This window comes from Haliotis rubra, unplaced genomic scaffold, assembly GCF_003918875.1.
Source record: "Haliotis rubra isolate DU_JTF1 unplaced genomic scaffold, ASM391887v1 Scf911, whole genome shotgun sequence".
NCBI classification, from domain to species: Eukaryota; Metazoa; Mollusca; class Gastropoda; order Lepetellida; family Haliotidae; genus Haliotis; species Haliotis rubra.
The window spans coordinates 3,547-147,725 of NW_025767648.1; the positions used below are offsets into that span (position 1 = coordinate 3,547).

The 144,179-nt window shown below is 38.0% G+C and overlaps 5 protein-coding genes across 6 annotated transcripts; 3 read left to right on the forward strand and 2 right to left on the reverse strand.

Annotated features, from left to right (window-relative positions):
- The first annotated feature begins 32,038 nt into the window (after positions 1–32,038).
- Positions 32,039–36,512, forward strand: LOC124264168. The gene is made up of 3 exons (XM_046698908.1): positions 32,039–32,142; positions 33,435–33,598; positions 35,950–36,512. The coding sequence occupies exons 1-3, from the start codon at positions 32,039–32,041 to the stop codon at positions 36,510–36,512; spliced, it is 831 nt and encodes a 276-aa protein (XP_046554864.1).
- A 34,431-nt stretch (positions 36,513–70,943) lies between these two features.
- On the reverse strand, positions 70,944–78,391 carry LOC124264172. Its single transcript, XM_046698912.1, is given in 7 exon segments — positions 70,944–71,002; positions 71,159–71,801; positions 71,958–72,073; positions 72,216–72,357; positions 72,546–72,659; positions 78,065–78,116; positions 78,366–78,391. Coding segments are annotated over 7 exon segments (1,152 nt in total).
- A 1,416-nt stretch (positions 78,392–79,807) lies between these two features.
- On the forward strand, positions 79,808–86,565 carry LOC124264177. The gene is made up of 15 exons (XM_046698917.1): positions 79,808–80,095; positions 80,228–80,356; positions 81,088–81,168; positions 81,455–81,511; positions 81,677–81,715; positions 81,935–81,967; positions 82,147–82,188; positions 82,530–82,583; positions 83,009–83,038; positions 83,152–83,193; positions 84,244–84,305; positions 84,956–85,058; positions 85,268–85,352; positions 85,528–85,597; positions 86,141–86,565. The coding sequence occupies exons 1-15, from the start codon at positions 79,907–79,909 to the stop codon at positions 86,151–86,153; spliced, it is 1,029 nt and encodes a 342-aa protein (XP_046554873.1). The 5' UTR covers positions 79,808–79,906; the 3' UTR covers positions 86,154–86,565.
- A 23,350-nt stretch (positions 86,566–109,915) lies between these two features.
- On the forward strand, positions 109,916–116,331 carry LOC124264179. 2 transcript variants are annotated; one of them, XM_046698919.1, is made up of 4 exons: positions 109,916–110,404; positions 113,717–113,880; positions 115,565–116,076; positions 116,169–116,331. In XM_046698919.1, exons 2-4 carry the CDS (start codon positions 113,808–113,810, stop codon positions 116,292–116,294), a joined length of 711 nt encoding a protein of 236 aa, XP_046554875.1. In that variant the 5' UTR covers positions 109,916–110,404; positions 113,717–113,807; the 3' UTR covers positions 116,295–116,331. The 2 variants fall into 2 exon arrangements, with proteins under 2 accessions (XP_046554875.1, XP_046554876.1); XM_046698920.1 differs by having other exon boundaries at positions 115,565–116,331.
- An 11,216-nt stretch (positions 116,332–127,547) lies between these two features.
- LOC124264178 lies at positions 127,548–131,983 on the reverse strand. Its single transcript, XM_046698918.1, has 2 exons — positions 131,818–131,983; positions 127,548–128,621 (listed from the first exon to the last, which is right to left on the reverse strand). Exons 1-2 carry the CDS (start codon positions 131,957–131,959, stop codon positions 127,981–127,983), a joined length of 783 nt encoding a protein of 260 aa, XP_046554874.1. The 5' UTR covers positions 131,960–131,983; the 3' UTR covers positions 127,548–127,980.
- Between the last annotated feature and the right edge of the window lie 12,196 nt (positions 131,984–144,179).

Below are 144,179 nucleotides of genomic sequence, written 5' to 3' on the forward strand. Positions count from 1 at the left end.
AACAATCCCACTAGGCTAAGCATCAGGTACTGCACTTACGTCTCTCTTAAAGTTATCTGGAGAAATAGCCCTTCCCCTTAAACGCCAACACATTACACTCAACTATTGGGCTAACGCATGCACAAACCCATTACTTAACAATCTCATAACCACAACTGAAAATCTACCACCAAGACAGAAAGTCAGGCTGATTAAAAAAAGACGAAAACTCCAATACATTATTCGACTAAACAACCTTCTGAAAGCATACAAGCTTAGAAACATACAACTCACCCCAGTCATACATGACTACACTTATCACCTCCGACCTCCTCACACGGACACTGCTCTAACAAACGTCACAAAAATATCAACAAACAAAATTCAACAAAAAATACTGGTAATGGATTACATACAACAACACTGGCCAGACTGGACACACATCTACACAGACGGATCACACAACCCGGATAACCACACATATAGTAGCATTCGCAATACATACAACACAACCAGACATAACTACATCAGCACGCATCCCAAACAATCTTTCTATATATACCGCAGAAAAAACGGCAATATATCTAGCTTTCAAAATGGCAGAAACAACTAATCACAACAAACTCCAAATCATCATAGACTCGCTCAGTGCAATAGAATCTATTAGAAATAGAAATTACACAAACAGACCAAATCTACTACATCGAATGCTACACTCAACACTAACACATCAAAATAAACAAATCAATATAGTATGGGTACCCTCACACACTGGGATCACGGGCAACGAAAACGATGACAAAGCAGCCAAACAAGCAACAAAAAACTCAAGCATCAACTACCCACTAACATACAGCAAACAAGAGTATAAATCCATTGTGAAAACACTAATAATACGGGGAAACTTCAAACAACTACATACTTCCCCTGCCACGTGGACATATAAAACAAGCAGCTAATAAATCTCCTCAGTTAATCTCTTCAGCAACTCACGTCAGATATAGTCTACACTAAATAGACTATATGTAGGCATCACAAAATTAAACTATCGCCGCTCTAATGGGCAAGCGATACAACACTTATTCTTCACATGCACACTCTACGTACCATATAGAATTCAGTACATCAACACACTCGACACAAAATACACTTAAAACATCCAGTCTCCTATCCCCCCACAACCCCCCACAAATACAAAAAAGCAATCATAAATTATATCACAAAAACAAACCTTATAAAACTACTCTAACCCACCCTAATCAGCAACACATGCATTTTTCCAAACGTCCAAAACCTACCCAGAGCAATCGCCTCCACCTCTCTCCAGGCAACAGCTCAAATTGCTAACCTATTTTCAAAGCCACTTTAATCTCTAACTATCCTAATTCTCCCAGCACTACCAACAAAGTGCACAAAGCTAAATGGCCTCAAGCGGGCAGCAGCAACACCAACCCATAGCCCCATGCTAGCAAACAACCTTAGCCCACTTCTTTCTCCTGCCCAATAAAACCTTATTTTTTTGGTTGTTATCCTTTAACCACTCCTAAATATCTATGTCTCTTTTTTCAAACTATATCTATTAGCATGGAGTGACCCCGACCCCGAAATTAGCTCTGCTAGAAGGGGTCGTAAAAACCAAGATACCGACCCAACAACTACTGTCTCTTCCGAGGTCCGCGCGCCTCCAGCCACCACCGACCCCAGCCACCTCTCAATCACCAACCATAACAAACTCCACGGTCAAGGCCGCCCGTAGCCCATCAGTCAAGGCCACTCAACCAAGCTTACTACTGCCTCTCAATTACTGCACTCGCTCAGCCCGCCTTGCCCTCCTCAATGCTCCGATACCACCCCCTCACCCCAATCCCTTTAACCCCTTTTTCTTTCTGTACCCATTATTTAATTATAAACAGCTTAACTGTTTCCAAAACAAGCTCCCACTATGCTATACAAATCTCCCCACCTCCCACACACACACACACCCTCCTAACCAGCCCCACTCTATATCTATCAGTTTAGTTCTATTTCTCATCTCTTCTCATCTAATTAAATCAGACTACATTATTATTTCTTTTCCCTTCATAATCACGGCTTTTTATTAACTTATTATCATGTTTGTAGCAGTTTTCATTCCAAATTCACTTAAGTTAACACCCCATCATTTACATTTTGGGGGTATGGTGCTTTATCCCTAATTATAATCATATTAATTATTACTCTAGCTCCCACCTACCCCGTTGGGGTACATGTCATACCATCTAATTCATTTTAGATATCATCTTTTCTTGTCATGATACTGTTTCATTACTGGAGCGGTCTTCATATAAGTTCTTATTGACCAATCCAGTTCATGAAAATTCTGTCGCTGCTTTTTCATGAAATAAATATGTTTAAACCACCTACCCCGTCGGCGACATTGGCTACAGCCAGAAGCCCACGTTAAACTCATAATCATCATCATAATTATGTAGCCACTAGGCACTTAAAACATTAGAAACAATGCCTTGGAACAAGTAACCTAACTACAGTATGACGTGATATTGTATAGTAGGTGATTTGAGAATACAGAAGCACTGAAAAAGCATCGTTTTTTACCACCAAGGGCATAACACTGATGACCCAGTTCAGCATCGAGTGATGACTGAAAATATTGTCAAAAATGCCCAACAATCTACGAATGATCCAGAGTTGTACCATTTTTATGTGATATTGCTTCATAGAACAAGACAAAGGTACTACCTTGTGATGGAAACTGTATCTGACATACTGCTCCAATGATACATTGATTCATAAAACAGAACAGAAATCACAGCAAGATAAGCCTCAGTACAGGAGCTTATTTATTAATTTATTAACGTACAACAACCGAAATGTGGCTCGTCAGTGGTATACGTGTTCGCACAGATAATATCAAAACATGCACATCGGAACAGTCAAAATTAAGACATTGTTGCATATGAAATATTACATTGTAATTCTTGTAACATAAACATATTTGTGAGAACTTTAACTGTATTGAAATATGTCTTGTCAATCCTATTGGCATTCGCCAATAACCACTTTCAAATAAAATAAATAATCAATGCGGCTTCAGAACAAATAAAGGTTAATTAGGGAGCCCCAAATGGGTAATTAAGGAAAGAAGTCAATACACTGTCACTTCCTGCCCAGGACGACACACGTGGTGTCGGCCCACGAGGCCTAAAATTATTCAAGTAGGTAGGTACAGTTCATTAGGCTATGTGGGACTTCATGCCTCACTGGTTTTATGGGATAAAGGTGGATTATTGCTGGACTGGTCCATTATTGACCACAGAAGGGGTGAATCATAAGAAACAACAAAAATCAAATATGATTTTTAAATATTTATTTTAACAGTGATTTATCACATCTGTATCACTGGTTTTTTTAATAAGGGTGGATTGACCACAGGAATCATAACGCGCAGCCAAATATCGCACATTCTAAGGAAATCTCGAATTGATTGTTTTATAAGGTGTCGAGCTGGTATTCTGTTTTGGGTTATTCACTCTATCAGGACCAAGAGTTTTGTTATGTGCATAAACTTCCTTTGTCATGTGAAATTAGGGTGTAAATATATTGTTGTTTACATTGGTGATGGTGGTTAGGTGCTTTCGAGGTCGCCTTCGCCTGTTGGCATTTCGGGAGTGATGCATTGCAAAACCTAATATACCAAGATATGCACATTAATAATCTTGAATTTCAACCTTTTGTTAAATTCTCTTTTGTGCATTAACTTATATGTGTGATTGAACAACCCTGTTTACTGAGATAGGAATAGGAACTTTGACCTTTCTCAATACGTGCACATATTAGTCTGTAAAGACACTGACATTTATGGGTATATGCTCTTGAAAACCTTGTTTGGCAAGATGTGCCTTTCAATTTAGCTTTTGTGTGCATGTTCATATTGTATTTCAGTTTTGACAAGTACATGCAGTGGGATTGACAAATTGAATGTATCTATACAACATCCCTCTGTATGTCTTGGGTGGCGATAGGGAATGTTCATAGCTGTTGACACATTTCTGGACGTGAAATCTGTGTAAGACAATCAGAAGTATCAATACAAACAGTTTGCACCAATACTACTAAGTGTTGTAACTGTGTCGTGTCTATTCAGAGCTATATTTCTTAAGAATACTAAAAGCATTTGCTCCTTACATGAACATAACAGCTCACATATTTGTGTTGTCGTAAGTTTATGATGTACTGAATATAAACATTGAGTCATGCAGGTGGAATGTTGCTTGAATGGTACAGTCAGAGTTGCACAATGTTAAATGCGGTGAAATCTTTAGTTATCGAGTAAATATGTTAAATGACTGCGCAATATTTCATTTTATGCGAGAGAAAGTCTCATGTTTTAAACTTCAACAGATAAATATTGTGGTCGCCAATGTACGTAAAACGGGGGCTGAAGCGTTCTGAGTTTTAGTGCGGTCGACTGCATCGGTTACTAAATATACTGGACAACAATAGTTAGGATATATAGAGACGAGTGTTGATATAAACTCTGTCAAAAAGAAACGCAACCCTGTCCTCAGATATGAAAAAATTCGTTTGAATGAAGTTATTGCTTCCAAACTAAATTTGATTCGAATGTATTGAAATGATACACGTAATTAATGAAGATTACCATCCAAACAACTGCATTTGTACGCATAAGTGTATTTTATTGCTTATTCCGTCACAACGCATGAAATGACCCTCATGGTGACTTCGCACAAAAAAAACACATGCAAATCATGAAGTGGCAGTTAATGTAGGGGTGTATAAAAGCCCATGTGCTTCCGTATTATATTCATTCATTTGTCGCCGAAAAGCTGTGTTAAAAATGCCACGATTGAGTGCTGCCGACCGAAATATCGCCATTGGTCGTGTTCAAGCCGGAGAAAGTTTTGGAACTGTTGCACGGCACCTAAATGTTCACAAAACAACGATATCCCGACTTTGGAGCCGCTACAACAACTTCAATTTGACCAACGATCGCCCGAGAAGTGGAAGGCCAAGAATCACGACCCCCCTTCAAGATCGGTACATCCGGGTCCATCACCTGCGTAATCGGCATGCCCTACCAACCGTGACTGCCACACAAATACCAGGTTTGAGGAGAGTGTCAGCTCAAACGATTAGGAACCGTCTGAAAGAAGCGGGTTTACGTGCCTGTAGACCAGTTGTTGGACCTGTACTACGCCCCTACATCGACGCCGACGACTCAGGTGGTGCAACAACGTAAGGATACGGACTTTACAAAACTGGAGGCGAATCTGGTTTTCTGATGAATCACGTTTTCTTTTGCAACGTCACGACGGAAGACAGCGTCTGTATAGGAGACGTCATAAACGTTTTGCGCCCATCTGCGTCCGACAGGTGGACAGATTTGGCGGAGAAAGCGTCATGGTTTGGGGAACCATCTCATACAACCAGAAATCAGACTTGGTGATCGTTCCAGGGAACCTGACAGCCCAACGTTACATCAACCACGTGTTAGAGCTTCACCTTCTCCCGATTATTGACCAACAGACACAGATTTTTCAACGGGACAACGCCCGGCCTCATACTGCACGTGCAACAATGAACTTTCTGCAGAATTCCAACGTCAATGTCTTGCCATGACCCTCTAAATCACCAGACCTCAACCCTATTGAACACCTGTGGGATACTCTGATCGACGCGTACGTCAACGTCAGCCGCCGCCACAGACGCTGCAACAGCTCGCCGTTGCACTGCAGGAGGAGTGGAGAGCCATTCCCCAGGAAAGAATCCGGCGTCTTATCCGTTCTTGTCCAAGGAGATGCCGTGCAGTGATTGCAGCGCGTGGTGCTCATACGAGGTACTGAGAAAGACGCCCCCTGGTGACAAACTGGTGTCTGTGAGATGACTTTTGAAATGACAATTTTAAACATGCCCATCTGGGTTATTATTCTGCCAAATTTCAGACTTCTGTCTTAAATAATAAACATGCCGTGTCGTCCTACAACTTCAGATCAAAATCTCTAAAATACAGGGGTTGCGTTTCTTTTTTGACAGAGTTTATTTGATATCAGAAGACACGAGGGTGAGATTCTATTTATCATCAATAATCACTCTTCGTTAGTTTTCAATGAAAAATGTACATCTCTGAACACAGTTCTGCCATTAGATTTGCAGTGCAGCGATGTCATAGCATTGTGACGTCATCATTGTGACGTATTGTGCAAAATCTACTGTCAAAACGATATCTCCTAGGAGATATCGTCTGATCTCACACAAGCGATATCTCCTGTGGAACACAGTTTTGGATGATAAATGTAAATTTTGAAATTATGAATAACGATCTATATATTCATTGACACACTGATAAGATATCAATCATAAAAATACCAATATCCCTAACTTATTTTGTCCAGTATATATCAAGCATAAATCCCATCCGAGTTCCACAAACTTCTCAAGAAGATGCTTAATTGAATGAATGTAATTGTGTAGATTGTCTCTCCCTGGATTTGTACCAATGTCTGTTTGTTTGTTGTTGTTGTTGTTGTTTTAGTTTGGTTTGGTTTGGTTGTTTTTGTTTTGTTTTTGTTGTTGTTGTTTTGGTTTTTTTGTTGTTGTTGTTTGTTTTTGCTAGTAAATTTCTGGTGGGATTCCTGGGGGATTCACCAATCATTAAAGATATAAAATAGAATACATACAATATATACTTTCGTATTTGTGCTCTTCCTTTCTCGAGTTACATGTTATTATAAATGAGTCATTTATGTTATTTAATTTGCAGCAAAAGCATTTTTCATGTTTGGGTGCAGCTCAGCATGACAGCATGTCGGAGCGTAAAGTATGCTTTCATATAGACATAATGCTTTAAACAACGTTGAAAATCTGTCTCTCTACTCTACACAAAACATGTCAGGAACAAAAATAGATAATCCACGTTCTCTGTGGGAAAGCAATTCTGTTTAACCACGTTAAAAATGTGTTTTGTCAAGGTTCGATAGAGCTGGTGTATCGCCATGGACCAGCTCACAATGACTGTACTACCTTTGTACGGAATACGTTTCAGGTTACAGCTTTGAATGAAATCCACTCTCTTTGTAAGAAACAGCCAACATATAATTTGTCACATTTATCCTGAATTCACCGAAAGGGTCAACATCTGGGCATTTTCATTCAAATCTTTTCGTCAAATTGTTGATTTGTCTCGACACACAGAGTTTCCTTGTGAGATTATGGAGTTGTGTGGCAGTGTTAGCATGTAAAGTAGTGTATAGTGAGTGAGTATGGTTTTACGTCGGTTTTAGCAATACTCCAACAATATCACAATGGGTTTCACACATTGTACCCATGTGGGAATCGAACCCGGGTCTTCGGTGTGACGTGCAAACGCTTTAAGCACAAGGCTACTCAACCGCCCATTAAGTAGCTCATTGGCAGAATGCTAATAATTGCATGCAATACAGCAAACATCTAAATACTGATAACCTCTGCTGAAATATATTTAAAAGACAACATTTATTACATAACATCAATATTCTATTTCAGATTTCCGCGCAATACTATGATAACGTTTGACGAAACAATATGACACAGAGAAGTAAGAGCTTTTGAATTTTATGCAAAAAGTACAATGTCACAATCAAGTACATATCAAACGCTGTAACCGAATGTAAGGGTGAGTGAGTCTCTCTCTCTCTCTCTATTGTAAAGTCAGCTGAGATAGCACACGTGACAACTTTTTCCATGAGGTCCACGTTTAACCCCCTTGATGCCGAATTTTTTTTCAGGCGCACATTTTCATACGCTTTGAAAAGTGAACGTTGTGCGAGAATTGTGCTCGCGTGGTCCTGGATAAAATTACAGAGAAATGTCGAATATTAAATTTCCAATCCGTTGGTATAAATATAAGTGCAACTACCTCGGCGGTTTGAGAAATAGACCTTTCTAAATGTTGTCCAAATTTCGGTTATGCGTTAAAAAACAGTAAATTTCTCCGCTTTTTATCGCGCACCGATAAAAGCACTGTGCTACGAATTTTTTTATTTTGGCATCTTTACGGAAAGTGTGAGCGAAGAAAATACAGCCTGATATCTGAGCGACATAAGTGTATATGAATTGGATTTACGTGCTTATGCATAACATTCTACGCTCAACATTAAAAAATGACTCGCAATAAATGTCAAAAAATGGATTTTCTTCTACGACGTCAAACGACGACAGAGAGGTCATACACGTATAATGATAAGGAGGCATAACTCCGTTATGCTTAACACTAGGTCAATGTAAATCAGGTCACATGGAGAGTATTTGTTGTGGATACGGACGCTATATTTTAGTTATCTTTTGTTCACGGTGAACCTCACTATTCCAATTCAAAGTTCCCCAATAAGAGCGGATACACTTTGGTAGTTTCACAATTTATAAGAAAAGATGACAACGTACTACATGTGAAAGCACGTAATAGCGATTTGGATGGCCCCATCCGATATATAAGTTAGTTCTTAGATTCCCTTATTCTCCTGTTTGTGTATATGTATTTTGACTAATTTTGCATCGTTATTACCAGAGTACTAGCCATATCTTCAAATGTAATGAAATTGCTGAAAATAATACAACATATTAGTTGACGTCATTGCTTGTTTTGTGCCTTTTGCGACGTCGAAAAAAGACGACATTGGTATGCTGGTTAGTATATAGCTCACCTAATTTCCATTAATTGTGTGAAAGGTCTCGGCTTCTTTGTCAGAATTAACACTCTTTAGACAAAACATAAAATGACTGTTTTTTCCATTTAAATAGTGTCCTGAATATATCAACAATTAGACAGTTTGACTCTGTATCTTATCATGAGCAACACGCGCTTCTGTTTGGCATCAATTTAACGTAAATGAAAAATAACATTTCTCATCACCCGAATATTTTGTCTAGGATAAGAATTTTATTTATTTATGATTATGTAGCTATTTCTCTTCATAAGTATGCAATGGAAGATGCAAAAAAGATAGCTTTTTATATATGGATCTAGTAGGTACTATATACTAGAATATGGATGTAAGATTTGTCCAAATTAAGACATGACATGGTTTATATATTTTTAAACAATTTTCGTATAAATATAGTTAGAGTTTGATATCCTGTCATCACAATATTTTTAAATCGAATATGAATTGATTATATTATCGAAAACAATGATAGTGAATCATAAAACGTTTCCCACAAACGCGCACCTGGCCAATCAATATACATCATTGTTTTCTCTATAAATCGACACAAGAAATGTGCAAAGAACAAGACAATTCCTTTAAATGTGTGTGCATATACATTTCATAACATGCATAAATCTTTTTCATTAAATATTATCAGTTTTAATGATAAGGTTTAATCAAATCGCCGTTCATTAACCTGTCCATGTGAAACTGCAATATTAGTTCAAATGCATTGAATATTGTACATCATAGGAACTAAAGTAATTGCAGTTGTGGCTACATTTGATCTTCTAACACTTGTGTAAAGGTTTAGAATAATCTAAGTTACTAAACAAATCTACCAATAATTAAAATACAGATATGTACAGAACATATTAATCAAAATTCATTAATTAAATCAATTTCTTTTAAAAAAGCAAGAATTAAATGACCATGAACAGTACTAAAAAGATCCTTAACAGTTTTAACATTAAAATATTTATCCCTTATGATGGAGAATTCAACAGTCAGCTTGACCGTGGTTCTCTCATCACAGGGGATACAAAATGGAGGATCCTCACCTTTCAATAGGTATTCATGAGTATATCTTGTGTGGCCAATACGACATCGTCGCATGATGACCTCTTCAAATCTGGACTGACAACCCAAGTAAATGTAACCAATATAAGGTTTTATTTCATGTAATTTATTAATACCTACTTGGGTGTCCCACTTCTTTTGCATCAGATCGCGGATGTAAGTTCTAATGCTAGCTTTGTAATCAGAATATGGAATAAGAAGTGGTGTCACAGATTTGTTGAGTGCTGCCTTAGCAGCAAGATCAGCCATTGTGTTCCCAGAAAAGCCAACGTGGCTTGGTAACCAACAAAAGACGATGTCGCATTGGCCAGTAGCAAGCTCATTATGCAATTCAATAATTTCTAATGAAAGTGGATGTTTACAAGAAATATTTTTAATAGCCTGAAGGCAAGAAAGTTAGTCAGAAAAGATGATATATTGTTGATATTTAGGGTGTTTTGTAATATATTTTAAAGCTGTTAATATGGCGTTTGATTCTGCTGTAAAAATAACGTTGTTATCTGGTAAACGAGAGGAGATTGTTCGGGATCCAATGACAGTGGCACAAGCCACCGCGCCACCATCCTTGGATCCATCTGTAAATAAAGATTTATATGTATTATATTTATTTCTTAACTGACTAAATTCTTGTTTATACTGTAATTCATTAGTTTCTGATTTTTTAAATGTGGTCAAAGTTAGGTCAACTTGGGGCCTAACCAACTGCCAAGGAGGAGAAGAAAGACGACGGGAAGGAGCTATATTTTCCAGCTCAATGCCGGCAGCAGAAATGAAGGGCTTAATTCTGTGCCCTAGAGGCGGAACAAGAGAAGGTTTTTTGTTCTATAAATCCTCATAGAGGGGATTGAAAACACAGTTAAATGCAGGGTTCGACTCGCTAGTATATAGTTTAGTAATGTATTGTAAAGATTATTATATATGACGTTGTGTAAGAGAAGGCTCATCTACTTCAACATATAGACTATCAATAGGAGAGGTTCTAAAGGACCCAAGACAAAGTCTTAGGCCTTGGTGGTGGACAGAATCAAGAAGTTTTAGGTTGCTTTTACAGGCTCCACCATATACGATGGAGCCATAATCAAGTTTAGATCGTACCAATGATCGGTATAAGTTAAGGAGGGTAGTATGATCCCCTCCCCACTTTGAATTGGAGACAACCTTTAACAATGGAGTGCCTTCAGGCATTTAGCCTTAAGGGATTTCATATGTGGCAGGAATGTTAAATGGGAATCGAAAATTAGGCCCAAGAATTTGGCCTCCTTTACAACTTTGATGGGAGTGCCATTTAAAGATAGATCTGGGTCCTTATGAGGCTTATATTTACGGCAGAAATGTATGCAATTAGTTTTGGATTTAGAAAATTTAAAGCCGTTTTCAAGACACCATTTATTTATTTTATTTAAACACAACTGCAATTGCCGTTCAATAGTATGCATATTTTTACCACGACAAGAAATATTAAAATCATCCACAAAAAGTGATCCATCGATGGAATCGTTTAAAACCTTGGATAAACTGTTGATCTTGATACTAAATAAAGTGACAGACAAAATACTGCCTTGAGGGACACCCTGATCCTGATTGTCATGATCAGACAGGGTTGAACCCACTCGGACTTGAAATTGTCTGTCTTTTAAAAACTGTGATATAAAAAGAGGCAAACGGCCTCTCAAACCAAAGTCATGTAAATCCCTCAAAATGCCATGCTTCCAGGTCGTGTCATAAGCTTTCTCAAGATCAAAGAAAATTGATACAGCATGTTGTTTACTTACTATAGCATTCTTAACAAAGGATTCTAAGCGTACCAAATGATCAATGGTACTACGACTTTTCCTGAAACCACATTGAATATTGGTTATAAGGTTATTGGTTTCAAGATACCAAGTTAATCTATTATTCACCATACGTTCCATGGTTTTACAAACACAGCGAGTTAGAGGGATCAGTCTGTAATTAGACGGATCTGTATGATCCTTGCCAGGTTTTGGTATTGGGACTACAATGGCATTACGCCATGAAGGAGGAAATTCTCCAGACGTCCATATTTTGTCAAATATATCTAAAAGTGTCATCAGACATGGTTCCGGTAAGTGTTTCAGTAGCTTGTAATGTATATTGTCATCACCCGCCGCAGTGACATGAGCTTGCTCAAGAGCAGTATGTAGCTCATGTAATGAAAACACTTCATTGTAATATTCACCGTTATTTGATTCGAAATTAAGTTTTGTCTTTTCCTGTTGTTTCTGACATCTCTGAAACTCAGGGACATAATTTGCCGATGATGAATTTTTGGCAAGGGTTTCGCCAATTCTGTTTGAAATGTCAGATTTATCAGTTATCAAGTTTTCACCATCTTTAAGATGGTGTACAGCTGATTTTGAACCTTTGCCTTTTATTCGCTGAACCATGTTCCAAACCTTAGACATTGGCGTGCGCGAATTAATTTTGGAGACATAATTTCTCCAAGATTGTCGTTTGTTTTGTTTATAGGTACGATGCGCCTTTGCATTGAGTATTTTAGATTTATTTAAGTTATGGACAGTTGGATGATGGCGGAAATAACGCTCTGCCTTTTTCCTCGCTTTTCTGCTTGTCTACAATCTGTATTGTACATGTGGAGTCGTAGAGGACTTTGGTATACACTCATCAGCTATTTCATTTAAAACATCAGAAAAAGTTTGAATGGGATCAGTTATATCACTGAAACAATCAGGTCGCAGTTTTACAGTTAGTTTAAAATGAAGACCAGTTAGTCTTCGAAAAGTTCCATCTTGTGTACGAAGGAGAATCAGATGGAGTTATTTCTCAAAGGATAGTTGGGAAGTGGTCACTTCCACAAAGGTCATTATGAACAGACCAATCAAATTCATTCAGGAGGTTAGAATCTGCAAGAGATAAATCCAAAGAAGAATAAGAGCCAGTTGCAGGATGCAGATAGGTGCTTGAATCATCATTAAATATGCACAGGTCATTATTGGAAATGAAGTCTTCAATTATTTTACCTTTAGTATTAATGGTAGTACTGCCCCAGAGTGGGTTGTGACCGTTTAGGTCACCTATGATAACACATGGTTTCGGCAGTTGATCATAGAGTGATTGAAGATCAGTCAGTTGAAGGTTCGATGAAGGTGGAATATACAGAGAGCACAACGTAAATGCTAAACCCAGAGTAAGTCGCACTGCAACGGCTTGGAGATTAGTGTTAAGAGTAACAGGGCTGTGAATAACATTTTGTCGTATAAGGATAGTAGAACCTCCAGTGGCTCTATCACCTGGAGGGGAAAAATAATTATAGGCTTCAAACTGACGTAAGTTAAAATGATCTGTCTGTTTCAGATATGTCTCTTGCAGACAGAACGCTGATGGTGTTAAATCTTGGACAATTAGCTGTATTTCATTAAAATTTGTCCGTAGTCCCCTACAGTTCCACTGCACGATATTGGTAGATAGACCTATCTTTTAGGCGGATTAATTGGGGATCTACCCCGCACTGTTTTCGAGGGCGACAAGCTATGTGCCCGAGAATGGACGTTTTCGGACACGTCCATGTCCTCAAGTGATCCGTATTTGTTATATAACTCTGCCACTTTGTTTTTTGCAAGCATCAAGCTTCTGTTCATGTTTGCTTTTAGCAGTTTGCTGAGTATCAGATAACGATTGAGATTGTGCCTCTGCCTTTCAGATGTACTAGGAAGTGGTTCAGCTGTCTGAGTAGATATGGCAGTTGAAATAATTTGAGGAGAATCTGTTGTAACCCATGTTAAGTTGGTCTGACAACTTGCAGATAATTTGGTGACTGTAGAGTTTGCTTCTGACGTTCTGGCAATGGAAGCATAGCTTTGTCCTGGTTCTTTGCCTTGGACCAACTTCTTTGCATCTGCAAAACTAATATTTTGGGTGAATTTAATTCTGTTGATGGCCATTTGCTCTTTCCAAATAGGACAGTCTTTAGAGACTGATGGGTGGTCCCCTGAGCAGTTAGTACATTTTTTTGTATCACTGTCACAATCTTCTGTTGTGTGTGTCTTTCCACCGCAGTGAGCACACACAACAGACAATGTTCAAGTATTCACGCCATGACCGAACTTTTGGCACTTGAAGCACCTAAGGGGATTCGGACTGTAAGTGTCAACAGTTAGGTTACAGTAGCCTGCCTTCAGCGATTTGGGGGCAGTAGGTAAGGAAAAGGAAAACAGATAGGTGTTGGTTTTTATGGTTTCATTATTTTTGTGGGTTGTAAAACGCTTAACATACAACACACCCTGATCTCTCATCTCGGAGACAATATCTAGTTCAGACATGTAGGCCAGCAACTGATCACGGTCTCTGACGATTCCTTTGCTTGTGTTAAGTGTTTTGTGGGCCGTGACAGTGACTGGGATGCCGACAAAAGTTTCATTCTTCAACAGGTTGTTTGACTGGTGCCTTCTGCCGCACTCAATCAGAACGTAATCGTTTAATAGTCTTCACATCTCCGGCAATGCCTTGGATACCCTTTGATACAGCAAATGGGTTTAACTTCAGCGGTGTCTTATCTTCGGTCTCAAGAACAAGAAAACGTGGCCAGTAATCGATTGAATTGGGCAGTCTAAGTTCGTTGTCAATAGGATCAGTATCAAGCTGACGTTTGTTTTTTTTCTGGTGAGTTTCGTAAGCCACCAAGGACTTGCAGCACCAAGGATACTCGGATGATATACTCAAGCAGAAGAGTTAGAAATAACTAATCTACCAGATTGGCCCATGAGCCACCGCCTTCTGGGCATAAGACTCTAGGCAAAGTTAATAATAACATATTTCAAAATCACAAACGGTTTAGATGAACAATGATGCCAAGTCCGAAACTGAAACAATTCCAAATCAAATGTGTGCAATGACATATAGATATATATATAGTCCATACACAGGGCTTGGCGTGACCAGCCGATTGGTTGAACCGGGCCCATTCAACCACCCGCCTGGGTGAAGTCAGGGCCGAAGTGGTGTGTTGGGCAGAGGAACACTGTTCCTGGAACCAGTGCCCTCAACCACCAGAATCCCTTCCTCCACCGACACAGGGGCGCAACCCACGGCAAACGGGTTGGTGGACCAAATATCCTCCCGGGTCAACAACGGGGGGTCGAAGGGCGCTTAGCGTGACAACGAGGAGGTGGCCCTTCATGGGTGCCGTGATCGTTTGTATATAAATATGACATGTAAGTAATCAGAATGATTCTGAATATCTGTGTATTGTTATATGTTTTTATCGTTTTCAATGTAAGTAAGAGAAGAAGTCAGAAATGCTGATAATTACACTTGTCGTTCTGCGTGATTTTGCGTCAGTCATGGCGTCACGCTGCACGGAAACTTTACAATTTCTTATGAATTATCAAATCATTGCATTGTATCTATTTATAATTTCCTATTTCTTACTACGATACTCTTTCCATGCATATTCCAAAGGTATTGAGCCATTGCAAGCAATGAATAGACGGATGAATGTTGGAAAATTTCAGAAAATGCTACGCAGTGTAAAATCGGAATTTGTCTTTGTTTACATTTCGAACCAGCGCAGTCTTTCGAGCACAGCGTTCGTTTTCACACCCAATATGTTTCGTCTCATTTTATCTGGACAGTTGGTATTGGTGACAAAGACCAGTTGCAATTTGACTCTAAAATGTATGGGGAATTCCGTGATGTAATAGGCGTCTCAATACCGGCCTTCGCGAAACGTGATTTTGTAAACACTATCTAATATGGCGGAAAGCGCTGTACGGCGTTCGTGTAAGTGTATTTTCGAAAAAATCCCAACCGATTCTAGATTCATCGGCAACATTTCAGAATTATCATTAGCGATTTCGTGTAAAAGTGATATCAGTGTTCATTAATATGTTATTTTTTAAATTCAATACTCCCAGTAATTATCCGATTTTCACATTTCAAAACATACAGCAAATAACGCTGTGAATCGCGATTTCGTACTGTGTCAATAATGGCGACATTTTCGATGAAGCCTATTTTGAAAGTTCATTTTCAGCACTTGAGCTTTGCCTAAAAAAATAGTGGATGGTATCAAGAAACAGGAAATTTCCCGCAGAATTCGAAACTGTGAAGTGTATTTGTGTGCGTGGGATATTTTGATTTTTATTGGACTTGACATTGAGGGTTGAAGGGGAAGGACATATATGTCCCTGTGGCATCCAGGGGGTTAAAACACTGATATAGCTAGGCCACACAATATCATTTAACAGGGGTCAAATGCAACATGTGCTATATTTGAGATTACACTTTCTCGGTAAAGTACAGATACTAGGACTTTTGGGGTTGAGTCCCATCAGTCGGTCAACTAGTAGTCTAGACCATTGACTTTGTTTATCCTCTCTCTCTCTATCTCTCTCTCTCTCTCTCTCTCTCTCTCTCTCTCTCTCTCTCTCTCTCTCTCTCTCTCTCTCTCTCTCTCTCTCTCTCTCTCTCTCTCTCTCTCTCTCTCTCTCTCTCTCTCTCTCTCTCTCTCTCTCTCTCTCTCTCTCTCCTCTCCTCCTCCCTCCCTCCTCCTCCTCCTCTCCTCCCTCCCTCCTCCTCTCTCTCTCCTCTCTCTCTCTCTCTCTCTCTCTCTCTCTCTCTCTCTCTCTCTCTCTCTCTCTCTCTCTCTCTCTCTCTCTTTCTCTCTCTCTCTCATAAAGATATTGTGGGAGGATTCAGGTTTATAACAGATAAGCCAGCACAAGAGGTTGCCGATGTGAAACCGATATTCTCTAGCCGTGTCATGCGTCAAACTTGGAAATGCCATATTGTATTTCAATTTTGAACATATGGTTTCAACATATTTATATTCTCAGAGAACCTGGTTTGGTTAACAAGCAAAACATTGCTTTTATTAATACTTCACCAGTACATATGTAATATAACAGAATACACAAGAACTGGATACACAAAAACGTCAAATTAATTCCTACCATAAGTACTAGCAAACTGTCGCTGACGCCTTCGGCTAGGTGGATACACAGGGACGCAAAAATCCCCGTACAACCCGCATCACAATAGTACACGAATGTTTAAAGAAAGACAGACGACAGACATAGTTTATTTAAGTGGCCCATGTATGTAAACAAGATATATAATACATATAAAATAAACACATACTGTTTTACATACATCCAACCTTAACAGGCTTATGAGACACTGTTATCTAGAGGGTCAAAATATACATCATAGAAAGATTTTTATAAAACCACATAAATACATAATCTTAGGTAAAAATATCTTAAACCTCTCTTCATGTAAATATAGCATGAAAACAAGCTGAAATTCAGTCATATATTTCACTAACATGGAACTGACTAGTCTATTTGAACCACTGCTTCACGGTTCACTGACTGCCGTGGATGCATGTTTTTTTTCCATGGGGCGGGGTATAAATGATATATTCTGCCTGATGATTTGTACTACACCACCCAAGCAGTGTACGACCGTACACCCGGCATACATGGTAATTTGTTCAAGGTCACGTGAATCAATTAGAGATAGACATTACATAAGGTGAAGAAATGTGCATTGTACGAGCTTAGGAACCTTGAACTTGCAGTTACATTTCGTTATTTGTGTACAGATATTGGTGTAGAATAATGTATCAATTCGTTTAGTCTTGAAGATGTATTGATGCAGGGACTCCATTATGTTCCTGTTGACATTGTTGGTAGCTGGAGGTGTTCCTTTTTGCCACAGTTTTGAGTGAGTGAGCGAGTGAGTTTAGTTTAACGCCGCTCTCAGCAATGTTCCAGCTATATGGCGACGGTCTGTAAATAATCGAGTCTGGACCAGACAATCCAGTGATCAAAAGCGTGATCATCGATCTGCGCAATTGGATGAGTGAGTTTAGTTTCACGCCGCACTCAGCAATATTCCAGCTATATGGCGGCGGTCTGTAAATAATCGAGCCTGGATCAGACAATCCAGGGATCAACAGCATGATCATCGATCCGCGCAATTGGGAACCGATGACATGTGTCAACAAAGTCAGCGAGCCTGACCACCCGATCCCGTTAGTCGCCTCTTACGATGAGTATGGGTTACTGAAGGCCAATTCTAACCCGCACCTTCACGGGTTTCACAGTTTTGTCTTCTTGAGACATTTGAAGTAAATTTAGATATACCAGGTTTATAATAGTAGGATACTTGTGTTTTTCAGTGGTGGCTAAATTTGTGCACAATCGCCAACGTATGAAGGGACCAAGTCATTCTAGGGTTCTCGCAGGTAGCTAAAGTCCCCATGGTGATCTAAATTCAGTTGCTGGCTGTCTATAACCTGTTTTCATTTTGTGTATAGTCCAAATATTTTTATTATATAAATATTAAATGCCAGGTTTAAATCTGATTGATATTCTGGATATTTCACTGTCCCTTTACTAAAGGTTATATATTATACATTATTTCCTCATCAATGTTTAATTGGTTCAAGTCAAAATATGGCTGAAATATTGCCAATGTGACGATGTACTGGAATATATTAACTCACTCACACTCAAATCGTTTTCATTTATTACATTTGTTTTCAACCAACCCTAATCAAAAGGATAAAATGAAGCAATTCGCATTCTGTTTTCATAAATAGTAGAAATAATTTTGTTAAGTGGTTTTATAGCAAACCAAAACAAATTAATTGTGAAATTAAGTTATTTTGCCAGTGGGTCAAACTGTTTCGCCCATTGTGGACTGACATTTATTACTGAGTTTTGAGTAAAAGGAAATATTTTAGCCCATGGCCGAAATATTTGTTACAGAGCTCTAAATTATCCGAATTAAGTCAAAAGATTGTATCATGATACTCAAAACGTACTTTCATCCATTTGCTACCTTCAAAACACGAAAACAACATGTATTTTGAGCAAATGTAAAGATTCTCGCCCATGGGCCAAATGTCTTTTCGCCCATAGGCGAGATTGTTTAAATAACGCCCAAAATTAGTCGAAATTAGTCCTAACAGTTTAAGTTTTTTGCCATGAAACATACAATCGTTCATTTACATGAAAAACTTTTTAAAACAAGGAAAAACATGTATTTTGAGTAACAGTAAATATCCTCGCCCATGGACCCAAATGGTTTTCGCCCATGGGCGAGATTTTTTAACATCGCTCTAAATTAGCTGAATTAAGTCAAAATGAGTTGAAATGTGTGTCAAAATACTTATAAACATACACTCAATCATTTACAACCGTGAAAACAAGGAAAAACATGTATTTTGAGTAAAATTACATATTCTCGCCCATGGGCCAACATATTTTTCGCCCTTGGGCGAGATTGTTTAATATGGCACTAAATTAGCTGAATTAAGTCAAAATGAGTTGAATTTTGTGTCCTGATACTCATAAGTATACGCTTCATTTACAACCTCCAAAACATGGGAAAACATGTATTTTGAGGAAAAGTAAATATTCTCGCCCATGGGCCAAAATGCTTTTCGCTCATGGGCGAGATTTTTTAATATCACTCTTAATTAGCCGAATTAAGTCAAAATGAGTTGAAATTTGTGTCATGGTGCTTATGAACATACACTCATTCATTTAGAACCTCCAAAACATTAATTCTGAGCGAAATGAAACATTCTCGCCCATGGGCCACTGTTCGCCCATGGGCGCGCGAGTCTAAAATTAAAGTTTTCGAAAAAAATGTTTTTCAGTTTTTCATCCTTGGCACATATTCATAACAACTGCATGTTTAATTTGGCCGAATCCCTTGTCAGAAAGTGCCCACAGTGCGGAGAGTTTCTGTTCTTTTGTGACTCCAGAATGAAATTGTGACGTGTTTTGCTATATCAAGCTTTTCATGCTTGCGCACGATTCAGTTACCGGATGTTTCGGACTGTGCGGTAGTGACTGATAATGTAGAGAACATGTGAGTCATAATCATCTTTACACTGTTTTCTTAGTTTATTTTGAAAGTATGTACATGCTCTACCGTTATAATATTTCGTATATAAACACTAGCCGTGCTTCTGATCTGTGTGCTCGATTTTTTTACCAGATGTCTAAAATTGTACTGTAGTCATTGATAATGTAGAGAACCCGTGAGTTACAATTTACTTTACGCTGTTCACTTGGGTTATCTGGAGAGGATGTACATGCTCTAACCTTATAACATTTTCTTTATCGACACTAGCCGTGCTTCCGTGCTTACTTTACACTTTATAGTTGGTTATTACGATGCGATGTACATTTTGTTGCGTGTCATTATTACATAGGTTTTCTTGCCGAGGGCTGTCTCTCGCCAGTCTTGCTTCGTTAGCAAACAATGTCGCACAGTTCCTCTCATAGTGTTATTCACTGAGAGAAACTCAAAGTGCAGTCTTTTGCTTTCTCTAGTCTGAATCAGGGCAGGGTTTGGAAAAATGGGCAATGTCACCCTTTTCTTTGTTTTTACGTTTTCTTTTTCCTTCCTTTCTCTTTTATTTTTGTTATCAAAACAATAATTCCTTCCAACTAGTTGACAATGTACTACATTATGAACACTCCCATATTAATACATTAGAGAAACGCCGTGCCTTAAAGGCCGCTCATTTACCCGGCAACTATTCTGACCCATCCCCTCATAAAACTGTTGATGTTATAATTAGATGGCTATGAATAATATAAAGAAGATAAAACTTATTTCAGCTAACTGTAGGGTACTATCTGATAGAAATAAGAGGAAGGAAGTCATGAATATATACTACTCAAAACAAGTTAAGGGTCAAAACTTTTAATGGTCATAACTACAAATATAAAAAACAGTAAAATGTAGCGATCATAAAACAACTCGAGCCAACATTTCATGATAACCATAACGGGAGACAAAAACAGCAGGTGTGTCAGTGATTGCTGATCAATAAGGTCAAAGTGACCTACTATCAGAAGTGAAAATTCAAACGCCAACATTGGACTAATACCGGATGTAACCACCTCGAGCAGTAAGACAAGCAGTACACCTCTGTCTCATACTGTTCACCAGACGTTGGAAGAAGGCTTGGGGTATTGCCTGCCATTCTGCAATGAGATACTGGGTCAGTTCTGCACGGTTGTTTGGAGGGGCGTGGTTGTTATGAAGCAGACGTCCTAACTCGTCCCAAACATGTTCCATAGGGGCTAAATCTGCTGAATATGTCGGGCATTCCATGTGCTGAACATTGTTCTGTTTAAGGAAGTCCGTCACAACACTCGCACGGGGTGGTCGGGCATTGCCACCTTCGAATATGGATCCGACGCCGATACGTTGTAAACATGGCAAAACAAGGGGTCTGATAATCTCCCTTAGATAGCGATTTCCGGTCAGGTTACCATTAATGACATAGAGAGGTGTCCTTTGATGAAAGGAAAACGCACCCCAAACCATGACATCCCCGCCTCCATATGGCAAAGGTTGGTTGACGTTAACGTCAGCAAACCCCCCTTCTGGACGCCAATACACACGAGTTCTACCATCATTGAACTGTAGAGTAGACCTAGACTCGTCAGAGAAAAGAACTGATGCCAACTGAGCACGTTGCCAACGAACATGGCGTCTACACCAGTCATGTCTTGCCGTCGTGTGTCGCTGAAGGAGCGATGGTCGTACTGCTGGTCGCCGTAACCGAAGATTGTTCCTCGTCAGTCGGTTCCTGAGAGTCTGATCAGATACCAGGGTACTTGTGGCAGTTCTCAGTTGGTCACGGAATTGTCTGGCAGTTACTCTCCGTTGTGGGAGGGCCTTATTTGTCAGGTATCGGTCTTCTCTAGTAGTTGTTGATGGAGGCCTGCCAGAATGTGGTCGATTATTCAGCATTCCAGTGACACGAAACCGGTGTCATAACCTTCCAATGACACTCTGACTCACATTTAGTCTCTGAGCCACACTGCGTTGAGGTTCGCCATCTTGAAGCCAAGCAAGAGCTCTTCCTCTGTCTGTCATGCTCAGTTGACGTCTTGCTATTGTTGAATTTCAAGTGACAATAACAATACGACAATTACCAGTTTTATAGGGAAAATAAGCATGCACAGCACTAATCCCACGACGAACATGAGCAAATATTGTTCATGATGAAACATCATCTTCCACAAGCACAGTGGTGGCGCTTCTGTGAAGCACTCGATGTTTCAATTTGTTCATTTTTTAACACCCTACCACATGATGACTATTGGCACCACGGTTATCTGCAGCCTTTATCCAGGTTCTGCAATGGTTTTGGATAAAGTACCATACACGGGATGTAAAATTTTATTCATGCATAATGCAACCAGCCTCATCAATAACATTACATGATGACATCACATGACCCTTAACTTGTTTTGAGTAGTATATATAGAATAAAGAATTATTCAATTATCTGCCTTCAAGATATCCATTTAGCTAAAGACGACATTAATATCATGAGAAATGAATGGGGCCTACAAAGCATTATCGCACCTTTCAGGTCTAATGCCAGGGGAGTGGCAATTATTTTTAATAAAGACGTAGACCTCACTATTCACGGATCCATTGAAGATGAAAACGGTAACTTTATAATCGCAGACATAACTGTTGACGGTAAAAGGTTTACATTAACTGACTCCTTAGTCATTGTTGGGGACTGGAATTTGGTGCTTGACCCATCAGTAGATTTAAAAAACTATAAACATATTAATAAGCCAAAGTCCAGAAAAACAGTCTTAGAGAACATTGAACAATATGACCTTATAGATATTTGGAGAGACCTAAAGTAACCTTTGAGGAAGTAAACTTGGAAAAAAATCCCAGACAACAAGCAAGGCTAGATTATATTTTATTTTCACAGGACATATATCATTCTGGATTCTGATATCCTACCAGGTTATAAAACTGATCACTCAGCGGTATCATTTTACCTTCTCAAACACTATCAACCAGGAAAGAGGGCGTGGGTACTGGAAACTCAACAATTCATCACTGCTTCATCCTAATTACGGAAAATAGGTAAAATCAATTTTAAGAGAAACAATAGAAGAATACTCAGAAACTGAAATAACTGAAATAACGGATAACCATAATGACAGTTTATTTTAGAGACCTTTTAAATGAAAGTTAGAGGAAATCAATATCTTTTTCATCATTCCTTAAAAAAAGAAAAATAACAACAGAACGACAGAACTAGAAACTAAAATTAAGGATTGCGAAGATACAATAAGGTAGGATGAAACTCCGCTTTTTGAACTCTCAAAACATCTAATAGAATTACAAAAACTAAAGAAAGAAGAAATATGAGGAATACAAATCAGGAACAGAATATTATGGTGTGAAAAGGTGAAAACCAACTATCTATACTGGCCACATAAAGAAACTGTGCACAAAAAAATATAAAGATAGGCAGTCAGCGTCTTTATGCATAAATAAGGTGTGAACATAACAAGTATTGGAGACAATCAAACGCTCATCCAGGTGCCAGGTGACGTGACGTCATTGATGGTGGCCTATGGACTTGCAATGTCTTACTGCACGTGCAGCCTGTGCAGCTGCACACAACATGTGAAACTTAGAAATTGATGTCGCTGTCGAAAGCTTGATGTTTGGTCATTCAAACGTTCACAGTTCACATGAAAAGCCACATGCACATCATGCCAAGATTAACATGTGCTCAACGTCATGAAGCCATTGGAGTGAGTGAGTGAGTGAGTTATTATTTAACGTCACATCGGCAATATTTCAGCCATATCGTGACGAGAACATTTGACATTGATATAGAATATATATAGTTATTATAAAAACCTGCCGACGAAGGACAGTAAAAATACTAGATAATCACAGGAAGTGAAATCCTTTTATAAGAAATTATAAAGATCAAATAAAGACTTGAACGAAGAAGTAGGTTCACAGTATGTTATAACTCCCACACTAAATGATGAAATGAGAAACTCATCTGAAAAAAAGAAAACGATAGATTCACTTATTCATGGTAATCAAACTGGATTTATTCCATGTAGAACCATTAGTGAAAACACAAGACTACTATATGATATTATGTTTGAAACCTAACAACAGAAATATTCCAGGTTTACTAATTTTGATTGATTTCGAAAAGGCTTTGATACAGTCTCAAATAGCTTTATTAATTTAGTACTGGAAAAATTTTGTTTCGGCCCCCAACATAGAAGCTTGATAGACCTATTAACTTTAGACACAACATCCTGTGTAATTCAAAATGGCCATTTATCAGATTTTGTTACAAATGAAAGAGGCTACAGACAAGTAGACCCCATATCCCCTTACCTATTTCTCTTTGTAGCTGAAATTTTAGGTTGTATGGAAAGAGCAAATACAGACATAAAAGGAATTACTACAGATGATAAAGAATATAAACTTGGTGGAGCATGCAAAATCAACATAAAACTACCAAGAAGGCCTAAGACTTTGTCTCGGGTCCTTTAGAACCTCTCCTATTGATAGTCTTTATGTTGAAGCTGATGAGCCATCCCTTAACCAACGTCATATCAAATTATCATTGCAGTATATAACAAAACTCTATTCTAACGAGCCTAATCTTGCATTTCACTGTGTTTTCAATCCTCTTTATGAGGATTTATACAACAAAAAGTTTTCTCTTGTTCCGCCTCTTGGGCTAAGAATTAAACCATTCATTTCTGCTGCCTGAGTAAATGCATTGAGCTATGAAATATATCTCCTTCCGTTTTCTTTCTTCTCCTCCTTGGCAGGCCTGGTCTGACCTGAAGTTGACCAAACTAATGAATTACAATACAAACAAGATATAATCAATTACAAACTAAATATGATACATACAAATCCTTATTTACAGATGGGTCCAAGGATGGTGGCGCGGTGGCATGTGCCACTGTCATTGATGCAGAACAATATCTTCTGGAATACCAAATAGCAGTTCTATTTTCACAGCAGAAGCAAACGCCATATTAACGGCTCTTAAATATATTAATAAGACAAACTAAAATAAACAATACATAATCTTTTCCGATTCTTTTCGTGCCTTCAGGCTATTTAAAATCTTTCTTGTAAACATCCACTTTTAATAGAAATTATTGAATTATATAATGAACTTGCTCCTAGCCAATGCAAAATTTGTTGGAATCCCAGCCACGTTGGCATTTCTGGGAACACAATGGCCGATCTTGCTGCAAAGCCAGCACTCAACAAATCTGTGACACCACTTCTGATCCCATACTCTGATTACAAGGCTGCTATTACTAGTAGATCTTATATCCGTGATCTGATGCAAAAGAAGTTGGACACCCAAGTGGGTATTAATAAATTACATGAAATAATACCCTATATTGGTTACACCTACTTGGGTTGTCAGTCCAGATTTGAAGAGGTAATCTTGCGACGATGTCGTATTGGCTACACCAGATATACACATGAATACCTATTGAAAGGTGAGGATCCTCCGTTCTGCATCCCTTGTGATGAAATAATCACGGTCAAGCATGTCTTGCTTGACTGTGTTGAATATTCCATCACAAGGGATAACTATTTTAAATCACGAACTATGAAGGGTCTTTTTAATAATATCAGTTCTCATTTAGTTATCTTTAAAGAATTAGATTTGTAAATAGGTAAGTATTTTATGATTAGAAGTTTGAATAACTCAGATTGTTAGCTGTATCCTCAGGGTTGTTAGTGGGGGTTAAAGTACTGTAAAATTATTGTCCTCCTGAGAGGGTACGTAAGTCCAAAAACATTCCCAGTAAATTAAAACTCGACTGTTTTAATCGTAATATGTGTAATGTTAATAGAATTGTCTCAATTGCTAACAGCTGAAGGGATGGTGTAAATCCAGCTAGGGTCCATACAGGAAGCAAATGTACTGTAAGTCCCCATGGACCCTAGTATGGTGATCTACCTTCAGTTGTTGGCAATATATAGCCTGTTTTTATATTGTATTGTCATTATAGTTAAACACTTTTAGATCTAATTACTAGTTTTAAATTCGAATCTGTGATAATCTAGTTATTTTACTGTCTTCCGTTGACAGTTTTTTTACAGTTTCCCATTAATTACTATGTATAAAATTAATTGTTCTCGTCACGATATGGCTAAATATTGCCGAGAAACTAATAGATTCTGACATGTGCAGTTTTTGTAATGACCTACAGGAAACAATCTGTCATGTATACTGGAATTGTAAAGGAAACCAAGACTTTTGGAATGAGCTTGAGATCTGGATCAATAAATACCTCAATAAAAAAATCGAATATCTGTTTTGGCTTAGTACTTTACAAGCCAAAAAATACTAAACCACATAATTTTCTCTGCAAAGAACATATCTATTTATGTTATATCAAAAAAAACAATTCCCAAATTAAATAACTATAACTGAAAACCTTAGAATTCACCTTTCTTGCAGAAAAAAACAATTTCTAAAGGAAACAATGATGTGGAAAATTTTGAAAATAAATGGTTTCCTTACATCCCATTTCTCAATCATTGACTGTTCAACCACCCTTTAGAAACTGGTATTTGTCAACCTATCTTACTTGTATAATACAGCCGCCATATAGCTGGAATATTGCTGAGTACAGCATAAAACTTAACTCACTACTTGTATATTGCTATTGTTATTCTGGTGGCAGAGTAGCCTAGTGGCTAAGGCTTCGGCTCGTCACGCCGGGTTCTATCCCATGGGTACTGTCTGTGGGACTCGTTTCTGGTATTCCACTCCATGATATTGCTGGAGTGTTCGTAAGAGCGACGCTAAACCATACTCACTCACTTCTGTTACAATAATATGTTTGTATATATGTAACTATGGGAATGAAAAGAAGAAAAACCCAGAAAAACCCAGAATGGCTCTTAGCCAAAATGGAAAACCACCTCCTAAACTTAAAAATGTGGTCATGGATTTCTCATCCAGTACACACAAAAAGCTTATGCACCAAACTACAAAGCAATAAACAAAATCAGAAACATTCCAGCACTTGCAAAGAAAAACAAAATAAAACCCACAAAAAAGTGGAAAACAGAAACAAATCTTAAACTGCAAAACGACTAAACTACTCAAAATCAAACCAGAACAATCAGTCAAATGACCTGTGCCACACAATAGATCACAGCTCTTACAACCAACCCAACTTCAATACTTTGGTTGAATTCATTTCGGAACTGGCACTTAGACGCACGCACGCACGCGTCTAAATCTACAAACCATGGAAGGAAATATCCTTACAATCTTCAGACTAGCAAACGAAGAATATATACCCAAACACTCAAACAGTTTAAAGAAGGCAGTAACTATCACTATCTCACACTTCAACGTTCAAAGAGGTAAGAGACCAGGCTATTACTCCCGGAGACGATAATATGTTATACATACGTATATGTTATACATATACATCATCACTCTTTAAATTTTTGCTTCCATTTATGTTTTATTTATATATTTTATCATGTCGTATTACAGTGTAACTGCAACGGGCTAAACGCCCGTCAAAATTAACTCAAAGCTCTGCTAACGAAAAACATAATTTCACCTGATATAATTCTTCTCCAAGAAACCAGAATATCCACAAGAAAATCTATACATTTTCCACACTACAATATCACCAGAAAAGATAAATCCACAAACATCAAAGGACCCAAAAAGGGTGGACTCATCACTTTAATTAAACGAGGCATCGACTTCCAACAAATCGATATCAACTCAAAAGAAATAGAAAACATAACCATAAAAATAAATATAGCAAATAATCAAACTATGAGTGAGTGAGTGAGTTTAGTTTTACGCCGCACTCTGCAACATGACAGCTATATGGCGGCGGTCTGTAAATAATCTATGGCGGCGAAATATTTCAAGATATGGCACAAACACATAAAAAAAACTCAGTTCCATCCAATTCCAAGTTCTTAAATGTATAATGGAGCCTTCCCGGAACATCCCTCAAGCAGTATTGGTAGAATGCGGGAACTAGTCCTCACTCTCGAATGGGAAAGATCCTTAAATAACCCCATTACAAACAAAACTGAAAACCACTATACATCTCTTAAAACTAAAACTAAAATCATTATCAATAAAGGCAAATACCCAAAACCTTTTGGACAAAAAATACAGGATATTAAACAACAACTTAATTTATATACTACAGAATGTAACACAAACCCATATTACAAATCTCTTTCTCCAGGATTACTGCCAAAAATCCTGGCCAACACAAAACTTACTAAACACAATATACTTAATAAATTCACAGTGCAAGAATTCATACAACAAAATTACAATCTACAAGATAATCTTCATATCTATACTGACGGATCCAAGGACCAACATGGTAATCACATACCCCAAAAAGCCTTAAACAATCCTATAATCTCCAAGCAAACTCCAGAATCTTCACAGCAGAACTCGCAGCCATAGTTCAGGCCTTGCAAACAACATCTGACCAAACACTACATCTGCATTTGTAAGGATTCCTTAAGCCCCATACAGATCAAAATTTACTCTACAACAAAAAGGCCAAATCTAATAAATAACATACATAGAAGAATACTATATCATCAAAATAAAAATAATCAAATACATATTACCTGGGTGCCGTCACACATCGGAGTCCATGGCAACGAAATGGCAGACAAAGCTGGACTCCACACAAAAAAACAAGATAAAAATACCTAACGCCAAAACAGACCTAACAAATATAGTTAACAATATAATAATAAATAAATTCAATTATAACTGGCAAATAATAGGAAAACATTATCCACGCTCCCAAATTCAACAAACACTAAATACAAAATGTAAAAATTATCACTAAACACGCCGAATTAATGTTGCCATAACCAGACTAAGACTAGCAAATTGCAATCTTAATGACTATCTTCACAAAGTCAACCTTCATCCATACGGCAAATGTATCACTTGCCAAATTCCTGAAACAACAGCCCACACTATCTTTTACTGCTCAAAATATAATAAACAAAGAACCCAAATTACCAATGCTTTAAAACAGTTCCTCAACAATGCTAACTCTTCTGACTTTCAAAAGAGTTCTCTCTTTTTATCAACTTCATGTTTTAACCTTTTATATGTTTATCATTATTCACATAATAAATATGTTTTTAAACATATATGTTCTTTTAACTTTTCAAAAGAGTTCTCTCTTTTTATCAACTTCATTTTTTAACCTATTATATGTTTGTCATTATTCACTTAATAAATATGTTTTTAAACATGGGTTGTTTAAAAAAATACAATAACAATAACCATTTACTACACTACATCTATATTAAATTTCAAATCTCTACTACTCTTTACCTATTTTATACTTTCTAACCTTTTTAATTCGCCCACCCGTTCAAATTTCCCTTAATACTCAGTTGTTTTGTTTTGTTTTGGTGGGGTGGGGAGGGATGGGGGGAAGGGATGTATTGTTGTTGTTGTTTTCTGGGTAGTACAACCCCACTCTTCCTAAATTTCTATTTCTTTGTTTCCCTTCATTTCTTATAAAGTGTACTACCCCGTTGCTGAAAAACAATAACAACAACTATTGGGCCGTGCTGGTCACCCCTAATTAGTGAGAGGCCTGGTCCACACTTTAATAAATATGGAGAACAACAAGTGACTGAGTGGACATCCCTGTCTAACGTAAAACTTAACTCGCTTATTACAGTCGTCCCCTTAAGTTTTTCATGTGTCTGGGGTTATCTGCCAACTGACAGGCAGTCGATTGACAGACACTGCACTAGAACGATAATTCGGGAAACACCTACGGGTATAATGGAACAGTCCACTGCCTAGAGTAGAGTGAGCCTGAAAGGGGTTCGTTACTGAGAATTTTGGAGGGTAGGTCAAACTTCCAACAGGACATAATCCCGTAGGACAAAATCCCATAGGACAAAATGATTGCACACTTCGTACAAAATCCCAACAGTGTGAAAATGCCATACACTTTATTTTGAAATATTTATGAGGAAAAATAAAAGTATCTAAGCATTATTGACCATACGCACATAAGCCGTAAAAACATGATTCAAGTCATCATAACTCCCATTCAACTCTCATGATATAAAACAACACAATCTGAATTTTCCTCATAAATGAGAATTATTGACCATATGTACATAAGCACTTAAAACATCATTCAACTCATAATAACTCCCATTTAACTCATTCCTGAAGTCATGATTATCAAAACATGCTACTAAACTTAGCTCACTGGCCTCTGTCAAGGAAACATGATTAAATTAAAAATGGGATTTTGTCCTATGTTGGTGATTTTGGTGTGGGATTTTGTCCAAAGAAATTTTGTCTGGGTGGGATATTGTCCGTCCCCGTTTGATTGTGTGTAAAAAGTGTGTAAACTTTGTGGTGATTAAATGATAATCTGTGTTTTCTTCTCAAAAATGTGTTTCCATATAAAATAAGATTAATACCAATCAGTGTTCTATTTACTAGCTATATTTTCTTTAGATTTTAACAGTTTATGTGTTTGAATTGTATACAATGGACATTCAAGGAAGTAATGCAATACATTCTCACATCTATAGCAACACTGACATGATTTTTTACATTTATTATTTATTATCTATTTTTAAATATGTATTCTAATTAAATCATAATTAAATGTACTCGTCATACATCTTAATCTTGTGTGCAAAACATGTGACTTCCTTATTCCATAAGAATAATATTTAGGTGCACATTTGTCTTTCACGTCGATATAAGATTTAAATGATGCAACAGAGTTGCAATTGATATCTTAAGGAATATCATTCTACATTTTAACTGTTGGTGGAATAACTGCTGTTGTGTACCTCAGTCTTGTACGTGGTTAGCTAAACTTATCGAAGTTTCTTAACTCATAGCTTGTCCGGTTGCCTACTACAGGCGGGAGTAAATCCTGATGAAAAACTGGTGCAAGACCTTTTTGAATTTTTATGAAATGATGTTAATTTGCATCTTATTCTTTCTCATCATCCCATCCCATGCCATAATAACGTTAAGCCCATTTTCTTCTTCTTCTTAATACAACAAACTGGAAGATGCAGATCATGGAGGACCAGTAACTACTATGAGGGACAGACAGACAGACAGACGGATACTTTTATTAGCACAGGCCATGTTGGCCCCTGGCCATTTACATATACATAATGAAATTAAGTACAGGAGGCTTGGCGAGGATGTACTGACAAACAGAAAGGAATTATTGACGGGGTTTAAAAGCTTGAAAACAATATTTTGCTAGCATTTTATTTCGTTAACATGTTTGCTTTGCATTAATAAAAGGAATTTATAGTACGTTGGTCTAGTGGTGTAATAATTTAAAAAAAAGATAGTTCTTAGTTCAGCATATTTTGGGCATACGAGCGTGAAGTGGAACTCGTCTTCGACTTCCATTAGATTACACATTGTGCACAAACGTTATGAGAGCTGCTTCAAGATGGAGTTTTCTAATCCATTGGCTTGTTCAATCAAACATATATCCCATGGATGCCAACTTCCGTTAGACGAGAAGGTTAAACCCAAAATGTTATGAACATTTAAATATGATGATGATGATCTATCAAATTAAATAATATAGCTTCAGTTTTTTCTTGTGGTTTTATTTGGAATAATCCATTATGATGTGTAGGTAACAGGCAGTAGATATTCTGTTCATTAAGCCGTAAATGTTGTTTTAAGGCGTCTGCGAACTGCCTGTCTGCGTAATGGGAGGATACCCTCGTTAGACATTTGCGCTTGCAATTGAGTAATGCAGTAAACTGACCCCTTTAGATTTTACCCCACCAATATCTTTGTCTGCTCCAGTTCTGCTGTACGCAATATGCATGTTATTGTTCTTACAGAGTTCAGGTAATGTATATCCGAGTGAATTGTCGTGATCAAAACTCTCAATCGAGATGTCAATGCAGCATTAAATTCAAATCATTTCCTCTGTCCACAAATGTGTCTGTTTTATGTCTAATTGCTTTCCCGTTTCTTTTTCTTTAAAGACATTCATGGGGCAATACAGAAGACTGTTGTTCTCTCTTTTGCCTGTATTGCACGGCTGTGGTGATATATACTGTGCTTCAACTGCCAACGCATACTGATGTATCCTTCCGGTCTGAAGTTCCATCCCCATCATGTCCAAGTGTATTACGACACATGATGGCAGGCATGTGAGTTAACCAGATCAATATCTGCAGAAGATGAAGACGAAATCGAAACATACTTGCGTGAAGCATTATACGTTTTGGGGCCAAAGGGTACATTTGAGAGGCCGGATAAAAAATGTGGAAATATATCCTACTTTGGTTGGAAGGTCAAACGTAAAGAAGGAGGATGGTTTCGGGTGTTGTGTGAACCAAGAGGAAGTACTCCGTGTTGCTATGACAACATGTGTCAAAAGAAAACAACAAGCGAATGTGTCTGTGATGGATGTTATGACCTTAGAACTCAAAAACATGCTGAGTATTCAAAGTGGATTCCTGACGATAAACGGTGAGAGAGAGAGAGAGAGAGAGAGAGAGAGAGAGAGAGAGAGAGAGAGAGAGAGAGAGAGAGAGAGAGAGAGAGAGAGAGAGAGAGAGAGAGAGAGAGAGAGAGAGAGAGAGAGAGAGAGAGAGAGAGAGAGAGAGAGAGAGAGAGAGAGAGAGATGTTTGTTTGCATCTTAATTGACTGTATGGAGAATGTATTATTGTGCTTGTTGAAGATTAAGGTGTCCACTATATCAATGTAGTCATCCTTTTATCCCATTAATATTTTCATCTTCATTATCATGATAAAAATGAAAATATAACTTAATCTGCCAGTGGTACAAAACGAAGTCAATGTACGTTTTAATATGTTATATCTATGTTGTCCCATTGCTTAGGTTGCAGAAATTCTGCCAAGTTAGACAGCTGCCCAGTCCCGGGGCCGGGGATAAACAAAGTCCGTGGTCTAGATTACTAGTTGACCGACTGATGGGACTCAACCCCAAAAGTCCTAGTATCTGTACTTTACCGAGAAAGTGTAATCTCAAATATAGCACATGTTACATTTGACCCCTGTTAAATGATATTGTGTAGCCTAGCTATATCAGTGTTTTAAGCGTGGACCTCATGGAAATAGTTGTCACGTGTGCTATCTCAGCTGACTTTATAATATTATATTGTTATATGGTTAAAAGACACGTGACATGACAAACGCCTGACAGTTTTAATGCATTTTTTGTCTGTTTTTTATTTGAATTTTTGCACAGGTTAATGCTCTTGCCAGGATAATGGACGGGTATGGACACTGATGTAAATGAGTGCATTTCTATAATATTTCCAAACTTGGCATACATGTAAATAGAACCAAATGATATGGAAATGAGTTAATTTCCGTCAATATTAATGTTATTCAAAACGTCAGGACATCGGCTTTGCCCTGGAATGTTTAATGTTGATTTATTGGTGAATGTGAACATTCAAAATGTCATGTTGCGTGTCTTACGCGAATCAAGGTTAATACCGAATGTAACCTTTCATGTGACTGTATTAGGGTCAGCACTCTCATCCTCATACCCACTGTCAGCCTCCTGATCCTCTGGCGGGACAGTCTACGCCATTTCTCGTGTAAAGCAGCTTCCAATTGGACCAGGTTCTGTACAGGGGAATCTCTTTGTTGGACACGACGACCAATTACGTCCCAGATATGCGCCAAAGGGTTCAGATTGGACCTCGTTGAATCGTGAGATATTTCAGGTGGTGCTTAACTAAGTTCTATGTGTATATTTTATTCATAAATATTTTGTAAATTATTCCAGATGCGAAGTGATAAACTTCACGTCCAAGTCTGCGTGTGAACTTCTGAAGGGAGGAACTTTCCACTTCTATGGCGACTCTCTCGTCCGGCAGATGTTCTTGGCCTTCATCATTATCGTCAAGGGAGACTATCGACATGGCGGACTGGCGCCTAGTGCAACTATCAGTATGTATTATGAATTTTTATGCATAGATCTTAATATGAAACAGACGAAGTAGTCTCACTGTTCTCATTTGTTTCAAGTTGAGGCGGCTAAATCAGGGAATTGGTTATTCCATTGTTATTGAACGATATTAGATCATGGACGTAGCTGCAGTTTAATTTAAATTTCTTTGCCAAATTGCCCTTTTCCCATTTGCCACTATGGATAGAAATCCCGACTCCATGCATAAAGAAACATATGAGCAAGAAGGGAAGCACAACTGTTCCCCTTAGGGATGACTGCTTCTTTTCGAAATGTCTTTCAGATACTGCATAGATGCTAATACCAAGGAGAGTCCAGAGATATTCTCATGGTATTTGTTTCATTCTTTGACAACTTTTCCTGAACCTCTGAGGATAGGTATGCCATTGTGGGTCTAGGACAATTGCCACCCGGATAATTGCCACCTAGGACAATTGCCACCAAGACAATTGCCACCCAAAACATAAAAACATAACTCAGTTTCTTTACCAACTTTTATTGAGTTTGACATGGTAAATCATAACAAATGACAACATATTCTTCCATATAACCAACTTGACAAATCTTGCACAAAAACATGCCCAATTACATTTTTCAATTACACATTTCTTAAAGTGAGCTCATTACATCCGGATGTTGTGGGCAACACTGCGCAGAAAGTCCTCACACATTCTATTTTACTTTTACACTTTTATTATGTCACTGACCCAAAGAATGAAGGACATCTATCCAAAAAAATGGCTTGAATCTCTCTATCTATCCTCTAAATGTCTGTATAAACATTGGAAATCTGAACTATGCGAAGAATATTATTTATAAAAAATAACTGTAAGGACATTCCGTGTAGCTTTATCCCGTTTTCGCTGCTCATCACACGACTTGTTTGTTGAAACATTCATCTCAACATGTGTTCGTTTAAGACAGTAGCACCCAAGCTCAAACAAATTGATTTTCTAAATACTTGAGCTTCTCAGCACTTTAATCTTAAGTGTCAGAGCTTTCAATACATTCTCTCAATTATTTTGAGTTTTGAGTTTTTCCCAATCAATGCGTATTGAGTTTTCATGAAAGCTAAGATTGCATCAAAGTCAAGATACCCCAAAACATTGACTTTTCATCATCTAGAGTGGTGTTTATTGACAACCTGCATTCATTTTCTCAAATAAAATTACATAAAATTCGGGGTGGCAATTGTCCTCACTTTTATAGTAAAAATAACTGGGTGGCAATTGTCCTGGGTAGCAATTATCCTAGATGGCAGTTGTCCTAGGTGGCAGTTATCCCGGTGGTAATTGTCCGGTGTCAATTGTCTGGGTAGCAATTGTCCGGGTGGCAACTGTCCTGCTCCCGCCATTGTATCTATGGTCAATATTACCAATTGCCCCATGGATCATGGAAGGTTAAGATTTCCCTTAAGTTTGTCATGTGGGACAGTGGCGTACAGAGAAGAAAATAAATAAATAAATAAAATAAAATGTTTTGACAGGATTGAACTTTGTTCTTTTCTGAGATTTTACACATATAAAGCAAATAGTTCGATATTTTAGAATGCTCATGGGAGCACTGCAACTTGTCTTGAATATTTTTTTGTGAATTTAAATAAAAGTTATCATTGGTTGTAGTAAGGATTCTAGTTAATATTTGAGACAGGGACTTTTTGGTGCAGCTGCTGAATTCAGCAAATACATTTCTGTGTACAGAATGTTATGGAGCTTCAGGAGTCGAGGCAAAGGTTCAGAGAACTGATAAGTGAAATTGGAAACTTTCTTTCCCTTTTAACGTACTTGTCTCAACGTGGAGTTATTTGATGTGGCACTGAGGCCCAGTTCTTTGATCAAAACAATTAATGTATTGATTCTTACATAGAACGGTTATGTTAATTGAAGTCTTCTCAGTTGGAAGAACTATGTTTTTCGCTGTTTCAGGATTTATAATTTAAAAACAATCTATCCAGTTTTGTTTTGAAAGGAAAGAAACTTGGGTTTCAAACTCTCTGGTCTCTGAAGCGGGGGGTCGGGGTCGACGAGTGTTGGTTAATGAGCAGGGGTTAGGATGATGCTTTAATTGATGTATCGCATCTACTCACAAAACTAAAGTCTCTTCATTTCTTAACATTAAATCGATCATCGGACACACAGGATCTCAATATCATTTTTTAAAGTATAATGCATACACGTACAATATTTCCATTTCCCATGTTCAGAAAACACTTTCATGCCTTGAAATAATGAGACAAACAAAAATACAGAACACTAAATTGCCAGTCCATTTGCACGTCATTCAAAGATTATAGTGACTGCAAATTATGTTTATGGTTTTTTTTACTTTTCAGAGATGAAACAAGAGTGTGAAGGGAAAAACGTGTTTCCTTTTCAGAAATGTCGTCCTAACCTGGACTATTCCCCAAGACTCTGCAACGGAACAGTGAAAGCGAAATTCTTGTTTTGTGGTCGGCTTGATATGGGAGGTAAAGCCATGACAAACGAGTTGCAAAACATACTGGATACGCCCAAATCTTTGGTTTTGTTTGGGAGTGGTCTATGGCGGATGTTCAACAAAACGGATAACTCCAATTATGCAAGAGCGATCATAGATTCTGTGAAAAGCAACACCACACGGAAATGGCCCAAATTACTTTGGTCTGGGTTTAGTGGTTTCGGACTCTGGCGAACAGAGCTTGTTCGGGGAGTAACTAATGAAAATGCTCAAGTCTACAACCGATACATGGAGAGGTTTGTAGGGAAGTATAACGTTCCGATGTTCGATACATTCAACTTGACTCGAGGTATTCGAAGTCTGGATGGAACTCATTTTGGTCCGGGGGTCAATTTTCTTAAAGCACAGATCTTTTTGAATTACCTCTTGGAGTTGAAAAACAAAGGAGAGTGGGCCTGAGACGGTTCCAGTAAATGTGTACGGTTTGCCCTATGCCCAATCGGTCTGTGTTGTATTTGTGTAATGCTATTTGATGAACATAAAGAATTTTCTGGATTTCATATTCTTGTGTTGTATGTTGTTCGACAACAAACCCTACAGTATTCTCGAAATATGGTGGGGGTCTGTAAATGATAGAAAGAATAGACCAGTCATTTCAGAGATTGATGTCATGAACGCCCATTTACGCCACTGGGTCACGGTGACATGTTGTGACCTAACGTGACCTTCTCGTTTTGTAAAGATGTATTTTGCGATCATGTCATTTCATTCAAATGAAATAATATATCATGCCGAGCTTGTTCCAGTCTGCCTCAATGAGAAACGAGGATTTTGAGTGTACGATACAAAATCAATAAAATGAAACTTTACAGGCAATGCATAATGAGGTGAGGTGAGGTGAAATTGGGTTTTACGTCGTGCTTGAGAGTATTTCGCTCATATGACGACGTGCATGCGTGTGTATGTGTATGTGCGGCTGCTTGTACTAGCCCAGACTTAAGCTGGTTTTATAGTGCTAGCCCACTGCAATACCATGCCGCAGTGAAGCATGAATACCCCACTCAGACACAGTATACTGACTTGTTGTATCCATTAATGCCGAGCGCCAGGCAGGAACCAAACAGTACCATATTTTAACGTCTTTTGGTATGACGCGGCCAGTGATCGAACCCGCGACCTTCCGCTCTCCTGGCGGACGCTCTAACCACTACACCACGGAGGCGGTCGCAATGCATAATGATGTATTCTTCAGCTCTGAAGTTGCATTCACATCATGTCCAAGTGTATAACGACACATGATGGCAGGCATGCTGTTAACCAGATCGATATCAACAGAAGAGGAAGACGAAATCGAGACATACCTTCGTAAATGTATGTATGTATGTATGTATGTATGTATGTATGTATGTATGTATGTATGTATGTATGTATGTATGTATGTATGTATGTATGGATGGATGGATGGATGGATGGATGGATGGATGGATGGATGGATGATGGTTGTTAACCAGATCGATATCTGCTTCGGGTATTGTGTGAACCAATGGGAAGTACTCCGTGTTGCTACGACAAGTGCGTCAAAAGAAAACAGACAGACAGACAGACAAGTTTATTCAGTAAAAGGCCACAGGCCCATCATACAGTCATTTGCATATGATATAGATAGTTTAGTGCACATGCTGTGTAAGAGGAACATTTCTAATGCGCTGAAGAACATGATACAGAAAAATACTGACATCTCTTATGATACAATCATTATGTGTTTTCATAATGTTAATAAAATTGGCATTTGGATCAAAATCAGTAAAATATTTCTGAATATATCTTAACCTTAAATCAGAAAAACGTTCACACTTAAGAAGTACATGGAATTCATCTTCAATAACATTTTTGTCATCCAATTTACAAAATAGACATAGTGTCTCGTTGTAATTAACTTTATTGTATGTTCCAGTTGCAACAGCTAAATTAAAATTTCCACATCTAAATTTTGAGAGTGCAGATCTGAGATGTAAAGGAATATCAGAATTTAAATACCTTTCCACATTTAAAAATGTCTTAAATTGGGAGTATTAAAAACACTTATTAAATTTTGAATTGAAGTGGATTGTTTAAGATTATCCGAAAGACTCTGCTTAAACAAGGATATGAAATAATCAACATTGCCAACATCCTGACTGATCCATGCATAGCCAAAACCATACTTAATTAAATATTTTTGACACAAGTTGCCCAAATAGTGCGGCCAACATCATCTAAGGACTTGAGCATAATATAACAATGTTTTGGCAGTCTATCATAAAGCATATACAATAGGTGACACCAGTATTTAATTACTTTAGTCATATAAGTAATTTGTAGAGGACGTCTGCCACAATCACCAAGAGCCATGTTATTACAGGTAGATTTACCAACTTTCAAGAAATATTTACGAAATTTCACCTGAACAGACTCAATGATGCTACAATAGTTAGTACCCCAAATCTCAGACCCATAACACAAAATAGGTGAAACCATACAGTCAAAAATCTTAAATAAGTCTTTACAATTTACTCTTCCCATCTTTTTTTTAAAACCGTTTACAGAAAATATCGCCTTGTTAGCTTGAGAGACCAGACAGCTTTGCGCTTTACTCCATACAAGCTTTGGTGTAAATACAAGTCCTAGATATTTATAAAAGGATACAGTTTCAATAGGATTGCCATTATAGGACCACTTTTCATATTCCCGTAATGGCCCACCATTTCTAAAGACAAGAACTTTTGTTTTACTAAGATTAATTGACATTCTAGTTTGTTTACAAAAACATTCAAGTGCATTTATCTTCTTTTGTAACTGATTACAAGTATCAGAAAGTACAGAAACATCATCGGCAAACATAAGTCAAAAGAAAACAGGAGAACGTGTTTGTGATGGCACTAATTCTCACTCAACATGCACATGTACTCTATTGCGTTGTCGCAATTTAATTCTTGACTCACAAAGTCGGCCCATGGGCGAGAATGTTTAGTTTCGCTCAGAATTCATGTTTTGGAGGTTGTAAATGAATGAGTGTATCTTTATAAACATCATGACACAAAATTCAACTTATTTTGACTTAATTCGGCTAATTTAGAGCGATATTAAAAATCTCGTCCATGGGCGAGAATATTTACTTTTACTTAAAATACATGGTTTTCAATGTTTTGAAGGTTGTAAATGAATGAGTGTATGTTTATAAGCATCATGACACAAAATTCAACTCATTTTGACTTAATTTGGCTAATTTAGAGCGATATTAAAAATCTCGTTCATGGGCGAAAAACAGTTTGGCCCATGGGCGAGAATATTTACTTTTACTCAAAATACATGGTTTTCCATGTTGTGGAGGTTGTACATGAATGAGTATAGGTTTATAAGTATCATGACAAAAAAATTCAACTTATTTTGACTTAATTCGGCTAATTTACGGCAATGTTAAAAAATCTCCATTATTTACGGTAACATGGATTAGCCAATAGCGCATTGCCTGGAGAGCCTTATTCACACGATCACTCAACCATATCCATGGACGGTTGAGCCACACCATTTTCAACTCAGACTTATTGAAAAGTGGCTTTCCCGGGCTATAACCATCAGCACACCCCAATCCGACCATCTGTCATTAATTACCTGTCATGGGCCTTCAGTTGAATTGAAAGCTCTCGCCTATTGTTTCATTAATAAATTGTTTCACTAGCAGTCACTATGTAGTCACTAGGCACTTAACATTAGAAGCAATGCCATGGAACAAGTTACCTAACTACAGTATGACGTGATATTGTATAGTAGGTGATTTGAGAATACAGCAGCACTGAAAAGGCGTCGTTTTTACCACCATGGGCACAACACTGCATAAGTACAATCATTTATTGTATTTATAAGGTAATAGGAAACTTCATCTCAGTTAAGTGAGTGAGTGAGTTAAAATTTAAAGTCACATCGGCAATATTTCAGCCATATCGTGACTAAAACTAGTTCTAAATTGATAATACATACAGATAATATATAAAACCCTGTCAACGAAGGACAGTAAAATCACTAGATTATCACAAAATGAGTTAAAACTAGCTAGCATATAACTTTAAAAGTAGAAAACTATCTTTAGACAATACAATGTAAAAATGGGCCAGTAATCGCCAACAACTGAAGGTAGATCACCATACTAGGGACTTACAGTGCCTTTGCTACCTGCATGGACCCTAGCTGGATTTACACCATCCCTTCAGCCACTGGCAGTTATACTGAGATTTAGCCATACAGTAAAAACACAAAAAAAACTACGATTAAAAACCTGGTACACTTAAATTGACTAAATGTTTTGGGACTTATGTACCCTCTCAGGAGGACAATAATTTTACGCTACTTCAACCCCCTTTGAAGATAGAGCCACTAACAATCTCAGTTACTAATTTAAATTACCAATAATAAAATATTTATCTATTTACAAATCTGTTAACAAATCTAATTCTTTTAAAAATGCAATAATTAAATGAGAACTGATACTATTAAAAAGATCCTTCATAGTTCGTGATTTAAAATATTGTGATGGAATACTCAACACAGTCAAGCAGGACATGCTTGACTGTGATTCTTTCACCACAAGGGATACAAAACGGAGGATCCTCACCTTTTAACAGGTATTCATGAGTATATCTGGTATGACCAATACGACATCGTCGCATGATGACCTCTTTAAATCTGGACTGACAACCCAAGTAAGTGTAGCCAATATAGGGTTTTATTTCATTTAATTTATTAATACCTACTTGAGTGTCCCACTTCTTCTGCATCAGATCACGGATGTAAGTTCTAATGCTGGCTTTGTAATCAGAGTATGGAATAAGAAGTGGTGTCACAGATTTGTTGAGTGCTGCCTTGGCAGCAAGATCGGCCAAAGTATTCCCAGAAATACCAACGTGGCTGGGTAACCAACAGAGGACGATATCGAGTTGGCCAGTGGCAAGATCATTATATAGTTCTATAATTTCTAATAAAAGTGGATGTTTACAAGAAATTTTTAATCGCCTGAAGGCAAGAAAGAGAGTCAGAAAATATTATATGTTGTTTATATTTAGGGTGTCTATTTATATATTTAAGAGCTGTAAGTATTGCGCTTGCTTCTGCTGTGAAAATTGAACTGTCATTGGGTAATCTGGAAGATATTGTTTTGGACCCAATGACAGTGGCGCAAGCCACTGCGCCACCATCCCCGGACCCATCTGTAAATAAGGATTGATATGTATTATATTTACTTTTTAATTGAGTATATTCTTGTTTATATTGTAATTCATTTGTTTCCAATTTTTTAAATATTGTAAGTGTTAAGTCAACTTCTGGTCTAGCTAATTGCCAAGGAGGAGAAGAAAGAAGACGGGAAGGAGCTATATGTTCCAGCTCAATGCCGGCAGCAGCAATAAATGGCTTAATTCTGAGCCCAAGAGGCGGAACAAGAGACGATTTTTTGTTATACAATTCCTCATAAAGAGGATTAAAGACACAGTGAAATGCAGGATTAGACTCATTAGAAAATAATTTTTTAATATATTGTAAAGATAATTTTATACGGCGTTGTGCAAGAGAAGGTTCATCTGCCTCGACGTAAAGACTGTCAACAGGAGAAGTTCTGAAGGACCCAAGACAAAGTCTCAGACCTTGATGGTGGACTGAATCTAAGAGTTTTAGGTTGCTTTTACAGGCTCCACCATATACGATGGAGCCATAATCAAGCTTTGAGAGGACAAGTGATCTGTAAAGGTGTAGGAGCGTAGCTTGATCCCCTCCCCACCTTGAATTAGACACGACTTTAAGTAAATCGAGTGCCTTCAGGCATTTAGTTTTGAGAGATTTGATATGCGGAAGAAAAGTTAAATGGGAGTCGAAAATGAGACCTAAGAACTTGGCCTCTTTTACAACCTTGATGGGAGTGCCATTTAAAAACAGTTCTGGGTCTTTATGTGGTTTATATTTACGACAGAAATGTATGCAATTAGTTTTTGATTTAGAAAATTTAAAGCCGTTTTCAAGACACCATTTATGTATTTTGTTTAAACACAACTGTAGTTGTCGTTCAATAGTATGCATATTCTTACCGCGACAAGAAATGTAAAAATCATCCACAAAAAGTGATCCATCAATTGAATCGTTTAAAACCTTGGATAAGCTGTTGATCTTAATGCTAAATAAAGTGACAGACAAAATACTTCCTTGGGGGACACCCTGATCCTGATTATAATGGTCAGACAGGGTTGAACCCACTCGGATTTGAAATTGCCTGTCTTTTAAAAACTGTGATATAAAAACAGGCAAACGGCCTCTCAAACCAAAATCATGTAAATCCTTCAAAATGCCATGCTTCCAGGTAGTATCGTATGCTTTCTCAAGGTCAAAGAATATCGAAACAGCATGTTGTTTATATACTATAGCATTTTTAACAAAGGATTCTAAGCGTACCAAATGATCTATAGTACTACGATTTTTCCTGAAACCACATTGAATATTGGTTATAAGGTTATTGGTTTCAAGATACCATGTTAATCTATTGTTTACCATTCGTTCCATGGTTTTGCAAACACAACTCGATAAAGAGATTGGTATGTAATTAGACGGATCAGTCTGATCCCGGCCAGGTTTTGGAATGGGGACTACAATGGCATTACGCCAGGAAGTCGGAAAATTCCCTGGAGTCCATATTGTATCAAAAACATGTAGCAGCGTTTCCAGACATGATTCTGGCAAATGCTTCAAGAGCTGATAATGGATATCATCAGCCCCTGTTGCTGTATCATGAGCTTGCTCAAGGGCAGTGTGGAGCTCATGTAATGAAAATAATTCATTATAGTCTTCGCCATTATCCGACGTAAAACTAAGTCGCTTCTTCTCCTGTTGTTTCTGGTATGTTTGAAATTCAGGGACGTAGTTGGACGAAGAAGAATGTTTGGCGAGAGTTTCACCAAGCTTATTTGCAATATCAGCCTTATCCGTCAAGAAATTGTCACCATCCTTCAAATGGTGGACAGTGGATTTTGAGCCTTTGCCTTTTATTCGTTGAATCATGTTCCACACATATGACATCAGTGTGCGAGAATTAATTTTGGAAACATATTTTCGCCAAGACTGACGCTTATTGTGTTTGAATGCGCCTCGAGCCCATGCATTTAAAATTTTAACTTTATCTAAATTATGGACTGTAGGATGTCGGCGAAAATATTTTTCTGCCTTCTTCCTGTTCTTTCTGGCCTGTTTACAATCATTATTAAACCATGGTTTACGAATATGTGGAATTGCAGAGGACTAAGGTATAGTTTCATCAGCAATAGTCTTCAGTGTATCAGAGAATAACTGAATTTGATCTAGAGCATTGTAAAAGAAGTCACATTTCAAGTTGTCAGTACACAGTGTTTGAAATAATGGCCAGTTGGCCTTATTAAAATTCCACCTTGTGGCAGGTGGATCAACATTCGGGTTTATAGCTGAAAGTATTGTGGGGAAATGGTCACTTCCACACAGGTCATCGTCGACTGACCATTCAAAGTCGTTATAAATATTGGGAACTGTAAGAGACAGATCAAGTGCAGAATAAGTTCCAAATCCAGGATGCAAATAAGTGGCTGATCCATCATTAAATATGCATAAATTATTATTAGAAATGAAGTCTTCGAGGATTTTCCCTTTGGTGTTAGTATCGGTACTTCCCCAAAAAGGGTTGTGTCCATTAAGATCACCCATTATAATACAGGGTTTGGGAAGCTGGTCGAATAGATCCTGAAGATCAGACTGATGAAGAGCCGAAGACGGAGAAATGTACAAAGAACAGAGTGTGAAGGTTATTTGTAAAGATAGACGGACAGCAACAGCCTGAAGATTGCTTTTAAGAGGGACAGGGCTATGAATAACACCCTGCCAAACTAAAATAGAAGCGCCACCAGTGGCTTTATCACCTGGGGGTGAAAACGAATGATATGAATTGTACTGACGAAAATCAAAGTTATCAGTACTTTTCAGGTATGTCTCTTGTAAACTAAAAGCTGATGGTTTAATATCTTGGGATAATAATTGTTAATCATTAAAATTGTTTCTTAGTCCTCTGCAATTCCATTGTATAATATTATGTGAGCAACTCATGGGGGTACAATAGGAGGACGTGGACGAGATGAAGTCCCTTCATGCTGAGATGGCTGTAAGGGGCTTGTCTCCATATCTAGAGGTTCATAGGTGTTATGAACCTCTACAGGCACTTTTAATGGTAAAGGCACCTCAACATTGTTAAGGCCCTTGGCTTCCTTTCTTCTTTGTTTTGTTCTTTTCTTTATTTGACAGTGTTGTTTTCCCTTCAGTTTCATGATGATTTGTTTGTTCAGGCATCATATTTGATGGCGGTATAGGATCTGTCGAAAGAACAGTTTGCGATGATGCTGATGACTTAGGGATATGCTCAGCATTTACTGGATATAAAACAATTTGCTCACCTAAGGTCCAGCTGATAGCGGTTTGACAACCAGTATAAACTTTGAGTGGGGAAGAGGAGACAGCAGCTGAATAGGTAGGAGTAGAGAATGAAGTAGATAACTCATTATCAACCAATTTCCTTGCATCTGCAAAGGAAATGTCAGTAGTGTACTTCAGTTTCAGGATTTTTGTCTGTCTGACAAAAGAAGGACATGTTTTGGAGGAGGTCATATGGTCACCCTTACAATTTGCGCACTTGATAGCATCAGTGCAGTCAGTGCCATCATGATTGTTACTACATCGGGAGCAAACTTGGGGGTTTCTGCAAGACCTCGCACCGTGACCAAATTGTTGGCATTTGAAACAACGGAGTGGATTTGGTATGTACACATCCACTCCGATGTTGAAGTACCCTGCTTTGACAGAAGATGGAATCTTCGAAAGAGCAAACGTGAAAAGGTATGTGTTTGTTTTAATGATGTTGTCACCTTCTCTCCTAGTGAACCGTTTTACAGACAATACTCCTTGAGGTTTCATTTCTGCCACAATCTCCTCTTCAGACATATCTGAGAGGCACTTTGCACGATCACGTACGATGCCTCTACATGAATTGAGCGTCTTGTGGATTGATACGACAATCTCAGTATTGGCAAAATGATGAGCCTTGAGGAGATTTCGAGACTGTTGTCTCCTTGCGCATTCCACAAGAAGAGAACCAGACTGGAGACGTGTAACATTTTTAACAGTTCCACAAATGCCTTCAATGGATTTTGAAATAATGAAAGGATTGATTTTGAGGGGTGTGCCATCAATTCCATCGGCAACAAGAAATCGTGGCCAAGAATCAATATTGTTTAAGGATTCCTCATCAGAAGATGTTGCAGCATCAGTATCAATGTGCCTTCTTTTCGTTTTTGATCTGGAACCAGTGGGTAGTTGGGTAGCCATAATGAAGGATATATTCAACAACCTTGCTCCCCACCCACCATGGAATGTCAACAAGGACGGAATTGCAGCGGAAGCCAACTACAACACCAGGGCTACAAGGATGTTATACTCCAGCAAGAATGACACAGGTAGCTATAATAGTCAAACAGAGTAAAAGGTCAGGCTGGTCCGGCCCTAGACAAGTACCTGATGACAAATAGAACCCGGAGGTCATTAAAGCCAGATAGACCCATGAGCCACCGCCTTCTGGCATAGGACTCAAGGCAAGTAAATTTATCAACAATTTGTATACTCGAAATTACCAAAAGAACCAATACCCAATAATAGAAGTGTGCCTCGAACCAGTGCCCTCTAGGTGAAGTAAGGTCCACAAAGGAACACTGTGCCTCGAACCAGTGCCCTCAACCACCAGAATCCCGTCCTCCACCGACACAGTGGCGCAACCCACGGCAAACAGGTTGGTGGACCAAATATACTCCCGGGTCCACAACAGGGGATTGAAGGGCGCTTAGCGTTACCCAGCACCCACCACGAGGAGGTGGCCCTTCATGGGTGCCCATCTCAGTTAAGAGGCTCACAGAAGGAGTATTGGGGTCGCGCGCTAATCTGAAGTACGGTAATCCGATGTTTTCATAGCAATTCGCTTACGCGGCACTTCCAGCACAACTTTGGTTTTCGCTTTACCGGGAAAAGAAAGAAGAAGAAGAAAATATTTTTATTTGTGTGTCACATGTTATACATGTATATAAAACATACATAGACTTTAAAACATTCAATAAAATATAACATCCGGCCATATGGCCTATGAGACACAAGGCACTATATTAGATCTAAAACATATATAAGTAAATAAAATATCACAGCTTTGTAAGCAACAATAGAGTGTGGTATATTTATTTAATTACATGACTACAAACTGCGTTTGCGTTTTGGTTACGGAGAAGAAAGAGTGTTATTATTTGTGTGTCACATGTTATATATGACACAAGCATAGATACCCTAAGACACTTAGTATAAAATATAACATCTGGTCACATGGCCTATGAGACACAAGCCGCTACATTCTACCTAAAACAGATAGTAGTGAATAGAATACCACAATTCTATAAGCAACAGGGAAGTGTGGTATATTTAATTACATGACTACAAAGTGCGTTTACGTCTATTAAACATATTAGTAACTAATGCAGCTAAGGGTTTTATTAATTTAACATTACCTAGCATATATGCGGCCTGTCAGAAGGTGGCAAGAGAGAAAAAGGGTTAATATTTAATACATTTTCCCACGTCATATCGTAAATCCGAATATAGTGGACAGCTGACCAAAATAGGGAATATTGAAATATAGCTTTCCCGGGCCGACACCCTCCAATCGCCTGTTCGCTGCTTTGAACACTTGCAAATTTATTCCATGTATGCTCTTGCTCCCATAAGTTAGACATCCCATTTGTCAGACACGCCAATTATCAGACAACTTTGGATCAATCGGGCGTGACTGTGATTACAACCTAGTCTTACCCACTGACATAATAGACCTATCCCATAGACTAGCGAGATGTTTTCACATTAGTGGTTAGTGGTATATTTTAACACTAATTATGAGTTTGTTACTTTTTGTGCAGACATACTTTGATCAGAATACCAATCATTATGTTAATAAGTGTTTGTTTGTCGGCACCGTCCTCCTCTTTAGACTACACAGATTCTTCCTCTATAGCCATTAACCTTTCCTTGGTTACATTCCTGAAGTCTTCAAGCTTCTGGTTTTTAATGATTGCATTGAATATATCAAAAACGTCAGCTTAACTACATTTCCCGTCAACCAGAATTGTAAAAAGCAAAGTTACTGAGCTTGAAACAACACTGCTTGAGCAGAGGATCTCAAGCATTGTGGAACTCTCCCTGTTCCATTATCTGCATCAATCTTACACACCTTCCAAGCTCTGGACTCTGGGACGACAGATCCTTCATCTACAGCGTGCACTCAAAGGTGTTGTGAATATGATTGCTACACAAGTTAAACCAGGTAACTGCCAGCTATGCTCGGCAGACTATAAGTGCCTGCCTCATCATCTGTTGCATGAATGCCCCGACCAGCGTGTTTGCGACAGCCGAGAGACTCTGTGGCTCTCCATTTTGGACACGTTTAGCGTAGACGTGTGACATGTTGGACTCCATGGAACTGGATGAACAAACAAGAACTCTGCTTGGGGGGAATTAACCATTAGTGACACTTTGTTTCTGGAAACATTTCTTATGAAAGTTAGAGGCGAATCCATATCTATGTCCTCATTTCTGAAGAAAAACCGGTGCCGTAAAATTGAACAGTTGGAAGATAGAATATGCGAAGTTGAAAACGAAATTAGGGGGAACTTTCAAAATATAAAGGATAAAAACTAAATGAACTTACAAAATTTCAAGAAGAAATTGAAAAGTTAAGGGGAGAAGTAACTGGAGGGATTCAAATAAGGAACAGAATAAAATGGTATGAGGAAGGTGAAAAGCCGACAAAATACTTCTGTCATTTGGAAAACCGAAATTACACAAGCAAGTTGATTAATCAATTAGTAGATGATAAAGGAGAAATAATATTAGATGGTAAAAAAAATCCTAGAAGAACAAAAACAGTTTTATAAAAATCTGTATTCCCAAAGTGATAGAGCTTCAGAAAAGGAAATTCAGGATTTCCTCTCAAAAGTTCCGGTTCCTTCTTTAGATAAACAACAAAGAGACAATTTGGAAAAAGAAATTACATTGGATGAAATTACAAAAGCAGTAAAAGGAATGAAAAATAACAAACCCCGGGGTAGACGGCTTTCCAATAGAATTTTTTAAAGTTTTTCTGGAAAGAACTAAAGGTTTGGGTGCACAGATATATCAGTGAATCACTTTATAACGGCTGTTTGAATTGAACATTTACAGAGGAATTATAACATGTCTGCCTAAAGGAAACAAGGATAGGCCCTATCTTAAAAATTGGCGACCAATCACCCTTTTAAATTGTCTGTACAAGATTATAAGCACATGTATCACTAAGAGAATGAAGACTGTTTTAGATCTTTTGATACGCGAAAATCAAACAGGATTCATTCCAGGGAGATCTTTAGCGGATAATATACGATTATTGAACGATATCATCCTGGAAACAAAATCTAAGAATAAGAAAGGTATGCTACTATCTATAGACTTTGAAAAAGCCTTTGATTCTGTGTCAAAAGTAGCTATACTTAAAGTTCTGGAAAGGTTTGGCTTTGGTCCTCAGATGATAACGTGGGTACACATTTTGACAAGAAATGCAACCTCCTGTGTCATACAAAATGGCCATCTCTCTTCATTTTTTGACAATGGTAGAGGCTGTAGACAGGGGGACCCAATCTCCCCATATTTATTTCTTTTTGTAGCCGAAATACTGGCCACTATGATTAGACACAATGACAAGATTAAAGGCATCTATTTAATAAACATAGAGCATAAATTAGGGCATTATGCTGACGATACACAGCTTTTTTGGGACGGCTCAGAAGAAAGCCTAAGAGCTGCACTTAATACTTTGGAAAGTTTTTACTATTATTCAGGATTAAGAATGAATTCAGATAAAACTAAGGCAATATGGCTTGGGTCAATGATTGGAAAGAATATTAAAGTGTGCGAAGATGTTAATCTAGATTGGATTCATGGTGACTTTGAAGTTCTTGGTATTCAACTAAACGCAAATTTAGAAAAACTGTGGGTTATCAACACCAGAAAAAGACTAGAAAACATTAAGAGATTCCTAGCAAATTGGCGTAAACGTAAATTGACACTAATTGGAAAAATAACTGTGATAAAAACCTTAGCATTATCTACTCTTGTTCACATATTCTCTGCTCTGCCGCAACCACCCAAAGAATTTGTTGATGAAGTAAGTTCAATTTTTTTAAAGTTTATTTGGAACTCTACACCTGATAAAATTAAACGGGCGAATTTGACAAGAAACTATGAAAATGGTGGATTGAGAATGGTAGATATAAATGTGTTCATATCATCGCTAAAGCTCAGTATCCTGAAAAAAAGCATGTTTAAGAACCTCTATAATAGCTACTTTCCTTTAAAACTCCTTTTTCAACTGGGTGCCCATGTATCGTCTTACAGACTTTGCAAACTTGATAACCCATACTGGCAGGATTTGATATATATTTGGAGTAAATACTATAGGTCTCATTTGACAGATGCAAGAGATATTCAGGATATTCTAGCTGAACCGATATGGTTTAACCACCAGTGTACAGACTCAAATTTTATTATAGAAAACTGGTTCGGTAAAGGAGTGCATTATATAAGAGACCTATGTGATGAGAATGGGCTCTTATCCTTTGTAGACTTGAAAAAAAAATTCAACCTCAAGGGTACTTATCTGGACCATCATCGAGTTGTTAGTAATCTCCCTAGAGAATGGATAAAGGTGATAGACAATTCTAAACCTATATGTGTCTACGATCGTAGGATGAATAACTTTCTAATGGAATGGACTAAACCAGCAAAGGGATCTCGGAAGATATATGATATACTTGTGCAAAATAATTATCTCCCTATTATTTGTAGTAAATGACAACAAATGTTCTTAACTGACTTAAACTGGGAGGAAATATTTAGTCTTCCTAAACAATGCTGTAGAGATATCAAGCTACAAGATTTCCAATATAGATTTTTGCATCGCATTATATACACCAAAAAAGAATTATTTAAAATGAAGCTGAAGTTGAGAGATATGTTGCTAGAATAAAAAAACAACTAAATGAATGTATGAGTAAATGGCTACCACTACTCACAACATGGACCGATGTGTCATGACTCTTCAACATGCTTAAAGTAGAATTTTGAGATCTCGAATTACAATATATGTCAATCCACGGATGGGAAAAGATATACATATTTAATGCATAAGCTGTATTAAAAATGTAATATTGACCCTAAAATCCTCCATCACTTCTTTGAAAGATATGTTGCCAGAATGAAAAACCAGCCAGACGAATGTGGAGTAAGCGGGCGCCCATTACACAACATGGTCTGATGTGTTATGACTCTTCAATGTATACAATCTATGTATAAAACGATTGTAACAAGATATGTCACCTGTCAACATGTATGACTTTTGTAGAAAGTGAATGTACCTACTGATGTGGAAAAAAACAAACAAACTCTGCTTGGGGGACACTCCTTCGATATTGAGGATCTTAAACTGCTACCCCCTGTGGGACTATTCTTCCTCTCCAGTGGACTCATTTGTCGTAACATTTAACTAACTCTTGTCTACTGTTCAATTATAAATCTCCAAGTTTGGAGGAGCTAAAGACACTGACTCACTCACTCACCCCCAGTTAGTGCCACTGAAAGCTCTCATGAGGTTTAGATCTTTTTGACAGGAGTTGACCAAGTTACTAATATGGGGTGTCCATGTCATGTGTTGGTCAAAAGTTAGCTTCTTTTTCGAACTTGATTTCTTGGTTGTTAAGGTGTAGTTTGGGCGTATAATTTTGCATTCTTTTTTTTTTGAATAGGATGCCCACGGGATTTTTTTTACATTAATATGGAACCCCAATTTTTGGGCCCAGTTTTGAATATAATTTTGCATTCTTTGGAATTTGATTGTGGCTTGGTTTACTGAAGTTGAGGATGTCCAAAATGAAATATCGTGGGCAAATTTAGTAGTAGAAATTTCTGGCCACTTGTCCGGAAATATGTCATTTATCATAAAGTTGAATAAAGTTGGGGATAATATGTTCCCCTGGGGGTCCATTTTCTAGCAAATATGTTCTCGTCACGATATGGCTGAAATATTGCCGATGTGACGTTAAATAATAACTCACTCACTCAATTTTCTAGGGGATAAGGGTCCGAGACGGTGTTGTGAGAATTGACGATTATTTGTCTGTTATTCAGGAAAGCATGAATGAAATTTAGAATACGTCCGTTTATGGCATTTTTCTGGAGTTTTTGGATGAGGCCATTGTGCCAAATCATATCGAAAGCTTTGCTAAATTCAATGGAAATGGCCAGCGTGTACTGTTTTTTTGCCTGCGCTACCTTTATATCTTGCTTCAAATATAAAATGTGGTCTAAAGTTTGTCGATTTGGAGCGAAGCCGCTCTGGTCCTGCTTGATTAGGTTATGGTTTAGAATTTGGTGTTTAAACCTATTGTTTACTATAGACTCTAGAGTTTTACACAAGTGGGATGTGAGGGAGATTGGCAGAAATGAATCTGGGGAGATTATGGGTCCACATTCGTTACTACTCGTGTCATTCCGGCAAGCCGGGTGGCGTCTCGTGCCCCTCTCGTTGCCATGTTTACGACTGGGCTCTGTCTCGGCGCAAACGGGCATGGAGATGAAAATAGTCTAGTACTATTACCACGAAAAGATAACTCTGAATTTCCACATATAACTCCTAGAATATCTCTTTCTTGTGGGCTAAACAGCAATGCAGTCATTCCCTTTGTAAGTATGTTTCAGTGTTTAAAGTTTCTGATCATTTAGCTAAGAGTAATGTTTAAATTGTGCTTTGCATACTTTAGCGAAGTTTCAAACTTCAAAGGTGCCGCCATTTTCATGCTTCGAAATGCGTTTTACTACGCGCGATTTGATTGGTTTGCCACGATTCTTGGCAATAATGGCGTACGATAGGGGGTACGAGTCTTCTTGTAGGTCACGGAAAGAGGCGAGTAGTTACGAATGTGGGGTTTCCCTGGCTTTAGGATTGGCACCACCTTGGCTGTTTTAGTAGAGGGTATGTTACCTGTGGTCCAGATTTGATTTAATAAAGTGAGTGTGAGGTTGAGCATGTTTGGTGGGAGTTTGTTGAGTATAGTGTATGTGATGTTATCTGAACCAGGGGCTGAGGCTGTGTTTTTGTGTTTGACTGCTGCTTTAAGTTCATGAATGTTTATAATTTTGTTTATGGGTAGATGTGTGTGGGGTGGTTCAGGTGAGTACTTGGGTAAGTTTTTGGAAGTGTAGTGGTTAGTTGGTGGAGCTGCTAGTTTCCGAGAAGTGGGCAGCAACTGCGTTGGCTTTTTCTTTATTTGTGGGAAGGTTCGGAAGGTTTGGTTGAATTATTTTTTGGAATTACCCTGTATAGCTTTAAATTTGTTCCATGTTTTCCTACAATTATGTTGGTGTAGCCTCAGGGTTGAACAAAACTTTGCCCAATGTTCCTTTTTGGCTGCCCTTATGAGTTGTTTAGCATTATTTCTGAGTCTTTAAGTCAAATGTAATTTTAAACGGTCCCTCTTAGATTGATTGAGGGCCTTTTTTCTTGCCTTTCTGGCGTTAATAATTTCGGTGCTCCACCATGGGACTGTTTTTTGTGCAGGGGTGGTCCGAGAAGTGGGTATTTATTCATTTGTTATGTCGATGATGGTGTTTGTGAGGGAGGTGTTGAAGGTATTAGTGTCGGTGTTGTATATATTGGAGGTATCTACTTGTTTGCATAATTTAGTGAATTAATAAATAAAACAACTGAACTGTAAAGTATGTGTAAATGTATGAAGGACATTTGGAAGTGGAATGCATGAGAAAAGCAAGATTTATGGATGTGAACTTCATTATTGTGAATAGCACGACGTTTCGGAGTGTATGCTTACTCCTTCATCACCTGGACTCTCATCTGATGATTTTGTGTACAAATCATTTATTCTCAAGCAAAATGTTCAAAATGTAATGACTATAACTGCTATATAATTCTACATTGTGAACATTATATGTACAACAGGAATCAGTTGTTTTCCAAACTTTTAGATCTTTTCCATGTCAATGTATCTGTACAAAGAGAATTACTGCCAGAAGATGAAATGCTGTCTCTCTTTTCTGGAGGTGAAATACCGGTTACTGAACACAGATGAAATGTCATGGAGATGTATGATTGTCCTACTTTGTAAATATCTGTATTCCATGGTATCCTCACTCTAGTCTGTATTATAGATCCTTCCTTGCCTTTGCTCTGTACATGTGTGTACCCGCCTTGTGAATATGTTCTTGTGAATATATGATGTATGCATGTATGTGATCTTCGGATTAAAATAAGTAGTGAGAATGTTTTATAGTCAATATATGGCCGAATGCTGTTTGTCTGAGTAGGGTTAGTGTATATTATATTTTTAGATTTATATATTTATTTATTTGTTCAATTATTTATTTAACTTAGTAACTAAATTTACTAAGCAACTTACCAAACAACCAACCAACTAACGGGTTAGAATACCCGTTACCTTGACAACTGTTGCTATGGAGCTGTACTCATCAAATCTTCAAAAATATAACTGAAGTGAAAGTTATATGTATTCTTTCAATACAAAGTAAAATAAGTCTGACAGCAGTTCTGTTGAACTTATAATAAATATGCTGAATGAACATAACGTCTTGTCTAATTGATTCTACTGGACTGATCCATTATAAGAAATAGGTATCAGCTTGAGGATTAGTTGTGCACTGAACCAGAAATGTTGTTGTTTTAAGCTGTCTAAGATATGGGTGTTTAAGTTTTGGGGTGTCCTCCCCATAAGAACTACATCCCATAAGAACTACAGCTTAAAACAACAAATGTTATGGTCCAGTGCACAGATTAACTACATGCTGTCACCTGCGTCTTCTTAATGGATTTGCCCAACACAAAACAAATAAAACATATATAACATTTTTGCTGCGGCAGTTCATGTTGGTTTTGATAGTAAATAGTTTGCCTTCACAAAATGTAAATTTGCAGTCTTCAGTTATGATTGAACAAGTTCCGCATTGAGGTGTTCGACATTTTGTTACACTGACTGATAAACCTTTTTTCATAGTATCACTTTTATACACAATTGTAAGATTTGCTTTTATAATGGGCATAATTGTACAGATATTAGGATTATAGGTACAAAACAAATGGAAGAATGTCCATCTCTGTAATTGTTTCTTTTGTTTTCATAAGTGTCTCTCTTGGGACTTTTACTGCCTTATGAACATCATTTTCAACTACCGAAGAAGATATGTCTTATATATTTATTACATATTACCTATTGTCACTAACTACAACGTCATATGCATGATGACGACATAGCTACTACCGGTATGCGTCGTCTATGGCGACACTTACTTTTCATTGTACACATGAAGAACCGTTGACCGGCGAAAGATCTTGTGCAAATAAAGTCTTGAGTTTTATATATAGATGTATAGATCGTTCATCTATAGATAGGCATATATATTTAGTGTGATAATTTAGTGTCACTTTCATCCTCAGTGTTCAATCTGATCCCTATAGAACTAGTTTAGCCCAGCTTCAATAAGTAACCGCATCAAGGTCCTGGGTTGCAGTCCACAACAATGCTATTTTAACTTAAAAACTCATTTGTTTATATTTCGCCTTTACGCCAATATACTAAGCTTGGCTTATTTTTTCTCTATCATATGAATACAAGAACATTCACTTACTACAACATACCCTTCTCTCTTGTCCTTTACTTTCTGGTTATTTGATTACCTTGACAACAACATACTCACTGGTAAATAGGAGTTTAAGCGTGAAGTTCTTCTGGGAGAGCTGATGGGCTGTGCTCATTACATGCCATGGGGGTGCCTCTACTCAGATAATTAATCCCTAATTAAATCCCTGTAGTTAATTTGGGATGTACTTCAGATGGGATGTAGTTCTTATGGGATTAAACCAGTTTTGGGAAGTTACAACCGCGGCTAAGCGTATTATTTGTTACTGGCATAAACTCAATAATTCTTAAATGCAGCAGAAATGATCAAAACTGATTAACAATTATGCATATATACAAAGTATCTTTGAGAATGATTTTGATCCCTGGACGTATCACGTTAAATCTTTATTAGATAATTATGGCTTATCTTTTGTATTCTATAACCCTGTAAGCGTACCATGCCAATGGCTAGTTTCACAAGTGGAGATTGTATTAAAAGACCAGTTCCACCAAAGTTGGATAGCTGATACTGAAAATAGCTCTAAGGGCTTTTACTATAAACATATTAAAGATACCCCGATACTTGAAAACTACCTTCTCTTCCCGGCTTATATATACTCTCCTATTTTGAAATACAAAACATGTAATCACAATCTCCTTGTAGAAACTGATCGTTGGCATGGTATTGCTAGAGAAAACAGAACATGTAAACTTTGCAATTCATCAGCAATAGGAGATGAATTTCATTACTTATTTATATGTGTAGCCCTTACAGATATTAGACTGAAATATTTATCAACTAGATATATGTACTTCCCCAATTTGTCAACATTGAAGAAAATATTTAGTAGTAGAATTTCAAAAGAAATACGAAATCTATCCAAATATCTGCTAGTATTAGATAAACTTATAGGGAAAAATGGTCAAATCTGTACTATATCAATTTGCTTATTCTGTAGACAACAAATCATTTAATAGCTCTTAATTTACGGCATAATTATGTTCCATGTTTAACTGTTCTACCCGTCATTGTGTCATGTTTGTTTATATGTATTTAAATGAATTCTGTTTGACTTTCTCTTGTACCACCAAACGTGCTTATTTGAGAATAAACTGAACTGAACTGGAATTGAACTGACATCATTTGCTTGATAACGGTTTTAGCAGCTACGCCGAAACGTCGCTTACATTATAATAAAGAAGTTGTATGGTTGGTTTGGATGGTATACCAGCTGAGGTTTTGCAAAACGAATATTCCATTAACCTGTTGTATGAAATATTTAGTTACCAAAATAAGAATTCAAACTGTTAAAAACACATCCATACCATGAAGTCACACATACAGTCATTAAACAACATTGAAGTAGTAGTGGCTCTGTCGAGTGAATCCTGACAGAGCTGGTGTTTTGACAAACATAAGCAATAGTACATAAATGAATATGATAAAATATAAGTCTATGAACTCAAGACTATGGCATAGTGTTCTCTGTGTCAATGATATACAGTATTTATTGATGGGGATAGGTGGTTACTGTACATTCACAATGACACAACGCTGTGTGGTTTGCAATAAGACCGTCCGGAAAAACCAGCACGCCAGTAGCTGCGATGGTTGTCAACTATGGATACACCGTCTTTGCGGCACAGGGATTTCAGCATTCACATACAAGGAAAGATGCAGAAGCAAAGAAGATATTCCCTTCACATGTGAACCATGTTCACGTTCACCAGAGCCACAACCCATGGCACAGGATGATTAGTCAATCAGGGAGAATCAGACATTCGGCAAATTCAACATAAGTCTTGAATAAGAGGCAAGGGTACCAGACATCACTGATGTAAACATCTTCATGACCGCCACTTCTGAAGATGAACTGAATGAGCTAGAGAAGTAAGCCATAAAATATACCTGAATATTGATTTTTGTAATGTATTTTCTTCAACAGTAACATTGTTATATATGTTAGATAGGCCTTAACAGTTTTTAATACTGACTCACATGTAAGAATGAACTACAATCTTGTACAAACACTGAACATCTTTGCGAAACCCTACTGTATGATAATTATTGCTTGCAGGTCGCTTCATGATGATACCTTGTTCGAACCCTCCACATCTGACATCACCGAGGTCACCTAAACACTGGTTGACACTGGCTCGCAAAAGGGAAAGAAGAAACTGGTGGACTCTCATGGATTTACTTATGTCATAAAGGTATAGCTTTATGTCTGAATATAAACGCTACTCAATAGCTCAGTCCTTGACCATTGGTTAATTGTTAACACTGATTCCACTCAAACAACAACTTTCAGAAAACCCATGGAGCTAAAGTGTACTGGCGCTGTAGTGTCCGGAATTCCACCACCACCTGTTCAGCCTCTGTCATACAGACTGGTGAGAAGTTTGAAGATGGCATCCATCGGCACTGTCATCCTCCAATACCTGGTCAACTTACAACCATTAGGGTCAGAGTGGAAGTGATTATGATCTGTTTGAGCTGTTAGCTAACTGCATTGATTAGATACCGGTATTGCCTAAGGAGATTAAATGGATTAACCTAATCATGATTTAATTACCTGTAGCAGCTCGTTGCATTAATTAGCTACCTGTTTACTCATCTCATTGAGTAACTATGTATTATTTTATGATTTAAAAAGGTAAATGACCAAGCTGTTAAAGAACTGTATACATCAGGCAGCACCATCGTTGAGAGATCTCAACAGAAATACATTGACCCAGAGGCGCTAGGTGGACGACAGAAGCAGGCAAACAGAACCCGAGAGAAACTCAGACCAAAGGAGCCAAGGATTTGTAATTTGAGGTACTTTATTATTATTCAGTAACAGTGTCTTGAATGCAAGTATATATCTTTATAGTTTACGTTGGATTGAGCGCCTTTTACATGAACATTTTTAAGAACCTGTACCGTTCTTGCTGATTGCTGAAGACTTCCCCGGCTTCTTACGTGGAGGCATCATACACAGAGGGGAGAGGCACATCATTCTAGCAACTGACAGACAATTGAAACAGCTGAGCAGGAGTCGGCGGTGGTTTATGAACGGTACTTTTAAAATTATCAAAGGACCATTCTATCAACTATTGTCAGTTCATGCTTTTGCTCGTATTGGGCAGGACATGAAGGTGTTGCCTCTTGCTTTTGTGATAATGTCTCGCCGTAGGACCAGTGACTACGTCAGCGTATTCCGACAATTCCGTTAATTGTGTTTGTATTCTTAATAGGCTGGCACAGACGAAACAACAGTTAAGTTGGCCAGCCCCTTGGCATATACAGACTAATCCCTGAATTGCACAGAGAAGCTAGTCTGTTGCCCTTGCAAGTTCGGATGATTCAGGCTTCCGTGAAGAGCCACCTCCTCGTGGTGGGTGCTGGGTAACGCTAAGGGCTCTTCAAGCCCCGTTGTGGACCCGGGGGTATATTTGGTCCACCAACCCGTTTGCCGTGGGTTGCGCCCCTGTATCGGTTGAGGAAGGGATTCTCTAGGTTGAGGGCATAGGTGCCAGGAACAGTGTTCCTATTGCCCAACACACCACTTCTGCTCTAACTTCACCCAGACGGGTGGTAGAACTGGCCCGGTTCTATCAATCGGCTGGTCATGCCATGCCCTGTGCATGGAAAATATTCATGTTGAATGATGTGCATTGTTTTGCATTTATGAATATGAATGTTATTATTTGAAATATACTTATATTTATTTGCCTAGAGTACCATGCCAGAAGGCGGTGGCTCATGGGCCAATCCGGTGATGTTGACCTCAGAAATCTGTAGGTTTCTGATTACTTGTTATGGGCCGAACCAGCTAGGCATTTAATTTGGTAAACCAATTCAGCTTTTCGTGTCATACTTGCTGGAGTATAACATCCCTGTATCCTCGGTGTTTGCATCCTGGATGTCCGGTGCAATGTAACACTGTCCTTGTTGACACTCGGTGGCGGGTGGGGAGCAGGGATGTTGAATTTATATCCTTCACCATGACACATAACTACCCTGGTTCCGCTTGATATGAAAACGTTAGAGACGTTTGGAACGTTATGGAACGAAAATATTTTTAAAAATGTAGAATCCTGGTCTCGATTCTTGGTGATTGAGGCTTCTGATCATGAACCTATCAAATAAAATTCATTTGCTGTGTCCAAAGCTGTTTCTGGAATTTGCGGAGATGTGAAAAATGTAACTCGTCTTCGAAATGGCTCTCTTCTAGTGGAATGTGAGAGAAAGCAACAATCTCTCAATCTTCTTTCGGTCACTCAGTTTGCCAATATTCAGGTGGTAGTATCCCCTCATAGAACGCTTAACTCATGTCGGGGCATTATTCGAGACAGAGATCGATGCCTGTCCGACATACCTAAACAAGAAATTCAATCTGAACTAGAAGATCAAGGTGTAACATCCATTAAACGTTTCACGAAAAAATTGAAGGCAGTTAAAAACACAAACACATATCTTGTGACTTTTGCCTGTGCATCAGTTCCACGATCCCTTAAGGCTGGTTATTTGAATATCGGAGTGGAGGTGTATGTCCCCACTCCACTCCGCTGCTACACCTGTCAGAAATTTGGCCATGGCTCAAAATCTTGTCACAGCCATGTTTTGTGTCATCTGTGTGGTGAACACCATGATGTTTCAGATTGTCATAAGTAAGTAAGTAAGACATTAAATGCGCAAACTGTGGAGGCAGTCATGTTGCCTCTTCAAAGTCATGTCCTGAGTGGCAAAAGCGGTCTGAAATAGTCAAAATCGAATACAAACATAACATTTCTTTTTTTGAAGCCAAGAAACTGTACGCAAGCCAGACATAAAATCCTACCACTTTGTCCTACTCTGCTGTAGTTACCCGGTCTGTACCAACCTCATCTATCATGTGTCAGACTGAGTTAACTTGGATAATTTTAGATCAGCCTCTCAGTCTTAGTTCAAACACTCAACCAAAATATGTATCTTCAGAAACACAAACTAATCAGATTGTGGTTCAAACTGAACAAAATGTTGACAAAGCAGACATTCAAAAAACAAGGAAAGAAAAAAAAAGCAAAACAAACAGTCGAAAGTTGGGAATCTCCCTTCTACGGACATAACCATTGAAAACGCATTTGCTCCATTGGATATGGAGGTGACTCCATCTCAGGAGAGAGGAAGAAACGTTTCTTCCTCACATTCACGAACTAGGTCCCCAATTGAGCCTCCATGATTCAATCTTTAAATCTAATCCACTGGAATTGCAGAGGACTTAGAAAGAATTTAAATGAAGCACTGTGTCTCTCAATTCATCGATTCAGTTTTATTCAGTAATTCTGGCCTTAAGGCCTACATTACAATTATTGTTTTTACAGAATACTTTGCAGGTCACGTGAACATATGGTTTCATACATGGTTACATTTATGGCTACGCACAGTAAAAACATGTTTGAGATACATTGCTACAGACTTAATGGTCATAATATTCTTAGAATTTAACAAATTTGACAGTGAATGTTTATCTATTACAGTGTGTGAAAGAAATGGCATATACTTTTTTCGCAAACTTAGATACTGGGTGCATACAAACATGACATGGAACTCATCCTCTATAGCGCCTGTATTACAATTAGAACAGATCAAATCACTTTTACATTCTGTAGAAATACCATGTTTACGTGCCCTATTTACACAGAAATCATGAAAACCAATTCTTAATTTACATAAAGCTCTTATCAAAGATTTATCATGAAAATTTAAAAAATATACAATTCTGGTTCTAGCAAAGACTTATGAGAGGCATAATATTCTAAATATCTAGAAGTACTAATGGACATAGACCACTCTTGAATGAAAATATCACATAGGCGCTGTTTGAAAAGAGATATAAAACAGTCTTCATTGCCAACCCCTTGGGCAAGCCATACATAGGAAAATCCAGTAGAAAAGAGTAATAATCTAACGTTAGACACCCAATTAACTTTACCAATATCATCTTGTAATTTCAAAAAAAGATAACACTGTTTAGGATACCTTAAATAATGCATTTTTACCAACTTTAACCAATATTTAACTGCTCTTATTCTGCTGAACACAAACATATTACATCTACCAGTTTCTCCATATATAGCCTTATTAGAAGCAAATTTACCTAGATTTAGAAATTGTTTTAAAAATGTAGTTTGTACCTTTTCTATACAGTGAAAATACGCCATACCCCAAATTTCTGATCCATATAAAAGAATAGGCATTATTTTACAATCAAAGATGGTACAAGCATTTTGGAAAGAGATAAAAGAGTTAGTTTTGAATAAATTATAAACAGAGTAGGCTGCCTTAGATGCTTGTGTTGCCAAACTTTTACACGCTGTTGCCCAATTCAACCTTGAGGAAAATATCAATCCAAGATATTTATAATATGAAACACAATTAAGTTTTACATTTCCATAGTACCATTTTTCTTCCTTTTTAAAACACCGCCATTTCTAAAGACAATAACATTTGTTTTTTCTAAATTCACACTTAAACCCCATCTCGTGCAAAATTCATGAAGAACATTTAACTGTTGCTGGAGACCAATGATTGTGTAAGAGAACATATTAATATCATCTGCAAATAATAACATCATAATATCCTCAATATCTGGAGATATAAAAACACCATGTTTACATTTATTATGAATTTCTGCGGCAAGTTCGTTAATGAAAAGAATAAAAAGAAGCGGACTTAAAATGCATCCTTGCCGTACACCTGAACTAGTGAAAAACATATCAGTTTTGCAATTTCCAATTTTTACACAGGATCTAACGGATGAATACATATTATGCAGAAGATTGTACATTTTTCCATGGCAACCTGATTTTAACAACATATATAAAAGTTTTGAACGATCTACATAATCGAAAGCCTTTCTAAAATCAACAAAGGCACGGAAAAATCGTCCCTTTGGTCTTGAGAGGTATTTAGAACAGAGAGTTTGCAGAGTAAATATATTGTCCACTGTGGAATAGCCGGGTCTGAAGCCAGCTTGAGCTTCTGTTAATATATCATTCAGATCAGTCCATGCACGAAGACGTTTATCTAGGATGGATGTGAATATTTTTCCTGATACATTTAAAAGCGATATACCCCTATAATTGTTGGGATCAGCTGTAGGTCCTGATTTAAATAATGGTATAATTATTGCAGTATTCCAAGATTCAGGAAATATGCCAGTACTCAATATTGAGTTAAACAATGGATTTAGAAAACACAACGATGATGAGTGTCCTAACTTGAAGAATTCAGGAAGAATTCCGTCATCTCCGGGAGATTTTCCAATTTTCAACTTCTTGATAGCCTCAGTAATTTCTAGATCAGAGATAGGATCAGACAGTAACTGATCTATGCCACTTGAGGATACACAATCATCACAAGAATGTTCAGCTATGAAATTATTAACGTGGGAATCAAATGCTTCATCTTCTTTAGGCTTATTAGGATTTAAAAGTGATTTAAAATAGTCAATAAAAACATCAGCTGATATTGGAAAATGTTCGTTTTTTTCTTCGAAAAGAGCGTTTTAAAATGTTCCAAAATTTCTTGCAATCACCAGATCTAGCAGCCTGGCACAAGTCATCTGCCAACTGTTTTCCTAGATTTTCCTTTTTCTTAGCACATGTTGATTTAAATTTATTTCTAGCTTCCACATATTTTTGCAGATTTTTCTTACAAGTATATCTGCGAAATAAGTTCAACTTTCTGTATTTATCCTGTTTAAGTTCATCACATTCCCTGTCAAACCAAGCTGGTTGTCTATTATTATTATTTCTTCTTGTAGACACACAGAAACCTCCCGCTGTACAGGCAGATGAGATAAGAATATCATTAAGTTTATTAACAGCTGCATTGATATCTGACTGTAAAACTGTAAGAAAATCTTCCAGGATATTGGGAGATCTCAAAAGTTCTTTGTAGCTTGATGATGCTGGCTCCGGTAACAGGTATCTCGTGACTAGTGTAAGTTTAGTCTCGTTCTCAGACATTGAGTATTACTGAATATTGACGCTACTGTACATGCAACTGGCATATGGTCTGATTCTGTGCGGTCACATATTTCTAAATCCAGAACTTTATGAAAGAGTTGACTTGAAACAAGGAAGTAATCTACAGTACTTGTTCCCGTGTGGGATATAAAAGTGAGTTTACCAGTTGAATCAGATTCTGTACGACCATTAACTATATGCACATTAAAGAGCTTACAAAGATCTAGAAGCTGGCTTCCATAGGAATTTACAAGTGTATCACATGAACCTCTGGGCCAACTGAAGGAATCCGACTTATAATCATCAGGAAGGGGTAGATAATCTGCATTATCATCAATAATGAAATCGACTTGGTTACTGGTTCTTGCATTGAAATCACCACTGAGTATAAACAAAGAAGCGTCACTAAAATCGTGGTAAATAGGTCATAACCTTTTTTCTAATAAGTCTATTCCATTTTCTTCTGCGTCATCGTAGAATGAGGATGTTTCCGGTTGAATATATAAGAATCCAAGGAAGATATCTTCAGTGGCACATTCATCAATGATCTTAAGAAACACAGAGATTTGCCAGTGATCATATATTCTTCTACAGTAAGTCGCTAAATGTCGCTTAACACAAACAACCAGTCCACCGGAGTGTCTACCATATTTTGACAATTTTATGGGATCACTGATGAAGCACACATATTCACCAAACGTTAGATTAATGTTAACTGATTCAATCTGCCATGTCTCTATGAGACAAAATATTTCATATTGTTTGCAAAAGTTTATAAAATCAGGGAAAGTTAGTTTTGAGAGTAGACCATGCACATTCCAAGTACAAATATTTGTTAGGGAATGCTGAAAATAAGAAAGGTCCTTTTGCTCAGTATAGTTCGGGCCTCGACCAAAATCCTATCCAGTTGATTCAGTTGTATTGCTGGAAGGTTCAGAGCTTCTATTATCCCAATGTCTTTGATGTCCAATCGTTTTGATGTTGTCATTTGCTTCATCATAAACGTAGGTTGCACCATCGATAATCAGTTTGTCATACTATATAAATGAAACACAGCCCTCATCTCTTGACTTCTTCATGAATGGGAATAGTTTATGACGGATATTCCTCACTCTCTCGGTAAAGTCTTCAGCCACTCGATATATCTTATTACCTTTCAGTAACTTCTTAGCAGCCATAAAAACTTTACTCTTGTCCTAGAAGTAAGTAAATTTGATTATCACTGGCCGATTTCCTGCTTTTGAGTGTAGTATATGTGCTCTTTCGATTCCAACATCATCTGCCGATTCATATGAAAGTTCCTCAGATAAAAAATGTCGTACCTTTGTTCCGGTTTCTTCCCATGTTTCACCCCTTTTATCATTTAAACCGTGTATAATCAAGTTGTTCCGCCTTGATTGAGCTTCCAAAGAGTCCATCATCTGGATCTGTGATTTGAGTGTTTCATTCTCACCTTCCAGCGATGCGAGTTTGTTGTTGTAGTCCGATGTAAACATCTCAAACTTCCGGTTAAGGGAGGTAATTTGTTCCTGAATGATTGTCAGCGTTTTAGCGAGGTCGCAAAGGGTAGTAGCATCTTGGGATATATCTGTTACTACCTCACCTGCAACATTTTTTGTAGAAAGCCGTGTCTGTATCTGGGTATCATTAACCTTTTTTGGTGGGCCTGGATTCATCTCCACGTCACCCGCTAACGCTAACAGTGTAAAAGTTAGTGTAAACAGTCTCAGGCACAAGCGTGTCCCGCTTGGGCTTCTTAAAACGGGGTTTCGTAGCGAGCTCCTTCGCATTCGGGGTGAAAATGTTCCTATTCTGGCTCTCCAGGTCTCAATAGGAATACCCATGACGCTCTACTTGTGTATTGGTATGTTATGAACACCATGCACAACTTGCAACTGGAAATTTGACTTCTGTGTTGTATTTTAATCACTTCAAACACAGAGCGAATTCAAGCATACCGCCATCATTGGGACCACGTGACCCTCGATCTTCAACAGCTATACGATCAGCTCCCTAAACCATGCATTATCCTGGGGGACCTGAATGGCCACACACCTATATGGGGAAGCGTAAATACAAACAGTAAAGGGAAGATACTTGAGGAATTCATTAACGACAATAATTTATGCATATATCACGATGAATCTAACACTTATTTACATCCTGCTACTGGAATGTATTCAGCGCTTGACCTTTCTCTTACGGATGCCAACTTATTAAATGAATTTGAATCGTCGGTCCATGATGACCTCTGTCGCAGTGATCACTTTCCCACCATTCTGAAAACCATGAACCCAATTGCTGATTCATCATCATCTAGGTGGAATTTAAAAAAAAGCAAATTGTCAACTGTATGAGATATTGTGTACCCTAACACCTGACCGTTTTCAAAATACCGATGATCAAATTAAGCTATTTTCAGATCAGCTCACTGCCATAGCTGATCAAACAATGCCTAAGTCCTCTGCAAATCCTCACATTCGCAAACCATGGTTCAAAATGAATGTAAACAGGCCAGAAAGAGTAGGAAGAAAGCCAAAAAGTGTTTTCGCAAACATCCTACGGTCCTTAATTTAAACAAAATAAAAAATTTAAATGCCAAGGCTAGACACGCATTTAAACAGAATAAGCGTCAGTCTTGGAGAAACTACGTTTCCAAGATAAATTCACCTATTTCAAAGGTGTGGAACATGATCCAAAGAATTAAGGGCAAAGGTTCAAAATCTACTGTTCACCATTTGAAGGATGGTGACAATTTATTAACTGATAAGTCTCACATTGCCAATAAGCTTGGTAAAACTCTCGCCAAACATTCTTCTTCGTCAAATTACGTCCCAGAATTTCAACATTATCAGAAACAACAGAAGAAGAAGAAGAGAATACATTTTAACTCAGACAATGGCAAAGATTATAATGAATTATTTTCATTACATGAGCTCCACACTGCCCTTGAGCAAGCTCATGACACAGCAACAGGAGCTGATAATATACACTATCAGCTCTTGAAGCATTTACCGGAATCATGTTTGGAAACACTTCTAAATATTTTTGATTCGATATGGACTTCAGGGAATTTCCCAACTTTCTGGCGTAATGCCATTGTAGTCCCTATTCCAAAACCAGGCTGGGATCATACTGATCCGTCTAATTATAGACCAATCTCTTTAACGAGTTGTGTCTGTAAAACCATGGAAAGAATGGTGAATAATAGATTAACTTGGTATCTTGAAACCAATAACCTGATATCAAATATCCAATGTGGTTTCAGGAAAAATCGTAGTACCATTGATCATTTGGTACGTTTAGAATCCTTTAATGCAATAGTAAATAGACAACATGCAATATCGATATTCCTTGATCTCGAGAAAGAATACGATACCACCTGGAAGCATGGCATTTTAAAGGATTTACATGATTTTGGTTCAAGGGGTCGTTTACCTCTTTTTATATCACAGTTTCTATCAGACAGGCAATTTCAAGTCCGATTGGGTTCAACCCAGTCTGACCATTATAATCTGGATCAGGGTGTCCCACAAAGCAGTATTTGGTCTGTTACGTTATTTAATATCAAGATCAACAGTTTATCCAAGGTTTTAAACGATTCAATTGATGGATCACTTTTTGTGGATGATTTTAATATTTCTTGTCGTGATAAAAATATGCATACTATTGAACGGCAATTGCAGTTGTGTTTAAATAAAATAAATAAATGGTGTCTTGAAAACGGCTTTAAATTTTCTAAATCAAAAACTAATTGTCTACACTTCTGTAGAAAATATAAGCCGCATAAGGACCCAAAAGTATCTTTAAATGGCCCCCCCATCAAAGTTGTAAAGGAGGCAAAAATCTTGGGTCTAATTTTTTTATTCTCATTTAACCTTCTTGCCACACATTAAATCCCTTAAAGCTAAATGCCTGAAGGCACTAGATTTGTTAAAGGTTGTTTCAAATTCTAAGTGTGTGTGTGTGTGGGGAGATCAAACTACCCTCCTTCACTTAAACAGATCATTGGTACGATCTAAAATTGATTATGGCTCCATCGTATATGGCGGAGCCTGCAAAAGCAACTTACAACTTTTAGGTTCTGTCCACCACCAAGGCCTAAGACTTTGTCTTGGGTCCTTTAGAACCTCTCCTACTGATAGTCTATATGTTGAAGCAGATGAGCCTTCCCTTACACAACGTCGTATAAAATTATCTTTACAATACATTACTAAACTATATTCTCGCGAGTCTAACCCTGCATTTAACTGTGTTTTCAATCCCCTCTATGAGGATTTATACAACCAAAAACCTTCTCTTGTTCCGCCTCTTGGGCACAGAATTAAGACCTTCATTTCTGCTGCTGGCATTGAGCTGGAAAATATAGCTCCTTCCCGTCTTCTTTCTTCTCCCCCTTGGCAATTGGTTAGGCCACAGGTCGACCTCACACTGACTAAGTTTAAGAAAGCAGAAACTAATGAATTACAATATAAAAAAGAATATAATCAATTAAAAAGTAAATATAATACATATAAATCCTTATTTACAGATGGGTCCAAGGATGGTGGCGCGGTTGCTTGTGCCACTGTCATTGGGTCCAAAACAATATCTTCCAGATTACCCAATGACAGTTCAATTTTCACAGCAGAAGCAAACGCAATACTAACAGCTCTTAAATATATTAATAAACACCGTAAATATAAACAATATATCATCTTTTCCGATTCTCTTTCGTGTCTTCAGGCTATTAAAAATCTTTCTTGCAAACATCTACTTTTATTAGAAATTATTGAATTGTACAATGAACTTGCTACTGGCCAATGCGACATCGTCCTCTATTGGTTACCCAGCCACGTTGGCATTTCTGGGAACACAATGGCTGATATTGCTGCTAAGGCAGCACTCAACAAATCTGTGACACCACTTCTAATTCCATACTCTGATTGCAAAGCTAGCATTAGAACTTACATCCGTGATCTGATGCAGAAGAAGTGGGACACCCAAGTAGGTATTAATAAACTACATGAAATAAAGCCTTATATTGGTTACACATAGATGGGTTGTCAATCCAGATTTGAAGAGGTCATCATGCGACGATATCGCATTGGCCATACTCACAAATACCTATTAAAAGGTGAGGATCCTCCATTTTGTATCCCTTGTGATGAGAGAACCACGGTCAAGCATGTCCTGCTTGACTGTGTTGAATTCTCCATCATAAGGGATAGATATTTTAATGTCAAAACAGTAAAGGACCTTTTTAGTAATGTTAATTATCATTTAATCATTGATTTTTTAAAGGAGATAGATCTGTTAAATGAATTTTGATATATGTTTTGTAAATAGATAAGGTTTTTTAATTAGCAGTTTAGATTATCAACTTAGATTGTTAGTGGCTGTACCCTCAAAGGGGGTTGAAGTATTGTAAAATTATTGTCCTCCTGAAGGGGTACGTAAGTCCCAACACATTTAGAGTAAATTTAGGCTTACCACGTTTTTAATCGTAGAATATGTGTGCTTTTAATTTATGGCTAGATTTCTCTTCTGTCGCCAATGGCCGAAGGGAGGGATGTAAATCCAACTAGGGTCCATGCAGGTAGCAAAAGTAATGTAAGTCCCCATGGTCCCTGGTATGGTGATCTACCTTCAGTTATTGGCGATTTATAGCCCATTTTTATATTGTGTTGTTTCCCATAGTTAAACTGTTTTAGATTCAATTACTAGTTTTACATATATATCTGTGATATTCTAGTTGCTTTACTGTCCTTTGTCGGCAGGTTTTATAATCTCTATATATATTCTATTTTAATGTCAAGTGTTCTCGTCACGATATGGCTGAGATATTGCCAATGTGACATGAAATAAAAACTCACTCACTCACTCGGATGATTCAAGAAGGCCGACTTCGAACCTACCTGCGCAACTCTGCCACAGCTACACAGGAAGATATCTACGAGGCCTGGAGAGGTTACAAGGATGGAAACCTATGCATGGACCCATCACCCGCTGACTTTATATCTAAGAACTGTATCAAGCTAGAACCATTGGAAGTTTATTGTCTCTGTCGTTATTCTATTTAATACCCATTATGTTCCCAAGTTGAGCACTGTAGATATGAGGTCGGGCGGGACAACTTAGGAATGGCCAGCCAGTCCTAACTTGACACCCAGAAGGAAGCATGCTACAAAAACATTTTTTATATCATTGGAAAGATCTCAAGGAGATGAATCCAAAAATATAATGTGCAAGTGTGTTCATGTTTTCATAAGCTCACAAATTGGCTCTGAAAATGCATTTCTGCAGAAATTTCTGGCAGAATTTTTTTTTTCTGCAGAAATTTCTGGCAGAATTTTTTTTTCCTGCAGAAATTTCTGGCAGAAAAGATTGATAATATGGTCTATGTGCCTCTGTTGCTTCTATAATCACCCTAACTGGACAGAGGAACACTGAATTGTATATGGCAGATGCATAATCCTTGAAACCATATTAAGCAGAGCCTTCATTATTTGTACACCTGCACACATTAAAATTGTCTAAATGAATTGCTCTTTGTCAGATTTTACTTTGAAATTATCTAATTTGCAGTGTGCAAGTAAATGTGACTTTAAAAATGTAACAGCCTTTTAATGAGGCCAGCCAAATATAAGAATACTAGTACTTGGTGAAATCCAACAATTCAATCAAGATGAGATATACTATCATAGAAAGCAGATTTAACATCAGACAGTGGGAAAATAACACAAACAAGGTCATATAACATAACTGCATGTATTGTTTCATAAATGCCATAGACCACATTACAGTTACACATGCTGTACATATACAAATATATATATATATATTCCAAACACAAAAACATACACTTTGGTTATTTGCTTTTCTTTATGGCAGTCTGGTTGTAACAAAAGAACAAAAATTTAAAACTTTGACAAACTATAACAAGAATAACATGTAAATAATGAAACTTATATATCGTAGGTGAGGACATACATAAAAACTACAAAGATTTCTTGTGCAGATGTCGGTATTATTGTGACATCTTCCAAATATGTTTCAACCAACGCAAATTTCTGAGTTATTTCATCATTATTTTCGATCTGAATATCCAAAGAAAAGATTATAGCAAATGTTTAATGTCATCGAAAGTAAAATGTATGAAAGTAGAATTGTATCATGTGACAAGTTTGACAATACTGTGTTACAAGAGAGACCTATGAGATATTTATATCTTAACACTAAATAACTTTTTGTGATAATTAGTTTTTTAGAGTTGCATTCAAACCATTACATCAATCAGATATTCAATTTATACCTCAATTATAATACAATATGATCAATAAGTACATCAAAACACATGATAATTCCAAGAAAAGAAAGAACTTTCTAACCATGACAGGGGACCATTATGTTTTTTACCTATTGTTACCTAGACAGGGATATTTACAAGGAGAATAATCAATATCAGACTTAACAACAGTTCCAACAAGAACCATCAGAAGATGACAAATCGCCCCGGCCCCCACATATTTGAAAGAACAAATCATCTGGCAGTTACTTAAAGTCCAACTTGAATTTTTTAAAGACGCTTCCATGGAAATCATGAAAAATATAAGTGCCAAAAATGTGCAAATAGCAAAAGGCACCACTTCAAGATCTGTTTGATATGTCTGCCAAGTCTTGTAGAAAGAAAATGAAAGGTTTTCAAGTTGAAACCCACCCCTCCCTTATGAAACTAAGTCTGAATCGTTTCCATGGAAACCAGGAAAATTATAAATGCCAAAAATCTGCAAATAGCTAAAGGCACCTCTTTGGGATATGTCTCATATATCTGCTAAGTTCTGCTGAAAGATATTGAAAGGTTTTCGACTTGTGTGGAAACGAAACCCACACCTCCTTTTTGAGACCAAAGTCCAAATCATTTCCAAAATCTACTTCAATTTAACTTGTGCAAACCCTTGACAGTGAGGCAAAAGCAAATTTAGCTTGTGATTATACAAAGAAAAATGTTCAGTGCATATATATACATCGCATATACATATTTACATCAGTGTTACAATCAGGCCACCATCTCAGAGTTCCGCTGAGGCTTGATCTTCTGTGCTTTGTAAGTGATACCTGAAAATGAAAATGAAAGGATAATAAGAACTGACATACAAAGACAAGCGAAAAACAGTAAAAGCTTAAATCGGTATTCATCTTGATGTCTGGATGTTTTATACATTAAATGCTCTCTAACGCTGTATAACAGATGACAATATATTTTTTATTAACAATTGGAACTCAATGAAAATACCTTTGATTGCTTCTGCATTTTTTCATTGCTTCTCTCTATTGCCTCTTGTACATTTCTTGGGAGGGTGTTCTCTTCCCTTGGGGCAGGCATGAAGGGCTTGAAGTCGGACAGCTTGATGGCCGGTGTGTGAATGTCCCCCATCTTTTTAATGTAGGACACCCACCACAAGCCTTCCTCTTCAGACAGCCTGGTAGATGACACCCATTTGGCCAAGTCTCTCCCCATGGCTTTACAGGTGTCATCTACCTTTTCCTTGTCCAGAGTGACAGGTGTGAGTGTTGACAGGTCAACCTTGAAATCTAATGACACCTTTCTGTAGGTTTCACTTTTCAGTGGCCAGTCTTTATAAAGCATGGAGACTGAGGACCCCTCCATTCTGAACACAAACACATGTGCCTCCTTGTGTCGTTTAGGTGAATGACAGTTGATAAACAACTGCCTCATGTCCCAAACACCATCCAGTACAGTAGCAGTGGGCTTTGGGTCGTTACTGCTGGCAAGGACTTGCAGGAGAGCATCACGTGTTGCAGCAGGTTTCTGTCTTAGCTCCCTTGCAAACACGCTGAACAGCTGGTCCACATCTTCATGAGTGTGGCCCACCATGAGAAATGAAAGTTTCACCTGGAAAAGAGTATCACTATTAAATTACACTTTCAATTATTGGATTATTTGAATATCCTGAGATTCTAATAAAGAATGTTCAAGATCCTCTTAATGACCTCTATTGCATGCATTCCCACACTGTATATGTAAATATGTTGCAAAAAGTACACATACCTTTTTGAAGATTTTCAATTTGACTAACAATGCCAAAACATACAGTACGGTCTTGTTCTTGTTATCGTTTGGTGAATTGTCGGCTCGTAAATTTCTGGTAGATGCCCATGGTTCAGCTGAAATAGTAGTTTTTAGTAAATGAATTAAATACAATTTCATAGCATTTGTGCAGGAACAAATTTGGAACCAATGTTTCGTGATTAATTAGGCAATGACTCATATTGAATATATATAGTAGTATTACCTGTGCAATTATACTGAGGACATACAGAAGCACTGTACAAGTTACATTTGCATCGCCTGGAATACATGTATTCCAGACAACAGCATGGGCTGCTCGGTTTCCATGATCGACAACACCAGTCACGTGGTGCTTGACATGTGCCAGGCTGCCATCAATCTGAAAAGATTATTGTATTTTAATTAATGCCTGTCAAAGACTAGTATCTTCACTATCAACATTCATTACACACGATAAGTACATGAATTAGGACAAATTCATTATATTCAACTTTTGAAATATGAGTGTCAACTGTTCAATGGTTTAAGGAGCCTGTGATTCAATATGTAATCATCACACATGTGTACCTTTGATTGTTCTGGAAATACAGGAAGGTTTGTCTTGTTTTGGTCCATGTTGTCAATGATGAGGGACACATACTTAGATGGTTACCTCTTTGCCTTGTCCCCATGTTTGTAATGTTTGTAAGACAGACAGACAGACAGACAGACAAACAGACATACACTGAACCTGTAAACAGCCACAAAGCAGTGAGTGGCCCTTTGTGATGCGAAATCCATTTCTCAAACTACATTTTCATTAACTTCATTCATTTTGGTAAAATCTAAGTATTTTAGATATTTACATACTTACCTCTTATCATCTTATATGCATACTTGCCTTACTCTCCGAAAACAGACTGCAGAAGTCGAGATCGAAAGCTTGCTAACCTATAACTCGCGAAGGTGGTTCGATTGAAGACATCCGGGTGACCGGTAAGGTCACAGCAGTCTATCACGTGGCCACGTGAACAAGTCATTCCTTTCGCATCGAACAACAAGGTAGAACGATGACGTGGGGGAGGCAGCGAAGACTCGGGCGGGCTTCAGACTTGATGATAAGAGGTAAGTATGTAAAAATCTAAAATACTTAGATTTTACCAAATTCTTTACTTACCTCTTATCATCTTATATGCATCTTATCCGACAGTCTTGGAAGGTGGGGCGTTCGAACCGTTGTTCACCCAAATAGACCAACGAATCAGACGTAAGGAACAGTGAATGCTTGGGGGTCTGCAAGCAAAACAAAGACCATGAAAGTGACGCACAGAAAGGGAACAATAGGTGAGGCACTCTCACGATTGTCCCAACAAAAGTAACAAAGCCTCCAAGGGAAGAGAACAACGCCTCGTACCTTAGTGAGTAGAAGGACGTGTCAGCTGTTGAGCAACCACAAGAGGACCAAAACTCCGAAGTCCTTCCACATCTTCAACTGCCACGTCTCGAAGATAATGGCTGGCAAAAACAGTGTTAGACTTCCAAAAACAGCCCTCCATAATCGTAGGAATTGAACAATTCCTATGAAGAGCCATTGTGGAAGCCAAAGCCCGAATTTCATGCGGGTTATTCGCCTTCTGTTGCGGTACGCCAGTCATAGGCTGTAAACTGCGTTGTTGTGGTGCGCCAGTCTGAAGAGGTGCGCCAATGCCAGTTGATACGCCACCGGTGATAGGTACACTCTGTCCAACAGGTATAGCTTGTCCCATCAGTGCGCCCTGTCCAACAGGTGCGCCGTTGAGAGACGGATCCAAACCCAAAGGGAACACTGACGAAACCTCGGTTGACACACGAAGCGCCGTATTCACAGGTGACGAACTCAAAGGCGTACCGGTAGGTGCGCCAGACGAAATCGGGGTAGATGCGGGAACAGGCGGCTCCCCCAAGTCTTCCATAGGAGTAAACGACATTCTCCTGCGTAGTCTCTGTTGCGTAAGCCTCTTCTTAGCTACACGCAGATAAGCCTTGAAGAAATCAAAGGACAGCCGATCGCACTCCGAACACCTGGAGTCCCACGTGCACTGAGAAGTGCAATTCAAACAGCGAGAGTGCGGGTCCCTGTACGACGTGAGACCGTTACACTTTATGCAATGAGGCCGTGGCATACAGCACTCTAAAACATAAGCAAAACAACAATTTATTGACAAGCGACAAGCGAAAACATGTACGAAAAGCCTGGGGCGGCAGAAACAAACACGTCGCAAACACTACCCCGCTCAAACCAGACAGGGAGACTAAACCGGCAAATCACGTGGGACCGCCATCTTGGCAGTAACACGATGCACGCAGGTGGAAGCAAAATAAACACCGCGAAAACTCCTACCCACCCTAGGAGGGATGAATGGGAGCCCGAAAAAGATATCCAAGGACACAAGTCCCGGATACCCCACCACGAACCACGAACTCCACTCTTAGCGAGAGAGGAGAGAAAAACAAGCGAGCGAGAAAACAACACAAGAACGAGGAACTCAACTCCGGTGAGTACGTCCTAAACAAAGTTAGCAAACTTAAAACATACCAGAAGTATAGAACAAAAGAACCACAAGGGACAAAATACCCCCGCAGTCAAAACTACAAGTCTTAGGATCTCGGTCCCCGTCTGATTCGGTACACGAATAAGAAAGGAATGACTTGTTCACGTGGCCACGTGATAGACTGCTGTGACCTTACCGGTCACCCGGATGTCTTCAATCGAACCACCTTCGCGAGTTAAAGGTTAGCAAGCTTTCGATCTCGACTTCTGCAGTCTGTTTTCGGAGAGTAAGGCAAGTATGCATATAAGATGATAAGAGGTTAGTAAAGAATATTACAGAAGTAACAAACCTTTTGCATAGCTAAGTGTCCCTGTTTTGCTTCTTTCAAGGCCTTGACTTCTTCCTTTGCCAAGTTCTTTCTTTGTAGTGCATCTCTATACAAGATGCACAGAGAGCATTGTGTGAAATCCTTTGCCTGGAACAAGAAGTAAACAATTTCAACATCATGATTTATTATTTATTCATAACACATGTCAATGGCATCTTTCAAGCTGTGAGAACACTGTACCTTTTAGGTACTGAAAACTTAAAGGAGTATCACAGTAGTTTATATAATTGTAGTAACATGAAATAGATACATGTTGACAACTTAGTACTTGGTATACCCTACTTACCTTCTGTATTTTCACGGATGAGAAGAACTCTCCAGAGCTCAGTGATTGCACATTTGTTGTTATTTCAATGAGGACAGCAAGAGACAATTTCTGTCAGCGGATTACTCAAGACCAAACTTGAAATGGATTCAGTGGGAAAGGAAGAACAAGAGCTGTCTTAGACAGTTTGCACTGATATGAAAACAAAGCTATCAACATAAGTATATTCAGACATTAGATGCTGTGTCACCACAAATAATAACAAAGATGATATTATGATGCTTTCGAAATGTACATGCAAACCAACCTTTTGAAATACTGATCCAGCCACACCTTTGCCTCCAGGTACTTCAAGGAATCATACTTCTGATCAGATCTTTGATCAACCTTTTGTGGAAGGCAGTCCTTCACAGCTCTCCCATGATGAAAAAATCTAAAAATCTATTTCATTATATATCACAACGTTGTACTTAACACAATCCCTACATAAACAAATAGGATGAAAAAAGATTCCGTAAACCCACTTCTGAAAGAAATTTACAAACGATCTGTCTTTTCTTCACCTTTACAAGATTACCTCAACAATTATGCCTAACTTACCTGGTTTTACTGATCTTGAATACAGCACACCAACAAAACACTACAAACTTTCATGGCCTTCTAGGGTGAAGAGAACATCTGACAGTCTTTGTTCCTGATATCTGAACACTGCTCTCAAATGACTGTTGATGAGGCGGCTCTGTTTGGTTTGGGTCTTCCTCCAAAACGACAATCTCAATTGGTGGATAACTTCAAAGACAGTTTCTTCATACACTCTTTCACACAGCACTTGGTCACCAAAGCTTCTTTTATGTCTTGTGATATTAATGCCTTCTGTTCTCGTTTTCCACATCTCTTTGACCTTGTGGACGTAGCTCAGTCGGTTAGCACGAAATTTAATTGTTAAAGACGAAGCAATGAGAATTGTTTATTCACACCGGGGATTCGTCTAAAATATCGCGTTAAACTGTTTGAAAATATTCCAGTCATAAGCATTCATTCATCCATTTCGTTTGAAACAATTTATTCCTTGAACATTCATCTTACCTCTTTCTGTGCCTTTCCTTTTGGTCAGATGTCTTGAAGAATGGTTTCTGTCTTTATTGATGATGACGTTAGTATGATCTATAAACGGTTGAAAAATATTCATGAATGACAATGTCACATGAAGCGTATTTTATATTTATAAAGAATTCAATACCAGCATAAAGCAAACGTTGTTTGAGACTTACACAGTATTTGGTATCAATGAAAATGTGAATTATTCTCACCCATTGCAACGACGTCGAAGCTGAGCTGATAGCTGATGAAGGTATCCAGTACTTCTCCCTGATACTTGTTTCAGTTATTTGCCGACTTGATAATTTGGTCTCTTTTTACCGTCTGACTGAACCCTCTCGAAGAATGAACGAAATGGAACATACCTAATCTGCTCACGCCACTATATACACACCAGTTTTGTACATTGAGAAAGGTCGGGCGTCGATGATTGGTATTTGAAAACAAACATGAGGGTGTATATCCGTGAAATGTCATGCCTGACTTACGCACGGTAAATCTCCAAATCATCTGACTCACATTCATATCGTTCTGCAAATTTGGGGAGAAGCTGTGTACACGCTGTTTTTGCGAGCTCCAATGATGCGTCCTGTTTGTCGGCAACTTCAAAGAGCGGACATCTGGCTGCTGCACCAGGTAGTTATAATTACCTTCTCCATAATGCACTGTTGTATCGTTTGTATTGAATGATGGTAATCCATAATCGGATTGGGCGGAGTAAACCTACATTTCTCAAACATCGTAATCTTCAGTGCCTCATTGAGTAGGCCTACAGTCATTGCCATGCCGCTGGAATATATTCGGGTAGATTATGAACCGCCCCATCGCATTCATGAACAGTCAATGCACAATGGCACAGGCAACTTGGTCTCTTTCTGTAACAAATAGTACTTTGTATTTCAGCCACAGCGACAATCCCGAACCACGTGCAGTCAGCAATGTTAAACCGTCTGCTCAACGTACTGCAGTCACTATACAGGTGAGGGGTAATGGTATATTATAATGTTTGATTTACAGAAAAGCCGACCAAAGAATGTGTTATTAAACTATTTTGTTCACATTGGCATTTTTATGCAGAGCACACTAAATAACAAGTAATCAAATGTTTTCACAAACACCTGTTCATCTATATGTAATTTGTAGAAAAGTATACATGTATCATGAATCGACCAGCCTTCTTAATGCATGCATATGTTGGGCGACCTTTGGTATTTCTGTTATTTCACTAGAGCCGAGGTTTTTGGGAAGACAGATATTACGTAACAATATAAATGCTTAAGTACCATATAAATGCTTCCTATTGATATTACTATGCGAGCAGTTTGTAAAAATTATTTGTAAGATATAATTAATTAGATATGAAACATAACTGTGCAGGACCAATGTATATTGCATTAAAAAGTAATCTTAAAATCTTCCTGAAGTCAAGAACAACATCAGCATCTGGTGTTGCATTCTCTATCTGAACCAACAAAACATGTAATAGATGTTACCCAAGACGCGTATTGTCTATGCGGTGCCGAGGCAATTAACGAGACAATTAAATTGCCTCCTCGGGTATTGTCACTTTGACCAGTAATATATTGTTCCCGATGTAGTTGGGGATGGGGTGATAATGATCTTTATGGGGAGCTTGTACAATGTGAATGCACCTCCTAAGATATACGTTTAAATGGTGAACAATGCACAATGTGAAGCCCCACCCCCAGACCCCAGACCCTTAAATCTATATATAGTGGACTCCAACACCCCACCCCCCCCACCCATGTCCTGTACGAAATCAATGACGACCCCCCTAAAACATGGGTGCAAAATTGATGAGTAGATATTTTCTTTTCGTCTTTCGATTCCTATTTTGAAACTCAAGGGGAACTACTCTAGATTATGCAGAACGAAAACGATGGAAGGTGTATTCATTCATAGTAAATATTCTTTGTCATTGTTTAATTCGGAATTTGTTACATCGGACACCGGATTATGTTGGCGGACTTAAAAGTCATTTCCTTATTTTCCTAGTAGACATGGGCCTCTCGGAAAATCGAATTTAACCAGCAACGCCAAAACATTCGAACACATTTCCTTTATTGAGGTAGGCGTTTACAAATATTGATAAATATTCGACATACCTTGATGTACAAACAGAGGGCAACATCGCGGTTTATCGGTCGCAGCTTGTAGTGCTAGTGATGTTAATGCTGCATGTGTAGGTACAAGTATAAAACTTATCTCAAATGTATTAAGTGTTAAGGTTTTAATTTCAGCTTCATGATGATGTCGACATTGAGTGCCCCATACACAAGTATGCAGTTACTGACAACTTATGGAGTGACCTGTACAAACGAGAGGATTCCGATGACTTTCTGGAGACACTTGACATGCTGATGGGTGTATATAAAGTTACATATCAAGGTAGAAAAATTATTTAATATATTTTGAATGATATTATTATTTACTTCTTGACAATGTTATCAGTTTAATCTCCTATTTCTTTAGGAGCTGACCTGGTTCAAAACCCTCTGGATACATCTCTGGCAGAAACCCCTCCTACAGATGTACAACCCCTAAATTTCAAAGCTACAATAATGGTAAGTTATTGATGTTGTTTTATTGGACAGGGGTTTTCTTACTGAGTACTCCTTTCTTGGTAAATTATACTAATACAATGTTGATCCATTCCACAGACAAACTGATGCAAAATTAAGCATGGGGTCCTTGTCACATCCCCAGTTTATGATGGTTTAGATTAATCTAACAAGGTTTTCGAAGTCAAAGTCCCTACCCTTTAATTCTATACACTACTGACCAAACATACATCCCCAGTTTATGATGGTTTAGATTAATCTAACAAGGTTTTTTTATACTGTCAAAGTCCCCTATAGTTTTAATGTTATACACAATTACTAGTTTTACATGTATATCTGTGATACGCTAGTTGCTTTTCTGTCCTTTGTCGGCAGGTTTTTGTACTATCTATATATATTTTATTTCTAAGTGTTCCGTCACGATATGGCTGAAATATTGCCGATGTGACGTTAAATCACCTTCAGTTGTTGGCGATCTGTAGCCCGTGTTTTATATTGTACTGTGTCTTTTCAGTTAAAATGTTTTAGATTTACAGTCTAGTTTTATATTCATATCTGTGATACTCTAGGACTTTAACTATCCATCATCGACAGATTTTACTCTTTCAAATGTTGTATAAATTGTATAACTCGTCACGATATGGCTGAGATATTGCCGATGTGGACGTTAAATGTTAACTCCACTCACTCCTGCACTAATAAATGTACAGTGTCTAAAATGTTTCAATATTTATTTCATCCAGGCTTTTCGCAACCTTCACCCAAGATCAGGTAAAAGTGAGACAACCCCTCTTGGCAGTGCAGATAATAAATGGAGAAAACAGTGCCACTTTGAAACCTACAGATCCATGTAAGTGTTACTTAGATCTTGTCATGAAGCAGTTCACTTATAATTCATTGTTGTCCTTTTTTTTTCCCCAGTTTACTTCAACCTATTAATATATGCATCCATTGTTTTTTACGTGTGCTCTTTCTTTTCAATTTACTTAATTTTCCCTTTCCAGCATCATTTTGGTGGTCGTTTCAAAGTTCACCTTGCAGTAGCTGCAACATCTGACAGATGTTATCGCCTCATCCTTGAGATCATGGATTTATTCAGCCTTGGTAAACTAAAGGAGCAGAAACATACTAAAGTGAACACATGTCTGTTCTTGGAGACTGTTTCATTCAAAGATGAGGCAACCCTTTACAGACTGTTGACAGAATTCAGAAACAGTGAAATCTCCAAAGAAGAATTCAATCTTCAACTGAAACAGATTAAACAAGCAAACAAGGTATAAGAACAGAATCAGATCTAAACTTTGAATAAACAATAACTCCTTCAGTTAACTTCAACACGAGAACCATTTATATGGTTATATGGCGATTGGCATTAGAATAAATTGACATATATATTATATTTGAAGGGAACTGAAATCAGTCAGGAGGCAGCTACCGATGTATTGGTATTAAAGGAACGACTGAAAGAAAAGGACAGACTGATTGAGGAGCTGAGGACGCAGAACCTATTACTTAGACAGGAACTGGATAAGATGGTATGGTTCACTTGTGTAAATGTACATTCATTTTTCTGATTCTTTTGGGAATCATGCTTACAAATGGCCCCCCAGAAACCTATGCTGGTCAGTTAGGGTGACTAAACATTTGGGTGGTCAGACTGTGACTTTGTTGGTTGTGTGTCATTTTTGATGGTGTATCATTGCTGATAACACTAGTGGCGGTCCGATTAATTGAATTAATCGAAGATTGGTCACAGTGACAAAACGATCAAGCAGTTGATCATATTTTCTCATAATCAAACACAAACAATTTTGGAACCCTTGTTTACATTAACAATATTTTTCACAAGGTTGGTTTTGTCTCTGTCATTAAATTTACATTACATAAGCACTACGAGCTCGTTCAAAGTCATGACTGAATTTATCTTAAAGACTCCAGGAAATTTATTCCTAACATACTAGTCCTCCTTTTAAGTGAAATTTGCAAATGCATTTTGTGCAATTTAAAAAAAAAATACTAAAGGACTACTTGTACATGTTTTTCCATTTTTTGTGTGCAATAACAAACATTACAGGAAATTTTGATAAATAACACTCACCAATCATTTTTGATGATTGATAATGAACCAATCATCAATTATGAGATTTCAACCAATTCCCAACACTAGATAACACCACACTCGGTCATATACAGGCACTTGAGTAAGGCATTAAAAAAGAAAAAGAAAAAAATACCTAGTCTGGAAATACCATTGTCTTTTTTTCAGAGAAAAGAGAAATCACAGCAGCTACAAGAGCATCGGAATAAAGAAACTTTGCAAGAGGCAGAGAGATTGCCTGAGCCTGATGTGAGGATAATTTTGTATTTGGACTGATTATTTTTTTAATAAAGTCAGTAATGAGTTTTCAATAATAATCATTCAAAACTGTCATGTCATGTCTTCCCAAGCATTCACAATATTGCATCTAGTCATGCACTTGTATCAGTTGTTGGTTGTTCAATGCACACCTGGCAATATTCCAGGCACTTTGAAGACACCTTGTAATTAATTTTTCTTATTGATATCATATCTGCTTTAAAATATAACATACATGATAATGCCCACTGTAAATTGTTTATTTTCTAATTTATAGGTGTATGCATTCAATGATAATGATGATGGCCGTGACTTTCAAATAACCCTAGTTCAGGTGAGTTACAGTAATTCCTTCTCAATGAAAACATGCCAACTAAAATGAGTTAATGTCAATGAAGATCTGAAAAACGGAAATGGATTGGTGGGATTGTATTACTCATAAGAAATAATATCATTTGTTAATAATCAGCATTTTCAACTGAATTTTGCCATTTTGCAGAATATACTTCATGAGGAATCGGCACAGGAACATCTTGAGGTTAGTTAATAAGCCCACTTGTACAAAATTAAATTTTCATATTGTTTACCCTTAATGACAATGTTCATCCTGGTGTTGTGTCTGAAATGATTTTGGAATCAACTCAGCAATTCCCTACTTACATATATTAGCATATATTTGATGTGAAGCTGGTAATTTTATTGTCAACTATGGTAAAATTCACTGATTAGAGAATAACAGTCTGCATCTTCTTTTTAGAATATTCCTGGCGTGGAATGTCCAGAGCTTCCAGTAAGTATTTTATTTCAATTTCAGATTCTGTTGTATTTTGCATGTTAAATGTCAGGTATACACATGGTTTGTCAATTGAAACTGAATGTAAATGATACATATTATGATACACTTCATCCAATTTATGTTTCTTTCTGGCTTGAAAAAAGCAGTTCATGTAAGTTTGGCATCATTTTCAGGTGATATCTTACAAAGGAAGAGCATCAAGAATGGGTAGAAAGGTAATTACACTTAATATATTTAATATTAATTTAAATCCTTTAATAAAGATATACAAAAGGTAAAAGAAAACTAAACGAAACGAAAAACAACAAGCATGGAGTCTCATTTTTGGGATTTGTTCATTTTCTGCTTTGTTCTGATTGCCTAGTGGTTTAAACTGTCACTGTTCTGATTAAGCCCATTTCCGGTGCACCTATGAATTTGGAATATTGCTTAAACTAAACAAATCAGTATGAATGATTACCTCTATCACAAAGTTATGGTTTGGTAAATTATAGAGTGGTATTAAAAGAACAATGATGTCATTCATATTCATAAGGTATCATACTTTCTTTATCAGACTCTTCAATCAAGTTCAAATATGAGAAGCTTGAAGAAAACAGCACCTGAAAAGGTAAGTTATAGAAACCTTAAACTGCCATCTGTGAATTGGATATATATGAAACGCTGAAGGTTGAATTAATGATGTTTTCAAACATATATTAATTTTTAGATATTCCTAGCTTTTTTGAGTGGCATTAATTATTTAGGTATTATTTCATATTACTTTAGATATTCCTATTTTAAGATAACAAATGGTTTTATACTGCTTCAGTTTGCTCTTGCCACAATGTTCCACAGTCTATCTGTACATGTCTGTCATTGTAATCATCTTCCCAATGCTAGGTCATGGAAAAGGAATATCAATGAAATGTCGATGTTCATATCACTCAGCCAATTGACTTATTTTCTTTCTACTGGTCATGATGGCAAATAGAACCCTACTTGTACAAGCTTCTATAAGATGGACAAATAACATGCGGACAAATCTATTTTCAGGCATCAAGGATTGCAGAAAGTGAGGAAATGGTAAGTTAATAAATATCTCTACTGCTAATTAATGGCCTAATTTTTTGGTAATATGTGAATACTGGTATGTTGTAATTGATATAATTTTTATGTAAAACAACATTTTCTTTCAGGCTGAGTCCTACTTGCAAAAAAGGAGACACATGAATAATGAGGTGAGCAATTATGAAAAGTGCTAGTCTGTACATGTATTAGGATTTTCTGGGGCCATTTCCAATGTTGCTGGGGCGGTGTTGGTAGCCTAGTGGTTAAAGTGTTTGCTCGTCACCCTAAAGACCTGGGTTTGTTTCCCCAAATGGGTAAATTGTTTGAAGCCCATTTCTGGTGTTCCCCGCCATGATATTGCTGCAATATTGCTAAAAGCGGCGTAAAACCATACTCACTCAATCCAATGTTGCTGTACTGCAGGTATCAATTTTGTCATATCTAGACTGCACCAGTGCAGGTAAAATATTGCCAGTGCAGGTAACATGTTCCACCACAACTGCATGGCATCTAGTGACATTTCATGGAAGGTCAGGGGTCACTGTCAGAGGAGAAATAATCTTGTAATGGTGGACAAGTGGATTTTGCTGTGCAGAAATGGAATTAAACTTATGAATGAACATGTTAGTTCAATTGCAAACATCTATCAAAACATGCGTCAGACATCAAGTAATGTGAACTTTTATGGAGAGAGTGAAATTGCCCAAGAATATCCCTCACACACCTGTTAAAGAATCATCCATGTCAGTGATAACTATAGGATTGTTGATAACATGGTTCAGCCAGATGGTGGAGCCTGATAAATCATTTGTTTGCACCGGAATCACCCCCTGCTGTACATAGTTGCCAATATTTAGATGACAAATAAACATTAGCAAGAAGAAATACATGGTTCAATGACAAACAATGCTGTGTTATTGCTGTGTGGTGTATCAGTGTTATTTATGCTATGTATCAGTGTTATTAGCTATGACTTATTGTCACACAGCACCCAGTATATATTATGGATCATCAGTATCAGTGTTATTGGCTATGACTTATTGTCACACAGCACCCAGTATATATTATGGATCATCAGTATCAGTGTTTCAAGCAACTTGTGTGAAAGATATTTCTTGGTGAAATTTTTAATTAGAAAACTCTGAAAATAGACTACAAAAATAACAGTGAGCTGACTAGTCCATTGTACTAACCATGCATATCATGGATTTTGTCCATAGATACCCCCCTGCAAATTCAAGGTTGGAATGATTGTGGAGGCATTAGAGGATGACGGCTTTTGGTATGTTATTATTGTCATCATTGTTCAAAGAAACTTCACATTTGGAAGTCATCACAAATGCATGAGTTACATCAATTCTTATGATTATTTTCAGATAGATTTGCTAAGGTACTGATCATCATTTGACTCAAAATCAATAGTCGGACCCTCTTTCATTCTGAAACTTCTTGAAGGATAATACTTTTTGTGTCGCTCAAAGAATTGCAGTAGTTTATTTTTCATACCTGAAGCGATTCTGCATATTTGGCAAATCTACAACAACAAATTTGATAGGTTTGAATCTAGCAAAGATAATTCCCATCTCTCTGGTTATTACTACAGTTACTTCATTTCTGCCCTAGTAGTTACTTGAGCTATAGTCTGTAGTGAAAGTTATTGTTCAAGGAGGATATAGACATTTCAGTATTGAAATTAAAAAGAGGTGTTAATTTTTCCAGGTAGAAAGTGTTTAGTGGTTTGAGTTGATAGGACTTTAAGGTTAACTGTTAACATGCATACACTTTCTTTTCTGCTGTCATATCGACTAAAAATGAAACCAGGAAAATGTCAGTGGAGCATTCTTAAGTTAAAACAAAACAGTGGAGATAAATATTTGTGTGAACCTTCTTGTTTCCATAAATCATAATTCTTTTTATCTTGATTAAAAACAGGTATAAAGCCAAAGTATTGTCACTACAGAAGGAAAGAGTTAAAATACATTGGACTGGTTATAACTTGGATGAGTGGCTTTCAACAAAGAAGGTCAGGTTTGAGGTATGTCTTCTTCAGTGAGTACAATGTATTTCCTTGAGATGTATAAGTAAATGTATATGTAAATGTTTTATATCACATTAACCTCGCCGTGAGCTGTGAGAGCTGTGAAGAAGCTACATATTTATATTGTTTGAGATTTTCACTATGATGTTTTACACTTTGTGAAAGCCTACGAGAATAAATACACATATTGTACATGTTTGATTTAGTTGAAGACTGGTGACAAGGTTGAGGCTCCATGGTTGGTGCACAGAGCAGCTCGATACCCTGGCCATGTTGAGCGTGTTGATGGAGGTATTTCTAACATTATACAAATAGCCTATATATTCAAATTATGATTCATTTATTTTAAACCTTACATTATAATACCTTACATTGCTTATAAACTCACTCACTCACTCTAATATATTTCTAAAGCATGTTGAATGTGTTTATACCTGAAATGAAAAGTGTTTTTCGTGTTTTTCAGAATATGTGCTAATTGAATTTAGTGACATGACAAAGAAAAGAATTCATTTCAAGTATATTGAGAAGAAAACGTAAGTAATCAGATTATTTCAACTCATACAATATGAATCCATTCCCTCAACATGTTACATTACAAAGTAACTTGTGTATTTATTCAGAGGTTAGTTGTTGGGTTTTTTCGGTATCCAGGAATGCTCTTCTGTGCCAAAGTTTGCTTTATGTACCATGTAGAGGCGCAATCGCGCGCCACCGGGGTTTCACCCAACTCAGAGTTGCTAAATCTAACAAACTGCAGGCTACCATAGTGCAAGTACTCAAGGCATTGTTCGTAAACTCATGGTAAAGTTTTAGTCACATGACATGTAATATCTGTGAAGTTTGTCATTTCTTTATAACTAAGAACTCACTGTCGCTGTCACATTTAGGTCAACATTTATGCAATTAGTCACGAAGTATATATCTCTGCCTGTTGTTTCCCTGCCGCCATTTACCATGTACAATTAACCTTCCTGGAATAAATGAAGCGTGGATGCCTTATGCTGAAGTTATTTTCATTGGGAGGGCTCGGGGTAAAATACACTGCTGTCATATGTGTTTTTTGTTTTCTGTGACAGGAACCATCTCTGAAACCAAACTGGACTTTCAAGACAACCGGACACTGAGATAAGCCCAAGTTCATAAGTTTGAATTATCAAGTTGGAAGAAATCTTGTATAAAGAAATCTCTATCTTTATTTCTATTTCTTCTTGATTTATGTTATGTTAGGTATTTTAATTCTTGAGCAGCATCCTACTTCTGGAAACCCTTTACCCTACAACTTTAAGTTGTTTTCAATGGGAAAACGTTATTTAATGAAATTTATACTAAACTCTCCATAATGTTTGCTGAAGTAAAACAATTCTGCTACATGTAACTAAAAAAAATAAATCTGCCAGAGTTTACACAAGTTCAATTGAAGTAGATCCCAAAGTGCAGATTTACAGATTTCTGTCATTTGTATTTTTTCTCGGTTTCCATGAAAACGATTTGGACTTAGTCTCAAAAAGAAGGGGTGGATTTTGTGTCCGAGTCACAAGTTGAAAACCTTTCAATATATTTCAACAGAACTTCAGCAGAGTATATTTATAGAAAATTATATTTTTCATCTCTGATTTCAATGGAAGGGATTTGGATGTAGTCTAAAAAAAATCAAGTTGGACTTTAAGTAACTGCCAGATGATTTGTTTAAAAATTTTGTTCTTTTGTTCAAATATGTGGGGCCAAAGTGGGGATTTGTCATCATATATATATATATTTGTATATGTACAGCATGTGTAACTGTAATGTGGTCTATGGCATTTATGAAACAATACATGCAGTTATGTTTTATGACCTTGTTTGTGTTATTTTCCCACTGTCTGATGTTAAATCTGCTTTCTATATATGAAAGTATATCTCATCTTGATTGAATTGTTGGATTTCACCAAGTATTCTTATATTTGGCTGGCCTCATTAAAAGGCTGTTACATTTTTTAAAGTCACATTTACTTGACAAATCTGACAAAGAGCAATTCATTTAGACAATTTTAATGTGTGCAGGTGTACAAATAATGAAGGCTCTGCTTAATATGGTTTCAAGGATTATGCATCTGCTATATACAATTCAGTGTTCCACTGTCCAGTTAGGGTGATTATAGAAGCAACAGAGGCACATAGACCATATTATCAATCTTTTCTGCAGAAAAAAAATTTCTGCCAGAAATTTCTGCAGGAAAAAAGAATTCTGCCAGAAATTTCTGCAGAAAAAAAACATTCTGCAAGAAATTTCTGCAGAAATGCAATTTCAGAGCCAATTTGTGAGCTTATGAAAACATGAACACACTTATATTTTTGGATTCATCTCCTTGAGATCTTTCCAATGATATAAAAAATGTTTTTGTAGCATGCTTCCTTCTGGGTGTCAAGTTAGGACTGGCTGGCCATTCCTAAGTTGTCCCGCCCGGCCTAAATTATAAAGATGTTAAAGAGTAACGTTGACAGAAGCACTGTACCTCGTTACCAGCATCCCAACATGGCGGCAGGTAAGATCGTTTCCAAGTGTATACAATGAACATTATTCAGCACACTGATAAACGTTGATGGTGTGAATACATCGAATGCGCTGAATTTGCTTATTAATGGCTATGTGTTGAAGAATAAGCATTTAAAAAATCGCGTGAGGATGTCGGTAACTCAAAGTCTGGATGTCCTGTAACGTGCAATGAATGATGCTAGTAACACATACTGTCCTGCTTTAATCGGTAAACAGAAATTGTCGATTTATGTTTAAATACAAAGAAGATTCAATATCAGTTCTTATGTTTTACACAGATGTGTACTGCTGCTACATTAACAGTATGAGCGACTTTTTCTGTGCACCGGAGAGTTGTTGCTTGCCTTGAAGCACGGTGTGTTTAATCACACTATTTATGTGGCGTTTCGTTAAACTTGAACGGATTTAGACGTGTGTGCCAGTTGTCCATTACGCTGAGAGTTTTTTCATTGTCTCTCCTCAATTCGGACATTTGACATGTTGCTTTCGTTGCATTGTTGACGTCTAAAGTACATTTTACAGCGTGCATTTATTGGGTAGGGCTGAATACATAAAGCTAAATAGTCTGTCAACCTAACTTTAGGGACTGCATATTTTGCAAATATATTTTTTGTTATTCGTTTCAGTGTAAAAGTGTTTACATATACCTTCATGTTTCTCCGTAACCTCGGGAACCTATTATTAATATCACGGCGATCGCCTATTCAAAAAGTTACCTATAAAACTATACACATGGAACTTGATTAAACACCCCCGATTTTATTTTTTCATACTGCGATGAAACTGATCAACCATTAACATTAGTATGGTTACTGGAAAGCTTAAACTCCATTGTTTCCTGAAAGTTGACATTTTGGACTAAACAATAACAACAAAATCATGAAAATTTGCAATATTTTAATTTACAAAATGACACGAAAACGTCCACGATGTTTTGTCAACAAAATGTATCCCTGTACAACTATGGCGCTGTAGAGTTCCAAAATGGGAGAGGTGAGAGGCTTTCAGTCTTATCTTCAGACAACAAATCACATGAAGAATGTTAATAGCGTGCATATCCACCTTGTGCACGGATGACTACTTTGACCCTCCTCCTCATGCTTGTCGGGAGTCTCCGGATTCGCTCAAGAGGCAGATGCTGCTACTCTCGGCGCAAAGTTTCTTCCAAACATGCCAAATCCAGTGCTTGCACTCGGCATCCAAAAATGATCCAGACAGGCTCCAATGGGTTCAGATCCGGACTCATAGCACGCCATGGAAGTTTGGTTACAGTGTTGTTGGAGAAAAATTGTCACAAGTCGGGAACGATGTGGTCGGGCGTTGTCATCCATAAATACAGGGCGAGTGGCTAATGGATGGTTATCAAAATGTGGCACAAGAACAGGATCCAGAATGTCCCGGATGTCGTGGTCGAAGTTGAGATTTCAACGAACAGTTACCAAGCCCAGTTTACAATCATGGGAGAGACAACCCCAGACAATGACAGATCCACCGCCGTAAGGAACTGATGCGCTGATGTTCTTAGGCTCATAGACACTGTTCTTGGTCCCCACACGTGAATAAAAAGTGACTCGCATGCAACCAATGCACCTTCCTCGATGACGTCAAATTCCAATGACTTCGGGGTAAACACCGCCCCAAATGAGCTCTCTTGTGAAGATTGGTCAAAGCTGGACACTTGGTCACCCTTCTTACCCCCCATCCCATGTGCATTTATGCGGTTTCTTACAGTCCTATTGCACAGACGTCTGCTGGGGAGCCATAGGTGCTTCAGGACGCCATTTGTAGTGAAAGTGTGTGCTTATTTAAGTTCTATGTGTGCATCTTTATTTTTTCGTGATTGTCGTGATCAACTCAATCTAGGCATGGGTTCAATTGATGTAACGTCTGAATATTTGTGAAAACAATAAAGCAAGGTTGGGTACAATATATTCTCAATTGTCTTTAAAAATTATATTAGAATATTGTCGTCTCCTGGTGACTTATTCAATTTAGCATCGTCTATTGCAGATATAATTTCTACTGCTGTTATATCATAAGACAGTTCATCATTTACACAATGAGTATAATGTTCATAACTATGTTCAGGAATATAGTTTCCAATATTAGCATCCCACTGCTGGTCACAGCCATCATGTGAAACAGGATTGAATAAACCTGTAAAATATGTAAACCATGTTCCTGGTATAATATTATTCTTATCATATCGCCAAGATGACTATTTTTTTAAACCTTTAAATATTATTCATTAAATACATATTGACCAAATAAGGGATCACTTGCTACATTGTCAAAGCTCGTAGGTACATGGGTGATACCATTTTTCTTAATCAAGGGTACAGCCTACCAATCACGGATGCAACCAACCATAACAAGTGCTATTTTAACGGGTCTGCGTTTGGGAGGTCTGCGTTTTGGGCGAATACCTTCTGATTACTTACGTCACATGTTTATTGAACACGTCACACTTCAATTCTGGGCTCACAAAAGTGCAGAAACTCTCCGCACTGTGGCCACTTTTTGACAAAGGATTTGACAAAAATAAACATGCAGGTGTCATGAATATATGCTGAGGATGAAAAACCAAAAATGTATTTTTCGAAAACTCAAAATTTAAACTACCTCGCCCATGGGCAACCGTTTTCGAATGTGGCTCACATGATTGAAAGCGGCGTTCTCCCCTTCGCTTGTATCATGATGTTAAACTGAAAAGAACATATCAAAAGCACAACGGGTTACAGTCGTGCTCCGGCGGGATATTGCAGGATTAAAAAGGACAGGGCAACAGAATTTCAAAAAGACATCCCTATTACAAAAGGGGCATGCAATGACAGATTTGCAAGTTTCAAGTTATCCATGTATATGATTCTTTAGGGCCCAAAGAGCACAGTTATTTCAATTAACCTCGACATAAAATAGAAACTAAAAATAGCTAAGTGTTGATATCAATCGTTGTATTCTTTGTACAGAAATCGTTTGAAGGAAGTACAAAAAGTGTTCAGTCTCAGAATCTTCTGTTCTTCCTGGTACTGTAAATACCCATGGTCCCTAGTATGGTGATCTACCTTCAGTTGTTGGCGATCTTTAGCCTGTTTTTATATTGTATTGTCCAAATTGTACTAATAGTTTTAACGTTCCCCACTAGTTTTAGTTGTTATTGTGATATTCTAGTTGTTTTACTGTCCTTCGTCGACAGGTTTGTATAATATACATGTCTTCCATTTCAATGTCACATATGTTCTCGTCACGATATGGCTGAAATATTGCCGATGTGACGTTAAATAATAACTCACTAACTCACTCTGTTCTCTGAAATTTTGCAACAACTTTGTCCATGTGAATGTCAGCTGTGGATGATGTGTTCATGCGAAGAAATCAAGAAGTCGTCGACACTTCCTGGCATCGGCCCTCATAGCTTCTTCCCATTTCCTCTTGGTGCATTCCTTAGTTGGCATTGTGAATTTGTAAACCATCGTCCTTACTTAAACACTGATAGATAATTGTTGTCAAACTTTCAAATTGCAATGGGAAGCAACTCTATTGTTTTGTTTTTTTAAACCCGGATCGAGTGACAGTGTCTTCCAAATAACTTACCACTGAATCTTGTTCAAGTGTAGTCACTCTCCATCTTCTGGGTTTTTGCTGCTGTTTCCTGTGTGGCTGTACTACATAACACTATATCAGCTATATAGACTGATGAAATTTACAAATGCGTTGTTTTCATGGTATTAAAATGTTCAGCTCAGTCAGGATACTTATAATCCTACATCCTAATTGTCTGCATGTTGTGATGTGTATGAGCCATAAGGGCTGTGTGGGTCAAGCAGTGTGGAAAATCGTGTTTGCTTATAGTAACCTGATACATTCTGGTGCCACGATGGAATTTCTGGAGGTTGGGATGTGTCATACGGATTACTGGATGACACTTTCACCGTTTCTGTGAGATCCTAAAAGATAGGCACATTTCTTACATTTGGCTTAGGACTATAGAACGTTAATTAGGGAAACATTTACGGGTATAATGGAATAGTCCACTGCCTAGAGTAGAGTGCGCCTGAAATGGGTTCGTTACTGAGAAGTTTGGAGGGTAGGACAAAATCACATCAAGACATAATCCCACAGGACAAAATACCATAAGACAAAATGTCTGCACACTTCGGACAAAATCCCAACAGTGTGAAAAATGACATACACTTTATTTTGAAATAGATATTTTTATTTTTCCTCATAAATAAGCATTATAACATGATTCAAGTCATCATAACTCCCATTCAACTCTCATACTATAATATAAATCAACACAGTCGGATTTTTCCTCATAAATAAGAATTTATTGACCACATGCACACCCGATGAGATTGTTCGGAATAGCCCAACATCATTGTTTGGAATAGCCAGACGAGATTGTTCGGAATAGCCCAACGTCATTGTCTGGAATAGCCCGACGTCATTGTTCGGAATAGCCTGACGTCATTGTTCGGAATAGCCCAACGTCATTGTTCAGAATACCCCGACGAGATTGTTTGGAATAGCCCAACGTCATTGTTCGGAATAGCCCGACGTCATTGTTCGGAATAGCCCAACGTCATTGTTCGGAATAGCCCTACGTCATCATTTGGAATAGCCCGACGTGAGCATTCGTGACCAACTCGTGTTATTCCGGGACAAGCCGAATAGCGACTCGTGCCCTTCTGGAAGGATTTCATACTGGCGCATGAACATCAGAACTATTTTAAACAGGAACGATAACTCTATTCTTGTTTGATTCCAATGGTACTTGGAAGTAATCATACATTGTATTGCTTGTTAAAATTTTAAGAGAATGAAACCTTTCTGATACAACTAAAAGGAGAAAAGCTTATTAGTTACAGACTTATTCTGACGTAATTATTACCAGATGTTCACCTTATATTTCCAATTATATTTCTAAATAGGGTTTGATTATCTCAAATGGGATTTGTTTTATTAAATACGTAAATAAAATTTATAAAACCTACATTAAATCCAAAAGCAGAAACTCAAAAATGACTTTAAAATATCTCTCAAACTGAACATTCGTGTAACCTTGCTGTCATACTCCAGGTGGAATTTTAAATGAATTCGCTGAAAAATATATGAAATGATCAAACACAAAGTCAGACTAAAATATTCCCAGAGATGTGAAGTATGTGCCCAATGTTAAAGATTAAAGTTGATTAGTTACATGCAGATATATGTCTAATATTATTGTTTTGAAACTCGTAGCGATATATAATTACATTTCCTAAACTCGTTTGTAGCGCACGTACAATCTCCATAACAAGCCCGCAACATCGTCAGAAATACCCTCAGTTGGACGCATGAGAGTCGTTATGTAAACAAACGCACGTGCGTGTATTTGAATCTCTCACCGTCAATCGTATGATTCTTATCAAAAACTTCATAATAGGCAGCAAAATTATGTTAGCTAAGTTCTTTGTACTTTCAATATGGCGATATATATTTTTCAGGATTATTTAAACAATGACATAATGCCATAAACGATTGAAGGACTCGGGATTACTTTTACCAAAGCACCGCAGTCATTTACGTATGGCTTACTATAATTGCCATCGCGTAGCGCGTAAAAAAGAACGACGTCGTCAGCGACGTCGACCACGACGTAGCATAAAAGAGACAACGTCGACAACGACGTCGTGCAGAAATACACAAGAATGATCTACGACAAAAATACAAAATCGACGTCGTCCAAAACACTGGTTTTCTACAAAATGTAAAATAAGTCCACTCAGGAAACGAAATATGACATTTGTACCAGCGGGTTGACATGTGAACCGGCGGGTTTAGTGAGTGAGTTTAGTTTCTTCAAATGAACCTTTGATCAAAAAGCGAAACTTATTAAACTTGAAGATACAAATGACAAAGCAAGCCTAGATACTTCCGAGGCCCAAACGTTGTCAGCTGAATCAAACAAAAGTCGACAGACCCAAAACTATTCAGCTCAAATGCGCCAGATTCAGGAAAGAAGATTGTTACAGCTTGCTCAGTCTTGCGGATACACTATACAACAGGTGCCTAGCGTTAGTGACTGCTTCTTTACTGCGTCAGCGCTCCATCAATCAGGAAGTATGACTGCCACTCAATTGAAAAAAAAAGAACTTGATGATAATTTAGAAGAAAGGATGAATGAATACATTGACTTTTTTCCTATCAAGGAAGACAGTAATCGAGAAAAATGGCAGGATTATTTACTGGAAGTAGAAAAGCTGAGTGAGGCTGGTTACTTCTCCAACAGAGATGCAGACTTCCTCCCTCTGTCACTGGCAAACTGGCCAGGCCAATGCATTCGCATATTTGCAGCAAAGCATCTGTCCTTCTCATTGACATTACGCCAACATCGATTACAGGAGTTTCCGACCACGATGATTCATGCATGATTCCAGCAATGCCATCTACATCATCAACACACATTTGCCACGACAGTACAGCACTGACGTCTGCTTCAGCAACATCAAGACAATTCAATCGCCGATTCTGACGACTCTAATACAATTCCCTTTATATTAAATTCTGAGAACGATGTTTTTGCTATATCACAATGTACTTCCATAAACGATGCGTATATTCCAACACCCACTCTTAATATTCCCAAACCACCAATCAAATCAGGAGCTTTCGACACGCCTCAAAAGAAGTAATTATTCATGAAACGTCGAGCAACTCCTGAACCTGGATTTAAAATAAAAAGAAGCACTTAGGACTCTCTGGACAAGAATATATGAATCAGGAAGAGAAAATTATGCGAGCTAGATCTGTAGAAGCAGTCGACTGTTCTAACTGTAGGTACAAATGTTCTGCAAACATCTCTGAAGGAACCCGCCAAAGTATTATTTAAACCTTTTGAAACTTATCCTCATACACAAGACAGAAAGACTCGCACATACTTGGATGAAGAAGAAAATGGGGTACAGAAGAAACGTCAAGTTTACCGAACGTGCACTTTTCAACTTGATGGGGAACCACACAATGTCTGTAAAACATTTTTCAGAAAAATCTTAGGATGTTGGTGAATCCTATATCAATCATGCTCTACTAAATAAGAACCAATGGATAGTTGCTGGGACTGAAAAGAGGGGACACCACGAGCCACATAACAAGACTGCCACCGATACACTAAAACTGGTTCGAGAGCACATAGAATCATTCCCAACAGTTGATGTTCATTACACCCATCGAGATACGAACAGAAAGCTTTTAGGATCGACATTAAATGTAAAAAAATGTACGAACTGTACAATGACAAGTGCACCAGTGATGCTGCCAAAGCAATGTCATCATCACTTTACAGAAAGGTGTTCACCGAGGAGTTCAACTGTTCTTTTCACGTACCAAAGAAGGATCAGTATTTATTGTGCGAGAGGTACTACAGGGAAAAGGAGAGTGGGTCAGTTCAGCAGGAACTTGAATAGAGTACACCCAATACCAAGAGAGAAAACATGAAAGCCCGTGAAGAAAATAAAAAGACAAAGCCCTTGCTCTGTGGCAACATTTGATCTGCATGCTGCCTTATATACACCATGCTCACTTGTCAGTGAACGTTTCTACATCAAGAAATTGAACTGTTACATTTTAACTGTTTACCATTTAGCCACGAAAGGAGGTACATGTTTTGTATGGTCGGAAGTGGATGCTCAGAGAGGGTCATGTGAAGTTGCATCATGCCAGCAAATTCAGTTGCTGGCTTTACCACCAACCGTCAAGCATGTACTTCTGTGTTCAGGACAGAACAGAAAACATGTCGTGACCACTATTGAACACACCAATTCAATTGACCACAAATTTCTAGAGCCAGGCCACACACAGATGGAGTGCGATGCAATTCATTCCACCATTGAATTTGCCAAAAAGAAGAATAGTATCTATGTACCAAGCCAGTGGGACACTGTTATAAGAATGACTACAAGGAAGGACCCATATATTGTCGTCCCAATACAGTTCACCGTTTGGATGAACTTTCAGAAATATGCCAATGGCAGACTGAGAAACACCAAAATTGATAAGGATGGTGGTCGTGTGAACTTTTTGTCAATCATCAGTCTGTTCTGGTATGCCTATTGGCGCATTCGTCTGTTCTGGTATTTCTGTAGGCGCATCAGCCTGTACTGGTATGTCTGTAGGTGCGTCAGTCGGTTCCGGCATGTCGATAGACGCATCAGTCTGTACTGGTATGTCTACAGTCGTATCAGTTTGTTCGGGTATGTCAAAAGCAACTTAAACCTCACACATGTATCTTGAAATGTGTTTAAATCCATAGATCAGTATTTTATCTACCTAAATGCCACATTGTGATGTTACAAAGAAAACTGGGTTGTTAAAGTGAAGCCCCTGTCCCTCTCCATCCCCAACACAGCCTTAATCAAAAGTGTTTAGTCACTGTCCTGCCGGGCTGTCAAAAACAACTTAAACCTCACACATGTATCTTGAAGTCTCACAGATGAATCCTAGATTATGTTTACATCCTATGAATATAGTTATATCTATCTAAATACCGCTTTATAGAGTCTTAAAGCATGGTATCTGAAGGAAGCACGTTGCTCAAAGTGATGCCCAGTGTTCAGTCTGACCCTGCCCAGGCTAATAAAATGAATAGCCAATTACACCCGTACCCAGATTGCTTAATTGCCCCATGGCAGTCTATTGATTAACTGCTTAAGAAGTTTGAAATATCGACTATCGTGTAAAAGTTTAGAAATTATCTATAAATCTTTCATCTAACCTATTTGTTATTATTTCGTCCACATAGGGGACAACTGTACCCAGGAACAATCCATTTTACTAGAAAAATTGAACCCAGACGCATTGCGATCAATAATTGGTGCAGTTCGAGGAACAAGCCAAAGTATGATATATGAAGAATCTAAACAAAAGACATTTAAAAACGTAGATATATTTCTAAGCTGACCACATTTTATAAAATGAAGAATAATCTTTCGATTCAATAGCTCTTACCTACAATACCTAATACTGAGCATTATCACTCATTGGACATTTATCAGCACGGTCCGGACAGTTAAATGTAGACATATGCCAGATCACTTTTACCTGATACAATAAAACGATGGAATTCCCAAAGTCCTGAAATTCATAATATTGATACCAAAACTGGCTATGCAGACCTAATAACAAAACTATTTATCTTTGATTTAAACTATGGATCAAGAATATGCCAAATTATCCATTTTCGCTTCAAGGTCCGTTGTATTGATTTCGATGCTGGTAGGTTTGACAGACATATCGTCGACAGCCCATCGTGTTTGTGTGGTCATCCAGTAGAAAATGCTGTACATTTATTTCTTCACATGCAATAAATGCATGGAATTACGACAAAAATACTCTTTCTATTTAAAGGGATTTAGCATCAACACAGTACTATGAGGATGTGCATCGCTTACTAGCAATGATCTACACAAATGATTAAATCTATTCCTGATTACATAATAAAATCTGATCGATTTTATGTTTCATAAATACTTTTTATTGACTGGCAAACAAACAAATCGATATTCATGCATTACCCTTATCTTGAACGTTGATAAGTAAGAATTGTTTCATCATTGTGTCATCTGTTTCTGTATTTACTTGCACATGTATTTGCATGCGGGAGCGGCCTTCAAACAAGCCCTTCGGAGCTTGTTGGTCAATCCATTCAAAACGCATAGTTTCATGAATAAAATATGTTTATATCAAGCATGTCGGATGTCGCACAGATTTTTTTTTCGAAGGTATAGTGACAAAATCCCTGTCAGGAGTCAAGTTCTCCTGATCTCCCCTGGGACATGGGGAGGTTTAAGGTAGGAAACATCTTCATACTACATAACTGTTGAAGGAAGAAGCATCTTGAATGAGGATTGTTTCACGCACGTAGTAGTAATATACCCATCATAGTGGATGTGGCATGTTGTAAAACATATTTTATGATTTGATTGCCCTAATCGGGTCAGTTCTGAATATTATCAGTTTTTTGTCAAGTTTCTATTATAAACTGTGAAGCACAGTTTGACATTTGCGTGTAAACAAACGGCTGCAAAGCAAGGTCACGTATAGTCCAAAGCATTGTCAGACGATATATTATTTTTTAGTTAATTCTATTTTCCGATTTTAGCAGTGGGGCAAAGAACTGATGGCTGCACATAATGTTTTATATACTATGTTTGCACAGGGCTGTTGTCCTTCTTTCTGGTGTCACCCCAAGGTGCCGAAATAGATGGCCACAAGGCCGTGCAAACAATGATGCCCTGATACAGAAACTGAAACACCTGCACAGCGAATGGAATGACCTATGTAGACCCCTTCATTTCATGTATTCTTGGAGAGTAAGGCAGGACTTCATCGCATATGATGGGCTTCATCTGAGCCCAGCAGGACAGAAACACCTAGCTTCAGATAATATCTGTTCTCTTTTGGTGGCATGTTATTCAGAAAGGAGTTATTGTTATATACTTTTGTCAAGATCTTAGCTTCTGTCAATACATAACAACTGAGGTATTAGCGAAAACAATAACTGTACGCATCGATGGTAGTTGCTCATGTAAACAAATCAACTGTACGGGTTGTTGAAAGGGTACTGTACGGTAGTTGGTTTCCTGTTATTTATCAACTGCGGTAGAACCTTGGTTTGAAGCATGCAACTGTGTATTGAATGACATATTTGGTCCTATGTTGTTGTTTTCCATCTACGCAAACGTTTAAAGTGAGTGAGTTAAAATGTCGCATCGGAAATATTTCAGCCATATCGTGACTAAATCAAGTTATAGTTATATAATATTTAAAAGGAAATGTTAAACATCTGTCAACGAAGGACAGTAAAACAACTAGATTATCACAGATACAAATTTCAAACTACAATATAAAAACAGGCTGAGGATCCCCAACAACTGTAGGGTAGATCACCATACTAGGGACCATGAGGACTTGCAGTGCCTTTGCTACCTGCATGAACCCTAGCTGGATTTACACCATCCCGTCAGCCGCTGATCGATTGTGATAAAAGTGAGTGAGTCAGTGAGTAAATATCTCTGCCATATCGTGACGAAAACAATTTATACAATTAAGACGAAAACATACTGATGATGAAAACATTCTGAAGAGTAAAACCTGTCGACGATGGACAGTAAAAATACTACAGTATCACAGATATGAACATATATTTTGACCAGAAATTATTGAGAATTTTAGGAATATGTTTAATTGGATTTCTAGTATAAACAACCTTGACCACCTTGACCAACTATCAAGAGAGACAACTCCGTTAATCCCTTTTCATTAGTTTGTGAAGAGTTATCCCCCTTTGTTTACTTGCTAGCAGACGACATTTTCAATGATCCTCAGTATCGATGATTAAGAGAAGAGGAAGTTGATTTTAGAGTATTATAACAAGGACATCAGATCAGCTAAAGTGATTGCAAGTAGAACAGGCATCCTTTTGTCCACTGTTTATCGTGTTTTCGAAAATATTGCAAATGGATATGGCATTGAGCACCAGGGAGGCGCAGGTCGCCCCGAAAATTGACTGTCGATGACAGGAGGCGGCTTGGTATTCTTGCTTCTAAAAACAAACGAAGGAGTTTAGAAAACTTAAGGCTGGATATGATTGATAGAGGAACTGTGGCTGTCTGTAAGGAGACAATTAGAACTGAGCTACATGCAGTGGGTTGGCAGAAAAGTCGAGGAATTCCATCACCGATCATGAAACCTGAACAAAAGGAGCGAAGGTTGAACTGGTGCTTACAGCATAGAAATTTTAACTGGGACAATGTGATTTTCTCAGATGAAAGTTCTGTGTGGCTGTTTCCTAATACACTGAAATTATGGACCAAACAAACTGAAAAACCTTTGTATCAGCGCCCAAAGTCCAGTCCGAAATTTAACGTGTGGGGTGGCATATCTGTGTTAGGGGCAACGCCCCTCTGTGTATTTGAAGGGAATATGAACAGTGAGCGCTACACAGATATTCTCGAGGGACATTTATTTCCATCTGCTCACTTGTTCTATGGAAGTTTTGGATTTTCCAGCAGGACAACGACCCAAAACATCGTTCAAAGCATTCAAAGACCTGGTTTCGGACCCAAAATATGACGCTATTAGATTGGCAAAGCTATAGCCCTTACCTAAATCAGATAGAAAATGTTGGGGACTTATGAAGGAAAGTGTCAATAAGAAAAATCTGATAAATATTGCTGAAATTTCTTTGATCAGTAGTATGCCCCGCCGCATTGAAGCCTGCATTTCTGCCCATGGTGACTTGACAAAATACTAACTGTTCACCTGTCTTTGAATCTGGAGTTATGTTCTGCTAATATTCAGCAGTTTAATACGTGAGGAATGAGTAAAAAACATTTTTCAAATCTTTAAATTCTCAATAATTTCTGGTTGTACTGTAAACCTAGCATGTAAAACTAAAACATTGTAATTGAAGAAGACAATACAAAATAAAAACACGGGCTATAGATCGCCAACAAGTGAAAGTAAATCATCATACTGGGGCCTTAGCAAACGTTTAAAGCAATGTCACTAAAATATTCTGAAATTTTAGCAAGAACTTCATTAAAGATACCTGGGCCATCTGTGTGCCTTAAATTATCTAAAATGTGTCGTGATCGCACAGAAAAGATAACCTTGGAATCCTCTGGCTATAAGTCACCTTAATCTGATTCTTCCAAGTGACCTGTTTTAAATCTCACTCATAACACGGAGAAATTTTCGGTAAAATAACTTTTGACCGATTCTCCAGAATTGTTAAATCCCATCTGTGTATCTCATTTGAGTTGTTGTTTCAAGTGAATGCCACTGTATTGCGTCTTCAAACGATAGGAAAGCAATGTTATCCAAAGGGAGTTTTCCATTTTGAAAAAAACGGTTGAACTTCATCCAGGTGTCAACCAAGCTAACAATTTTACGTTGTCACAGCGTAATGCTTTCTTTGTTACAACGTTTTTCTGTGGACGTAAAATGACATAACACAACGTCAGGCCACAGCGTTGTGACACGACATTTTTACGTCGCCGCAAGGTTAAAATTATTTGATGCTAACGTATTTTACGTTGTGTTAAGTTCTGTTTAACGTTAATAGCTGAATAAGTTTCCGAGTAACGGACAGTACATAGGAAACCAAGCAGAAATTGACTTCAATGTTTATTCGTTAATATGCATGTTGTTGTTGTCGTGTGTTTTCTGAAACTGTGACTGAATAGTGACGAAAGAATCTCTGAAAGGTTTTACAGAAGATCTGTAACACTAACTTATTTAAACGTTATAACATTGAGGGGAGACCACAGCATAACCTTTCCTCAACGTAAATTTGCAAACCGTTGTTATTACGTTGTAACATAACGCTATAAAATAGAGTAATACTAACGTTATGACAACTTTGTGTCATGACGTTACCATCCTGGGAAGGTGCCCCGATTCTTTCAATGCAGAAATGACACCTGGATAGAGTTCAGTGACCTTGGACGTGATCATGACATCCTTCTCTGTATCAACAATTCTTCCACAGCGACTGCTGATGTTACTGCACGCAATGTCGTGGCCAGTGCTATTTTCATCAACCTTCTGTTTCTATTTGGACTTGGGTCGTATATCTTCAACTCTCACGGACAATTTAAATGGGTCTAGTGTACACGAATAGCCACAGTTTTGGATCTTTAAGGGAATCATATTTTCAAATGTTTTGTTTTGAAGTTTTATTGGTTTTACTGTCAATATCAGACATTCTTTGGCAAATAAAACCTTAATGACATTATGTGGATGTGCTTACACAAAATCTTTAACCATGTTTCAAAGTGTTTAACAATGCTTCTGATTTCCCTGCGCAATAATAACAAGGTAAAAGTCCACCCATGATTGAAAGCAAACGAACAGGTCATCTCAGTATTCCTTTCCCAATAGCGGAAAAAGGGGAACGAATCAGAATTCGATACCTGCAACTACCAAGACAGTTTTGTATGAGAAGAAACCAACAACCCGTACAGTGATGAAGCAACTACCATCTCAGTTTGTATGTTTTAACAGAAGCTAAAATCTTGACACAGCGGCTACATAACCACATTTACCCTAAAAATGCTCAATACGTGAAATGAATTCATTCGGTTATGTTGTAAACACGTCGAAAGTGGTCGATTGAGTTTCCGCAATAACGGAAACTAACAATTACCCACTTTCTAAGGGTTTCCGCAAGGTTCCCGTTACCCACAATCCAACAGGTGTCCGCAAGGTATCCGTCACCCACACTCCAAGAAGTTTCCGTTGAGTTTCAGTTAACTTTGAATCCATCAGGTTTCAGCATTGTTTCAGTTATTAAGACAACAACAGGTTTCCGCAGAGTTTCAGACACCAACAATCCGACATAGTTTCCGCATAGTTTCAGTTACCAGTTTCAGTTTCAGGTTCTCAGGTTTTCATATGCGTTTCAAAGAACCAAATTTAAACATTCTTTATTCATATTATAAACTCTTGTTAACAAGAATATAAGCAATTTGTTATTATCACGATGTTTACTTAAAGAACAACAGGATATGTATTAAGATTCACTGTTTTATTTTCTCAACATAAATATGAATTAGCATTCAAGGCAAATAGATATCATACATATAACTAATCATATAGCACTAAAGAACAGAGCAAGACATTTTGGCATAACTCAATCCAGTTTAAGAAATCATATATCATTTAGAACAAAGAAGTAATGTTTCACCAGTTAAACTTCCATTCAGTTATTATTTTGAAATAGCATTTTAGATATGAAATTTATTTCTAAAATCATGCTAATGGTGAAAAATAACAATAACATACAACTTAACACAGTAATAAAACATAGCTGCATCGGACATTTATTTGCATGCCTTGGCATTCAGCCACACACTCTATGTCACCACTATCGCGAAACATCCACTATGATACATGTCATACAATAACACAACATACAGCTTGCAATACAAAAATGAAATAAAATTACTTTATGAAATCGGAAATAAATTCAATTAAATTGCAAGGGTTTGTCAGTTAGTTTATAGCCCACTTAGGGGCATCCCTGGGCGGAGATCCCTCTGTTACTTTGGTTGGATGCCTCATCCTCGTCCTCATGTTGGCCTTGGCGAGAGCAGTGGCGGTGTAGATTCTTTCCAAGTCCAGTGTCGTCGTGTATGCACTAAGCTTGCTGAACTCCCAGACAAAGGGGACGGAATGCAACTTACTGACGTCATCTTCGTCACTCACGACTGGTGATGTCATGTCTATGGTGAGTGTTGTCGCTACCTTTTTCTTTCGTCTATCGGGCCAATCGATAGATGCAAGTCTGTTTAGGCGATGTGCAAGTTTCTGAAAATGACAGCTAATAACGAATTACTAGGTTGTTTTAACATATTACACAAACATCAATCACCAAAAAACTGACAATGCAATGGATGATTCAAAATAAGTAATCCAAAGTAAAGTTTGAATAAAAAGGAACCAAATTGAACAATCACACTTTGCACTGGTTTTCTCAAAACTCAAATTATGCAATTCATCACACTTCATTAACCGAATGAAATATCTTATTTTCTAAAAAGGACACACAATCTATACAAAATTTGCTCTGGAGTAACATGCTTCCCAGACCAGAGGTAGTAATATGTTATATATATCTGAACATTTATTGCATTTTCTATATGGTAATAATGGTACTAGTAATACATTTTCTTAACATTGCTATATTCAATCTCTTACAGTTCGTATTGTTGAAGGCACAAGTATATTCACCCAGTAGAGACTGTATGTTTACACCATTAAGTCTTTGAGGCGCATTTAGAATAATACAAGACATTAATGCTTATGGATGTCAACGTCTTTATTACGGGAAAACACAATGTTTCGGGGTGAATGCTTACACCTGACGAAGGGGTGAGCATTCACTCTAAAACATGTTTTCATATAATAAAGGAGTTGACATCCAATAACCTTGTCTCTACACTATTAATTGGAAATAATTTACTATTTATAATGAAAGTCACTACAGATAGGTCAAAACTACCTTCACAGGTTCCTGCTGACCATCCTTGGTCATTATACACTCTCCAGACTCCTCATCATCAGCTTTGCTGAAAAAATAAACAATAACAAGTTACTTTTCTTTGCATTCCCCTATTCATTCTTTCAAGTTAAAAAAAACAAACAAGCAATTGCAGTGACATTTATACTAGCAAGCAAACTACAGATTAATCACTTCAAGTTATCCAATCAGTAAGTGAACGGCCTGACATAAACAACCTGATGAATGAAGTTTAGTTATCTCATGTGACATAACCTTGGAGTAATACCGTGTTGTAAAATCAAAGGGTCAGTTTGATTGCTATTTCACACAGGTGTGAAGCTTTATTTGGTCCAATTTGAAATCATGATTAAGTTTATCGGTTATTCAAATCCATTTGTAAATGTAACTTTAGTATGGTTCATTTTGTGAAAATGTATCAAGGGAAGCATAATTATAAGATATTCAAAGTGAAATTATGTCTATGTTTCGTAGTACCATGGGGTGGGGGTTGGATGTTCTAATCCCAATTAGCCTACATTGTTTTTGTATGCGAAATGGAATGAAGGCGAATTGAGATGTAGGCGAATAGAGACTAAACCAGCGCTACGATTACCTTATCTATTGTTAAAAAACAATCACAATAACAATAACCATTTATTACACTACACTTATAATAAAATCCAAATCTCTATTACTCTCAACCTATTTCGTATTTATTACCTTTTACTTTGGTCTCCCGTTTAAATTTCCCTTAATACTTAGTTTTTCGGGTTTTTTTGGTTTGTTTGGTTTTTTAATTTTTTTAGTAGTAACGCCACTTTTCAAAATTTCTACTTATTGTCCTCTCTCATTTCTTACTAAGTGTACTACCCCGTCGCCGAAATACCTTAGTTGTGCGTGCGACGTTTAGTAAAGCAAATAACAACAACAACAACCTTGTCTTCTTAAGTTTTAACTTTAGACCTTTGTTAAGGTTGACGTCCGTTGACGAACCCGCCTTTGATAGGATGCAAATTTAAGGTTGGTACGACGAGACCTGGATAAGGTTGATGTTTCAAGTAATGTCAACATGGCTACATTCTTGTTGGTGTGTGGGGAAACTGGTAGAAACGTTTTGGGTGTAAGTTTATAAAGTTTAAAATCTGATAATGAAATATTAGATGTGAAAACGAACGCTGTGCTTTTGTAAATGTAAACAAACGATTCAGTATTTATACCGTATAACATTTTCTTAAAATTTCAGACGTCCATTTGTTTGCATGCATTGGCCCAGTGCGTTTCTAATGTACATGGAAAGAGTATCGTAGCAAAATAGAATTAGGAAATTCACCCAGTAGAGACTGTATGTTTACACCATTAAGTCTTTGAGGCGCATTTAGAATAATACAAGACATTAATGCTTATGGATGTCAACGTCTTTATTACGGGAAAACACAATGTTTCGGGGTGAATGCTTACACCTGACGAAGGGGTGAGCATTCACTCTAAAACATGTTTTCATATAATAAAGGAGTTGACATCCAATAACCTTGTCTCTACACTATTAATTGGAAATAATTTACTATTTATAATGAAAGTCACTACAGATAGGTCAAAACTACCTTCACAGGTTCCTGCTGACCATCCTTGGTCATTATACACTCTCCAGACTCCTCATCATCAGCTTTGCTGAAAAAAAAACAATAACAAGTTACTTTTTCTTTGCATTCCCCTATTCATTCTTTCAAGTTAAAAAAACAAACAAGCAATTGCAGTGACATTTATACTAGCAAGCAAACTACAGATTAATCACTTCAAGTTATCCAATCAGTAAGTGAACGGCCTGACATAAACAACCTGATGAATGAAGTTTAGTTATCTCATGTGACATAACCTTGGAGTAATACCGTGTTGTAAAATCAAAGGGTCAGTTTGATTGCTATTTCACACAGGTGTGAAGCTTTATTTGGTCCAAATCATGATTAAGTTTATCGGTTATTCAAATCCATTTGTAAATGTAACTTTAGTATGGTTCATTTTGTGAAAATGTATCAAGGGAAGCATAATTATAAGATATTCAAAGTGAAATTATGTCTATGTTTCGTAGTACCATGGGGTGGGGGTGGGATGTTCTAATCCCAATTAGCCTACATTGTTTTTGTATGCGAAATGGAATGAAGGCGAATTGAGATGTAGGCGAATAGAGACTAAACCAGCGCTACGATTACCTTATCTATTGTTAAAAAACAATCACAATAACAATAACCATTTATTACACTACACTTATAATAAAATCCAAATCTCTATTACTCTCAACCTATTTCGTATTTATTACCTTTTACTTTGGTCTCCCGTTTAAATTTCCCTTAATACTTAGTTTTTCGGGTTTTTTTGGTTTGTTTGGTTTTTTAATTTTTTTAGTAGTAACGCCACTTTTCAAAATTTCTACTTATTGTCCTCTCTCATTTCTTACTAAGTGTACTACCCCGTCGCCGAAATACCTTAGTTGTGCGTGCGACGTTTAGTAAAGCAAATAACAACAACAACAACCTTGTCTTCTTAAGTTTTAACTTTAGACCTTTGCTAAGGTTGACGTCCCGTTGACGAACCCGCCTTTGATAGGATGCAAATTTAAGGTTGGTACGACGAGACCTGGATAAGGTTGATGTTTCAAGTAATGTCAACATGGCTACATTCTTGTTGGTGTGTGGGGAAACTGGTAGAAACGTTTTTGGGTGTAAGTTTATAAAGTTTAAAATCTGATAATGAAATATTAGATGTGAAAACGAACGCTGTGCTTTTTGTAAATGTAAACAAACGATTCAGTATTTATACCGTATAACATTTTCTTAAAATTTCAGACGTCCATTTGTTTGCATGCATTGGCCCAGTGCGTTTCTAATGTACATGGAAAGAGTATCGTAGCAAAATAGAATTAGGAAATTAAGAAAGATACAATACAATTCAAGGTTTATGATAAAATCACGCAGAACAACAACGGTTATCGGCATTTCTGACCTCTTTCCTTGCTTACAATGAAAAAAACAACAAAACCAAATAACAATAGGCAGATAGTCAGAATCCTTCTAAATGGTTTACTCCCATAACGCAGCTCTCCCAAAATGCAAATAAAAATAGCTCACTAATTAATTGGGCCATGTTGGTCACCCCTAATTAAGTGAATCCACACTTTGATATATATGGAGAACAACAAGGGACTAAGTGGACATCCTTGTCTAACACCAGTGGGACGATGAAAATAATCGGATAGTTTTCTCCCTTCGCCGTCATCTACAGCAGACTTCACGTTGTCATATAAATGTTGAAGAACACGAAATATTTTTCCATGGATACCATTTCTAAGAGGAAGATAAAGTCATTTATTTCGGTTAACCAAATCGATCGCTTTCTTGAAATTCATGAAAGCACAGAAGAATCTGCCTTTTCTTCGAGTTATATGCTTTTAAACAATAGATTGAAGAATAAATATGTTGTCAACTGTCGAATGATGTTTTCTAAAACTCCCTTGGTATTCACCAATTACATTCATACTCGACAAAGGTATTAATTCTCTTGTTTATGATAGATGTAAATAATTTACACAAAGGTTCATTATTACTTCCCTTTTTACATATAGGTATCATAACAGCAGTACTCCATGCAGCTGGGTAATGACCTATACATAATATTTGTGAAAACAATAAAGCAAGGTAGGATGCAATTGTATCCTTAATTTTCTTTAAAATTTCTGTTGGATTACCGTCGTCTCCTGGTGACTTATTCAGTTTAGCATCGTCTATTGCAGATATAATTTCTACTGCTGTTATATCATAAGACAGTTCATCATTTACACAATCAGTATAATGTTCAAAACTATATTCAGGAATGTGGTTTCCAATACAAGCATCCCACTGTCACAATCAGTACAATGTTCATAACTTTGTTCAGGAATATTGTTTCCAATATAAGCATCCCACTGACACAATCAATATAATGTTCATGACTATGTTCAGGAATATAGTTTCCAATATAAGCATCCCACTGACACCATCAGTATAATGTTCATAACTATGTTCAGGAATATAGTTTCCAATATATGCATCCCACTGACACAAACAGTATAATGTTCATGACTATGATCAGGAATATAGTTTCCAAAATAAGCATTCCCCTCCTGGTCACAGCCATCACGTGATAATAAACCTTTGAAATATGTATACCATGTTTCTGATAAAATAAAATATTATTCTTATCATATCGCAAAGATGAAAAATAAACCTTTAATATTATTCATTAAATAAATATTGACGAAATAAGGGATCACTTGCTACATTGTCAAAGCTCGTTGGTACATGGGTGATACCATTTTTCTTAATCAAGGGTACAGCCTACTAATCACGGATGCAACCAACCATAACAAGTGTTGTTTTAACGGGTCTGCGTTTTGGGAGAATACCTTCTGATTTGTCACATGTTTATTGAACACGTCACACTTCAATTCTGGGCTCACAAAAGTGCAGAAACTCTCTGCACTGTAGCCACTTTTTGACAAAGGATTTGACCAAAATAAGCACGCAGGTGTCATGAATATATGCTGAGGCTGAAACATGAAAAATGATTTTTTTCGAAAACTCAAAATTTAAACTACCTCGCCCATGGTAAAACTTAAGTCGCTCATTACAGTCGTTCCCTTTTAAGTTTTTCATATCTCTTTGGGGCTATCTCCCAATTGACAGACACTGAACTAGATATAGAACGTTAATTAGGGAAACACTTGCGGGTATTATGGATCATTGCATTGCCTAGAAGGACCGTCTACGTGGTGTAGTGGTTAGAGCGTCCGCCCGGACAGCGTAAGGTCGCGGGTTCGATCCCCGACCGCGTCATGCCAAATGATGGTTCTTGTTGGTCCCTGTCTGGCGCTTGGCATTATGGGTCTGCTCGGTCGGCTCGGAGTGGGGCATTTATGTTTCACTGCGGCATGGTATCCCAGTGGGCTAGCACTATAAAACCAGCCTAAGTCTGGGCTAATACAAGCAGACGCACATACACACGCATGCACGTCGTCATATGAGCGAAATATTCTCAAGCACGACGTTAAACCGAATTTCACCCCACTTCACCACTGCCTAGAGTAGGGTGAGCCTGAAATGGGTTCGTTACTGAGAAGTTTGGAGGGTAGGTCAAAATCCCATCCGGACATACTCCCAAAGGACAAAATAGCATAGGACAAAATGTCGGAACACTTCAACAGTGTGAAAAAATGACACACACTTCCTTATTCCATATGAATAATATTTATTTTGTCTTTCACGTGGATATAAGATTTAAATGATGCAACAGAGTCGCAATTTCCGATATCTAAAGGAATATTTTTCCATATTTTAACTGCAGATGGAATAACTGCTGTTGCGTACCTCAGTCTTGTACATGGTTGGCTAAAGTTATCGAAGTTTCTTTAATCATAGCTTGTCCGATTGCCTAGTACAGGTGCCAGTAAATCCTGAAGAACAACTGGTGCAAGACCTTTTTGAATTTTATGAAATGATGTTAATTTGCATCCTATTCTTTTCTCAGAAAGTAAATCCCATCCCATGTCATAATAACGTTAACCCCATTTTCTTCTACTTCTAAATACAACGAACTGGAAGATGCAGATCATGGAGGACCAGTAACTATGAGAGCTGCTTCAAGATGGAGTTTTCTAATCCATTGACTTTTTCAATCAAACGTCTATCCCATGGATGCCAACTCCGGTCAGACGAGAAGATAAAACCCAAAATGTTTATGAAAATCAATGTTTATATATTGCAGCAATCAAAATTCATATTTATGTCTTTTCGGCCACCTATCAAAGTAAATAACATAGCTTCATTTGTTTTCTTGTGGTTTTATTTGGACTTTTCCATTATAATGTGTAGGTAACAGGTAGTAGCTATTTTGTGCATTGACCCGTAAACGTTGTTTTGAGGCGTCTGCCAACTGCCTGTCTGCGTAATGGGAGGATACCCTCGTTGGACATTTGCGCTTGCAACTGAGTAATGAGTAACTGACTCCTTTACAGGTTACTTCATCAACACCATTGTCTGCTCCAATTCTGCTGTTAACAATTTACATGTTATTGTTTTTACAGAGTTCAGGTAATTTATATCCGTGTGAATTAACTTTGCATTTGTCCTGATTAAATCTCTCAATCGAGATGTCAATACAGCATTTAATTCAAATCATTTTTTCTGTCCACAAATGTGTCTGTGTTATGTCTAATTGCTTTTCCCTTTCTTTCTCTTTAAAGACACCCATGGGGGCAATGCAGAAGACTGTTGTTCTCTTTTGCCTGTATTGCACGGCTGTGGTGATATATACTGTACTTCAACGGCCAACGCATACTGATGTATCCTTCCGGTCTGAAGTTCCATCCCCATCATGTCCAAGTGTATTACGACACATGATGGCAGGCATGTGGTTAACCAGATCAATATCTGAAGAAGAGGAAGACGAAATCGAAACATACTTACGTAAAGCAATTTACATTTTGGGGCTAAAGGGTACATTTGAGAGGCCAGATAAAAAGTGTGGAAACATATCGTACTTTGGTTGGAAGGTCAAACGTAAAGAAGGAGGATGGTTTCGGGTGTTGTGTGAACCGAGAGGAAGTACTCCGTGTTGCTATGACAACGTGTGACAAAAGAAAACTACAAGCGAATGTGTTTGTGATGGATGTTATGACCTTCGAACTCAAAAACATGCTGAGTATTCAAAGTGGATTCCTGACGATAAACGGTGAGAGAGAGTGAGAGATAGATAGAGATAGAGATAGAGACAGAGATAATCTTTGTTTGTTTGCATCTTAATTAACTGTATTAAGTTAAAGTTTATTAGTTAAAAGCAGTAACTGCTTGTTGACGATTAAGGTGTCCACTACACCATCGATTAAAATAGAAAGCGTATACCACAAATATTTACGAAGTGCGATCTCTGCTGCGCCACAAGCAAGCACAATTTTTAGTATTTGGGCTCATCCTTACATTGATCAACAAAGACGAAATACTGTCTCGTCTTTCATTTCATTGGAATATGTAGTCATCTTTGTAACCCATTAATATTTCCATATTCATATTCATGATATAAATGAAAATATAACTTCATCTGCCAGTGGTACAAAACGAAGTCAATGTACGTCTTTATATTTTTGCCTCATAATCCTAGCATGATGAATCTATTATCATATTGTTATGCACTTTAGCACCTTGGAACCTCATAAAAAGTACACGATCTGTCCTTAGGGAATTTATGAAATGACTGTAATATCAAGACATTTTGTAGTTTAACTAAGTGAATCATATTTCATCACAAGATAAAAGTTATTAATCAATAGAAATGTTATCGGTTAATCCTGTGACTTTTTTTTAACACTCTTCCCGCACTTCAATGCGCATAATTAACATTTAATAGATTTTCGACGTAAGACATTAATTCATAAGGTTGAGTACTTACTCCAGACACAAAAAGGGAGAGGTACAACTTGTACAGTTTGATCTGATAAAGTGAATACTAACGCATTGCGTGACCGAGTCACAACTGTTTGGGTCTATTATTGTGAAGGGGTGCACCTTTGTCAGTTGATTGTCAACATGTCCAAACAGCCGAGACAAGGTCGCCGTTTAACATCTCAGTGCCGAGAAATTGTCAGCAATGTCCTAACTTTCTTTAAATAGAAGCTACAGATGTTTTAATGTTTCCGATTCGAACTTTTAGGCAGGGAGCAGCAACATTAATAACATTCCCTGCTCCCCTATTTCATGAAGTTTACTCGACCTGCCGTTTGTGCCATTTGACCTCCCGGGTCATGCATATGTAGAGTAGCTCAGGTCAAGCCGAACAAGATGTAATGGCTTAATTGCTGCATAAGAAATACAACATTTGCTCTGTACGGATGTTAGAAAATACTGTATTCACCTATTTTTTTAGCAATGGCAAATGAATGGCAATGGTTAATGTTTTAATACAAGTACCATACGTCAATAATCATCATATCGTTACATGACATGAATAAATATCGAGGTAAAAACATAAAAATAGTATCAAATTGGATCAGTCATCATACCACCCACGCATAAGAAAATCCTGAAACCTGCTGAGATGCTTTATTAGCAGACTAGAACTACCTCATGGGCACCTACCTTTCTTTTTCTCCCATTGTTTGGATTGCAGAAATTCTGCCAAGTTAGAGAGCTGCCCAGTCCCGGGGCCGGGGAAAAACAAAGTCCGTGGTCTAGACTACTAGTTGACCGACTGATGGGACTCAACCCCAAAAGTCCTAGTATCTGTACTTTACTGAGAAAGTGTAATCCCAAATATTAGGTCACGAGCAATGAGCTGAAAATTGACATATTGGTACCGCACAGACGGACTAAAAGTTTTAGTGTTTATATATTATTCCTTTATGTCTCTATTCAAGTATGATTGACATGTCAATTTGGTAGCTCAAACTCAGAACGAGGCTGAATCCAGGATGCCCCCTCCACCCCAAAAAAAATAAGAAAAAAACCCAAAAAACCAAAATTACAAAAAAAACAAAACAAACAAGAAAAGAATTTGTTTTAAATAAAATGTCAGTTCCCAGTAAGGTTCAGCAAATAGGTTGGAAATGAAAAAAGGAGGTAAAATGGTGCAAGCAGGATCAAAAGATTTAATTATTATCAAGTAGTGTTATTTGATATTTTTCCTGATTTTGTAAGAGTCAAAACTGATAAGTTCAAAGAACGTTTTCGAAAACTCATCATTTCATTTATTCTGAAGACAGCTTTCAAAGAGTGAGAACACCTTCAAGTGTCTTAAACTATGTAGTGATAGTCACTGTTCCGCATCATAAACATCAGCTTCATCATCAGTGTCACTCTTCGGCTTGTCATGGTCCTCGCATACCATGTTGTCACAAGTCTGGTTCCGACATGTCTCAGTACATTTCAGTCCATTGGTAAGGCACTGACAACATGGCAGTTTACAGACCGTTGTGCACTTGCTAGAAATGAACTCAAGAACAGCATCGTCCAGCAAATCTCTATGTGACCATTTTATTTCACTCATCCATGACCATCTGTTGTCCGTGGAGTTGGATATTCAGCTTCCAGACAGTTGTTCAATATTGCAGCTTGATAATTTGCTCTCAAGATATGGATAGATACACAATCAAAGCAGGGTGGCAATTGTCCTGACTGAATTGCCCCCCTTTTTCACTTCAAATAAGTTGTAGCGCAATTGATTGACATCACATGTTACATTTGACCCTTCTAAATGCCATTGTGCAGTCTAGCTATCTCAGTGTTTTAAACGTGGACCACATGGAAATAGTTGTCACGTGTGCGATCTCAGCCGACTACTGAGACGTTACGCCAATGTAAATATCTTGGAAGCAAGTTATGTGACCAGTTGAGAAACTATCCCAAATTATAATATCCCGAAAAGGTATATACTTTGCAATATTATATTGTTAAAAAGACACGTAACATGAAAAACGCCTGACATTTTAATGTATTTTTTGTCGGTTGCAAAGGTTAATGCTCTTGCCAGGATAATGGACGGGTATGGACACTGATGTAAATGAGAGCATTTCTATAATAGTTCCAAACTTGGCATACATGTAAATATAACCAAATGATATGGAAATGAGTTAATTTCCGTCAATACTAATGTTATTCAAAACGTCAAGAAATCGGCTTTGCCCTGGAATGTTTATGTTGAATTTATTGGTGAATGTAAACATTCAAAAATGCCATTTTGCGTGTCTTACACGAATCAAGGTCAATACCGAGTGTAACCTTTCATGTGACTGTATGACAGCCAGCACTCTCCTCCTAATACCCACTGTCAGCCTCCTGATCCTCTGAAAGGGCAGTCTACGCCACTCTTCGTGTAAAGCAGCTTCCAACTGGGTCGGGTTCTGTACAGGAGGATCCCTTTGTTGGCCACGACGACCAATTATGTCCCAGATGTGCTCCAAAGGGTTACCTCGTTGAATCGTGAGATATGTCAGGGGGTGCTTAAAGTTCTGTGTGTATATTTCATTAATAAATATTTTGTAAATTATTCCAGATGCCAAGTGAAAAACTTCACGTCCAAATCTGCGTGTGAACTTCTCAAGGGAGGAACTTTCCACTTCTATGGCGACTCTCTCGTCCGGCAGATGTTCTTGGCCTTCATCATTATCGTCAAGGGAGACTATCGACATGGCGGACTGGCACCTAATGCAACTATCAGTATGTATTGTAAACAAACACATAATTAAAACCTAAGTCAAAAAAAAAGAATAGCCCCAAGAAGAACATTAAACACGGGTCTAGCTATGAGCATGGTTTTATGAATCCCTGTAAAATAAAGGTGATACCAGGTGTTAGCGAATCCTTTACCACCGCTGGGACCTATAAAAATGCTTATTGGAGACCTTGAATGTTGTAACTTAAGAGTCGTATGGTGTTCTTTGAAATCTTCGTGTAAAGGAGCATTTTCGATGTTTTCCCTCTGAATTTTAATGCATAGATCATAGATCTTCTCATTTGTTTCAAGTTGAGGCGGCTAAATGAGGGAATTGGTTATTTCATTGTTATTGAACGATATTAGATCATGGAAGTACCTGAAGTTAGACGTCTTTGCCAAATTGCCCTTTTCCTATTTGCCAAATTGGACAGAAATCCCGACTCCATGCATAAAGAAACATATGAGCAAGAAGGGAAGCACAACTGTTCCCCTTAGGGATGACTGCTTCTTTTCTAAACGTCTTACAACTATTGCATAGATGTTATCAAGGAGAGTCTAGATATCTTGTCATGGTATTTGTGTCTTTCTTTGACAGATTGTCCTGAACCTCTGAGGATAGCTATGCTATTGATCTATGGTCAATATTAAAAACTGTCCCATGGATCATGGAATATTAAGTTTTCCCTTAAGTTTGGCATGTGGAACAGTAGCATACAAAGAACAAAAAATAAAATAAATAAATAAAATAAAATTGTTTTGATAGAATTGAACTCTATTATTTTCTGAGAGTTTACACATATATAGCAAAAAGTTCGATATTTTAGAATGCTCATGGGGGCACTGCAACTTGTCTTAAATACTTTTTTGTGAATCTAAATAAAAGTTATCATTGGTTGGAGTAAGGATTCTAATTAATATTGGAGACATGGACTTCTTGGTATAGTTGCTGAATTCAACAAGATATGTGTCTGTGTCTGTATGGAGCTTCAGGAGTCGAGGCAAAATCTCCGAGAACTGACAAGTGATATCGGAAATTTTCTTTCTCCTTTAACGTACTTTTCTCATACGTGGGGTTATTTGATGTGGCACTGAGGCCCACTTCTTTGATCAAAACAATTAATGTAGTGATACTTACATAGAACGGTTATGTTAATTGAGGCCTTCTCAGTTGGAAGAACAATGTAAACAAATTTCACTGTTTCCGGATTTATAATTTTAAAAAAATCTATCCAGTTTGGTTTTGAAAGGAAAGAAAATTGGGTTTCAAACACTCTGGTCTCTGAAGGTGGGGTCGGGGTCGACGAGTGTTGGTTAATGAGCAGGGGTTAGGACAATGTTTTAATTGATGCATTGCATCTGCTCACAAAAGTAAAGTCTATCATCGGATACACAGAATCTCAATATCATTTTTTAAAGTAAAATATATTCATGTATACTCATGCCAATAATGGTTGTCACCTCCCTTCCCAACCCCACCCCACCCCTCACCAATAAAACAATTGAAGGGGGTGACAACCATTATTGGCATGAGTATATAATATATCCATATCCAATTTTCAGAAAACACTTTATGCCTTGAAATAATGAGACAAATTTAAATACAGAACACTAAATGGTCAGTCCATATGCACGCCAGTCAAAGATTGTAGTGACTCTGCAAATTATGTTTGTTTTTTTACTTTTCAGAGATGAAACAAGAGTGTGGAGGGAAAAACGTGTTTCCTTTTCAGAAATGTCGTCCTAACCTGGACTACTCCCCAAGACTCTGCAACGGAACAGTGAAGGCGAAATTCTTGTTTTGTGGTCGGCTTGATATGGGAGGTAAAACCATGACAAACGAGCTGAAAAACATACTGGATACGCCCAAATCTTTGGTTTTGTTTGGGAGTGGTCTATGGCGGATGTTCAACAAAACGGATAACTCCAAGTTTGCAAGAGCGATCATAGACTCTGTGAAAAGCAACACCACACGGAAGTGGCCCAAATTGCTGTGGTCTGGGTTTAGTGGTTTCGGACTCTGGCGAACAGAGCTTGTTCGGGGAGTAACTAATGAAAATGCTCAAGTCTACAACCGATACATGGAGAGGTTTGTAGGGAAGTATAACGTTCCGATGTTCGATACATTCAACTTGACTCAAGGTATTCGGAGTCTGGATGGAACTCATTTTGGTCCGGGGGTCAATTTTCTTAAAGCACAGATCTTTTTGAATTACCTCTTGGAGTTGCAAAACAAAGGAGAGTGGGCCTGAGAAGTTTCCAGTAGATGTGTACGGATTGGCTTATACCCGAGATCTTTTTGAATTACCTGTTGGAGTTGCAAAACAAAGGAGAGTGGGCCTGCGAAGTTTCCAGTAAATGTGTACGGATTGGCTTATACCCGGTCTTGTATGTTAGATGCTTGATAGGCATTTTATAAGAAGCTATTTGATGAACATAAAGAATTTTCTGGATTTCATCTTCTTGTGTTGTATGTTGTTTTACGACAAACCCAACAGCATTCTCGAAATATGGCTAGTGAACTAATTTCAGTTTGGTCTTCTAGGTATCAAATTTGAGGTTCATCTAGAATCTATGGTAGACATTAATTATTCTGACAAGCTTGGGAAAATTGAGAGAGAAATGAAAACTTGGAAATTAAGATTGTTAACACCTATGGGAAGAAATGTTGTGCTGAAATCACTACTACTGTCAAAATTAAATCATCTCTTCTCATCTATACCAAGCCCACGAGAGGATACGATTCGATCTTTTCAGAAGAAATGCTTTAATTTTATTTGGAAGGGAAAAAAGGATAAAATTAAAAGAAAGGTTACTACTACCATTTTTTAATATGGGGGTTTCAATATTCCAATAGTAAAAAATAAAATCCCCAAAACTTGCATGGATTAAAAGACTGTTATGTGACAATTCTACAAGCACAGAAAATGACTGACTATTTAACAATTTGTTATCAGAATGATATTAATAATACAGAGGTCCTAAATCAAGCCCTTTGGCATAATAACAATATTTTGATCGGTGGCAAAACAGTCTATCACATGAACTTGGAACAAAAGGGAATAACATACTTGAGAAATGTAGTAAATGTGGACGGTAATATACTGTCTTTGGAATATGATATGGATGTTGATTTTCTTACATACCAAGGACTTAAAAGATCAATTACTGGATATATAAAACAGAGGAGTTTCACATTTAAACATGTGGAGAACATACTTGCCCACCCTATTTTACCTTATAACATCTCCAAAATAGTTAGTAGCAAACAGTTCTATAAAACACTATGTCAATTGTGTTTTAATAAAACAAATGGCCAATTAAAATTGGAAGAAATATTGGATAAAGACTTACAACAGAAGGAATGGGAAAACATTAATTTGATGGCTGATTGATGTACTCAAAGCGTCAATCTAAAATGGTTTCAGGATAAGATAACTCAGAATATTCTGATAGCTGATAATAACTTGTATAAGATTGGTTACATTGATTCACCTATGTGTTCGTTTTGTAAACAGGTGCCTGAGAGTGTTATACATTTATTATGCGATTGTACCCACTCAAGCAAAGTGTGGAAAGAGATGGCTAAATGGTTAGAAAGGTTGGCTGAAGCATACCTTGACTTAACACCAGAAAATATTATTTTTGATTTTAAGGGGAGAAATATTAATCCACTTAATGCAATGTGTCTCATGGTGAAACAAAATATTAACAATATGAGCAGAAAAGGGAGAAAACCTAATTTTAAAATCATCCAAAAAGAAATATTAAGTTACTATCAAGCATGTAAATTCATTGCCATTACAAACAACAATGAGTCCAAAGTGTTCACATTTTGGTCCTCTTTCCACACGCTATTTTTAGACTTGTAGCTCAATATTTAATTATAAGCTTTAAAGAGTATACTTTAATGTTTAAAATGATTAATGCCTTGCAGGTGATTAGAAACAGTCAAACATGCAGTAGACGTCTTTATACACTGTAATATGTATATTTATGTACATGCAAATATCTGTTGAGAAATAATGGGGAATGTTAAATGATTTGTACCTTGCATGTTACCAGATGCAGTCAAACATACACAGGTTGTAACTCATATACAATACGAAACAACATTATGTACCGATGCCAACTTATGTATTATGTAGTTATGCCTACTTATCTATATGTAATATCTGCAAAGAAAGAATGGTCAATGTAACTAAGGCCCATGTCAAACCTGTCAATAGCATCTATTTATGTATGCCTTGTATATGCGAACATCTATTTATTCCCAATTATAATATCATGTAAACATGTACTGGGAAATAAAAACGTCAAAATAAAAAAGAAATATTACTATACGCACAAAAATATATTAAGGAATTCTATTTTGTCCATCCATCAATTGATTTTCTTCTCTATTGAATTGTTCAAATGAAATTGTAATTCATAATGTTGCGGCTTTTATTTATCAAACCATGATGATAAGGAAATTGTATATATGAGATGTACTATAGGCATGCGGTCTCCTTAGCACTCAAATAAAGATTGATTGACTCAAATAAACAGAAAACAACAATGAAGGCTGCTGTTGTGTTGGTGAACTCTATAGACGTGTGCATTTTTACAACCGTCAATGATTGAATGTGTATGCCTATAGGTACATGATATCTCGAGAGATCTTTGTTTGTTTGTATGTTTTAAGCCACGCTCAGCAATATTCCAGCTATATGGCGGGGGATCTGTAAGTATTCGAGTCTGGGCCAGGCAATCCAGTGATCTAAAACATTAGCATCGATCTACGCAATTGCGAACAAAAAGAACCTTCTGTCCTATACGCTTGAGAGCATGTGCTTTAGACTATAACTTCAACGACCGCCTCCGTGGTGTAGTGGTTAGAGCGTGCGCCCGGAGAGCGGAAGGTCGCGGGTTCGATCACCGACCGCGTCATACCAAAAGAAGTTAAAATATGGTACTTGTTGGTCCCTGCCTGGCGCTCGGCATTAATTGGTACAACAAGGACTGGTCGGCTCGGAGTCAATATAATGTGTCTGAGTGGGGTATTCATGCTTCACTGCGGCATGGTATCTCGGTGGGCTAGCACTATAAAACCAGCTTCAGTCTTGGTTAGTACAAACAGCCGCACATACACATACGCATGCATATGAGCGAAATTTCACCTCACCTCACCTATAACTTCAACAGTCTCTGATTATATATTCACCAGGCGAACACCCTACGCGGTGAATATCGTTGTGAAACAGAAAATGTTTATTGTTCAGTGGTATGAAAGAGCAAGAAGGGAAGCACAACTGTTCCCCATAGGGATGACTGCTTCTTTTCTAAACGTCTTACAACTATTGCATAGATGTTATCAAGGAGAGTCTAGATATCTTTTCATGGTATTTGTGTCTTTCTTTGACATATTGTCCTGAACCTCTGAGGATAGCTATGTTGTTGCATCTATGGTCAGTATTAACACCCCATGGATCATGGAATATTCAGTTTTCCCTTAAGTTTGGCATGTGGAACAGTAGCATACAAAGAACAAAAAATAAAATAAATAAATAAATAAAATAAAATGTTTTGATAGAATTGAACTTTATTATTTTCTGGTTGTTTACACATATATAGCAAATAGTTCGATATTTTAGAATGCTCATGGGAGCACAGCAACTTGAACTTGTCTTAAATACTTTTTTGTGAATTTAAATAAAAGTTATCATTGGTTGGAGTAAGGATTCTAGTTAATATTGGAGACAGGGACTTCTTGGTATAGTTGCTGAATTCAGCAAGATATGTGTCTGTGTCTGTATGGAGCTTCAGGAGTCGAGGCAAAATCTCAGAGAACTGACAAGTGATATCGGAAATTTTCTTTCTCCTTTAACGTACTTGTCTCATACGTGGGGTTATTTGATATGGCACTGAGGCCCACTTCTTTGATCAAAACAATTAATGTAGTGATACTTACATAGAACGGTTATGTTAATTGAGGCCTTCTCAGTGGGAAGAACAATGTAAACAAATTTCACTGTTTCCGGATTTATAATTTTAAAAAAATCTATCCAGTTTGGTTTTGAAAGGAAAGAAAATTGGGTTTCAAACTCTCTGGTCTCTGAAGGTGGGGTCGGGGTCGACGAGTGTTGGTTAATGAGCAGGGGTTAGGACAATGTTTTAATTGATGCATTGCATCTGCTCACAAAAGTAAAGTCTATCATCGGATACACAGAATCTCAATATCATTTTTTAAAGTAAAATATATTCATGTATACTCATGCCAATAATGGTTGTCACCTCCCTTCCCAACCCCACCCCCTCACCAATAAAACAATTGAAGGGGGTGACAACCATTATTGGCATGAGTATATAATATATCCATATCCAATTTTCAGAAAACACTTTATGCCTTGAAATAATGAGACAAATTTAAATACAGAACACTAAATGGTCAGTCCATATGCACGCCAGTCAAAGATTGTAGTGACTCTGCAAATTATGTTTGTTTTTTTACTTTTCAGAGATGAAACAAGAGTGTGGAGGGAAAAACGTGTTTCCTTTTCAGAAATGTCGTCCTAACCTGGACTACTCCCCAAGACTCTGCAACGGAACAGTGAAGGCGAAATTCTTGTTTTGTGGTCGGCTTGATATGGGAGGTAAAACCATGACAAACGAGCTGAAAAACATACTGGATACGCCCAAATCTTTGGTTTTGTTTGGGAGTGGTCTATGGCGGATGTTCAACAAAACGGATAACTCCAATTTTGCAAGAGCGATCATAGACTCTGTGAAAAGCAACACCACACGGAAGTGGCCCAAATTGCTGTGGTCTGGGTTTAGTGGTTTCGGACTCTGGCGAACAGAGCTTGTTCGGGGAGTAACTAATGAAAATGCTCAAGTCTACAACCGATACATGGAGAGGTTTGTAGGGAAGTATAACGTTCCGATGTTCGATACATTCAACTTGACTCAAGGTATTCGGAGTCTGGATGGAACTCATTTTGGTCCGGGGGTCAATTTTCTTAAAGCACAGATCTTTTTGAATTACCTCTTGGAGTTGCAAAACAAAGGAGAGTGGGCCTGAGAAGTTTCCAGTAGATGTGTACGGATTGGCTTATACCCGAGATCTTTTGAATTACCTGTTGGAGTTGCAAAACAAAGGAGAGTGGGCCTGCGAAGTTTCCAGTAAATGTGTACGGATTGGCTTATACCCGGTCTTGTATGTTAGATGCTTGATAGGCATTTTATAAGAAGCTATTTGATGAACATAAAGAATTTTCTGGATTTCATCTTCTTGTGTTGTATGTTGTTTTACGACAAACCCAACAGCATTCTCGAAATATGGCTAGTGAACTAATTTCAGTTTGGTCTTCTAGGTATCAAATTTGAGGTTCATCTAGAATCTATGGTAGACATTAATTATTCTGACAAGCTTGGGAAAATTGAGAGAGAAATGAAAACTTGGAAATTAAGATTGTTAACACCTATGGGAAGAAATGTTGTGCTGAAATCACTACTACTGTCAAAATTAAATCATCTCTTCTCATCTATACCAAGCCCACGAGAGGATACGATTCGATCTTTTCAGAAGAAATGCTTTAATTTTATTTGAAGGGAAAAAGGATAAAATTAAAAGAAAGGTTACTACTACCATTTTTTAATATGGGGTTTCAATATTCCAATAGTAAAAATAAAATCCCCAAAACTTGCATGGATTAAAAGACTGTTATGTGACAATTTCTACAAGCACAGAAAATGACTGACTATTTAACAATTTGTTATCAGAATGATATTAATAATACAGAGGTCCTAAATCAAGCCCTTTGGCATAATAACAATATTTTGATCGGTGGCAAAACAGTCTATCACATGAACTTGGAACAAAAGGGAATAACATACTTGAGAAATGTAGTAAATGTGGACGGTAATATACTGTCTTTGGAATATGATATGGATGTTGATTTTCTTACATACCAAGGACTTAAAAGATCAATTACTGGATATATAAAACAGAGGAGTTTTCACATTTAAACATGTGGAGAACATACTTGCCCACCCTATTTTACCTTATAACATCTCCAAAATAGTTAGTAGCAAACAGTTCTATAAAACACTATGTCAATTGTGTTTTAATAAAACAAATGGCCAATTAAAATTGGAAGAAATATTGGATAAAGACTTACAACAGAAGGAATGGGAAAACATTAATTTGATGGCTGATTGATGTACTCAAAGCGTCAATCTAAAATGGTTTCAGGATAAGATAACTCAGAATATTCTGATAGCTGATAATAACTTGTATAAGATTGGTTACATTGATTCACCTATGTGTTCGTTTTGTAAACAGGTGCCTGAGAGTGTTATACATTTATTATGCGATTGTACCCACTCAAGCAAAGTGTGGAAAGAGATGGCTAAATGGTTAGAAAGGTTGGCTGAAGCATACCTTGACTTAACACCAGAAAATATTATTTTGATTTTAAGGGGAGAAATATTAATCCACTTAATGCAATGTGTCTCATGGTGAAACAAAAATATTAACAATATGAGCAGAAAAGGAGAAAACCTAATTTTAAAATCATCCAAAAGAAATATTAAGTTACTATCAAGCATGTAAATTCATTGCCATTACAAACAACAATGAGTCCAAAGTGTTCACATTTTGGTCCTCTTCCACACGCTATTTTTTAGACTTGTAGCTCAATATTTAATTATAAGCTTTAAAGAGTATACTTTAATGTTTAAAATGATTAATGCCTTGCAGGTGATTAGAAACAGTCAAACATGCAGTAGACGTCTTTATACACTGTAATATGTATATTTATGTACATGCAAATATCTGTTGAGAAATAATGGGGAATGTTAAATGATTTGTACCTTGCATGTTACCAGATGCAGTCAAACATACACAGGTTGTAACTCATATACAATACGAAACAACATTATGTACCGATGCCAACTTATGTATTATGTAGTTATGCCTACTTATCTATATGTAATATCTGCAAAGAAAGAATGGTCAATGTAACTAAGGCCCATGTCAAACCTGTCAATAGCATCTATTTATGTATGCCTTGTATATGCGAACATCTATTTATTCCCAATTATAATATCATGTAAACATGTACTGGGAAATAAAAACGTCAAAATAAAAAAGAAATATTACTATACGCACAAAAATATATTAAGGAATTCTATTTTGTCCATCCATCAATTGATTTTCTTCTCTATTGAATTGTTCAAATGAAATTGTAATTCATAATGTTGCGGCTTTTATTTATCAAACCATGATGATAAGGAAATTGTATATATGAGATGTACTATAGGCATGCGGTCTCCTTAGCACTCAAATAAAGATTGATTGACTCAAATAAACAGAAAACAACAATGAAGGCTGCTGTTGTGTTGGTGAACTCTATAGACGTGTGCATTTTTACAACCGTCAATGATTGAATGTGTATGCCTATAGGTACATGATATCTCGAGAGATCTTTGTTTGTTTGTATGTTTTAAGCCACGCTCAGCAATATTCCAGCTATATGGCGGGGGATCTGTAAGTATTCGAGTCTGGGCCAGGCAATCCAGTGATCTAAAACATTAGCATCGATCTACGCAATTGCGAACAAAAAGAACCTTCTGTCCTATACGCTTGAGAGCATGTGACTTTAGACTATAACTTCAACGACCGTCCGCCCGTGGTGTAGTGGTTAGATCACCGTGCGCCCGGAGAGCGGAAGGTCGCGGGTTCGATCACCGACCGCGTCATACCATAAAGAAGTTAAAATATGGTACTTGTTGGTAGCCCTGCCTCAGGCGAGTACAAACGGCATTAATTGGTACAACAAGGACTGGTCGGCTCGGAGTCAATATAATGTGTCTGAGTGGGGTATTCATGCTTCACTGCGGCATGGTATCTCGGTGGGCTAGCACTATAAAACCAGCTTCAGTCTTGGTTAGTACAAACAGCCGCACATACACATACGCATGCATATGAGCGAAATTTCACCTCACCTCACCTATAACTTCAACAGTCTCTGATTATATATTCACCAGGCGAACACCCTACGCGGTGAATATCGTTGTGAAACAGAAAATGTTTATTGTTCAGTGGTATGAAAGCTGCTTTAGAATTTTTAACACAGTAGAGCAGGTGTTACTCCGGCCTTTCTAAACAGTTGATCCAAGGCGTACCAAGACCTCAGTTATTCGGGTCGTTTAGAAAATATTGTCAGTCACTGCCAATCAAATCCAACACTGTGTATGCGGGATCCATCATGCATACAGAGAAAGCAAGAGAAAGGACAACTAGTGCATGTGCCAAGGCGAGAAGAGCAATAAACTCACTCCGAGATGTAGGATTACGAGCTGGTGGGTTAAACCCTGTGTCATCGTCCAATATCTGGCAAAGAGTTATCTTTCCTTCTGCATTCTACGCATGTGAGCTATGGAGCAATATCAGCAACACTGAGATGAATGGAACGGAAATTGTCCAGCGCTACTTTGCTAGAAGAGCCCAGAACCTCCACAAGAGATCTCCTACAGTTGCTACAGCTCAGGTGCTAGGACTATGGTCAATTCAAGGCAGAGTAGATAAATCAAAGCTCCTGTTTTGGGCCGACTCTGTCGCTCAGCTAGTACCAGTATTGTGAAGCCTATCTTGTATTTGAGATTCGCGGAATATATGTCTACTGTGGTAAAAAGCACAAGATCGATTGCCCATGACCTCTTGAATGCAGCTCACAAATATGGATTTTCAGATATCATTGACACCTTCATGACAGCAGGAGAATTTCCATGAAAAAATGTATGGAATTCCATGGTACAGAAGGCTATATGCCACCACGAACACACTGAATGGAGAAGTAAACTCCAAGAGCGTCCAAATATGCAGAGATTTGGTGCCATTCTTAAGCGCCTCTCTCCTCATCGTCTCTGGAACCTGTGTTTGTGGTATAACATGGCCACCCCTCCTGTCTAAGCTCTGATAAAGTTGGGTATACTGCCCGTCACACTTGGACTGTGTCTTATATGCGAGACTGAAAGTGAGGACATTGTAAAACATCAACTCCTATACTGTGACAAGCTGGTAGAAAACAGGAACGCACTGAGCGAGCTTCTGTTTGATAACGTGTCTCTTGACACGTATATGAGACTCGAAGATGCTGAAGACGAGGTTAAAATTAGAGGTGTCACGATACACCAATCTCACGATACGATACGTATCACGATTTTAAGGTCACGATACGATACGTATCGCGATACATACTTTTCGCGCCTTTTCATAGCATTACTTTACCGGCAACGTACGCGCTCGCTGATTGGTCCATCAAAATAGTCAAGCCAATCACAAAAGCTGTTAGTTTCCAACCTATTTTTTAAGTATAGCTAGCTACATCTATTTATCGGAGCGGTCTCGTATAATTTTACTATCAAAACTTTGAAGGAGATGGATATAGCATAAAAATTTGAATCGATGAAGTTTTAAAATAGGAATCGATACCCGCAAGCATGTATCGCGTATCGTATATTCAGTAAAAAATGTATCGATGCATCGATACATTCGCGTATCGCGACACCCCTAGTTAAAATCCTCACATACCTTGGTTCCATTACTCCGGTTGTGCAGGACATGACCTTGATAGCTGGGCTAGGTTCATGAGCATTATTGCAAAACGCAACAGTGCATGGAACTGAGCCAGCATTCTGTATTTATAAGAATAGCATGCAATGCTTTGTACATATTGCCCAGTGATCATCTGTTGCCAAGAGCTATGATTTCTTATGTTTTGTTGAATGTTTCAAATATTATTGAACTTTTCTATTTTGTCACAAATATGTATTATGCCCTAAAAATATATACATAACTGGATGTATAACTCTCCAAACCATTGGTGGAAATAAAGAACATTCATTCATATTTATATTTCTTTAAATGGTCAGTCCATTGCACATCAGTTAAAGATTATAGAGTTTTGGCTTTATCAACAAAGACCTCGCTACCTTCTAGCCACATATGTTATTGATAGGTAAGTAGCTCTAACAATGGATGTCCGTATGGCCTGGCAGTAGCCATATATATATATGTGTGTGTGTATGTCCCTCCCTCCCTATTTTTAGCGCAGCTGTCTGTCACAGGGTATGTTTACACGGCACGGGGCTTGGACTTGTCAGCAGCACGTCAACACACATCGTTACCCTTGCCGACGTGGTAAGGTGTGATGCAGTGAAAAACAACACGTGCGAGTATATACACACTGGTAGAAGAAAACGTTTGTCAATGCGTCAGTTTGTATCCTGCTAGACGAATTGCCGTGTGATCTGATCTCTCTCTCTGTCTCTCTCTCTCTCTCTCTCTGTCTCTCTCTCTCTCTCTCTCTCTCTCTCTCTCTCTCTCTCTCTCTCTCTCTCTCTCTCTCTCTCTCTCTCTCTCTCTCTCTCTCTCTCAAACACGGGACTCTTGAAGTGCACCACCTTTTGTCCAACGACGATGTCCTGTCAACAGACCTATTTATAGATCTAAATAAAAAGATGGCTATAATCGTTTGAGAGCTATGTGTCCACTCGAGTCCTTACGTGTGTTCTCATCGCTCCCCACGTTTTCCGCATGACTGAAGCTTCTTTCATTGTATATATACATAGGTTGAGGATCACATAACCATGCCTAGAGTTTTCTGTGCGGTAGCTCGCTGTCAGCCCACAAGGGCTAAAATTTTCAACTTGATAGGAAATGATCATTAGGTGGTTATCCTATACATGGCATTCGCTTTGTCGGAACGATGACAGGTCAACAGGTTCATATGGACAAGAGTTAGTTAGTGGATATGCTTGTACGCCGCTTTTAGCAATATTCCAGCAACATCAGGGCGGGGGTAAGCGGAAATGGGCTTCACACATTGAACCCATGTGAGGACTCAAACCCGGGTTTTCTGCGTGACGAGCGAACGCTTTACACCACCCCCATGTGGACAAGAGTATTACCGAATTGATCTTCAATACCCCATGCTTCTCATAAGGGGCGACTAACGGGATCGGGTGGTCAGGCTCGCTGACTTAGTATCCCAATTGCGTAGATCGATGCTCATGATGTTAATCACTGGGTTGTGTGGTGCAGACTCGATTATTTACAGACGACCGTCATATAACTGGAATATTGCTGAGTGCGGCGTAAAGCATTAAACTCACTCACTCTTCCTGTTGTGTACTCCAGTCATGGATGAAGCTAAAGGAGGTAATGACTATCGTAAGCCTCAAAGTCAGGTGGTTTCTCTGTAGCTCAGTAATATATTTAACTACTTTATCCACTGCTCGAAGTGTTTCAAAGATACATTATGAGACTACCTCTGTAGTCCAGCGCCTCTGTAGTCTGATAGGGGTTTCCATGCAAACTGCAAACAACTACCCCATCCATATACCCTCATGCACGTCGACATAGAGAGTGAGTGAGTGAGTTGAGCGAGTTCAGTTTTACGCCGCTTTTAGCAATATTCCAGCAATATCACAGTGAGGGACACCAGAAAAACGCTTCACGCATTGTACCCATGTGGGGAACCGAACCCGGGTCTTAGGCGTGACGAGCGACCGCTTTAACCACTAGGCTACCCCACCGCCCCACGTCGACATAGAAGTGCAATGCTTTCACCTCGCTTGACCGCACTTCTACACGTGATGAGGTACAGATCACAAACTAATAAGATAGATCTAATCATTTTTATTTAGATCGATAGATACACATGGGTTTGCTTTTGAACCTCCCAGGCATATTTGTAGATGGCAGTTTGCCTGTCTAGTGACTTCTAAGTGTCTTTCAAATGTTTACAAACTATTTTTTTTTCCAGAAAAAGAGTTAGTTGGCACTATTCCATAGACAACAGTGATCATTCATAAACTGACTGATTTCATGAAAACTAATTTTCATCAATATTGAATATTCTACTGACATCCCCGACTTCCGTTCGTGAAGTCTAGTATAGTACCAACTAAACCATTACGTGGATTTTCACTGCAATCAAATATATAAACAATCTAATGATCAATATACTTTTATTCGCATATCAACCATGGCTGTATTGACTAGAGATTCTAGGCAAATCCAACGTATGGGTGTAAGGGAATGAGAGTGATCTCCCTTAGTGATGTCCAAATCCGTCAAGGCTGCCGTAACTTCCGCCATAACTGTTTCCATTGCTGACCTGACCTGGACCTGTCTGGACGATCTTAGCGTGGCCGTACTCTGTCCTTGACCTCTTGGTTTGGGGAAGGAACTTGAAACGACGGATGACGTTGCGGTGTGGTCTGCTCAGCGACTGGAATTCGATCTGTGGACGCCCGCTGTTACAATGCTCGCACAGCCTCACCTTGTAGCCGTCGTAGGTCTGCAGGTAGCCAACGTAGTCGACAGACGTTGTAGTCTTCACGGGAATGATCTTGACGAATGGCAGAGCGATGAAGAACTTCTTGGCCACCTGGTAGGTACCTTTCTTGTAGTAGTTCTTGATCATGTGTTTGTTGTCCAGCTCCCATTTACCTTCGTGGAATGACTTTTGGTAGACTGGCTTGGGAACATTATAAGAAGACTGGAACCTATTGTAGCCTCCGCCGTAAGACTTGCTGTAGCCGCCGAGGCTGCCTCTGGATGCAAGTACGTTAGAACCATAGCCGCTGAAGATGTTGGGGACGTTGTACCCATAGTCAGCAGACCGTTTCTGTATCCCATTGTAGGAGGGACAGTCGTCGTCATCATCAACGTCGTTATCATCGACTTTGTCACCTGCATAGAAATAAATTCGATGTGATTCCCAATAGTTTTGTCTAACCAGAAAGTACTTTAATATGAATAAAGCAAACACACCAACAATTAACTGGGGTGGAACATTCGATAATCTGGTCAACCTGGTATGTAGCAAAGTAATAATCACTCTTGGAAAACTATTATATCTTCAGATTGCCCATAACAATTAATATGGACATATTGTATTGTCACTTCTATAGCTAAAATGTTTTAGATTAACATACTATTTATATGTTCACATCTGTGATATTCTTGTTTTTTACTGTCCTCGTTGACAGGGCTTTTTATAATTTATATGTATTTATCGTGAATATATAACTTGTTTTAGTCGCGAAATGGCTGAAATATTGCCGATGTGACTGTAAATCCTAACTCAATCACTCAATCACTATTGGGTTCGAGTGTCACTTTTTCCACATACCTTTTCTTTTCCACACACGACTAGCAAAATATATCGAGAAGGCGAACAAAGTCAGTGATATCGAATACATAAGGGCCTAAATACGGTAGTTACGTAAACTACGCTTAGCTTTCAAGACCAATTTAAACTCGTATCCCTATTTCCTAGATCGATGCTAATGCTTTTGATTACTGGATTGCCTAGTTCAGACTCGATAATTTTGTTGTTGTTTTTGTTCCCATCAATACAAATATCAATTATATGTAAATATTGCATATTGAGTTTAAGCGGTTAACAATGGTCATTCTGGATCAAATAATGGGAATAGAGGAAGACATTTTTTTTTAATTTATCAAAAAAATTGTTTATGTGGACATATAGCTATATTCTAGTATGCATTGCTGAATAATAACATATGTTCATTAACAATGGTCATTCGATCAAATAATGGGAATAGAGGAAAACATTTTTTTGAGAATTTATCAAAAAAATTGTTTCTTTTGGACATATTTTTTTCGACCATGAATATGTCTTTCAAAAATCTTTATAAAGTTTTTCTTAGCTAGGAATTATTTTTTTCAGGGTGCAAATATAGATGTGTCTTTCGGCAGAAAGTATTGTATGACAAAGTAGTGGGTTAGTACTTAGAGCACCAAACCAAACGTGAACTTTTGTCAATTGAAATTCCTGTATGTTTTTGATTCATCCAAATTTGAAGTTCATTCAAATGAACCTCAGACTCGATAATTTACAGTTCCCCGCCCTACAGCTGGAACATTGCTGAGTGATGCGGTAACACCAAACCAAGAAATACAATCTGTTTGGTATATTTCATCCTATGCGAGGAGACGAGAACCACGGTAAGGCGGTCCGTAATTGTTCGGTATTTTAGCGCCGCTTTGAACAGTATTCTATGTAGTGTTGGGAATTGGTTAAAATCTCATAACTGATGACTGGTTCATTACAACCGATCAATCATCGAAAAAAGTTAGTTAGCGTCATTTTTCAGATTTTCCTATTCAGGTTGTTATTGCAGATATGTATTGCATGATGCAACTTGCTACTTTAAAGTGATGACTAATATATCATGAACAGAAACTTCCTGGGGTCTTTTCACTCAGAAATATTCTAGTATTCAGTTAGTGAAGTGAGTTTTCTAACAATTAAACATGTTTTCTGGCCCTGACAACTTCTAAGATATGTTCCATTGTCAAGTGTTTCAAAGACTAAAACAGTTGTTCCAAAATTGTTTGTGTTCGATTATGAGAAAATGTGATCGATTGCTTGGTCGTTAGGTCACTGCGACCAATCTTCGATTATTTCAATTTATCGGAGCACTACTAATTCTATGTATCTTTATCTCCGCGTGTCAGCTTAGAGTAAGTGAGTCAGTTGAGGTTTACGCCGCACTCAACAATATTAGAGCTATATGACGGCGGTCTGTAAATAATCGAGTCTGGACCAGACAATCCAGGGATCAACAGCATGAGCATCGATCTGCGCAATTGGGAACCGATGACATGTGTCAACCAAGTCAGCGAGCCTGACCACCCGATCCCGTAAGTCGCCTCTTACGACAAACATGGGTTACTGAAGACCAATATTCTAACCCTGACCTACATGGGCATGTCAGCATAGATGTGGGAGGGAAGCCTGCCTCAGATTGTATAACTTATAGTCTGTTTGCAATGAAAACCGATGAATTTCACTTTATAAAAAGTAAATGAACTAAAGTGAAATTAATATTGCGAATCCTCATAATTTTACCTTGCCAATTGAACTTTTAAATCTCCGAATTTTATTCAACTTAGGATAAAAGTTGTTAAACAAACAATCATAGTTTCAAATTGCTATTATTGGTTTAGATGCTTGATTGGCATTTAGAAGTTGGAAGATAACATGACAACGAATGGTATGGATTTACAACTTCTTTAGTATTTACGACACGTGGTTCCTGGGCTACTTCTTGCCCCATCATCAGGTGAATATACGTGATAGGATTGCTTGGAAGCCACCTATGAAAATGTACTTTCAATGTACATGTTTTCCCATGTTCCCCTTAATCACTGTACATACTTTGATGTGCTTTCATATATGTGTTTTCCTATCATTGTTTTCATAAGTGGCTTCCAATCAATTCCATCATGGTTATCCAATCTTTTTGCTTGTATAAACACTCGGTACATACATTGCATAAACACACCACTTAATCTCTTAGAACTCTGTACATCCTTATCTAAACACATCACTTAATCTCCTTGATCTCTGTACATCTCAATCGGTAATACTATCTCACTGGCTTCCTGTACATACTATATATTTTGCTCGTATCATATTCTGTCATTCACCTGATGAAGGGACAAGAAGTAGCCCAGAAACGTCGTGTTGTAAATATTAAAGAATTTGTAAATCCGTACCATTCATCACGTACCGCACGTGCATTTGTTGTACTGTTTTTTAACTACTGCGCTTACCCCCTTGTAATACAAACCAATAATAGCGATTTGAATCTATGATCGTTTGTAAAACAACTTTTATCCTAAGTTGCGGCTTGAGAATCAACAGAAAAAAGTACAAAAATCTTCACTTTACTGAGAAAGTGTAATTCCAAAAGTAACGGTCATGGCAGCCATGCCAATTTACACTTGCGACACTCAACCCCAAAATACTAACATTTTCACTTTTCAGAGAAAACGTATTTCCAAATATAACATGTTTAAAAGCTAATGTGTATTAGAAAACAAACTCTAAATATGATGAATGAATATTACTTACACCATTCGGTCAAGAGATCTCCGAATCCGTCATCTGTGGATTGCCCGTCCACTCTCGAATCCAGACATTTGGAGGTGTCGGCGACAGAAACAGACAGCAGCAACGCTGTACCAAACACGAGCAGACAAATTGTCGATCTCATCTTGACACCCGTTTACCCAGACTCAGGAGAAGATATGAATGAAACGGCACAAACCTCTTAATATATACCCTTGAATTATGACGCGAAAAAGTCAAACATTTCAGCTATAGGTCAGGTTTGATTTGGGAGCAAATGCTATAATTGTCTCGCATATACCATCCCCATCTGTCGTATTTGAAGATAATTATCAGTGTTTGCTGATGCGGCCGATTGTTAGTTTTGTATACGATAAATGTATACATATAGTTCCCAGGCTATACGTCACATACGACGTGCCTCAATGTACGTAGAATGACTCAAAGAGGAACGATATTTGGGTTTTTTAGTTTCGTAGCTGAAGACAATGTTGTCGAACAAAAGGTAAAACGTCACCAAATATCTCCAAGTTGGGCGAGTGGTTTTGAAGCTTTTGTCATGCTTCTCAAGATCTCATTTTGAATTTTCTTCATTTTTCGTAGCCTTTGCATTCCCACTTTTCAGGAACACCTAGTGTCATCACGGAGTTGCATTGTTCCATATGGGTAGTTGTCACAACTAGTTTGCCTTTTTCGGCTGATCATCCTGGTGTGTTGACGCTATATTTCACAACTTTTGAAGTGCAATCAAAAGTATTCTTTTATCATGATTTCATAGAGCGTAATGCCACTCTTGCTCATCCAAGGCCTCATTACAGCTTTTAAGTAGTTTTATGGTAGACAAGTGGATGAAATTTAAACATGTATATATATTATTGTAATCTCAGTATTGCATGGAATGTAATGATTTGATTTTTATGGGTTACAATTTCCTTCTTTAATACATGAAAGAAGTGATTTTCTATGTTGGATCCAAAAGGGCGTGCTGAAATTTTTGATCGTAGGATCTAATAGGAAACGCCCGGATTATGTTTCTAGGATTTTCAGCACCAAACTCTTGCTTGTGGAACTTTCCCCTACATTGTGCATCAAGTCAGACTTGGCACCCGTATCATGCAGATATGACAGATATCATTCTGAGCAGGGCTAAACCAACCACACACTTACCCTCAGCTCAAGCTTTTTAAAAAGAAATTTTAATTGCGAGAATTTCACGTAAGTTCTTATTTAAGACAATACACGTCAAAATTAGGCTTATTAAAGATCTTGGTTCACGCATCAGTGATGGACAAAATGACGATCGATACTTCAAAATACTTTTCAAAAGAAATGTGTACATTTTTTCAATTTCTTTTCCTGATTAGGCTGTGTGTGCCTTCTTCCGATTAGTTGTGTATTATGATGTGAGTCCATTGCAAACATTTTTATGTCAGGTTAGTTTGATATCCCAATAGGGCGAGATTGAACCACTAAAGTGAAATCCACGAGCATGGGTATGACACTGAGAAACCAAGAATCGTAATCAGGCCACATGGGGGAATCAAACGTCCAAGGTGGTTACTATTCTAGGGGAATGCACCACTGCGGTATGCAATCAGGGCTACTTGGAGAAATCAAACGTCCAAGGTGGTTATTATTCTAGTGAAATGCACCACTGCGGTATGGTGAGAAATCAAGCGTGATAATCAGGGCCACTTGGGGAAACCAAACGTCCAAGGTGGTAACCAGTATGGTGAAACTCTCGAGCGCGGATATGGTGAGAAACCAAGCCTGACAATCAGGGCTACTTTGGGGAAATCAAACGCCCAAGGTGGTTACAATCATGGTGAAACTCTCGAGCGCGTATATGAAACTGATAAACCAAGCCTGACAATCAGTGCTATATGGGGAACCCAACGTCCAAGGTGGTAACCAGTATGGTGAAACTCTCGAGCGCGGATATGGTGAGAAACCAAGCCTGACAATCAGGGCTATTTGGGAATTCAAACGTTCACGGAGGTTACCATTATGGTGAAACTCTCGAGCGCAGATATGTGAGAAACCAAGTCTGACAATCAGGGCTACTTTGATGAAATCAAACGCCCAAGGTGGTTACAATCATGGTGAAACTCTCGAGCGCGGATATGAAACTGAGAAACCAAGAATCGCAATCAGGATTTATTTGGGGAAATCAAACGTCCAAGGTGGTTACCACGAGGTGGTAACCCACGAGCACGTTTGGTTCCCCAAATGCCATGATTGTCACGCTTGGTTTCTCAGTTTCATATCCGCGCTAGAGCGTTTCACCATAATGGAAACCACCTTTGACGTTTGATTTCCCCAAATAAATCCTGATTGTGATTCTTGGTTTCTCAGTTTCTTGGTTTCTTTAATCTAAGCTATTGTGGTTATCATTTTGCGAATACACTTTGAAATTCGACGCTTCTCATGTTCATAAAATATACAGACAATTTAATTGGACCAATGTTTCTTTACCGTAACTGCAGCCAAGCGACCCATGAGGATCATACCCGTTGGTGAGTGTGAGTGAGTGAGTGAGCTGTTTGGATATGTTACGTCGACAGTATTCAGCCATGTCCCTCCATAAAATTATACAGTCATACGCTATTGTAAAAACTGTCAAGGAAGGACAGAATAACGACCAGCCTCATATTTCAGCTTGGTTTGAAACAAGTTGTAGACATTAAAATTATCTGACGATTACATTCTGGCAACAATACTCCTCACTATTGGGGTCCTGGTTAGACCGTGACTCAAGAGAGGAGAGAGTTAGTTGTGTTTTACGCCGTTTTTAGCAATATTCCAGCAATATCACGGCGAGGGACACCAGAAGTGGGCTTCACACACTGTACCCATGTGGGGAATCGAACCCGGGCCTTCGGCGTGACGAGCGATCGCTTTAACCACTAGGCTACCCCACCGCCCCACTCAGTCGATCGGCGGAAATATTGAAATATTGAAATCAAGAAACAAAGATACCCCCTCCCCCCCCCAATCCACTTAACCATCACCGTCATCATCATCATCATCATCATCAGATGATGATGATGATGATGATGATGATGCGTCTGGTATTTGAATTACGCACTTGCGTTCTCAATATGTGTACTTCAAATAATATTCAATGTACAATGTAACAATTAGTTTATGAGTGGAGTGTTTTATATACGTTTTTATAATTATAAATAGTGTTTTAAATACACTTTTATAATTATGAATAGTGTGTTAAATGCATTTTTATAATTATAAATAGTGTTTTAAATACATTTTCATAATTATAAAGAATGTTTTAAATACATTTTTATAATTATAAAGAGTGTTTCTATAAAAATGTTGCAGGAGTACGTGCGCACTTTAACCTCACTTTCTCTGGCCGTGTAGTTGCTCATTATTTCTCGGGCACACTCCGCCTGTTGTTTGGATTGGATCAGGTGTGTTTGTTCAACATCCCCATAGCCCTTCCATGCCGTTATATTTGACATTTTAACACTAAAAACACCCCAATTGTTGTCTTTAATTGCCCGTTGACTTATTCTGTGTTGACATTAATTCAAATTACAACTCCCATCGGTTGATGAATACTCAATGCAAACGTTTAAGAGCCACATTACACGGACTGTTATTTCAGTGTCAAAACGTTTTGTTTTTAAACATCTAGGTTTTGTAGCAACGTAGTTAATGAGGCCGGACACACAAGACGGTGTTCTGATTGCCGTTAATGGGAATGCTCTGGAAGATTCGCGACACTGCGGTTTTTCATTTTTTTTGAAATTTGAGGATTAACTTCAATAATATGCAAAGGGTGAGGCTACAGTGAATACAAGTAGGTTAGTCAGCCTCTCTCACAGACACTTGCGAATAATCTATAAAGAAGTCCATGGCCAAGTCTGGATTGCCCCATCCCCTGATAATTAGAAAATGTTCTTGACTTTTTGACTGACTGAGTATGGTTTTACGCCGCTTTTAGCAATATTCCAGCAATATCACGGTGAGGGACACCAGAAATGGGCTTCACACATTGTACCCATGTGGAGAATTGAACCCGGGTCTTCAGCGTGACGAGCGTTCGCTTTAACCACGAGGCTACCTCACCGCCCCTATATTTTTGGAATTTTGGGGGGGGAGATATAGTTTAAAGTAAGAGGAAGTGAGAACACACGGATGAGCGACTGTGTTGGGTATTATTTCTGCTTATAAACGACTCCATGTGTGAGGATGTCCTTGGGGTACTCTAATGAATATAGTACTCACCCGTTAGACCGGGTTTGACTCCTCTCAATACAAAAGGCGTCCCCTCCGTGATATTTTAGGAATATTGCTAACATCATACTCAGACGCTCACTCCAAATTTGAGGTGTTATTTTTCTTCTGCAAGTTTGTTCAACATGAGTAGTTTGAGGAAAAGTGTACAGAAATTAATATATTACGTTTCTACTTTGAACATATCCGTGTATTGCTTGGTATAATATGCCATCTATACTTTGGACATGAACATGGTGTGATATAGCGTCTTATATGACGTGTATACTTTGGACATGTCTGTGGATTGTTTAGTGTGATATAGCATCTACACCTCGGACATGAGCATGGATTGTTTGGCATGAACAAGCATCAATACTTCTGACATGAGCATTGGTTGTTTAGTATGAACTAGCATCTATGCCTCGGACATGAGCATGGATTGTTTGGCATGATCTAGCATCTATATCATTAGCATGAGCATGTATTGTTTGGCATGAACCTGCATCTATTCCATGGACATGAGCATGGGTTGTTTGGCATGATCTAGCATCTATATCATTAGTATGAGCATGGATTGTTTGGCATGAACTATGGATTGTTTGGCATGAACTAGCATCTATATCTCGGACATAAGTGAGGATTGTGTGCCATGAACTAGCATCTATTCCTCGGACATAAGTGTGGATTGTTTGGCATGAACAAGCGTCTGTATAATTAGCATGAGCATGGATTGTTTGCCATTAACTAGCATCAATACTTCTGACATGAGCATGGTTTGTTCGGCATGAACTAGCATCTATACCTCGGACATGAGCATGGATTGTTTGGCATGATCTTCGATCTATTCCATGGACATGAGCATGGGTTATTTGGCATGATCTAGCATCTATACTTCGGACATAAGTGTGGATTGTTGGCCATGAACTAGCATCTATATCTCGAACATAAGTGTGGATTGTTTGGCATGAACTAGCATCTATACCTCGGACATAAGTGAGGATTGTTTGCCATGAACTAGCATTTATATCTCGGACATAAGTGAGGATTGTTTGTCATGAACTAGCATCTATTCCTCGGACATAAGTGTGGATTGTTTTGCGTGATCTAGCATCTATATCTCGGACATAAGTGTGGATTGTTTGCCATGAACTAGCATCTATACCTCGGACATAAGTGTGGATTGTTTGCCATGATCTAGCATCTAACCTCGGACATAAGTGTGGATTGTTTGGCGTGATCTAGCATATATATCTCGAACATAAGTGTCGATTGTTTGCCGTGAACTAGCATCTATACCTCGGACATAAGTGTGGATTGTTTGGCATTAACTAGAATCTATATCTCGGACATAAATGTGGATTGTTTGCCATGAACTAGCATCTATTCCTCGGACATAAGTGTGGATTGTTTGGCATGATCTAGCATCTTTATCTCGGACATAAGTGTGGATTGTTTACTATGAACTAGCATCTATACCTCGGACATAAGTGAGGATTGTTTGCCTTCATCTAGCATCTATCCTCGGACATAAGTGTGGATTGTTTCGCGTGATCTAGGCATATATATCTCGGACATAAGTGTGGATTGGTTGCCATGAACTAGCATCTATATCTCTGACATAAGTGTGGATTGTTTGGCATGAACTAGCATCTATTCCTCGGACATAAGTGTGGATTGTTTCCCATGAACTAGCATCTGTATCTCGGACATAAGTGAGGATTGTTTGGCATGAACCAGCATCTATTCCTCGGACATAAGTGTGGATTGTTTGGCATGATCTAGCATCTATATCTCGGACATAAGTGTGGATTGTTTGCTATGAACTAGCATCTATACCTCGAACATAAGTGAGGATTGTTTGCCTTGATCTAGCATCTATCCTCGGACATAAGTGTGGATTGTTTCGCGTGATCTAACATAAATATCTCGGACATAAGTGTGGATTGTTTGCATGATCTTCCATCATGATCTTCCATCTATATTCCATAAGTGTGGACATGAGCATGGGTTATTTGGCATGAACAAGCATCTATATCATTAACATGAGCATGGTTTGTTTGGCATGAACTAGCATCTATACCTCGAACATAAGTGTGGATTGTTGGCCATGAACTAGCATCTATACCTCGGACCTAAGTGAGGATTGTTGGCCATGAACTAGCATCTATATCTCGGACATAAGTGTGGATTGTTTCACGTGAACTAGCATCTATACCTCGGACATAAGTGAGGATTGTTTGCCATGAACTAGCATCTATATCTCGGACATAAGTGTGGATTGTTCCCCATGAACTAGCATCTATATCTCGGACATAAGTGTGGATTGCCATTATGAACATCTATATCTCGGACATAAGTGTGCATTGTTTGCCATGAACTAGCATCTATATCTCGGACATAAGTGTGGATTGTTTGCCATGAACTAGCATCTATATCTCGGACATAAGTGTGGATTGTTTGCCATGAACTAGCATCTATATCTCGGACATAAGTGTGGATTGTTTGGCATGAACTAGCATCTATATCTCGGACATAAGTGTGGATTGTTTGCTATGAACTAGCATCTATATCTCGGACATAAGTGAGGATTGTTTGCCATGAACTAGCATCTATATCTCGGACATAAGTGTGGATTGTTTGGCATTAACTAGCATCTATACCTCGGACATAAGTGTTGATTGTATATGGGATTATCATAAAACGAACATAAGTGTGGATTGGTTGCCATGAACTAACATCTATACGTCAGACATATGTGTGGATTGTTTGCCATGAACTAGCATCTATACCTCGGACATAAGTGTGGATTGTTTGGCATTATAGCTAAAATACATGGAATTATCATGAAACGAACCTACCATTATCAGAAATTTGCGGGCCGCTGCAAATGATATTGGACCGCTCAACCTTAACGACGGGCCACTATCAGTTCTGTTGTCAAGTGACGTCATAGTGGGTACGTGGGCTTACGGGTCGTTCGACATTGGCTTTGGACTGGCAGATATTCTGGGGCAAACAAGTCAAAGCGACCCGGATATCCGCTTTAAAAAGCGGTAATGTTGGCTTTCTTGCTGGTGCTAACCTTAACAATTGCACTATTAACGTTATTATTGGACCAAAACCGAACACTGACATGGTTTGGCATGTTGCAGGCTATGGTCTTGTCAAAGGCCAAGGTCGAATATCGTCACGTTCTGTTGTGACGTCACTTGAATTGTTCGATGGCGTAATTGCATTCGGGCAGTCAACCCCGTCAGATGTTTTTTTGAGTAAACTTACAGTCATATTCCTTCATTGTTTCCTTTTTCTATTCAACACAAATTCCATGTATTTTAGCAATAATAACAGTAATGCTATTTTTGAGGGCATTATCATTTGCAGAAGCCCTCGGTCAGTTAATTGAAGACCTCGGGCTTCTGCGTTACCCTTATATGAACTAGCATCTATACCTTTAACATGTGCATGGATTGCTTGACATTGGTTGCGTGGTGTCCTATGGCGTCTTAAAATAGGCATACACCTCGGACATAACCATAGATTGCTTGCTGCCCTTAAGCGTATTTTATAAGGCATACACCTCGGACATAACCATAGGTTGCTTGGTGCCCTAAAGCGTATTTTATAAGGCATACACCTCGGACGTAACCATAGGTTGCTTGGTGTCCTATGGCGTCTTATAATAGGCATACACCTCGGACATAACCATAGATTGCTTGGTGTCCTATGGCGTCTTATAAAAGGCATATACTTTGGACATAACCATAGGTTGCTTGGTGTCCTCTGGCGTCTTATAATAGGCATACACATCGGACATAACCATAGCTTGCTTGGTGTCCTATGGCGTCTTATAAAAGGCATATACTTTGGACAGAACCATAGGTTGCTTGGTGTCCTCTGGCGTCTTATAATAGGCATACACCTCGGACATAACCATAGGTTGCTTGGTGTCTTATGGCGTCTTATAATAGGCATACACCTCGGACATAACCATAGGTTGCTTGGTGCCCTATAGCGTATTTTATAAGGCATACACCTCGGACATACCCACAGGCTGCTTGGTGTCCTATAGCGTATTTTATAAGGCATACACCTCGGACATAACCATAGGTTGCTTGGTGTCCTATAGCGTATTTTATAAGGCATACACCTCGGACATAACCAGAGGTTGCTTGGTGTCCTATAGCGTATTTTACAAGGCATACACCTCGGACATAACCATAGGTTGCTTGGTGTCCTATAGCATCTTTTATAAGGCATATACAGTATGACCAGAAATTATTGAGAAATTTAGGAATATGTTTAATTGGATTTCTAGTATAAACAACCTTGACCAGCTATCAAGTGCTTGGTTTCATTCAAGAGAGACAACTCCGTTAATCCTTTTTCATTAGTTTGTGAAGAGTTATCCCCCTTTGTTTACTTGCTAGCAGACGACATTTTCATTGATCCTCAGTATGGATGATTTAGAGAAGAGGAAGTTGATTTTAGAGTATTATAACAGGGACATCAGATCAGCTAAAGTGATTTCAAGTAGAACAGGCATCCCTTTGTCAACTGCTTATCGTGTTTTGAAAAATATTGCAAATGGATATGGCACTGAGCACCAGGGAGGCGCAGGTAGGCCCAGAAAATTGACTGTCGGTGACAGGAGGCGGCTTGGTATTCTTGTTTCTAAAAACAAACGAAGGAGTTTACAAAAACTTAAGGCTGGATATATTTGATAGGGGAACTGTGGCTGTCTGTAAGGAGGCAATTAGAACTGAGCTGCATGCAATGGGTTGGCATAAAAGTCGAAGAATTCCATCACCGATCATGAAACCTGAACAAAACGAGCTAAGGTTGAACTGGTGCTTACAGCATAGAACTTTCAACTGGGACAATGTGATTTTCTCAGCTGAAAGTTTTGTGTGGCTGTTTCCTAATACACTGACATTCTGGACCAAACAAACTGAAAACCTTTGTATCAGCGCCCAAAGTACAGTCCGAAATTTAACGTGTGGGGTGGCATATCTGTGTTAAGGGCAACGCCCCTCTATGTATTTGAAGGGAATATGAACAGTGAACGGTACACAGATATTCTCGAGAGACATTTACTTCCATCTGCTCAAGTGTTCTATTCTCCAGCAGGACAACGACCCAAAACATCGTTCAAAACATTCACTGGCCTGGTTTCGGACCAAAAAAATATGACATTATTAGATTGGCCAAGCTATAACCCTGACCTAAGTCCAATAGAAAATGTTTGGGGACTTAAGAAGGAAAGTGTCAATAAGAAACATCTGACAAATTTTGCTGAAATGAAAGACTAGGTGGTCCGATATTGGGACAGCATGGGCCACGACTTTCTAACTTCTTTGATCAGTAGTATGCCCCTTCGCATTAAAGCCTGCATTGCTGCCCATGGTGACTTGACAAAATACTAACTGTTCACCTGTCTTTGAATTTGGAGTTATGTTCTGCTAATATTCACATTTAATGCGTGAGTAATGAGTGAAAAACATTTAAAAAAATTACAATCGTTAAATTCTCAATAATTTCTGGTTGTACTGTACCTCCGACATGACGTGGGATTGCGTGGTGTGCTATAGCGTCTCACATACGGTCAATACCTTGGACATAATCGTGGTTTACTTGGTTTGATATCGTATACCTGCGGCATTCACTGTGGGTTTTTCGGCATGACATAGGCGTGAATCTTTTGGCACGATGTACATGTAGTTACTCTGACAAGTCTTTGGGGATGAGATAGCGTCTGTATGAGCGGATTGCTTGACAGGATATAGTGTATATTCCTCAGACATAAGTATGAATTGTTTTGCATGACCACCACCGTGGTGTAGTGGTTAGAGCGTCCGCCCCAGAGACCGGAAGGTCGCGGGTTCGATCCCCGACCGCGTCATACCAAACGACGTTAAAATATGGTACTTGTTGGTCCCTGCCTGGCGCTCGGCATTAATGGGTACAACAAGGACTGGTCGGCTCGGAGTCAGTACAATGTGTCTGAGTGGGGTATTCATGCTTCACTGCGGCATGATATCTCAGTGGGCTAGCACTATAAAACCAGCTTCAGTCTGGGCTGGTTCAAGCAGCCGCACATACACATACACACGCCTACACGTCGTCATATGAGCGAAATATTCTCAAGCACGACGTAAAACCCAATTTCACCTCACCTGTTTTGCATCATATCATGTTTATACTTCTGACATAACGATGGATTTTGGGATGAAATAGCGTCTATACTACGCCCAAATCCATTGTGTCTTGGCATGGTATGACGCATGATCCTTTTGTCATGAGGATGGATTGTTTAATCTGCAATATCGATTGTACACCGAAGGATACAGGGAGTGTTGTTGGTCAATTTATTCCAGCAATGTTCTAGAGGGTAGCACTTAAACTGGAATTGTGGTGAGTCGATTCCAGGACATTGGAGAATGCTGAATCCGTCGCGATTTCAGATGTAGGTTGTCTTAAAACATGATGCACGAAACGCTTTGATCAGACTGCAATAATTTATTTGGCAATAGATAACGCAAGAAATTGAGTCTATTACACAGTGATACAGTCATATCTAACAGTCATGAAGATTCTTGTATGCTTCAAGAAAGATTCCACCAGTTATTTTCCAATAAAATTTGCGGTGAGGAGATTGTCGACGTTGGAGCGGAGTCGGGGCATGTAGGCTACGCGGCGCACGACTCTGCCGAAGGGAAGACTGCTATTAAGGGTCAAGGACAAGCAAGGGAGGGCAACTCTGTTGTAATCCACTAGAGGGCAGCCATTTGCCATCAGACGGACCTCAGCCCCGGCTATTCCATACACATTTGCGATGTAGTCAGGCTGAGCAACGGTGCGGGTAACTGACGAGGCATGGACTTCCCGGACATTAACGAGTGGAAGGACGCGGAAATCGGACAGCGCGTCGGCGTAGTTGGTGTTGAGACGGGCGTAGTTGCGGACGAGCAGACGAGTCGAGCGCACGGTTCCGGCAGGGGTGAAGCTGTTGAAGAGACGGTAGATGGGGAGGCTGTCGAAGCGGTTGTCGACGACGGGGGCGTAGGGCAACCTAGGGTAACGTCCGTAGTTGTAGAAGTATCTGGAGGAGTAGCTGTCACCGAGGTAGGCGTTGTTGACAAGGTTACCATATGGATAGTACTGGTTTATTTGTCGCTTCTGGCGGTTGCTTCCCTTTCCCTGACGGTTCTCTGCAAAACAAAACACCAATACAATACGAATCTGCATTGGTTGACGCATATTTAACAATGTCCTAGTAATATAGAAAATAACATAAACTGCAGGGCTAATCAAATGAGTGAGTGGGTTTACTTTTACGCCACGGCCAGCAATATTCCAGCTATATGGAGGCGGTCTGTAAATAATCGCGTCTGGATCAGACAATCCAGTGATCAACAGCATGAACATCGATCAGCGCAATTGGGATACAATGACGTGTCAACCAAGTCAGCGAGGCTGACCACCCGATCCCGTTAGTCGCCTCTTACGACAAGTATGGGCTACTGAAGATCAATTCTAACCCGAATCTTCACTGGTTGCAAGGCTTATCAAAGTATACAGCCATTTTGATGGTGGCTTAACATACACTAAACAGGAAATTGGTATTCGGGGTTATGTATGTGAAACGGGTATGATTAGTTGTGTTTTGGACCTTAGGTTTACAGTTTCTCGAGGACTGTCTTGACGATATTTTAATGTTTGTATCGAATCCAATTTTCAAGTGTACATGTTCTCTTTGCACAACTGTACATTTTTCAAATAAACTGATTCTTTAAAACTTGTAGCTGATTCAAATTCGAATACACAATGTATGAAACTTCAGTCAACACAAGATGCCACTGAGTTTTCATTTAAATTCATGCATGATCTCTATGTGCATAAAGACAGATGGAAAGAAGCTTAGGCTTTCGGTAGTATATGATGCTGCAAGGAAAAGTCGGAAGACAACCAAGTTGTCCCAGAAAAAGTTTTCTTGTTTAAGAATATATCTAAAAATGCATACTAAAATTCAAATGGGGCAAAGAACTATGCTTAATTTGAGCAAACCATACTTTCTACGTTAGGGGCGGTGGGGAAGCCTAGTGGTTATAGCGTTGGCTCGTCAC

What these genes read in the sequence shown, in the direction of transcription:
- LOC124264168 (XM_046698908.1), top strand. Translation starts at nt 32,039, where the DNA reads ATGTGTCAAAAGAAAACAACAAGCGAATGTGTCTGTGATGGATGTTAT. An exon ending in TGGATTCCTGACGATAAACG is followed by an intron (nt 32,143 to 33,434) that starts GTGAGAGAGAGA and finishes AAATTATTCCAG; the next exon opens with ATGCGAAGTGATAAACTTCA. An exon ending in GGCGCCTAGTGCAACTATCA is followed by an intron (nt 33,599 to 35,949) that starts GTATGTATTATG and finishes TTTACTTTTCAG; the next exon opens with AGATGAAACAAGAGTGTGAA.
- LOC124264177 (XM_046698917.1), top strand. Translation starts at nt 79,907, where the DNA reads ATGGATTTATTCAGCCTTGGTAAACTAAAGGAGCAGAAACATACTAAA. An exon ending in TGGAATGTCCAGAGCTTCCA is followed by an intron (nt 81,968 to 82,146) that starts GTAAGTATTTTA and finishes CATCATTTTCAG; the next exon opens with GTGATATCTTACAAAGGAAG. An exon ending in GGAGACACATGAATAATGAG is followed by an intron (nt 83,194 to 84,243) that starts GTGAGCAATTAT and finishes TTTTGTCCATAG; the next exon opens with ATACCCCCCTGCAAATTCAA.
- LOC124264179 (XM_046698919.1), top strand. Translation starts at nt 113,808, where the DNA reads ATGTTCTTGGCCTTCATCATTATCGTCAAGGGAGACTATCGACATGGC. An exon ending in GGCACCTAATGCAACTATCA is followed by an intron (nt 113,881 to 115,564) that starts GTATGTATTGTA and finishes TTTACTTTTCAG; the next exon opens with AGATGAAACAAGAGTGTGGA. An exon ending in TCAATTTTCTTAAAGCACAG is followed by an intron (nt 116,077 to 116,168) that starts ATCTTTTTGAAT and finishes CTTATACCCGAG; the next exon opens with ATCTTTTTGAATTACCTGTT.
- LOC124264178 (XM_046698918.1), bottom strand. Translation starts at nt 131,959, where the DNA reads ATGAGATCGACAATTTGTCTGCTCGTGTTTGGTACAGCGTTGCTGCTG. An exon ending in AGATCTCTTGACCGAATGGT is followed by an intron (nt 128,622 to 131,817) that starts GTAAGTAATATT and finishes ATTTCTATGCAG; the next exon opens with GTGACAAAGTCGATGATAAC.